Here is a 113,819-nt window from a genome sequence, read left to right as displayed (position 1 = left end):
GACTGTGGCTCCAGCGGGTGGGGGGGGGGCGGGAGAGCCTGCAGTTTCAGGAAAGGATTAGGACTCTGCTTTGGAGGTTACGATGGGGGAGAACTGGACTCCAGAGGTGATTGGGCCCTCTCTCCCACTTGTGACTTGGGAGGGGAGGGCAGGGCCTTCCAGAGCCCGTGGCTTTGCGAGAGGGTCCCTTGCGGGGACCGCCAGGCTGCCCCAGGACCTGCAGTGGGCAGGCTGCTTCATCAGGCTCCTCTGCTCTGTTCTGTCCCGGATGCCCGGGTAGCCCCCTCCCGCCCCATCTCGTGGTCCCACGGTGAAGGGAAGCCACCAGGTGCCTGCTCAGGGCCTGTGTGTCTGGATATCCAGGATGCTGCCAATTGCCTAACCCTCCCCCCAAGCTTATGGAAGGAATTCCTTCTCTAGGCCGTGGTGGAGATGAGAGGTTGAATGCTCTGGGCGGTAAGGGACTGGACCGTGCTTTCAGTGGGAGCGTGGAATTAGGATGTGTCACATTGGATAACTCGAATGGGGATGTTTTTCTCCAGCTGGAATGTGAGGTGTTGCTTCGGAGGGAGACTGGGAGTTGAACATTGTTGAGCCTGTGCTGTGAAAACCCTCGGGGAGGGCAGCCCCTTCAGGGCCACAGATCACACAGGTCTGATTTCCTCAGTGTGGAAGCCCTGCCCCCCTCCTGCCTGCAAGCCCAGCTCCTCCCCCTGGAGGCTGGGAAGCTGCCCCCTTCTCTCCTCTGTGTCCTGCCTCAGGGGCTATGCTGGCCAAGGCTTTTGTAGCACCCTCCCCTCTGAGAAAGCCTCAGAGCCCCCGAGCCCCCAGCCTTCCCTCTCAACCTGTCCCCTCCCCTGGGCGATAGTGGTCAGTTTTTACTGCAGAAAAAAACAAACACGAGCTGGTAGCTGAGACTGTTTCTTTCCACTCTTCAAATCACTGCCACTTCGGTCAGGGACCATAGCCATGTCCCCTCTTGACCCGTCTGTGGGTGCGTGCCTCGAACACACCTGTACAAAAATGCCACGTGCAAATCTCTCGTCTTTGACCATCCAGGCCTTGTGTAGGGATTCCCACCTGGACCGGCGGGCTGACTGTGGCCGGGCGGCCACGCTCCCTTTGCAACAGTTGGGCCATGAGTGGCTGTTAGCAGATTTAAAGATGCCTCGAGAGAGAGCTGAGCCATTGCTAGGGTCCTGTGTTCAGGGGAAATAAGACTTTATCCGGGACAATAAGCAACAGACCCAGACTGCAGTATTCTTTGAGGATTCGTTGGTAAGGATGGGATTACCCAAAAAACAGTTCTTCAATCCCGACTTTGCTTTATAATTTATATAAATGAAAGCGTAGCCCTTTTCTTAAACAGCTGGGTTTCTTCTAAACTAGAAAGTCCAAATGAAAGGAAATACTCATAGCTTTATGGTAGCCTTCCTTGGCGTACCAGGGTGTGGGCAGAAATAGGATGGGTGTGAGTGTGTGCGCGTGCATGTGTACATCCAGGCTTGTCTACCCGTGTGCAGGAAGGTGAGTACGTATGCGTGGGCTGGTGTGAAGTGACCGGAGAGAAGAGAATGTGAATCTTCAGGGCATTTGAACGACAGCAGAGTCCTGTTGTTTTCCTTACGTGTATTTAGTTGGAGAGGGGTGGTCCTGTTTATTTTGCTGCCTTTTCTTATTAGCCATTGGATGGAAGTAGATCCAGATACACAAGGAAGAACCAGGAAGGTGAGAGCCCCATACTCAGGGAGGGGTGTCAGGAATCTGGCGTGGCAGGGCCTAGCCGGCTTCCCCGACCCTCACCTGGGTGGAGGCCTCTCAGAGCAGTAGAATCATGAATGTTCGGGGGCGGGAGGCCTGGCTTCTCGAGGCCCGCTGCATGTAAGCAGGAGCTGAGGGTGAGGCTGGGGCGGGTGGATTGGCTTTTGTGGAATGTGGCAGGAGAGGGGGGGGCTGGGATGGGGAAGGGTGAGGAGTGGGTGGGGAATAGTTTCTAGAGGGTCTAGAAAAGCTTGCAGAGGGAGAGAAGAAAAGGAATTTAGGAAGAGATTACAGAACTTGAAGAGACTAGTACCACTGACTCCGGACCCACCCAGGACCCTTGCTCTCGGATGCTCCGCGGTGGTTTCCAGCTGCCTCGGCCCCAGCCTCCCCCCAGAGGGGGCCTTCCCTGGAGCGCTGGTTCGAGTGTCGGCATCGTCCCCGGTGTGACCCAAAGCAGGGCACGCTGGGGTGTGGAGATGGGAGACAGGATGGATCTAGGGGCCATGATGGGTCACCAGCCACTGGGCAGGAAAGAGAACATCGCAGACCTGATGTCCCAGCGATGTCACCCTCCTCCCCCCTCCTTGCTTCTTGCTCTGCTCACTCCGCTCCTGCCCTCTTCCTTTTTCATCCTTCTGCTCTGCCCTGTATAGGGGACAAGTGGACACCAGGGGGCACCTCCCTTATTGGTGCCTGCCTCAGCCTCCCCCCAGGTGCCGGCAGACTCCTAGGCACATGAGGCTGTCCCAGGTGCAGAGCCAGCAAGGAATTTCTCTGCACACAACAGACTGCATATTGGGATGAAAACGATATTCCTTATATCCCTGCTTATATCAACGCTTTCTGTGAAGCCCCTTCGTAGCTTCCCTTCTCCCCATGGCTCCTGTTCAGGACTTGTGTTCCTTTGATTTCCTCTTTGCCTGACCGCCTCTTCTCACCCCACTGACCCTGAGCCCTCTGTCTACTTCCTGAAACTGTTGTGTCATTAACTCTGTTGGTTCGACTCTCTGGGACAAGATTCTGTTCATGTAAAGTGCACTTACTCCCTGGATGTCGTCACTCGTCTAGTGGCTTTTGCTAAATAAACCTTTCTTATTTCTCAAAGCTTTTCCATGGTCTTTTCTTGCTTCTTCTATTCCACCTGCTCCCTGACCTGCCCTCACTTCCACCCCAGTTCCCAAGCCAGCGGCCATCAGCTCTGCGAAGCACAGTTCTCAAGGGTCGTGGTGTTCAGAAAACAGAGGAGACGGAGGTGGTGGTTCACTTGGGTTCGTCTAGACCAGCCTTGCTGATCAGGCGGTCCTGCCGGGCTTCTCCTCGGGGGACGGTGTTGCTTCCCCAGGGGACGTTCGGCAGTGCCTGGAGACACTTGGTTTGTCCCAACTGGGGGAAGGACGCTTTTGATATTTAGAGGGTAGAAGCCAGGGATCTTGCTAAACACCCTACAATGCACAGGAGACCCCCCGACACACACACTAGAGAATTGTCCAGCCCCAAATGTCAGTAGTCCTGAGGTTGAGAGGCCCTGGGCTTATGCCCATGATTCCAGACTTTCCCAAGCCCAGGTCTTTTCACACTGCAGACATCACTGGCGTGTAAGCACATTTTAAGCACTTGAAAAAGTACGACATCAGATGTTTCCAGCTATAACTAAAATCATTAGATCATAAAATTTCACTGTCTCCCTGACTAAATGTCCGAAATATGCAATGGATAGGATTCCAACAGGCCCATTCCTGAAATGTCCAACCCAGAGTCAAAATGGGCTCATCCCCACACCTGCCCGCACGCATTATGGTGCCCTTGCCGCTTGGCTCAGCAGAAGTCGCCGGCTCGCGGGCACTTGGCTTTCCTGCCAGGAGGAGACACAAAAGGGAGGAGGAAGGCTAGCAAGGGAAGAGCGTCAGAGAAATAGAAGCTGCAGGATCTTGAAAAGCTGACACCATGGAAACCAGATTACTTTGGCCATAACTTTCAGCCCTCTCGAAGGCAGAGGGCTTGCTGGGCCTGGTGCTTTGCCGGGCCCAGCCAGCTCTGCAGGAAGGTTGAGGGGTCTGATCCACCAGCTTCACATGCCCTTCTGCCTTTTCTGAGTGATGGAACTGAGCCTCACTTTCTCATCTGTAAAATGGGGATAAAATAGACCACATAAAGCGATAAGAGTAAATGAGCTTGCGTTTCACAAGCACCCAGCAGAGCATCTGGCAGGGGCTCAGGGCACCATAGAGCTTAACTTCCAGTTATTGGGGGAGGGGGGTTGTGCCCGCGTGGTCAGTGCATTTGTGGGCTGGGTGCGTTTTCTGTGTGCTGAAACTTTCCTCAGAACTCTGCACCGAGGAAGTCCCTGGGGGTCCCAGTGATGCTATTAAATGTGTGAAAGGCAGAGAAGAAAGTGCCCGTCCTCACATGAAACTCGGGCTCCTGCCAGGCAGCAGTCGGCACGTGCTGTGGCCCTTCTGCTCAGACCCTGGCTGTAGGATGGCTTTCTGTCTTTTTTTAACATGTTCTGTGCCTGTGACACAGACGCTCTGGAGGAGGGAGTATGGGGTGGGTGGAGGGCATGAGGCCAGACAAGAGCCGATTTCTCCTGATTCTCCCACAGACTGAGGTAAGGCCACGAGGCACCACGTGAGCCCCTCTTTATACTCTCCTCAGTGGCCCCACTGAGGGGACGCACATGCCCAGTGATGCATGGAAGGGGAGTTCTTCAAGGGCCCAGGTGGCTTTTCCATTTTGGGAAACAGGAAATCAGAGTGAGGACGGGTCTGCTCCCTGCCCTGGGGGGTCCAGGGAGTGATGTCAGGGCTGCCTGGAGAGATCACCCACCCCAAAATGGACAGCCTGGGACCCTGGAGCCCACAGTTCAAGTACACTCTTGGGCTCTGGCTGGGTTGGTAGAGGGTGGGGGGAGAGAGGGTGGGGAATGTTCTCATGGCAGGAACGTGGCAGGATGTGAGCCCAGAACCACCACAAATGCTGTTTTAGCAGGACAGGGATAAGCAGAGTTGGCTCTGCTAAACCAGAAAGCAGAAAGCAGAGGCCCTACTGTATGGCCACCAGAAGGGCAAGGGGAAAGCTTCCATCCCAACCCATTGGCCAACATGTGGGGAGGCAGAGGTGAAGGGAGGGGTGGTGCTGGGGCCCCTGAAAGGAGATCCCCCTCTGCGGTGAGGGCACCCCCTGGGGCATTAGGGAGACGAAATGAGAAGTAAATAAGGCCTAAAATGAAGACCATTAAGCATTTAGCTTTTTTTTTTTTTTTAACCACATAATAGGTAAAACAGATGTCCTCCCTGCATCCCTGATGTCCAGCCATGTTTCTGGGTAGGAGTTGGTAGTGAGGCTTGCTCAGAAATGGGAGAATGTCCGGGCTGCCTGCTGGCACATTATTTGGTCGTGGGAAGCGGAGTTTTCACGTGTGTACCTGCCTACTTTGACATGACTCAACACAGCTGGGTAGAGATGCCCCTGGGTCACAGGCAGGTCTGTCGTGTGTCAGCAAGCGTGCCCCTTCCAAGTGAAGGATTGTGGTGCACACGGTGGGCGTGGGCCCTGCCCTGTACGCCTTTCTGCCTTATGCAGGAGGGCATGTGGTCCTCCCCGTTCCACCCCGTGAGAGATCTGACACCCGAGCAGCTTTCAGACGGCGCAGAGGTGCTGCTGGGGGAAGCTTCCCTGTGCCCGCAGGAAAGGGCGTCCGCTCTCCTCCCCTTGGGCGAGCTCTCCCTCGGGGTGTGGCAGGGACTGATCACAGGGGGACCAACGGGAAGCCAGCGTCGTAGAGCAGCGTTCTCATGCTTGAGCTGCCCCCCAATCACCTGGAAGCCTGCTGAGAGCACAGACTGCCTGGCTACCCCCAAGAGTTTCTGATTCAGTGAATCTGAGAGGGGTCTGAGATTTCATTTCTAGCAAATTCCCAGGGGACGCTGACACTGCTGATCTGGGTACCTCACTTTGAAAAGCCCCACTATAGAGGCTATTCTCAAACTTGACAAGGAGAGGGGAGGGGAAGGTGGGAGGGAGAGGGAGGAGGGCCTGGGGTTGCTAGGCAGCCATTTGCCCAAGGGGCATGGGATGGGGGCCGGGGACGGGAAGGACCGCAGGTGGGTCAGGGTGACCTCGGACAGAAGGCTGTGACTAACTTCGGTTTATTGACATCTCTCTGGAGACACAAATAGGCTTCATCCCCTTTTCACCTAGGGGTCCACGAACAGGACAGCTGCCACCCTCCAGCTGGGCTATTTGAAGGCCTGGCCGCTGCCCGAGGAGAGCCTGTCTCCCGGCTGGGCCTTCTGCTCCTTGCCCCAGAGGGTTTTGAGCTTGCGGTAGTACACCTTGCAGCTGAAGCCCTCCCTGAACCCCCCCTTGATGTGGCTCTTGAGGGAGCACAGAGTGGGGTACATGCGGCAGCAGGCCGCGCACTTGTAGCCGCTCTGCTGGGCCGGGTGCCACCTGGAGGCCGTGAGGATGTCCTGGGACGTGATGTAATCCGTGGAGTCCAGGCCGTGCCTGGATTTATTGGTGGCCTCTTGGGGGCAGGTGTTCTCTGGGGAGGAAGAGGACGAGCAGATGCTGTCAGCCAAGTCCTCGGGAAGGCAGCTGTCCCCCCTGCCCTCGTCCCGCTGCCCCTCTGGGAAGCTGTAGGCCTCCAGGTGGCTGTCCTGGTCCGTGCAGACGAAGTAGCTGTAAGGGGAGAACCAGGGCCGGTAGATGGTGCAGTTGCGTCTTAGCTGCTTCCCGTTCTGGGCGTCCCCCAAAACGCAGTCTGCGGAGGAAAGGGTGGAGTCTGAGCGTGAGGCCCTGGGGTGGCCGGGGGCCACAGAAGAAGCAGAAAGGCAAAGAGGTCAGGAGTCGGGCGTGGCCTCTGGGTCCCCCCTCTGACTGCAGTTCTGAGAGCAGGCAGGAGTTGGGGTGGCGAGAGCCGTCTGAGGCATGCCTTCCTGTTGCTCCCACGAATGGCAGTTTGGTCTCCGGGGGTGGGGGTAGAGACTCCACTTGCATTCACTAAGCCCCGGCATCTGCCAGGTGCTTCTCTCCCTGCAGACACCTTGCCTCCGCCTCAACTCAGGGTAGGCAGGTGGCTCAGTGAACAGCCAGCCCTCCGGCTTCCCAGTGCCCCGTTTCCACCACCAATGGTCGTGGCCACTTTTCCAGCTTCACGGTCTGTCTGCCTGCAACAGCATACTCCGGACGGAAGCTGCTGTTTCACCCCAGCTTGGGAGACAGGCCTGTGGGGGTCTGCTGAAGGAAGGAGGCACCTTCCTGTAGGGGAGAAGCCCTTGCCCCTCCAGCTTCCCACAGGTGCCCGCCCAAGGCCGAGAAGGCCTCACCTGGAGAGAACACCGTGTTCTGCACGCCGTGCCGGAACGCGCTGCTGTGGTACTGGGCTGGCAGGCCCTGTGCTGGGCTGGACACCTCGGTGGGTAATGCAGTCTTTGCAATGTCTGGGTTACGGAAGAAATGCTCTGGTGAGCTGCGCAAGGTCGGGAGTCCTCTTCTTAGTGACCGCTACCCCACCCCCAAACATACCTAAATGCTCTACCTTGGGACCTTAAGACATTGCAAAGCTGAAGAAACGCAGAATGCCCTCTTTTGCACCCAGATAAGCAGAACTATTCTGGTGGCATCCGGGGGAATTCCAAATGGGGCATTTTCGTTGAGATCTGGGAAAGATTCTCTCCAAAGGAGAATTTTCGCTGCAGACCAGATGACAGCTTTCTGCCTGGCCCATCCTACTCTTGACCTTACTGCAGCTCACTCTGTGTGTGTGTGTGTGTGTGTGTGTGTATATGTGTGTGTGTCTGTCTGTCTGTCTGCATTCCAGCCTCTGGGCTTTCTCCAGGATCCAGGGGAGGGAGTCTAGTCATGGACCACATAGCTATGTTACATGGGCCCTTTGGGGATGAGAAACCAGTTTCTCCAATTGAAACATCTCTTGCACACAGCCGGGGAGCGTTCAGGTGGTCTCTAGCTGCATGAACACCCTGATGACTGCTAACGCTTGATAAAGAACCAGCCTGCCTCAAATCCCAGAAGAGGACAGGAGCTCAGTTTGGGAAACCGCGGTATAAGGGTCTTCTGAACAGGCCCAGGGATGTTTAGGAGAATAGCCTTCTCAAGCTTTAATGTGCACACTACTCCAGGAATCACCTGGGGACATTGCTACCCACACAGGTTCTGATTCTGCAGTTCTGGGGGCAGCCTGGGATCCTGCACTGCTAACAAGCCCCCAGGTGAGGCCGACGTGGAGGCCCACAGGCCATGCTTGGAGTAGCACGTCCTCAGAGCCTTGATTCCCTGCTGTGCTACCCGGAGACCCTGCCTCCTAGGTCCCTGCTGAGGGGTTGGTGAGCCTGCCTCTTCTCCAGCTTGCCCAAACAGGGCTAAAAGTAGCCCCTACTCTATATAGACAGTCACCTGAGATTCTGGGGGTGGGGACTGGATAACAAATGTTTCCCCCCATCATTCCCTTGCCAGAAATGAATAAACAGCAGGAACTACTTACCACGAATGCAGCATTTTGAAAAATTATTTTCTCCCCATGTGTAATTTGACTTTCTCACTAAATCGTAGTCCTGTAACATCTGGTAGAGTACTCAATTAAAAGCTTCCAAAAAACCACATTTTTGTGGCCCTAGTGGCACCAGAGTTTACCTGGCAAGCTGGTGGCACGTGAGGACATAATGTCGGGAAAAGTGCTCAGGGCTGAGGAAGGGATTCGAGGTCCAGAAATGCTGAGGAGTGAGAAGTTCTCCATATTCTGACTACCGTAGGGTATGGAGATCACACATCTGCTCCCAAGAGGCTGTTTGGGTTGTCCAGACGATGAACATTCTGAGTACAATTGACATCACAAGAAGGTCACATGATTCCACGCGCTGGCCAGGCTGTCCCTTCCAAAGATGGAGTCTCTTAAATTTTGTCATTGCTCATTGGCCTGCCTCGATTGAGAATGCCCAGGGGGAAGGAAGCCTATGGCAGAGATGTGACCACAATGTCATCTGTTGACCCCGCCCCATTGATCTTTGGTGTCCTTTTTGTGTCCTTGCTGTAACCCCCTCCCAGCTCTGGGGACCTCTGTCCTCTCTGAATAAGCTTCTTGCTTTGCTTCTCCTTCATCTGCCTCACCTCTGCCATCAGATGTTTTTGTTCTTTCCGTTTTTAAGTTTGGGATATAATACTTAGATTTTCTTTGGAAATCGTTTCAAAGTGACAAAAAGTGGCAAAACTAAATTCAGTTTCCGTGTATTCTGTATGCAGGTTTTCCTATTGTTAACATTTTACCCTGTTTGCTTTATCAATTCTCCTCCCTCCACCCCGTACTTGGTTTGCTGAGCTATTCCAAGGTAAGTTACAAGCGCCATGGCCCTTGTGTCTAAATACTTCAGTGTGCGCTGCCTAAGAATAGGGACCAGATAATGTTTTAAATGGTCGGCGCTGTCTATTTTTAGCAAATGACTAAAACACAGACGGGCGGCTTACTCAACACCATTTTGCTCTCTATAAGCAGTTTGCCAGGGAGAGTGCCCTCCAGAGCGGCCAGGGTGCCTCTTGTCTCTGCTTTGCTTCTGTCCTATCACAGCCTCACCCAGTGGACGGATGTGAGTAAGGGTGAAAGGTGATCGTGCCACTTTGACGATAAGCCCCTTTCTACAGCGTCACAACAGGTGCAGGCTTGGTACACAGAGTGCATTCTTCTAACCATGTATATGCTCGGGCTGCGTGGGAAGACGTGGCCCGGTCGTGGAGCAGGTGCACATGCGAGTGAGCTGTGTGAGAGCCTGGAGTCGTCTTCCCGTTGGTATCCGCCCACAGGACTTTGACGTTGCAGGACAGGGTGGAGAACCTCACTGCCTCCCTCAGGGCCTGGCTTGGAAGCTTAGAATGAGTTGAATTTAATGGACACCATGGACTTTGGCAGCTTTGAGGGTATTGGCGATTTGATGTGGCCCTTGTGGTGCAGAGATAGATCCTGGGGTCCTACGAGTTGGCTTGTGTGAGTCCTTACCCCCGCTCTGCCGTTAGCGACCTATGCAGCATTAGGCAAACCAGCCCCCCGCCCCCGCCACCATGGCCTCCTGTTTTGTACATTTAGACACTTGGAATGAATGAACGTCTCCCTGGTCTAAAATCAGGTGATTTATGTGCAGAAATGGGACAGGAGAGTAATGAGCGTTGCACACGGGATCCAGAAGATTTTGAACTTGATCCTGCGGGGGTTCATTGAATTCTTCCCGTCCCAGCTCGGGAACTTCAGATAGACTTCCTGGAAAGGGGGCTCAAAATATTGGGGAACACATGGGAAGCTGTGTTAGTGCCTGTTTGTAGAGTTTTTAAATACATGACTCTTTCGGTCTAGGTATTGAACAGTTTGTGGGCACCTGGTTATCCGGGGTTGGTGATATTCCTGGCAGCGGGGCTGTTGTCTCACATGTTATACGCTCCTGGTATGTTGTTGCTGGTGGCCCAGGCAGGAGGTGACACTCCCAAAGTGGTCGGCCACTACATAAAATGTGTGTCTCTCTCTCTCGTTTGTTTCCCACCTGCTTTCTGAGCCCCTTTCTCGGACAGGTAAGATACCGTTTTCCTTACGGACGACTTACGTCACAGATGCTTTGCTCTGCACGGATGTGTGCATGTGGGGATGCCACGGGGCGGGCCACCAGGTCGGGGGCTCCTCATTTTTTTTTTCCCCATCATTGCCATTATGTTTCGAACCACCCCGCGTCTAGTCCAGAGGGAGGGACAGAGTGTGGGGGTCGTTAGTGCCATCAGCAGGAAAGGGACGCATGGCACATCCTTCGGGTGTGGAAATGAAGGAAGCCTCCCCAGAGTCCCACTTCTGAGAGAAGAGTAGTCGTTCCCGGGCTGACCTCAAGAGAGGAGGTTATGAGTGGCCTTTGTAAATGGAAAAAGGCTCGGGAACAGTTCTTTACACTCTCTGCCCATAATGTGGTCAGGTTTTAAGTATTCCTGTAAAAAGCCAGTTCAGTTAAGCCAAACTTCCTAAATGCCGACTCTCGTGCCGGCCCTATGCTGAGCACTCCAGAAAGTAAAAATCACTGGAATGCTGCATCCCCTTAAGGAGCTCACCATTTCATTATCGAGCCAAGGTGCGTATACCAGGAAGACTTGGGGAGCTGTCAAGAGCGCCTGGGACAGGTTATCTTTAAATGACTTGAGAATTCAGCATAGGCCTTCGGAAGGGTAGAGAGCGAGAATACAGGAAATCTACAATGGTGCGTCATCCGTCACTCATGTTTATTAGAATGTTTTTCAAATAAGAGGAGCTCACAATTCGCAAGTCACTTAGGTGTTTGTTACTTACACTTTCAGAAAGAGCACGTCTGCACTGTAGATTTAACTCGAAACCAGTAAGGAGACCACCACGGATGTATCTGAGCCAGGAAGTGGTGGGGGATCTGCCTTCCGCAGAGAACCTCTTTTGAACATTTGCCCTGGTTTCACAGTGACCCAAGTATACTTGCTGGTTTGGGGGGAAATAGTTAAATGCTTTCATTTCGAAGGGCTTCTCTACGAGTCCACAGATTTTATGATTAAAGAAAAACTAGAAGGATACGGGATGCAATAGGGAAAGTGTGCAGAAGTGGGTGGTGGTGTGGCGAGATAGCGCTCGGAGTAGAGTCAGAGGAGCTGATAACCCCGTTGTGGGCTGGGCTGGAAGTCCTGCTAGTGTGGTGTGGCCACACCTGGAGCCCAGGCCGCCCCAGCCAGTCAGCTCTGTGCCCCAGACCCCAGGGCTGTTCTAACCCAGTTCCCTGTCACGGCCCCCGCCGTGGTGCTTTTCCTGTGTGTGCAGCAGACGTGCAGACCTGGGGCTGGGGTTCATCCACTCCTCTCCCCACAGCTTCCTGCTGCTGCCTGAAGACCTTTACAATAGGGCTTCTCTAGCTACTTGGTGCAGAAAGGATATGCCTGTTAAAACCGCAATAAAGGGAGATGCGTCCCCTGGCTGGGGACTCAGCAATGCAGGGCAGAGAGAGCTACCTTAGGCCAAGTTCAACGCAAGAAGCAGCACGCCCAACCTCACTCTTGGGAAGGGTCAGCGTGAATAGGCACTTAGAGGTGTAGAAAACAGAGTCCGTGACCAAGTGTAATCTCTCCTCCCCCCAGATGGACAGAGTATCTGGAGTAGTTGATAAGGACAGAAACCTCCCGTGTGCTTCCAAGGCCGCAGAATGGATCTGGCTCCTTGGAGGACTGAGCTTGACTTCCAGGTGGGGGTGGGAATGCCCTGGTACAAGCGTGTGAATGGTGTGGCTTAAAGCCCTGAGCGCCAGTCGTTCCAGTGACAAACCTTGGAGCTATGATCTTGGCCTCTACAATTCTCCCATCTGCAAAATGGGTCTGGCAGTTTGAGAGATTTATTGAGCACCTAATGTGTACCAGACCAGGCTAGCCTTTAAAGATACGAAGGTGAATGAGACCTGGCCTTTGCCCTGCCAATGTTGACAACCCAACGGGTCTACCTGCAGCCCTTGGAGATAGTCTTTCCAACCGAAGATCTGGAGAGAAGGGCCATCCGTGAGGCAGCTTTTCCATGATCCCAGGCCGAAGGGAAGTGCTGGAGAGGGTGAGAACACCAGAGTGCTGGTTCAGCCCCACCAGTAATGGCCCTGGGACCTCAGGCCGGGCAGGCGGTCATTACTCTGAGCCTGTCCTCCTGGTCTGTACATAGGATCCCTATGTACAGCCCATCTCGGGCTGTCGGAGGTGCTGGTCAAGCTCCCCCTGCTCCCTTGGCACCAGGAATTTGGCGTGAGCCGGGCTGGACCCCCCACTTGGCATCTCTCTGCACGCAGCTGCCCGTTCTCCCACGTTCCTCCTCAGGAGAAAGGGGGCCCGTTTTCCCACAGAGAGAATGGGCTCCACAGGCGGCTTTCAGTGGGGGGCTTCCACCTCGAGCCTCCTACAGCTTCGACCCCAGTGCTGGCGTCCGCTCAGCTTGTGTTCACAGTGATAGAAAAATACCATAGTTCATGACTTCATTGTTTTTTCTTCAGAGGGCTCGGTGACCCCAAGGGAAGGGGTCAAGGAGGCAGGTTTAAACGGATAAGTCCGGTTGAAGTTAGAGGTTTATGGCTCGAGCTTGTCACCGATGAACTGGACGGGGCAGAGCTGGTACTGCTAGTCCCACATACCATCAGGAACACCGAGGGGAAGGGTCAAGAGTGTGTCTGCTGGTTCTCTCCCGAATGTTCCCAGAGCCTCGGGAAGTGCCAGCCGTGGGTGTGGTGTAAGGGGAAGAGGCAGAGTGACCCGTGTCCGCTCACTGTGTCCGTCTTCCCCTCTGTTTGCAGTGGACCACGGCATGTTTGAGAACTTGAACGCGGCCCACGCTCTGAAGCTGCAACCCAGCTGCTCCTTCCCCCACTTGTCCAGGCTGGCGGCCCCTGGCTCTGCCACTCTGGGGTCGGTGGAGCCTGGTGGGCCGGGACTCTGGGTGGGCAGCAGCCAGCACCTCAAGAACCTAGGCAGAGCCGTGGGGGCCAAAGTGAACGACTTCCTGCGGAGAAAAGAGCCCTCGAGCCTGGACAGTGCGGGCGCCATGGAGATCAACAGGACCGCGGGGGCCCGGCTGGCTGGCGGGGTTGCTGGCGAGGAGGAGAAGTGAGTGCGGGGTGGGGGGGCGTGCGGGGGGGCGTGCTCGCAGAGCCCCGGGGTGAACCTGTGCCTCCAGAGAGCAGCCCTGAGCCAGGGACGCGAGCTTGTCATGTGGAGAACAGGGCTGGGCCGGGCGCCTGGTTGCTGGCTGCCACCCCATCACCACGGCCGAGGTTTGCCCGTCAGGTGTTCGCTCCCCTAACCCTTGCAGCGGCCCTGAGGTGGATCGGATCGTTCCCATCTGGCACAGAGCTAAGTTCAGAGGGATAAGGTGGGGAGCTTCCGGTTACGGAGTTAGTTGTGGGCAGAGCTGGATTCGAACCCCGGCATTGCTTGAAGCTCCCACCCAGCCACACCTCCGACCCGCTGCCCCACTGGTGGTAATGGAGGAACATGGGCGTCCATGGGACCCACCGGGGCAGGAGAGGGAGAAGCCTGCTGGGGTCAACCGGTCCCTTCCAGGCCTTGTTTTCGACACCTACTATGCTCCTGAGCTGGCAGTGTCCCTCCTAGGGCTCATTGCAAAGCTTCTGATGTGACCCGGCTCACCCGTGGTCCCAGCAGCAACACTGAGCGGCTGTCAGCACTGAGCTGGGGCGGGCGGTGGGGGGCAGGGGGCACCAGCGAAAGCCGGCCGTGCTCAAGCTGCCGCAACCCACACACCAAACCGAGGATGAGGCCCCAGCAGGAGAGCGCTTGCTGGGTGGGTGAGCTGCCGTGCAGTGGGAGCTAGAGAAGGAAATTGGGGGCGCTGGGGTCTCGCCATCCTTAAAGCACATGTGCCTGTTGTCATCAACCCCACAGATCCGCGCAGCAAGAAGTGTTCCCTCGGCTGGATCCTCCGCCTCCCGTCACCAGGAAGCGAACCCCTCGGGCCCTGAAGACCACGCAGGACATGCTGATTTCATCCCAGCCCGTCCTGAGCAGCCTGGAGTATGGGACAGAGCTGTCTCCTGGGCAGCCCCCGGACACCCTTGCCACTGCCCAGCCGGAGGCCCCCATGGAAATGGCGGATGGGGGCGAGGCTCTGCCCAATGGAGAGGTTTCCCTGTCCGTGCCTGACCTGATTCACCAGGACGGCCAGGACGAACCCAAGCTGAAGATGACTGAGTGCCGAAGGGCCTCCTCCCCTGGCCTCCTCGAGAGGAATGGCCTCAAACTCAGCCTGAGCCCCATCCGCCTGGACGAGCCGCTGGAGGACAGCGGCCCCCCTCCTCAGGCGCGGACCTCCAGCCTTGACAATGAGGGCCCACACCCAGACCTGCTCTCCTTTGAGTAGGGCCTCTTCTCCCTGCCAAGCCTCCCTTTCCCTTCTGCCGTCTCCTTCCCTGGTACCCTTTGCCCCCCAGCTCTGCGTGCAGAGCTCAGCAGAGAGCCAGTCCCCCCATGTGGGCTGTGGAGGGCCAGGAGTCCCTCAGTCGTTCTCGTTAAAGGCTCATTTTCTGTAAGCTCCTCTGGGTGTCGGCCACAGCCCCAGGATGTTGGAGCACCTCTACTCCCAAGCTGCCCTGACTTCCCACTGGACCCCAGGGCCACCGGCCTGGGATGAAGGGTCTTGCCTGCCTCCTGTGCGCTGCCTTTGCCCCCGCCCCTCTCCCTCTGTGCCCTGACTCGTTTCTCCTGCCTCAGGTGGGGGAATCTGGCTGATGGGGAATGATGGGTTTGGCTGATGATGGGCCCAGTCCTGGAAAGCCGCATACCCTGAGTGCCGCCCAGCCACTGTTCCTTTCGGTCCCAAGACCGTGGAGGCCCCAGGTGGTTGCCTGCCTCTGCCCTTTGGGTGTGGGCCGGAGGAAACACCAGGCCTGAGACCTGGAGGCAGCCTGGTCACGGGGGGTTCTCCGGCTGTTTCCCATCTGGCCAGTTGGGGAACGCACCAAGCCCCCGGGGCAGGGCACAGAGCCCACCACTGAGGTGGCACTGGGGGAAGGGGGTACTTGTGGGCTCCCTGCGCAGAAGGGGAGGCCAGGGCACCCCTTGCCGTGTGAGGACAGGGTTGGGCACGCCCCAGCAGAGGCAGCGGAGCCGATTACCATCTTGCTTTGGGGGTGGGCCCAGGAACTTGGCGTCTAGGCAGCTGGCCTTGAGAGAACCTGGAGCAGAAGTCGTGGAGAAGACAGGATGAGGACAGAGCAGCCATTGGGGGGTCAGAGCGCTTTTCGGGGACAACCCCACGGCCTGAAACGAGGCAGATGTAGGGTCCGGGTGTGGTAAGTGCCAGAGCTGGGGTGCCGGACGTGAGACGGATGTGGCAGGGGCTGTGGGGCGAGCTACCTCTCACTAGGCAGGAGGTGCCTTGTTCTTGTGCTGAAATTGCCTGGGTCTCCCTCGAGGGGCCTCTGTCCTGCCTTCTCCTTGCCCGGATGCCACATAGTCCTCTGTGCATCCCGGCCTTCGGGATCCATGTCTGGGACCAACCCGGTTCATCCAACCCTAACTGGTTCCTGCCCTCCTGGGTTAACCCACTTTTATGTTCCTCTCTCCCACCAGGGATCCTGTCATGCTGTCTTCCTGTGGCCAGGAGACCCTGTCGGGGGGTGAACCCAACCCTGGGGGCCTTTGCAGCAAGAAGAGAACCTCCCTTTTGTTGAACAGGGTGGCTGGCTCCCTGGGAGAAGGCTGGCGTGGCACATCTAGCTGTGGCAGGCCGGTGGGCAGTCTTCCTCCTGAGACTTCTGCTGCTGCCCCTTTTCTGTCCATTTGGCTCCCCCTGCCCTCCCCCCGGCACTGCTCACTTCCCACTTTACCCTATCACCCAGTTTCTGCTCCCTCGCCCCCACCTCTGCCGTGTGAAACATCCAACCAACTTCTCTGGACCCGGGAGCCTGATTGGGGGGGGGGGCTGGCCAGGGTGCCGGCTGCCCTTCCCATGGCCTTGCTTCTGCAGCCCTGTAACCTTGGCACAGCCTTCCCACCCCATCTCGCGCCCCGTCTTCCATTGTTTCAGAAAGCCAGGCTGCACGGCACGCTCACAGCAAAGCCTCGCTCCCTCACCGCCCCCCCCGTCAAGGGGCTGCACAGGCCGGGTACCCTGCAGGCTAGGGCGCAGTGGGCAGAGCGCCTACCAAAGGTCTAGATCCTGCCGTCTTCCTCCAAGAACATCAGGACGGTGTGACCTCTGACCCCGAGACTCAGAAGTTCTTGGGACTAGCATTTGGAAGCCTGTGAGTCCTCCCAGACCGGCTAGGAGTTTTGCACCCAATACAGAGCTGGGGGTGGGGGTGTGTGCTGGGAGCTTCCACGCCAGAAGCTCCATCTGTGTCTCTGGCGGGAAACTTAGCAGAGCCGTGCCCCCTGGGGCTCCTGCCCCAGAGATCAGGGTGGCCCTGGCTGGGTGATGTGGTGGCCAGTTGTGCAAAGAGCTGGCGGGCCCCGGCTGGCTTAAGCACCCTGCTCTCCATGCCACCCCCTGCTGAGGTCCTGGCCCTCAGCCTCAGGGTCAGCCCAGGGATCCCAGGTCGTCCCAGGACCATCACCAGGATGACGCTGGAGATCCTCAGTCTCGTGTCTGATGCCAAACGAGGGCCGGCGGGACCCTGCTCCAACCTTTGGCCTATGATCTCCACCCCAGCCATTGTCCTCTCGCAGGGGTGAAGCTGCCACCTGGGGGAGGGGGGCCGGAGCCTGAAGTCCCATCCTGGATTCCGTGACACTGCTTGGTGCTGGGGGCTGAGTGCTGCCCCTAGGCGGCAGCAGTGACAGCTTCTAGTCCTGCTGAAGGCCTGGGCTCTGACCAGCTTCCTGTGTCTGTTGCGACAGCCTGACCTTCCTGTGATCACAGCCTGGCAGCCAACCCCCCTGCCCATGCACCCCCCCCCATGTCCAGCTTCTCTGGGAGCTCTGCCCTTGGTGGCCCAGTTGATACAGGATAATGAGAAGCAAAGGACCCACCTTCTGGGTCTGCATAAGGAAGTTGGGGGCACAGAGTCTCTTCCCTGTTACCCCCTCAACCCCACTGTATTCCCCTGGTCAGCACGTAGACTTCCCCTGATAAATCACAGGTGAGCTTCCAGAAGCTGCAGGAGGGTGGTGTGTTCCCCTGCACAGAGGGAAATGTATCTGTGTGATGTACGTGGATGGTATGAAGACAAATAGACTTTGAGAGAACAAAGAGGTTGGCCCCGGTCTGAGGCAGGACGATTACAGATCTATTCCGAGTATTTTCTAGAGATTCTATATTTATATTTTTAGTAGTGTTCTGGTAGAAGGGAACTGCAGAATAAAACGATCTGGTTTGGTTTTGCCAGTTTGGTTTTGGTTTCTCCGGACTGATGGGAAGTGGTTGGTTTTCTCAAGGCTGGCTTATTGGGTGGAGAGCACTGGCATTTTGGGTTAGGAGTCTGGACTGGCAAGACAGAGGTCGAAATGTGAGGCAGGTGGGCACTGCCTGCTGACCCCCCACCTGAGGCCCTTGGGGGAAGTGATCTCAGGTTGGCCCCCCATTTGTCCCTCTAACTGGACGGTTGCATAGGGTCCCCCTTCCAACCTGACCATCATGTGGCTGTTTCCGGGGTGACATGACAGATGTGGGTAAGCCCCTCCTCAGGAGGAAATGCAAGTTGGACCCCTGGATTGTCCTCTAGGTGGTGACTTACCTGGGGTACGGCCCTCTTCCACAGGGGAGGGGACGGGGCTGTGCCTGTGCGCACAGACCTTCGGAGGGACCAGAGCTGCTGGTGGAAGTACTTCCCTGCCCTAGGGCCACCTCGAAGCTCACTTTTGGAGAGACTGGAGACTTGGAGCACGTCTAGCCCGAAGCCTTGTGACCCCCCAGGCGAGTGTCGAACCCAGGGACCCAGAGGACTCTCACAGCTGAGAATTGGCCAGGCCTCTAACCATCTCAAAAGGGAGGAAGTGGAGAAGAGATGAGGGGGGGGGGCAGAAAAAGAGGCCTTCAGTCTGTTCATAGAAACCATGCACATTTTTAAAGGGGGACGGATGGGGCCTTTCTGCCCAGCTCTGTCCTTTACCAGGGTGGGGGGGCGGAATTCTACAGTCCAGCACGTGGGGTCCCAGGCTGCACATCCGAAATGCCTCGGGCAGGAGGCTCCAGCCTTTTCCGCGTCGAACCCCACTCTTAGTTTCTCAGAGCATGTGCAAGAAGACAATGGTGCTCGAAGGTGGCCGGCTTGCTCCGCAGTGGGGGACAGCGCGTTGTTCTGGGAAAGCAGGAGAAACACGGACACCAATCCAACACATTCCATGCACCGGGAGAAAGCATTGAGATTACTTACAGTACAACCTTCTCTGTAAGGCTAAGCCCCAGCGACTTTCTTCAGGTAACTTTTCCCGTTGGGTGGCTCCTGGATGGGCTCCTGCAAGCATTTGGGTGTGAGATGTGCCTTCTACATGCCTTTCTTTTCCACTGTGATGCAAAGCAGTTATTTTGGGTGAAGATCAAATATGGAAAATTGTAGCATAAAAAAATTTTTTTTTTGAGGAAACTTGTAAGTGTAAAAACGGATGTGCATATGTCACTCTTAATGCTGTTCTCTGGTCTAGAAATCGAGGCACAAAAATGCACTTATTCAGAGGACGTATCCGAGCCCCGCCAGGAGCCAAGTGCTGTCTGGTGCAGTAACCTGGTGGGAAAGGGGCACCTTGTTCTCTCTCTCCATGTCTGCAAGGGGGTGAGGACGCCGTGGAACCTGCCCTGTGACGAATGGGCTATGTTAGCAGAATATCAAAATACAGTGGAAGTGCCAAAGCAGGGGGCCCGATGAATTTCAACTGGTAGTGTTTTTCCTCAGAGCGTCATCTGAGTAACTGCTGAAGAAAACCAACAAAGCAGAGGTCGTCAAGAAACCCACTTCGTTCCTGAAGTCCGTGCATGGGCTGCTGGGAACCCCAGTTGGTCTTCAGAATTAATGGAGTTTGCTAGTGCAGGATGGCACCTCGGGCGCTGCTCTCAACTCCGAGAGTGCCTTCTGGTTCAATTTGCTCTCAGGCTTTGGAATTCCTTTCAGGTCAGCGAATCCAGGGAGTGTTCTAGAACTCTCTGTGCTTTGACTCGGCGTCCGGTCCACCCCCGTCTCTCCCACCAGCTCTGCAGTCCAGCTGGCAGCTGCAGATGTCTCGGCAACGGTTTATCTTTGAGATTTGGGCCCTCAGGGTCCCCTGGGCTTCACTCTGCAAGCAGCATGTGGGGTGCCCCATGCGGAGCCCCCGCTGCGGCTCCCCTGGGAGCGGGAACAAGTAACTAAATCTGCACAAAAAACTTCAGCCCCCGTAGATGACTCCCTGCCCCTCCCCCGGACAGCATCCTACATGCATATGGCATTTCGTCTCTTTCAGCTCTCCCACAGGAATGTTCAGGGAAAGCATCTCCGAGTGCTCTCCCCTCCGGCACCCCCTCCAACCCGCTGCCCTTCGCGCTGGGCCGCGCCCTGGGAGCCCAGAGTCCCCAGCACCGACTAATGAGAAAATTCCTCCGCGTTGGGTATCTAGGGCTCGTCCCTCAGACACAAATCCTCTTTGTATCCAGCTTATCTCCAGCTGCTGCCGTGATAAACAGTGCCGCTCGAGGGAGCCGGGGCCAGCCCTGCCGCACGGACCGGACCCCTGGGTTATGGCCCACATGGACGGGGAAGCACGCTTGACAGGATGCTGAAAGGCCAACTCGGATGCACCAGGCTGCCCTCTCTCTCGTGGGAGGTGCCTGAGCGATGTGTCCGCCGCAGACACGGCCAGCATTTGTTCCCTGGAAATGGCTAGAAAGGGAAAACAAAAAACAAAAAACCCCAAATGAAAAAGCAACCCCCAACAAACTGCAACTGATTTTGTTTTTACTATTTAACCAGTTAGCCGTTTTCAGGGCCATTTGCTACCTTCTTCCTTAAAGCCCCGTGCACGTTTGCTACCTTGTTCTTTCCGGATTCCTGTGTGCTCGCTGACTCCTGTCGGTCTGGTGGTTAAGCACGGAGGCGTGTTCGTCCCGCTTCATGGGCTAACTCACGGCCACTTGGAAGATGTTCCCTGTGGTGACATGGGAGTGGTTCGGGGTGGTCCAGGCCACCGGGAGGCCAGTGGAGCAGCCTGGCCTTCTGAAATGGAAGGAAGTGAGCCCCTCGGGCTTAGCGCTCGCAGCTCCAGGGTCTGAGCTCCCTCTTCATCCTCAGCCCACCAGGGACAGACCCAGTTGCTGGATAGGAGAGCTCAGAACAAGTCTGGATTACTCATCTTTGTACTACCTCCCCAGCCTTCTCCAGGTATCCAGTAAATTCTATCCACCCTCCTTGCTCAATTTAAGTCCTAGGTCCTCTCTGTCAAGAACTGTCAGACGGTCTTGCAGCAGACCTGGAGAACTGTCGTTAGACCGGGCCAAGGGAGGACATTTTCGAGGAGCTGAGTCTTCCGGACAGGGGATGGAGGCCGTCTGGGAAGTGACACCCCCCTCCCCTCCCCGCCGTATAATAAAGCTGAAGGATGCGGCTGTGGTCGGCAGCCCTGCCCAGTCCTCACCCCAAGACCTTGTTCATCACCCAGCGGAGATGTGGGTGATACACGCTGGGAGGAGGCCGAGGCCATCTGTGAACAGCTTGAAGAGGTGTGAGACAGGCTTTCTGCGCCGCAGACCACCCCCAGCCCAGCCCCCCTCGCCAGCTTCCTCTCCTCCTACCGCCTCTGTGCCTCAGTACCCCAGCCCCCGACATGCTCAGAACTGCTTCCATGACTTCGTACAAGACTGTCCATCTGCCTGGTCCCTCTCTGCCTGCCTTTCTCTCTCCACTGACTTTGCCAGGCTATCTTAATTAATCCTTCACATTTCAGCTCAGGCATCCCTTCCTCTGGGAGTCCTTCCCAGATGCCACCCCCGGCTGTGCGGTCTTCATCCTGGCACTTGTCGTGCGATGTGGAAAGCATCTGCTTCCTGGTCTGTCCCCCAGGCCCCTGAGCCCAAGGGGGGGGGCCATGCCCTGTCCATCTCTAAGGCCTCAGCCTGCAGCACAGGGCCTGGCACATCTCAGGAGCTCAGTAATCAGTAAAGATGTGCTGTGAACTGAAGTCCAAGAACTTCTCATTTATTTCAGGAGATTTTATAAATATGTCCCCCCCACACAATCAGGTGCTAAATTGTGTGCAACTGACTAGACGGGGCTTTCACTGAGGTCTGGCACCGACCAGCCCCTTCCTCAGGGCCTCTGCCCACACGCAGTCCCTGCACCTGATCACGGACTTCAGAGGATTGAGGGAAGCCACTGGCAGAGTGGAGAATGATTAATGGGCCAGTGTGTAGGTCATTTATCTCCAGCCGGAGCCTCCATTAATTCAGTTCCCTGGACAGGTGCCACCTCACCTCGGAGCCAGCGGAAGCCGGCACGCATGTCCAGCCTCCTGCAGGAAGGGGCACACTTCAACACCAGGCACCTGCCTGTCTCGGGGGGCCGCTTCTCCAGCACTGCATTCCGATGCTTAACATTCGCTCTCTACCACTTTGGGCTTCGCTATTAATTGGTGCTTTATTCTTTTTTAAAAGATTTATTTATTAGCACAAGCAGGGGGAGCAGCAGAGGGAGAGGGAGAAGCAGGTTCCCCACCCAGCAGGGAACCTGAGTCAGGGCTCGATCCCAGGACCCTGGGATCATGACCTGAGCCGAAGGCAGACGCTTCACCGACTGAGCCACCCGGGCGCCCAATTGGTGCTTTATTATTATATTTCTAAAGCTCCTATGTATTCCAGGAATTTGTGCTAATCAATTTACATTCATTATCTCCCTTGTTTTTCTCGATAACCCTGTAAAGGAAATCCTGTGAAGCCCGTTTTTCAGATACAGTCTCTCACTGTGTTCCACGAGAGTCGCACCCATGATCTCATTAATTCTCACATCTCTTGACATAGTTATTTCAGCCCCATTTTATAGATGGGTACACTGAGGTTGAGGCAGTGACAAAGCAGAGCCTGAATCTTAAAAACGCATAAAGGGCAGGGCAGGACCTGGAGGCCTAGGTCTCCAGGTGTCTTCTCTCCACCTGGCTCTTCTCTGTTTCCATCACACCAGACTGATAAAAATCCTCAGGAAATGGTCATGGCCCAGAAATAACTTTTTGAGTTGGACCTTTTCCAGGGGTTCCAATGGACCTTTTCCATCGAAATCTAAAGATTTGTGCAGGATAGGAATTGAGAGACCCATTCACCAAACCCCCTCATTTTACGGAAGAGGAAAGAGCAAAGGCTGCATTTTTCCCACGTTCTCCTGTGCTGGCGTGGTCTCTGATTCCCCACAATACTCTCTGTGGCGAGAACTATTACCCCATTTTGCAGGGGAGGCTGACCAGAGGCTAAGCGAGTTTCGGCAACTTGCCCGAAGTCACTCTACCAGTAAGCGCCAGAGCTGACACTAGTGCCGCTTGAAAATATTCGTTCACAAAGGTTTTGGGTAGAAATCTGCTCTAGAATTTGCAAGATTTTCAGCCCCAAGCAGAAGTAACAGTCCCACTTCTGCGTTTCAAATTTCAAACTGCGGGTTGGGGGGGGGGAGGCTGGCTTATACACTAATCCTGTTATTGACACTGGAGATTAAACATTTAAATAAGAAGTATTATTCCGAGGAATGGTTCAGGTTTTAATAGCTACCAGGGTTCATCACCAAGCTTTTTTTTTTGAACACACGCACACCATTTGTTTTCTTGGTTATTGTCTGACCTCTTGTGGCTTACTTTAGGCATTGCAGTTTCTGGTAACTAATTTTTGCAAAAGGTGGCTTTGTCTTGTTCCTAAGATCATTTCCTAAGAACAAATAGTATGTGGGGGAAAAAACAAAAGAGATGGCCCTTCCTAACTAAGAATTCCAGTAAAAGAGAGAAAATAGAGGGGGGGATATCTTTGGAGAAAAAATGAAAATTTCCAGAAGTCCCGAAAAGTTAAAACAAAGAGAAAATGGCATATAGACTTTCAAGCAGGATAGAGAAGGAAAAATTTACACTCAGACACATTACTGTGAAATTGAAGACCGTAAAGACAGACCATCTTTAAAGTTCCCAGGAGGGGCGCCTGACTGGCTCGGTCGGTGGAGCGCATGACCCTTGATCTCTGGGGTTGTGAGTTTGAGCCCCACGTTGGGTGTGAAGATTACTGAAAAATAAAATGCTTAAAAAAATGATTTTATTTATCTGAGAGAGAGCACAAGCAGGGGGTGGGGGAAGGGCAGAAAGAGAAGCAGACTCCTTGTGGAACAGGGATCATGGCCTGAGCTGAAGGCAAACGCTTAACTGAGCCACCCAGGCGCCCCTGAAAAATAAAATGCTAATAATAAAGTTTTCAGGGGGAAAAAATGAGCTAATAAAGAGAATCAGATTGACATTAGACATCTCAAAAAGAATACCAGGTACAAAATAATAATGGCTTAAGATTTTTGTATTGTTGAGGGCGTAGGAGTAGATGATAATTCCAATTTTAGATAACATCAGAACATCAAGGGTGATGATGGCAACGAATGAGAAGTGAGAGTATGCTTAATGATAACAATTGAAATATTTTAAATATTGTAGAGAAAAACAAAAATACAGGTCTTAATAAGGTATGGGTGACCAACAAAAATGTCTAGGAAAAAATAGAGCCTTCAAATTAGCATAGGTGAACTTGATCTGTTTGCCAGAAAGCAGAAAAAGGAAACAAAATATGGTAAATGGAAAGATTGGAGTAAGATTTTTATCTTAGCTCAGGCTACTATAACAAAACACCATAAATCAGGTGGCTTAAACAACGAACATTTTATGAGACTTTATTTCTCACGGCTCCAGAGCCTGGGAAGTCCAAGATCAGGCGCCAGCAAGTTGGGTGTCTGGTGAGGGCCATTTCCAGGGGCGCAAACAGCCACCTTCCTACTGTGTCCCCACAAATCCTTTCTTGGTGCTTACACAGGAGAGAGACTCTGGTGTCTCTTCTCATAAGGGTCCTAATCGCGTCATGAGAGCACCATCGTCATGGATTTCTGTAAATCTAATTACTTCCCAGAAGCCCCGCCTCTAAACACCATCGCACCATCGCTTCAACATAGGACGGGGGAGGGGGACACAAACATTCAGCTCAGAACAATGGCAGACATAAACTCCAATAGAACAAACTGTAATAAATGTAAGCGTACTGAACTCACCAAACAAAAAGAATCTTAACTTAGATCCAGCAATATTTTGTCTACAGAAGACAGAGTCACCACAAAAGATATGAGAAAACTTGAAAACAAAGGGATGGGAAATTATATGCTAGGAAAGTATGAATGAAAAGAAAGCCAAAATAGCAATTTAAATATGAAGCAAAATATAATTAAAGGCGAAAAAAAGCACTTCATATAAAAGAAATAAAGATGATTATAATTATAAAAAGATATACACCTAAAGGTATAACATTAAAGTTAAAATAGGAATGGCAGAACCATAGGGACAAATCTGTACACCAACTATTGTAATTAGAAAGCGAAACTATTAATATATTGAGTTAAAATGAGAGACATTTCTCTTTCATAGTTCAAATAAGTGAAAAATCTATAAAAATATTTGTTTTACATGTTTTGTAATCTTAAATGCATAGTGTGGGTCTTGAGAATGAACTTTGAAATGAATAGAACAATTCTCAAATGAAATATTCACAGAATGTTCACCAAGGAAGCCTCAGAAGTCAAGTCAAACCATGTTATCTAACCATAACGCTCTACAGTTTGAAGTCAACACAAAAATAAGAGCTGAAATGTATGTTTAAAAACAATTACAAACTACTACATTGTCCTTGATTGAGAGGACATTTTTATACAAATTAAAAATACTTTGACCTGAACAGCAATAAACAGTACTTGTTAAAATTTGTGGGATACCACTAAAATAGTACCATGAGCTAAAGTCATGGCATATATATATATATATATATATATATATATATATATATATTAGAAAATGTGCAAATAAGCCAGATAAACTTTAAAAAAACAATTATAAAAAAATCACTGAAATCAAGAATAGCAATCTAAAAACAAGATTAACAAAACTAAAAGCTGGCTCTGGGGCGCCTGGGTAGTGCAGTCCTTAAGCGTCTGCCTTCGGCTCAGGGCGTGATCCCGGCATTCTGGGATCGAGTCCCACATCAGGCTCCTCTGCTGGGAGTCTGCTTCTTCCTCTCCCACTCCCCTGCTGTGTTCCCTCTCTCGCTGGCTGTCTGTCACATAAATAAGTAAAATCTTTAAAAAACAAAAACAAAACTAAAAGCTGGCTCTAACAGGACTAGTAAGATGGATAAAATTGATTAATAAAAAAGGAAAGCAGAAGAGTGAAGAAGGAGGAATGACTACAGTCCCAACAGAGTTTTAAAAATAATATGAACTAGGGGCGCCTGGGTGGCTCAGTCGTTAAGCGTCTGCCTTCGGCTCAGGGCGTGATCCCGGCGTTCTGGGACCAAGCCCCGCATCAGGCTCCTCTGCTGGGAGCCTGCTTCTTCCTCTCCCACTCCCCCTGCTTGTGTTCCCTCTCTCACTGGCTGTCTCTCTCTGTCAAATAAATAAATACAATCTTTAAAAAAATAATAATAATAATATGAACTATATGCCAATAATTGCAAAAGTTTAGATAAAATGGATAAATTCCTGAGAGAACAAAGAATGCCAAAACTGGCAAAAATAATTGAATATACCATTAAGCATTGAAGATATTTAAATAGTAATAAAAAATCCCCTCTCCTCTTCACCAGAGCTTCAAACTCATTTTTGTAAAAGAGTACTAATAAATTTTCAGATCATCCTTACCTCACAAAGTTGTAGCAGAAAAGAGAAAAAGGAGAAAGCCTGCTTCATTTACTTTCTATGAGTAGTATACCCATGATACAGTAAATTATAGTTCTGTTTGGCTTATGAGCTTTAACACGAAAGTCTTAAATGAATTGTTAACTTTCTAAATCCATCAGTTTATTGAAAATAATACAGCATGATCAAGTGAAGCAATGAAAAGATGGTATAATATTAGCAAGTTTATTAATCTAATTCACCTCTATGATGGAATGAAGATAAAAGGAATGTGACTATTTCAGTAGATGCAGAAACAAATCAATAAATTTCAAGGCATTTTTTTTTAAGTTTACATAATCTCTACACCCAACATGGGGCTCAAACTCATGGCCCCAAGATATGAGCCGCACGCTCTTCTCAGTGAGCCAGTCAGGTGCCCCAAGATATTTCTGACGAAAACTAAAATAGTTGTCTTAAAGGCTACAACAAACATGGTACTGAAATGGAGAAAGTTTCTATACATTCCGTGCAACACTGGGACCCGCACACGATTAACATTTTTAACCAGCAGAAAAACACAAAGGACTTAGAACAAATTCAACAAACCCTTTGGGAATGTGTTTCTAGTCAAAATCCTGCGAATGGGCACAACTCTACGTAGCACACGTTTCCACATTGGAGAATATGAGGGAGACCCAACCGTGCTTTGGTGGCACTTAAAATCCAGTTGGGAACAGGAACCACACAAAGGAGAATATCTTCAAAATCCCCACAGATATCACTGCGGTACAGAACCATATCCACGCTGCCAAAGTGGTTGGTGCGTAAACGAAACTGGGCAAAACCAGGGAGAAATTGTGGATGTGGCTGGCAGGAATATCAAGATTAGTAAGAAGGAGAAGAGCTAGAATGCAGGGGAGAAGGACAGGTGGGAGGTCAGGGCTCCCACCATGACCAAGACCGGGACAGGCCGGTGCAGAGACCATGCTGCGTGTTTGGAAGGCTGGGACTCAGAGCCACTCCCGGGTACAGCTCCATGACCCCAGGACTCCTCCACTCCACCCGCCACATCCGGGCTCAGCAGAGCAGGACTTGTGTTTGCTTTACAGATGAAGAAGTGGAGACCCCAGTCAGGGCTAGAAGTTTCTCCAAAGTCACAGAGCCGCAGGACTGGAACTCAGGCTCAGAACTCATGGCCAAGTGTGCTCTCGTCTGTATGAAGCTGTGCCTCCGATCTCCTGGTCTGCAGGAGGCCGTCAACCGTGATGTAATGCTATCTTTACTAAGTCAAGGAGAATGGGTTCAGGCTGACTTTCCCAAGCAAGAAGAGTGAGAGGGGGAAGGAGTTTCAAAGCTGCTCGTGGTGTATGCATGGGAGGCAGGGATCTGGAGAGCGATTTCTCTGAGGCTGGTGGACAGAACATCTTCAGTCACCCAGACCAGGAGAGTTTGAATTGTCCCCTAGAGCTCAGTCTTCCAGATCCACACTGGCAGGAGAGGCAGGGTTGCCAGTGAGAGCTGTCACCCCATCTCTACTCTAATTGCTTTGCTCAGTCTCTCTGTCTTCAAGGCAAGACCTCCACATAGTCGCTGTTACTGTTCTCTGGAGGGAAAAAAGCAGAAGACCAGCCGTGAGGCTCAACGCCCAGGAGTCACACGGACCAACCTCACTCAAAGGAAAGAAGACCTCTCTTCCCCAGGCAAGGATGACCTCAATGCCACATCAGAGTGACATCTTCAAGAGCTGGCGTATCACAGAGAGCTCTCTTGGCAAAATAGGGGTCTCTTTATAAGTTTAGGTATTCGAGTCTCCCACTCCAGATGCCTCCACTCACCAGCAGAAAACCTGTGTCTCCCTAGGCATGAGAACTTCTGAAGCTTATTCTAAGGAGGCCAAGGGAAGGGGAGGAAGCCAGTGCGCTGAGGAGAGGATATCTCCCCTTTGGTAGTGGAAGACTTGGAGTCACCTACCAGAGCTAACCAAGCACGGGCAGCCAGGATGGTAAGACTCCCGCCCAGTTCTTAAGAACTTAAGAAAGATCTTGAAAGGACTCTCCCCTTGGCACTGGTGATTATTTTATCATTGCTGGACAGATACGACCACTGTCCCCACCAGCCTCAGCAACTCCTCTGGGTTTTCCTAAGGGCTGCAGCACATGACGTTCCTGGGTTTCTAGCTCTGCCCCCTTTTGGGCTTTTGTTCCTGTAAGTTTTGGTGGAACGGGGTCATGGGACTAAATCTGTAGGAAGTGACTTTGCGTGTACGTGGATGCACAGTCCTCGGCAGGGGGCGGGGGCAGAGGAGGGGTTGTAATTTTCATCATTAAAACCCATGCTTAGTTTTGCTGGGCGGTGAGAAGCTTGCCCTGGCAGCCCAGAGGGTGACTTAGACAGTAGAATGTGGGGAGATTGCAGGCTCCCTGGAACTCTGCCCTCTGCCCTTCTCCCTAGCCAGCGTGTCTCCCCCGAGTGCCCTCCACCCAGCTACCGATGATAACTAAAATCCCTCTGCTTAGATACGTGACCACACATGACACCATTAGAAAACAGGAGTAAACCGTACATGTCTCAGGAAATCCGTGTTCAATTCAAACCATGTTATAACTGACAAATACTAGAGAGATGATTTTCTAAGGGCAGGTTTCAAGGGGCGTCTTAAGTCACTGTGGCTGCTAGTGATACGATTTGAGAGGCCTCAGCATAGATTCTCTGCCCTCAAATTTACTAACGATCTCTCATTTTCCACCATGGCTTAATTCCGTTAGGGATATGTCTGAAATAATTTGTCCCCTAACACTAAATAAATGAATGCTCAGCAAATATCGAGCAAAATGTAACAGTATGGGCCTTGGGGAGGGCACTGAAGCAATTTTCTCATTTGAAAATTTTTTCTACTTGTCCGTCTATTCTCAAACCCGTGGTTCACACAAGGTCACAGGTTGAGTTTGAAGTCAGCTCTCCCAGAATGCCCGGGGACCACTCTTGCTCTTCGGACTAGCCAGGCAGAGCGCCCCATGCATTGGCCACATTCAGGGGCTCAAAGACGCTGCTTCCCACCAAGACTGACATTGCTTTTTTGTGGGCAAAGGCTTTTAGAGAGAAGACAACAGAACAGCGTGTGTATCTGTATAAATTCTACAAAGTCGATCAGTGGAAGAAATGGGACTAAAGTTCCTTTCTGACCCCCATGTGAGAGTTTTTACCGTAAATACTATCCAACTTTATCTGTGATCTTCTCCATCTCGGGCAGAAGCTGGCTTGCTTCATCGGATGTCCAAGTTGAACCACCAGCCCTTGATTTGGTTTCTCGAATGTGGAGATCAATTCCTTTAGGTCTGTAAAGAGCCGTTTGGGAGCACCTTCCACGGTCTGCCAAAACACAAGAAGTTCTCTCATCACCTGTGTGCAATGTGACTCATCTCAAAGCAGCGGTGCGAGCCCTCAGAGCAGGGCTGCCTCTGAGCTTGCAGACCCAAAACCAGCAGCGGGCAGATCATGCTTAAGAGTTGACACCAAGCGAAATACACAGAAACCTTTGTTTTTAAGACCAGCCCCCGACTTGAGCTATTGCGAGTAAAGAGTATTCGTCATCAAGGGAGCCCACCTAGGTCTAGAGTACTGAGCGAGTCCCCATCCTTGGCAAGTGTGTCTGGGACAGTTCTAAGAGCTGTACTGCAGACGGTCACCCGCTGGGAGCTGATGCCAGACGCTGTGCCTGGTTTTCTCAATGATCACTGGGGCTCTCCCATGGCTCCATGTCAGACTACAGAGAGGGGTGGAAACCAGAAGGTTCTCTGACATAGGGTGTGGTTAACCTCCATCAGACACACAGGCTGACACTGAAGTCGGCTGCAGGAAGGTTCCATATAAAGTCATCACTTCAACCCTCATGACAGGCTCTGAGTGCATTGCTGTTCCTTGGTGAAAGGCCCCTGTCCCAGTGATAACTGATTCCCATGCCTCTCTGTTCTGTCCAGACAAGAGACAAAACAGCGTATTAAGAAATTATCGCAATTTCCCAAAGCATGCACAACAAAGGGAAGAGTTAATATAAGTTGCTTTTTAGAAAACATTTTATGTTGAAAAAGCTTCAGACTTGAAGTTGGAAACATACTTTTAAAATTTTTGCATATATCCTTCACCAACACCTCAAATGCCTTTTTAAAATTATTTCTTTTAATTTTATTTATTTATTTGACAGAGAGAGAGAGCACAAGCAGGGGAAGTGGCAGGCAGAGGGAGAGGGAGAAGCAGATTCCCCTCTGAGCAGGGAGCCTGATGCAGGGGTCGATCCCAGGACCCTGAGATCATGACCTGAGCCGAAGGCAGACACTTAACCAACTGAGCCACCCAGGTACCCCTTATACTCCAAATGTTAACATGTATATTGTACATATTTGCTTTTCGTTTTCTTCTTCTAAATGTACATGTGTATACACGTACAAACCTAGGGATACATGTATATATCTGTTTAAAAAATATTTTGAGATTAAGTGCAGACATGATAGCTCTTTAACCCTAAATACATCAATATTTCCAAAAATATTGGAATAGTGAAATATTGAAATATTGGATAGTACATGTCCACGTTACAGTGATTAAAATGAGGAAATTAATCTTGAGGTAGTACTACTTACTAATCTATAGACTTATTCAGATTTTGTCAGTTGCTTCAATAATGTCCTTTGTAAGAAAAGAAAAATTACACACACACACACACACACGTATATATATATATATATGCTTAAACATGTACTTCTGTGTGTGATGTGTGTGTGTGTGTGTGTGTGTGTGTGTGTGTGTGTGTTTGGGGATCAGGGTATAGTCTAATTTCTTCTATAAATTCACAATGAATATTAGCATATTGGAGATTCTGAGAAATCTGGCAGTGAAAAATCTGCTTGACCTTGTCTGCAAGTGTTTCAAAAAGATTATTTCAGGATTCTCTGTTAGTAAAGATTCAGTTACACTTATTATACTCTACTTCCTAAGCCAGAAAAATTATTTCAAAACAAAAAGGATTTCCTGCTTAGTGCTCAGTAAACCAGAAAAATTAAAGAAACCCCTAAGACTGCCCATTGACTGATGCTTCCCTTTATATTTTCATACAACCGTGGAGATCACTTGTCTTCCTACATGTCCAGACTTCTCCCCACGTTCCCATTCCAGCCCACCCTGGTCACTGTGTCATCTTCTAACTGAACAGTGGCCTCGCCTGGAGTCCAGGCTGGTGCGTCTGACCACTGGGGCAGCCAGGGTCGTGTGCCTCTACGCGTGTGAATAACAGCCTTGAGTATTCAAAAACTCTCCCTATTTCTCCCAGAGAAAGACAAGATTTGCTATGGATCTGAATCTAACACTGTATGTTGCTTCTCTTTTTAAAATGCCTCTCCGTGGCCACATCTCAGGTTCGAGAGGTGATTTCAGGTTCTTCTCCCCCAATCTCTTGTGGCTGCTGTTACAAGAGTTCTCATACGCTCTTACCTGTATGTTGTAAAACCCATGTCTCTCTTTGAAGATTCGGTATGTGTAGACGAAATTTTTAAACCTGTGGAAAGATGACTGTGTGAATCATAATGTTCTCATATGCAAAACCAGGTCACCACTACCACTCTATTTTCTGCGCATGCCTTTGGCAATCTTGGGTCCCCAAAAGAAACTGATAATTTCCAGGCATTCTCACCTGTGGGAATTTGAAAGAGACAAAGGCTTGGAAACGGGGACCCTTATTCTGATGGTGGAAGTCTGGGCTTGTAGCAAAGAGGATAAGGAGAGAGAATTTACTATTTCCATGGTCTTGGTACTTCTCTCTAGTTTTTTCAGTCAGCTCTAAGTTGATACAACATAAAAAACACCATTGAGCCGTTCCTGTATTGTTAACTAAATGATGTGTCATTGAACTTGATGGAGATAGTTAGTGTTAATTAAAACAGAGAACGTTGGGAATTTCGCCCAATGTTGTACTGTGCTCTCCTTCTTCATTGGAGCTGGTGCTACTGGCTACGTTATCTAACCAGAATCTAGATAACAGACCTAATCTAGCAATTTCCCAAGCAAGACACGGCATACATACATTACCATATTTCTCCAATTCCAAGATGCCATTAATTGTAAGGGATAAATTTAACAACAGCTTCCCAGGAAGAAAATGGATACATTAAATGTCTCTATCAACTGTTCAACACGTTCTGATTCCCCAGAAATATTAAAGTGTTAAAAAAAGAGAGAATGAAAGACATTGACATGAGGCTCAAATTACCTAATGATCGACCCCACCCCGTGCTTGCATCTAGGCCAAAGAATCATTTGACTGGGAATTTAAAAAGCAATTTAGAGCTTTAAGGTACAGAAGATTTGATCACTGATTGTTGGAGGCTTTGGCAATTGACTTCAAATCCCAATCCTTTTTGTTCCTGAGGGGGGCATTCCTGAGGCCAGAATAAGCCAGTGGGTTCCCCTAAATCACATCACAAGTAACAAAACATTTCACATGAGTCCCTGTTCACATGTGATACAGTGTCCCATAACTGGGAAGAGGTCTCAAAAATGTCTTTTCACAGAGGTATCATTCAAATTGGGATCCAAACGAAGTCCATACGTTGTATTTGGCCAATCACATAGTTCTTTGAAACACGGCTATCATATGTTAAATTCTGAAATGACTTCACTTTTAATTATGTTGTTGCATATCAGCTAAGAAAAACTCCACCAGAGGAATATGAAAGACTAAAAACAAACGGAGCTTCTATGTTAGCTAGTCTAAAATCCATACACTTCAAGTTCTAAAGACAGACTTTGCTCAAAGATGAACTTTTTTCTTTTTTTTTAAGATTTTATTTATTTATTTGAGAGTGAGAGAGAGCACAATCAGAGGGAACAGCAGAGGGAGAGGGAGAAGCAGACTCCCCACTGAGCAGAGAGCCCCATGCGGGGCTCGATCCCAGGACCCTGGGATCATGACCTGAGCCGAAGGCAGATGCTTCACCGAAAGCCACCCAGGTGCCCCAAATATGATCTTTCTCTTTGCAAAGCATTTAAAATGAAATAACAAGCCACGTTGCAACAGCGCTTTACAAAGAAATCAATTTATTGAACTTGTGATAGCTATGTGCCTTTATTTTGGAATGTTTAGGGGAAAAAGACTCTGTAAGAGATTACACAGCAGTGAGAAGAGTATCTCCTTTATAGGACTACAGTGTCATTGGGTAAACATAAAAACTTATTTTTAATATCCCCTGTTCCAATTATTATTTTATAAACACCACTTATAAAATTCACAAAAGAAACAGAGTTTTTCAGCAGCATGCATTTGCACTAAACATGCATAAAAAGACCACGCTTACCCCAGGTCTTCGCCCCATCACCAATGGTGACGGAGGAGCCCTCTCTAACCAATGCTTACAGTTTTGCCTCCACTCTGCCTTGAACCTCCCGGGATATTCTCATCATACCCTCCATCCCTGTTGTCATCATTACAAGAACCCCAGTCTTACAGGTCCCGAACCTGTTCTCTGAACATCCCTGTCACCTTCTTGCTCTAAGGGAAACCAGGACTCCGCCACCCCTGCCGCATATCCAAGGCTGCTTCTTTCTCCCAAAGCCCCCTCCCAGCAGGTCCGAGGGGCAGCCAGTATTCTTGTTGTCAGGGCTCTTCTGGATTGTCACCCTCCTTCCTCCAAACCCAGTGCTTTTCATGGCATTAGACGACATCACCTACGACCCCTCCCCCTGCAGCGTCTCCCGGCCCAGCTTATTGCCACTCATTTCTCTAGGGTCCGGCTCTTAGCTCACGGTCACTGTCTTCAGTGCTGCTTCTGCCTAAATCTCCAGCGATTGCGGTTCATGTGCACATCACCCTCCGACGCGCCAGGTCCTCAGGTCCTCCAACTCCTCCAGTGGGCTCGTCCTGCACCTACATCAGCCCCTCACTCTGTGTTCATAACCAGGACTGTGGGGCCCAGCACAAAATGAAAATACAGCCAGAGCCCAGGCCCTGGCTGGCCCAGTCAGTTAGGCGCCTGACTTTGGCTCAGGTCATGATCCCAGGGTCCTGGGATCGAGCGTCGCGTTGGGCTCCCTGCTCAGCAGGGAGTCTGCTCCTCCCTCTGCTCTTCCCCCCCTGTGTTCTCTCTCTCTCTCTAACAGATAAAATCTTAAAAAAAAAAAAAAAAGGATGCACTTAAAAAATTAAAGAAATAAAAACCCCAAACAGTTAGAAATTTTGAGGTGGGGACAGCGGAACATTGAACCAAGTGCAGGACCCTATGAATGCCGGGTTCTGGGCAACTGCATGGGTTGCAAGTCATGAAGCCAGCCTGCTTATAACTTTGAACTTGTGATTGCTCATAACTGCAACCCTTTCATACTGTGAATTTCACATGTCCCACTCTTGGCCCCAACTGCCAGATCCTTCCCTCTATTCGCTGACCCCATCAGTGCCTTGACCACGGAGGCTCACACACTCGCCTTTATAACCATGCAAGAACTTTGCATGCCACTCTCTGGAACTAATCCCTCTTCTGCTGGAGGCCACCCATTGTCATCTATTCAAGGACATAGTTTTAGCAATTTTTTCCTCTCTGTCTCTGATGTCATTAATTACTATTCTTTACACAACAGCCAGGGTGGCCCTTATTTGAAAATGTGAATCAGATGTTTTTTGACTTACAGAGCTTTATTAACTTTTCCCACTTGTTCAAAAGATTTTCCCAGACAGATAAATAGCATAAATATTTGTAATCTACTTGCATTCGATCTGCTTTTGATTTCAGCATAATGTATTTTGTTATCGATTCTTATTTCTTCTAATGTTTAATAAGTGCCTTCAAGGGGTGTGCCCCCAAAATGTGAGTCAGGTCATGTCCCTCCTCCGCAAAAAAATACGCTCAATTTTTTTTTTAAGTTTTACTTGTAAGTAATGTCTACACCCAACATGGCACTCGAACTCACAACCCTGAGATCAAGCACTGCATGCTCTTCCAACTGAGCCAGCCAGGCACCCCAAATCTGGTCAACTTTAAATAAGAAAAATAAGATTGGTGTGTGGGGGAGGGGATGGTAGGGGGTGTTTCTGTCTTAACACATCTCAAATCTTCCTACAAAGCGATAATTAAGACAGCGAGAACTAGTTCCAGGGTAGAAAAGATATTAATGGGATAAAATAGAGAGCCCAGAAACAGATCCATATATGTCTGAAAACTTTGTATTTGACAGAGCTAACACAGCAGATCAGTGAGGAGGGATGGACTATTTGTTACATGGTAATGGTAGTGTCTTAATGTGGAAATAAATAAAATCGGATCCCTACTTCACATTCTAATTGAAGACCTAACTGTGAATAAACAAAACAGTGAGCTTAGGAGAAGAAAGTATAAGTGAACAACTTCATGACCTTGAGTTAAGAAAGGAACTCTTACATCACAAAAAGTATAAGCCCTAGGAAAAGATTAATAACTCACTATATTAAAATTAAAACTTCCAATTATCAAAATATATTATTAACAAAGTGAGAAAGTCCACAGACGGGGAGAAGATCATCGCAGCACTACTGTATGATAAGAACAATAATGTACCATAAAAAAGGCTAATGAAGTGTCCATAAATATATGAAAAGATGTTTCACTATCAATCAGGGAAATACAGATTAAACCACAATTAGATATCGTTTCATACCAGATTGGCAAAGACATGAGAGTTTACTCATGGGAAATATTGGCTGTGATGTGAAACTACAGAAAGTTCTACCTACAACTAATGGGGTGGTAATGTAATTAGATACAATGTCTTGGAGAACAATTTGGCAAAGTTCAGTAAAGCAGAAATGCGTACAATCTGTAAGCCCAAATGTGTGCTGTTTGAGATCAGCAATATTGGCACAGCACTGACAATGCCAATATTATATTATTTATTAAAAAAGAGAGGATCACAGATACTAAATATTTAATACATTCAAATACCTTTATAATCTAAAAATCATAAATATATGATAAAATATTAAGTAAAAGTATAAATTAATGAAAAGATAAATAGATATTTTCTAATACAAACTCTCATTAGATTAGATTAATTGGGGCAGCTGGGTGGCTCAGAGGGCTCAGCGTCTGACTCTTGGTTTCAGCTCAGGTAGTGATCTCAGAGTCCTGGGATTGGAGCCCCACGTCAGGCTCCAAGCTCCGTGTGGAGTCTGCTTAAGATTCCATTCTCTCTCCCTTTCCCGCTACCCTTCCCCCACCTCTCTTTCCCTCAAATAAATGAATAAATAAATGATAAAATTGATTAATTGACATGTAGTATTCAAAAAAACCAAACACTCCAAACGCTCCAAACCTTATTAAATTTTCATTAATAATGAAAAACTTAAAGTAAAATAGGCCTTTTTAGTACAATTTTGACGTGAAAAAAGGGAAGGAGAGAGGTAGGGATGAAGGCAGGGGGAGGGAAGAAGGCAGGGAAGGAAGGTGAATCAGGGGTGAACACTGAGTTCTGAGGATTTTTTATGCAAATGTTTCCATCCATTGGAAAAGCATTATCTGTTGACAGGGTTGGGGAATGCTGAGGCCATAAAATTTAAGCTAATGCTGAACACTTTCCTTTGATTTGTTCACATTCAATCTCCTCCCTTGTTCTGCAACTTTAAAAAAACCTGTTTTGAACCTTTTGATTTCCTGGTTTATCGAGTCATTCTTGAGCAGGATGGTTCTTAGCCTCCAAGTGTTTGAGTTTCTTCCAGGTTTTTTCCTTGTGGTTGAGTTCCAATTTCAGAGCGTTGTGGTCTGAGAATATGCAGGGGATAATTTCAATCTTTTGGTATTGGCTGAGACCTGTTTTGTGTCCCAGAGCATGATCTATTCTTGAGAATGTTCCATGGGCATTTGAATAGAATGAGTATTCTTTGGTTCTGGGGTGTAGTGTTCTATATATATCTATGAGGTCCAACTCGTCGAGTATGGCATTCAAAGCCTTTGATTCTTTGCTTAGTTTTTGCCAGGGTGTTCTGTCTATTTCTGATAGTGGGGTGTTGAGGTCCCCTACTATTACTGTGTTCTTATCTATATGTCTCTTTATTTTGGTTAAGAGTTGGCTTGTGTATCTTGCTGCTCCCCTGTTGGGGGCATATATATTAATAATTGTCATATCCACTTGTTGAATACTTCCTTTAAGAATAATATAGTGCCCTTCTGTATCTCTCTCTATGGCCTCTAGTTTAAAATCCAGTCTATCTGATATGAGAATTGCTACTCCAGCTTTCTTTTGAGGTCCATTTGCGTGGAAGATGGTACTCCATCCCCTTACTCTAAGTCTGAATGCATCTTTGGGTTCAAAATGAGTCTCTTGTAGACAGCAAATGGATGGGTCATGTCTTTTTATCCAATCTGCAACCCTGTGGCGTTTTATGGGAGAGTTTAAGCCATTTAGATTGATAGAGATTATTGACAGATATGATTTTAATGATGCCATTTCTCTTTAAAGTCTTTGTATCGGTTGTGACTTGCTGCTCTGTATCACTCTTGGGGCCTTTTTACCTTTATAGAGCCCCCCTTAATATCTCCTGTAGGGCTGGTTTCGTGGTTACGAAATTGGTTAATGATTGGCGATTTTGGAACGTCTTTATTTCTCCATCAATTCTGAATGACAGCTTTGCTGGATAAAGGATCCTTGGCTGCATGTTTTTCTCTGAAAGAGCTTTAAAAATGCCCCCCCAAGCCTTTCTCTCATTCCAGGTCTCTGTAGACAGGTCTGACGTAATCCTGATACCTTTGCCTTGGTACGTGAGAAATTTCTTTGCCCTGGCCGCTTTCAATACTGTATCCTTGGATCTAATATTTGCGAATTGCACTATGACATGCCGTGGCGTAGGTTTGTCCTGGTTGAGCTTGGATGGGGTCCTCTCTGCCTCTTGGACACGAATGCTTGTTTCCCTTGCTAGATTAGGGAAGTTTTCAGCTACAATTTGTTCAAATATCTCTTCTAGACCTCTGTTTTTCTCCACCCCTTCAGGGATGCCGATGATTCTGACATTGGATCGTTTCATAGAGTCAGTAATCTCCCGTAATCTACATTCGTGGGCGTGGATTTTTTTAAGACCAGCTTCTATTTTCGTTTTTTCTTCTACTAACCCATCCTCCAATTCGCTAACGCGTTCCTCTGCCTCGGTGACCCTGGCCGTCAGAGCCTCTAGTTTTGACTGCATTTGGCTCATAGAATTTTTAATTTCTGTCAGATTCGCTCTCATTTCTGCCCTTAGGGATTCTATATTCTCAGCAACGCTTTCTCTGATGCTTTTTTCAAGTTTACTCATCATCTTGACCATTGTTGCTCTGAATTCCATTTCTGATAATTGGGATACATCCATATGTATTAATTCTGTGGCCGAGGCCAATTCTGTGGCAGAGGCCACAGACTCATTATCTTTTCTTTGCTGGGGGGGACTTCTCCTTCTCGTCATTCTGATGAAGAGAGATTGCAGGGTTGTCCAGAGCCCAAGTGTTGACTGGGACCCAGGCCGTGCGCCCTTGTTTTATAGAGATCTTAGGGATGTGGGCTTCTTCCTTAAAGAGTTTATTTATTTATTTGAGAGAGAGAGAGACAGTCAGCAAGAAAGGGAACCCAAGCAGAGGAGTGAGAGGAAGAAGCAGGCTCCCGGTGGAGAAGCCCGATGAGGGACTCCTTTCCGGAACGTTGTGATCACACCCTAATCCTTTTGTATCTTTATAGGAGTTGATATATTTTTACTGAAAGCAGAGTTCTCCGCTTAAGCCGTTAGTCAGCGGTTACGATTCTAGGATTCCACATGCTCACCGACCACTCTGACACGGTCTTTATCCAAACACAAAAACAAAGCAAACAGTTGAAAAGGGTTCAATTTTCATTCCTGTGTAGCTGACATACAGTGTTCTATTAGTTTCAGGGGCACAGTATAGAGACTCACCACTCCCGCGCATCCCCTGGCACTCATCCGGACAAGCGCCCTCCTTCATCCCCATCACCTGTTCCCCCCCGCCCCGCACCCACCTCCCCTCTGGTGGCCAGCAGTGCGTTCTCTAGAGTGAAGAGTCTGTTTCTTGGTGTGTCTCTTTTTTCCCTTGGTTCGTTTGTTTTGTTTCCTAAATTCCACAAATGAATGAAATGAAATCATATGCCCACAAGATTGCTCACAGACATTCACGCCAGTCTCAGCTGCCATCGTTCTGGTTGAGTCACCAGACTGTGATGTCTCCCTGGGACGGATACTACTCAGCAGTGAAAGGAGCGAACTCTGGCACATGTAACCCAACGGATGAATCTCCAAGTAATTATTCTGGAAGAAAGAAGTCAGGCAAAAAGGGCTACTACTCTGTGATTTGACTTATATTAAATTCTGGAAAATACACAGGAACCTATAGTGCCAGGAAGCAGATGACGGTGCTCTGGGGCTTGGGTGGGAGGTGTGGGAAGGGGAGATCACAAGGCACACAAGGGTAGTTTTGGAGGTGATGGAAATGTTCATTATTTGGGCGGTGGTGATGGCTTCATGAATGTATGCAAATGTCAAAATTCATCAAATTGTACACTTTATTCTATATCAATGATACCTCAATAAAGCTGTAAAGATCATGACATAAAAAGGTATATCAAAAGAATTTATATTTGCTCTAATATAGAAACCGAATTTAAGTTCATTTTACATATATGATTCTTTTCATGGTTAGTCTTGGCCTTAGAAGAAAAATATTTCCTGCATTTGCTCTCAGGTCCTTAGTAAACATGCGGTGGCTTGACCTCCAGGCTGAGAGTGACCCACAGTGGAGGACTGCTCTGGACGTGACAACAAGGAAGGAGATCCAGACAGGCACTCGATCATTTCTAAGGTTTATAATACTTGGTGTATTGAAATGCCTACTTTCTTGGCCATCCCGTGGAAATCTTCGACCCCATTTAAGATGTGAGAAAACACAGGGCTTACAAAGACCATTTTTAAATCTTGGCATTACCTTTCAGTTGAGACAAAAATTTTCAGCGGGAGAAGGTCAGAATAGGGGCACCTGGGTGGCTCAGTCAGTTAAGCGTCTGACTTCAGCTCAGGTCATGATCTCAGGGTCCTGGGATCGAGCCTGCTCAGGGGGGAGCCTGCTTCTCCCTCTCCCCCGTCCCTCCCCCTGCTTGTGCACTCTCTCTCAAATAAATAAATAAAATCTTTTAAAAAGAAAGAAAAGGTCAGAATATAGGTTTTCTGAGCTTCTGCCTATCTTTGAACTGTTTTACTCTTTCCAACGGGGTTTAGCCTTATAAATGGCCATCAGGTGAGGTGCTGTGTAGGGGTCTCTATTCTTGCTCTATTCATGACAAATCCACAATTAGCAGGCGGTCTCATGCTGTGACCAGTGTGGCAGGGAAACTTCTTCACTTTCGAGTTTGTAGTTTTATTTTAAACCAAACTTTGAAAGGTCAGTTGAAGGAAATGGAATTGACTGCCCTATGATGTCAACTAGGTCTATTCTGCATTTCTCCGTGCCGTGACGCAAGTGTGAAACGCACGTCAATGGAAAGTGTTTTAAGATTTTGACTTCCGGCCTTCTTACTTGTCTTGATTGGACTGTGCCTGCCTTGGTACAACCTTTTGTGGCGCTAACTTGTCAGTGTGTGTTAAAATGTTAAAAATTCTAGGATTTTATCTTAAGGAGAGAATTGGGCAAACTTTCAAAGATGTAGGCACAAAAATGTTAATAGTCTCAAATTACATGGGTCCATTGGACCAAAGTGGAAATAACCTGAATGTATGATTATATACAATTATGATAGATCCGATCAATAAAGTAATAAGCGATCATGAAAAGATGATGTGTATTGTCTTTCTTTGATGTGGAAAGATACCAACAATGCATTGACAAAAACAGTTCGCAAACCATCACGTGTAACGAACCATGTGTGTACCCAAATATATTTCCTTAGACACGCACGGGCGTAGAGCGCAGTCTGGAGCCATGTGTACTGAAATATTAGAAATGGTAATTTCCATGTGGTGAATGAGAACATTTATGCTTTCTTTTTTAGACCTTTCTCTCCAATAGATTTTTCTAAAATAATAAAAATGTTTGAAATATCTTTTTCTCTGCAAGTTCTAGAGTCTTTCCAAAGATCTCAGAATCTGAGAGACTCCTCCCCCTTCCCCCCCCAGGTGTCTCCCACTCCTCCTTCCTATTGCCGTGTCCTCCTCAGTGAGGGCAGGTAGTAAGTCAAGGCCCAGAATCTTCTTCTCACCTGCAGCCTTCTGCTGGCTACAGAAAGTCCCTCCTGTCCCCTCAGGCCCACAGCTGCGGCCCTTGAATCTCCCCACATCTACTCTATTTTCACTCTACTGATTGTAAAAGCAGACCCAGTTTCAGCTTCTCACACTCACAAAGTCACACTGCACAGAGAGTGGTTTGGCCCATTGGCGTTTTCTATCAGGCTCTGCAATCAAGTCACATTTCCTGTCCACATTTACCGCAGAGCTTTCTGCTCAATACTGTGTGCTGCTGGGCCAACTCTCCATGTGACTCTATTTCTAAACTTCCCCATAATGTTTTTGTTTAGGTCTGCGAAAGCATGGAAGTTGAGATGTTACCATTCTAACGCAACAGAGAAGAAGGGGCCGCCCAGGTTTCGGAAGCAGAATGGCAAGACTGCACAGATCGGGGTCTGCTGTCAAGCCCTCGAGTCCCCTGCTTGGACACTTCATAACACAGTTCCAAGGTGACTACCTGGAACATGTTTCACTGGCACTGGGGACATTGGTAAGAGGAGGCATAATGACATGTTGACAAGTTGGGCTTGGACAAGTTATTTAATAAGCTCCCGTTTCTTTCCCCACAAATTAGGGATAATGTCACCTACTAGAAATGGCTTTGCAAAGGGTGGAGGAGATAAGGAATGTGACATGCCAACCACAATATTTGGCTCATAGAAAGCACTTTCATAGTGGCTGCGAATGCATAGATGCAGGAAAATAAGCTAATTCTTGTGTTGTGCATCGTTTTGGCTTTGCTCACTAAGGTTGTGTATCGAAGCATGAATTGCTTTGTGTGACCTCCTCAGAGGACCCTTTCCTGTACCCAACTTGAAGTAGCCTCTCTATCCCTCCCTGTATTATGACCGTGTTTGGTTTTCATCTTATTGTCTCCTCTGGCTGGACTGTGTGTTCATGAGGACAAGACCAATGCCTGTAGTGTTCATCACTATTTCACCAGTGCCTAGAACCGTGTCTGGAACATAAGAGGCGCTCGGTATACGCTTGTTGAATGAATACATAAAGGTTCTATTATTCATCCTCCAAGTCTCAGTTCCGTCGAGGCTCTCCACACCTCATTGTGGGTCCCTCCTTGCTCTCAGTTCCCACACGCCCCGATGGGAGTGTAGTCATCAGCACACACTCCACGGTACTCCTTCCCCCCTCCATTTATTTCTTTATTTTCCCCACTAGGCTTTGAGCTGTGTTGAAGGCACCAATTGAGTGCCTAGCATAGTGCCTGGCATATAAGAGACTTCCAATATTTGTTGAACAACTAGAATTGAATGGTTTGTACTGATCTGTGTGATAACAAAATTTCACAAAGATCATGATAAGGCCCCTTTCAATGGGGGCCATTTGACCTGAGCCTTAAGCCTGAGGATACCTGAAATGTGTCTGCCTTTCAGGGACATGGGCACGGAAGAGGGTGAGGACTGATTATGGGCAGGTGCCCCCCAAATATGTATTCTTCCCTCTTCATTGGATTTTAATATTATTTTTTATGTTCCTTAGTGCCTTTCATTTTAGAAGAACATACAAGCTGGGTTGATACTCCACGGAACAGTTGAAAAGAAATGTTGATTTTTAAAGAGAATCCCAGTAGAGACTACCTACCCTGAGATCTGGATCAAGGTCTTCCTATCTCAATGACATCCCTTGCACCTTCTTTTCCTGTTCCCACTGCTTGCCACCCCCCAACGCTAATTCCTCACCATCTCCCCACCATCTCCCATAGACCCAACAATCTCAACTGTCATCATCTGTCAGGTGGGGCATCCTCCATATATCAGATTGGAATTCCTAAGACTCTGGTTGGAAGTTTGGGGGGTTCCAGTCTTACCAGTTTCCTGCTTGGAAACCATCTACATCTCCCAGCTATCTATGGGCTCATTCTTCTCAGACCCCATAATATCCCAAATGTACTTTTCCAAAAGCTGGTTTCCAAGCCACCTTTCAGGAACCTGTATGAGTCAGATGTGTTTTAAAACATCCTACCTCGAGACCTCTGTTCCTGCCCCCTTCCCTCCCTGACATGCCTTCCATCTCATTTCAATGTAATCAAATCTTACCACTCTTCCAGGTCCCAGCTCAAATACCATCTCCTCTAAGAAGACTCTCCCGCTTATATTTTCTGCCCTTCAATTTGCATAAAATTATCTGTTCTTAAATTTATACTTTACCCTTTTTAAACTTATTTACATGCTTTGGATCTCCTTGAAAAAAAAATTGCAGGTTCCCTATTGGAATCTCTCTAGGCCCTACCACAGTGTTTGAATAGATAGCAGGATAGATATCCTTTTTAATACACTTTTTTTTTCATTATAAAAGTCATACATGCACATGTAAAACACTTAAGCAGTACAAAGTTATCAAATGAATAAAATCCACAACTTTTCCGCTAAGTCATTCTTTCTCAATTTCCCAGCTGTAACCACTATGACAAGTTTCTTATATACCTTCTGGAAATTGTGTAGGAATATACAAGGATCCAGGCATACATTTTTTTTTTTTTACACAAATGGGATCATGCTTTGCATCTTGCCTTTTTCTAACCATAGATATTGGAGGTTTTTTCATACCATATATGGACTTACCCAATCTTATTAATCAATTCGCAAATACTCATGCTGTCATAAGTAAGATAAGATAAGCTATTATTAGGTCATATAAGATAGGTGTTTAAAAAAAACAGGTATTTAAAAAAAATTTAAGTAATCTCTATCCTTGGGGCACCTGGGTGTCTCAGTCAGTTAAGCATCTGCCTTCAGGTCAGGTCATGAGCCCAGGGTCCCTGTCGAGTCCCATGTCGGGCTCCCTGCTCAGCGAGGAGTCTGCTTCTCCCTCTCCTGCTTCCCCTGCTTGTGCTCAGTCTCTCTCTCTGTCAAATAAATAAGTAAAATCTTTAAAAAAAATAATCTTTACACCCAATGGGGGCTTGAACTCACAACCCCAAGATCAAGAGTTGCACGCTCTACCAACTGAGCCAGCCAGGGTAGGCTTATTTATTTGCTAATAAGTGAATTTTAGGTCAAAGTTTCCATCCATGCATTTTATGTTTGGGCCACGCTACCATCTGAAGAGACTGTGTTCATCTGTGTGTGGGGGGGTCTGCTTCCTGACACCCTAACTTCGTCTGGGTATTTGCATAGTTTATGCTTGCCTATTGAATAAGTAAAAATACTATTTCATTATTCTTCCAGTTTCTATTTCTTTAGTTATGAGTGAGATCTAGCATTTCTCCTTCTTTCTTTTTCACACTTCTGTTTCCAAAAATCCCCTTCTCTTTCCCTTTACCTAGTTTTGTGTTGATTTTTAAAACCACTCCTTCACTTGTCCTGTCAGTTTGCCAATAGTCTTTCAAGTTGTTTTTATCAGCAGGTTTTTTAAATAGTGGTCAGATTTATTAGACTTTTCTTTTTTGTCTTCTGGGCTTTACATCCTGCTTAGAAAGGCCCTTCTCCCCAGGCATATATTTTAAAAGTTTATTGTTTCTTCCTAGTACGTGTGGTTTCATGTTTTAAAAAAATAACTTACACGTTAGAACCACTTTGAATTAGTTTTACTTCAAGAAGAAAGGAATTCAGGTGTATTTTTTTAAAAATAACCAGTCAAGCACCCCAACATCATTCATGGTTGTTCACCATCATTGATGTGAAATACTCTTTTAATCATATGCTTAATTCCTATGTATTTGGCCTTACTTCTACCAGACTCTGTATTCTATACCATTGATCTGTCAACACCAAACTCCTTTTTTTTTTTTTTTGGAGTTTTTAAAAAAGATTTTATTTATTTATTTGACAGAGAGAGAGAGCATAAGCAGGCAGAGTAGAAGGCAGAGAGAGAGGGAGAAGCAGACTCCCTGCCGAGCAGGAAGCCCAATGCAGGCCTCGATCTCAGGACCTTGGAATCATGACCTGAGCCGAAGGCAGATGCATCACCAACTAAGCCACCCCAGCGCCCTTAAGATTTTAAGTAATCTCCACACGTCACGTGGGACTCCAACCTACACCCCCCCCCCCCCCCCCCCCCCCCCCCCCCCCCCCCCCCCCCGCGCCTCCGCTCAAGAGTCACAGGCTCCACTGACTGAGCCAGCCAGGCGCCTCTAATCCCCTTTTTTTAAATAAAAAAAATTTTGGCTATTCTAGCAGGTTCCTTGTGCTCCATGTCCCACCTGAATAAGCTTTATGATCCTTGAAAGAAACCTTTAAAAATTCTGTTAATTTTTTTTTACTGGAAACGTACCAAATTTATAGAATGTGGTAAACTGATATGCTTCCAAATTGAGTCCCTAATTTCATGTACATCCTGTAGCGAGTTCCCCAGTAGGTACTGAAGCTTTTTTCATAGAAACCTTACACATTTCATATCACAATTATTCCTGAGTACTATTTTTTTTGCTAATGTAAATGACCTGTTTTATGATATTTTCTTCCTGGTTACTGTTTTTTTTTAAAATTAAATGCTATTGATTTTAATTTCAATTTTATGAGCAGATACTATTATTGAATTTTCTTGAATTTACTTTTTAGGTTTTTTTCTTTTTTTTTTTTTAAGATTTTATTTATTTATTCGACAGAGATAGAGACAGCCAGCGAGAGAGGGAACACAAGCAGGGGGAGTGGGAGGAAGAAGCAGGCTCATAGCAGAGGAGCCTGATGTGGGGCTCGATCCCATAATGTCGGGATCACGACCTGAGCCGAAGGCAGACGCTTAACCACTGTGCCACCCAGGCGCCCCAACTTTTTAGGTTTTTTTCAATTAAATCTTAGATTTCACAGCCATAAAATCATGTCAACTGCAAATAACAATAATTTTGCATCTTCCTTTTCAGTTTTTACCTTTATTTCTTTTGGCTAATTACACTTGCTCATATCTCTTGGAAAATGTTCCCTAGTAGTGCTGGTATGAGAATCACCAGCTCCTTCATGATTTTAGCAGCAATTCTCCTATGCTTCACCTGGCCTTTCGTGAAGAAAGTATCCATCTGGGAACCTGGGTAGCTCAGTCAGCTAAGCTGCTGCCTGCGGCTCAGGTCATGATCCCAGGGTCCTGAGATCGAGTCCTGCACAGGGCTCCTTGCTACTCGGGGAGCCCACTTCTCCCTCTGCCTGCCACTCCCCCTGCTTGTGCTCCCTCTCTGTCTCTCTCTCCCTCTCTCTGACAAATAAATAAATAAAATAAAATAAAATAAAAAAGAAAGTATCTATCTAGCTTTGTATGGCTAAGAGTGTGTAAGTGCATGTGTGCGTGTGTATTTAATTGAGGAATGGATGTTGAATTTTCGCTAACACCTTTTAAGCAAATTTGACCAAATTATGCAGTTCGTCAAGTTTGATCTACTAATACATAATTAAACTACTAATTTACCCAACTTGGAACCATCCTTGACTTCTTGGAACGGACTGAACTTGAACATAGTGTATTTTCTCCTTTAATGTGTTACTGGCTTCTGTCATGTTAGTAGTTTCTTAAAAATGGATATTAATTGAAATTGAAATTGGTCTATAGTTTTCTTTTGTGATATGTCCATTTGGGGAAAAAAAAAGGTTTTACCTTCATACATAGAAACTGGGGGAAAAAACAGGGAACAGAAGACAAACAACTCAAGCTAAAAATGGTAAATAATGTGATTGTGCAACTCTCAGAAGTAGGATTACCAACGGCTGAAAAATGTATGACAACACTCTCGTCATCCCTTGCAATGTGAAAATTCTAGCTGCTGACCCCTCTGGGCTATCTTTCTTTTACCTGCATCCCTGGTATCACATAACAAAAAAAGAGATCTTCGTCTACTGTGTCAGTCACGACAGTCCCTTTTGTTCTCACTCTCAGGGGCACTGAGGCATATCCGTAGACACACTTGGGTTTTAATTCCTCTAGCAGGTAGAAGAAAAATCTCAGTGATCTCTCCAAAGAGAATGTTTAAAGAGAGTAGTTTCCTACTGATACCTGTTCAGGATTTTTTCTTTTCTTTTTCTTTCTTTCTTTCTTTCTTTCTTTCTTTCTTTCTTTCTTTCTTTCTTTCTTTCTTTCTTCTTTTTTCCTTTCCTTTCCTTTCCTTTCCTTTCCTTTCTTTCCTTTCCTTTCGATTTTATTTATTTGAGAGAGAGAGAGGCAGTGCACGAGGGGGAAAGGAGCAGAGGGAGAAGGAGAAGCAGACTCCTGGCTGAGCAGGGAGCCAGATGTGGGACTCGATCCCAGGACCCCAGGATCATGACCTGAGCTGAAGGCAGAGGCTTCACGGACTGAGCCCCCTGGTGCCCCCCAGGATTGCTTTCTAAACGGGACTAAACAAGCTTCAGCAGCTTCATAGGGAACTCCCTGGCAATGCCAGATGAATTTTAACACAAGCAAGTCGTTTGAGAAATCAGGTCTCTGTTTCTTCATCTAGAAAATGCTCATGCCGGCCTTGATAGGCTATAAGAAGGATGAAAGGAAACGATGCATGTTGAAGCTCTTTACAAATCTAACAAAATTCGGAATCATACTTTAAGTGTCACAGGTGGAGGCAGCGGAACACGTGTGCATACTTAGTCTCTCGCATTGAAATTTCATAAAGGACGTCTTGCCTCTTCCATAGCAACTGAGCCGACCTGTCCAGGAAAGGGCCCTTCTCCCCGGCACTTTGCCTGTCTCCCCCTAACCTCCATGCTTCCTGGAGCCCTTCCCTTCACAGCCCCCCACCCCCGCGGCTGCAGAGGGTTCTGCTGGGGTGGCATTTGCTCCAGGGAGAGAAGGGCAGGGGGCAGAGCTGGGACAGACACACCCCTCGCATGCTGGTCAAGCAGGGCCTCGCTTTGCTCACTGGGGCTGCAAGGTCAGAGGGAAATACAACTCCTCGGGCATCCGGCTGTCAGGACCCCACTCAGGGTAAGGTTCCCGATGCATGGAAGCCGAGACTACTCACGAGACACACAGGCACAGAACCCCGGGCATGGACTCGCTGTCCCTCAGCAGGAAGTTGCCGTCTCTGCCGTTCTCCAGCAGCAGGGTCTCGCAGTCTTTCTTGGACAGAGGGCCGTGGTAATAGGGCAGATCCACGCAGGGTCTTCCGGGAACCCTGTAATCCATCCCCAGGTCCAGGCTGGCTCCGTGGAGGGAGCTGGACGAAGGGGCCTAAGGCAGCTTGTGGAAGCTCGTGGTCCGCTGGCTGGTGGGGGTGAGGCGAGGCGGGTCTGCGGGATGCAGGCAGTTTTGCAAGATTCAGGAAATGAGAAGGGTGGGGTGATGAAGTGACCACACGTGTCAGCTGTGAATGACCCTAGTGTGATTCACAGAAGTACGTGAGAGGAGTTTGAGCGCACAGTATCCTCAGCGATGCTCGTGGCTGGGGCTGCAGGGCTGACGCCGAGCTCCCCGGACTTGGCTTGCAACCCTGTATAGCACCCTAAATCCTCCGTTTTTCAGCGTCTCTGGCTGCTGGTGTTCCTTTCAGAGAGCACACCACTGCCTTTTGCTGTGATGGATGCCCGTGGCCTGCGGAAACTGCCTCTGATTATGCTATGCTAAGCTCATACCAGATGCTCGAAAAGTGTTCAGATGCTGAATGAATCCAGGTACGTCCCGAAGTAATGGAACAATTGAAATGTAGGGCTTCCACGGGTCAAATGGCATGAAAAATGGAAGGCATCCATGGGAATAGAAAGCAGCTGAACACAATGGGGGAGGACAGCCTGTCCCTGGTGGCGGCTCTTAGCCATTGACGAACGAAGGCTGCTGTTAACATCTTCCAGCATCAGCTTTTTAGGGAAGGAGCGGGTGCAGGTGGGAGGGATATCTGAGTATGCAAAATTAGTTCAGGATTGCATCTCTAGGGGGAAGAAAAGAGTACAGTAGCCTTGGTTTGAATATCCTCGGGTCCTTTGAAGTTCCCATTTTGGAGGACAGCAGTGATGCGTCCCCAGGAAGAAAGACCAAGGAGAGTCTACCCAGCCAGAGACATTGAGCCCTCCTTAGGCATGTTGGTGTTGATGAAAAAATCCTTTTCTCCCCCTTTCTTTTTCTCCTTCCTCCCTCCCTCCCTCCTTCCCTCCCTCCCTTCCTTCCTGACCCTTTTCTACCAAGATAGATATCTACCAGCTGATATTCTTGAGAAAGGGGGCTTCTGGCATCTGAGGGTCAGAGTTAGCCCTAATGGTAATTTCTTTTCTTTTTAAGATTTATTTATTTATTTCAGAGAGAGAGCATGAGTGAGAGGGGCAGAGGGAGAGGGAGAGAGAATCTCAAGCAGACTCCATGCTGAGTGAGGAGCTGACACGGGGCTCCATCTCACCACCCTGAGATCACAACCTGAGCTGAACCAAGAGTCAGATGCTTAGCCAACAGTGCCCCCCAGGCACCCCGTCCCTAAGGGTAATTTCTAAGGCCTCTTCCCTCACAGCTTTATTGAGATATAATTGACAGATACCATTATGTAAGTTTAGGGTGTACAGGGCATTGATTGGATATATTTATACATTGCAAAATGACCACCACCATACCATTAGCTAACACCTCCATCTTGTCACTTAATTACCATTTCTTTTTTGTGAGGAGAACATTTAAGATCCACTCTCTTAGCAACTTTCAAGTATGTGATACAGTATTATTAACTGTAATCACCATGCTGTACATTAGATTTCCCGGAACTTATTCATCTTATAACTGTAAATTTCCACCCTTTGAACAACATCTCCCTGTTTCCTCCAAGGCCTTTTTTTTTTTTAAAAGATTTTATGTATTTATTTGACAGAGAAAGAGACAGCCAGCAAGAGAGGGAACACAAGCAGGGGGAGTGGGAGAGGGAGAAGCAGGCTCCCAGCAGAGGAGCCTGATGCAGGGCTCGATCCCAGGACCCTGGGATCATGCCCTGAGCTGAAGGCAGATGCTTAACAACTGAGCCACCTCCAAGGCTTTTTTTAAAAAAATTATTTGTTTCAGGGTTATAGGTCTGTGATTCATCTGTTGTACACAACGCCCAGCGCTCACCACAATACATACCCTCCCCAATGTCCATCACCCAGCCACCCCATCCCCCCACGCCCCTCCTCCACTCCAGCAACCCTCGGTTTGTTTCCTAAGATCAAGAGTCTCTTATGGTTTGTCTCCCTCTCTGGTTTTGTCTTGTTTCAGTTTTTCCTCTTTTCCCCCATGATCCTCTGCCTTATTTCTTAAATTCCACATGTCAGTGAGATCATATGATAATTGTCTTTCCCTAATCGACTTATTTTACTTAGCATAATACCCTCTAGTTCCATCCACGTCTTTGCAAATGGCAAGATTTCTTTTTGATGGCTGCATAATATTCCAGTGTGTGTGTGTGTGTGTGTGTGTGTGTGTGTGTGTGTGTGTGACATCTTCTTTATCCATTCATCTTGGGTTCTTTCCATAGTTTGGCTAGTGTGGACATTGCTGCTATAAACATTGGGGTGCAGGTGCCCCTTCGGATCACTACATTTGTATCTTTGGGGTAAATACCCAATTGTGTAATTGCTGGGTTGTAGGGTAGCTCTATTTTCAGCTTTTTGAGGAACCTCCATGCTGTTTCCCAGAGTGGCAGTGCCAGCTTGCATTCCCACCAACAGTGTAAGAGTTCCCTTTTCTCCACACCCTCACCAACATCTGTCGTTTCCTGACTTGTTAATTTTAGCCATTCTGACTGGTGTGAGGTGGTTGATCTCACTGTGGTTTTGATTTGTCATTCCCTGATGCTGAGTGATGTTGAGCACTTTTTCATGTGCTCCAAGGCCTTTTTGAGCAATCAAACCACCTACATATTGTTAATTAATTGATTCCAGACAGAATAAGCCATGTGAGCACATCTGTAATTCAATATTTTAAATTGGATCACATTTACTTAACTCCCACAATCACTACTGTACAATGGCAATTGGCGTAAACTCTATGTGAATTGCTCTCTGTACGCAGCTGCATTATTCAAATATCTATAGGACTTGCTACATATCTCAAGTATGTATTTATAAAAATAAGAACTATGTGCTCATGATTCATCCTTACTTCTCCTAATGCCTTCTTAACCAGAAAATTATTCAGTCTCGCTGCTTTCTTCAGCTGTCCACCTACTTATGGAAATCTGTCTTACATTGAACTTCCTTGTAGCAGATTTTTGTTCTTCTTTGGAAATCCCACTGCTCTGCTGTTGGTGGAATGGTCTGACATTCATCAAGAGACTTGTTATCGGAGAGCTGTGCTTTCAAATCCTAATTTTTCTTGTGTGGCTTACGGCCACGTGCTATTGAATTTCCCAGGAATTATGACAGGGGAGGAAAGAATTTTTACTGGTAAAAGGGGAAACTGGGTACCAAGCTTGGTCTGAGGATATTTTTTGACCAAAGGGAGGAAGTAAGTTGGTGCATGCTCAAAATCTTTATCATCACTGGGTCTTCTTGCCTTTTTTTTCTTTTTCAAAATCCAGTCCCCTCATCCTCATTTATCATAAGAGAAATGCCAATTAAATCCACACTGAGATAACATCTTTCACCTATCATATCAATGAAGATCAGAACTTTGAAAACATAAGGGTTGGTCATGCTGGAGTGAAATATAATAATATTATCTTGTACATTGTTGGTTGGAATACAAAATGGTTACACCTCCAATGGAGGAGAATCTGGCAATACCGAGGAAAGGTTCATAGGCCCTCGACCCCCAATAGAATCATCTCACTTCCATTTTGTTGTACCTAATGAAATAAATAATTCAGGCAAAAGTAGTCAATGGGTGAAAATTTTAGGCACATGTTTGATAATGACCTTTACAAGGAAGAAATCAATCTGTCACCACCTGAACCTACTGATCAGTCAGCATAACTAAGAGTGGGACAACTAGACATTGAATGACCATGAACTTGAAGCAGCAGGAAACACACAGCCCCACTATGAAGTGTACCTTCAAGACATGTTGAACTTGAAATAAATCAAGACTTTTTAACTGAATTCTATTTATGAGACCATAATGAGGAAGCAGACAGACAAAATCCAGTATGTGGGACATTCGGTAGGAACAACTACCATGGTTTCTTCATAGGTCAACATCATAAAAACTGAGTTAGAGAGTGTGGGGGGGAGGCTGCTCTATGTGAAAAGAGATTTATGACACATAAAACCAATGTGACATGAGGATCTTGTTTAGATCCTGGTTTGAAAAAAACAAATACCAAAAAGGTTCCTGCCATTGGGGAAATTTAAATATTGATGGGATAGTAGATGACACCAAGGAAATATTGTTGATTTTGTTAGGTGTAGTAATAGCATTGTGCTTATGTGAGTAGCTATCCATAGCTGGGTGATGGTGAGGTTCATTATATTAGTGGCTCTGTTTTTGCATGTGTTGACAATTTTTTTATGACAAAGTCTTCCATTCTCATGTTATTTTGATCCATGTCACCTTTGTGAATAGCTGCACAGTACACAGCAGCATCTTTAATTTCTTACGTGGATTCCCCTTTCTTTCATCCACAGCAATCAAAGCTTAGGGTCATGTTTGTAGAATGTGATTCTATCCCTCTAGCCATAGTTGATTGGACTAAGGGTAGGCTGCTGACCCAAGATGAACTAGCCAGAGATCTGAACCAAGGAATTTGGAGGAAATGAAGAAAAGAAGGAAGAGAGAGGCAGGAGGGATGGAGAGTAGGAATAAGAATGCAAATGAGTTCTCTAGGAATGGACCTAGAAGACAGGAGAAGAGAGAGTACTGGTCCACAAAATAAAGAATGAAGTAGACTCATGGAGAGAAGCAGAGTCAAGAGACAGTCCTACTAAAGCAACTTACTGAATGGGAAAAAATATTTGCAAATCATGTATCTAATAAGGGACTAGTATCTGAATATATAAAGAATTCATACAACTCAATAGCAAAAAACCAACTAGTCCAATTTCAAAATGGGAAAGGGACCTGAATAGACATTCTTCCAAAGAATATATACAAATGGCCAACAGGTACATGAAAAGGTGCTCAACATCACTAACCATGGGAAATGTCAATCAGAACCACAACAAGGTATCACCTCACAGCTATTAAAAGGGCCATCACCAAAAGACAAGAGATTACAAATGCTGGTGAGCATGTGGAGAAAAGGGAATCCTTGTGCACTATTGGTGGGAATATAAATGGGTACAACCACTATGGAAAGAAGTATGGAGGTTCCACAGAAATCCAAAAATAGAACTACCATATGATTCGGCAATTGTACTTCTAGATATATATCTGAAGGAGATCAGTATGTTGAAGAGATATGTGTACCCCCAAGTTTGTTGCAGCCTTATCTGTAGTAGTGAAGACATGAAAAGAATGTAAGTGTCCATCAACAGATGAATGGATATAGAACATGTGGTATATATACACAACAGAATATTATTCAGCCATTAAAAAGAAGGAAATCTTAACATTTGCAACAACATGGATGGAGCTTGAGGGCATTATGCTGAGTGAAATGAGTCAGGCAAAGAAAGAAAAATACTGTATGATCTCACCTATATATGGAATCTAAGAAGAAAAAAAAACCTCACAGAAAAAGTGATCAGACTTCTGTTTACCAAAAGTAAGGGGTGGGGGAATCAGCTGAAGGTGGTCAACAGGTATAAAGTTCCAATTACAAGATAAGTGAGCACTGGGGATATAATGCATAGCATGGTGACCGTGGCTAACACTGATGTATGGTATATCGGGAAGTTATTAAGACAGTAGATCCGAAAAGTTCTCATCACAAGGAAAAAATATTTTTTCTTTTTTTTAATATCTATGAGATGATGGATATTAACTAGACTTATGACTACAATCACTTTACTATATATGTAAGTTAAGTCATTATGCTGTACCCTTACACTTACACAGTGCTGCATGTCAATTATATCTCAATAAAACTGGAAGAAAACAGAGAAAGACAGGTCTACTTAGGTTCCCCGGGATTTTTATTTTCTCGATCCAGTGATTTCCTAGGTCTGGCTACATACACTCTTGCTTTTGGGGTTTTGTCATTTTTAAAAAATGTTTTATTTAGTTTCCATTTAGTTAACGTACAGTGTAATATTAGTTTCAGGTATGCAATATAGTGATTCAACACTTCCGCAAACACCTGGTGCGTATCACGACAAGTGTGCTCCTTAATCCCCGTCACCTGTTTCACCCATCCCCCCACCTACCTCCCCTCTAGTGACCATCAGTATGTTCTCCAGAGTTAAGAGTCTGTTTCTTGGTTTGCCTTCCCCTCTCTTGAGCTTTTCATCATTTTATTACATTCTCCTTTTGTCATAAGCTAACTAGCATTTGTTTTTATTTTCTACTAAGAATGTCAAATAAATCCAGCCTTACATGGAAAATTCTGATGTCAAGTCCAACAGAGCGTAAGGCTAAATATGAGCTACACAGTTACATGAATAAGTAGCCATATAGAAACTAGACAGTGGGTGTCAAGGCCAGAAGATCCAAGTCATCATTGACCACAGCAGCATGGTGGGTGCTTACATAGTGCTTATTACAAGATGCCTTGTTTGGGCAGACAGTTAGTTCCTGGTATCTTATTTTAGAACATAGCACTCTGTCTCTTTCAATAGCTAACCCATCGCACCAGCATTATTCACTGAACATGCTCTAAGGCGGAATCCTAGTATTTCTGAGCTCTCCGGACATTAAAGGCAGAACCAGCTATGTGAGTGGTGTAGCAGGGTTGTTGATGGCATTAAATGAAGATATACTCATAATGCGCCTGGCACATAGTTAGGGCTCAGTTGGCTATTATTGTTTGTATGTAAGAAATTCCAGGCAAGACTGTCCTTCTTTTGTCTGGTGTGTGTCTGGATGAGATGCCTAGACCTTTGGCAATCATCCTGGGACCATAGGAGCCAGGCTGCCTGCTGAGAAGGGTGGAGTGGAGAAAGAGAGAATCTGGGTCCTTGATGATTGCACTGAGCTGTTTTACCTCCTGCTTTACTCTCCTCTGGACTTTCAGTCAGGTAAGAGAATAAATTTCCTTCCCATTTAAGCATTTGAATTGGGGCTCCTTGTTGCAGCAAAAAGGGATCCTAATAGTACAAAGACATATGGCTTTGGATTTTTAAATTACTTTGAATACTATCTCATTGATTTGGGGATTATAATTATTCATCTATAATTGGAATTAATTACTCATTGAGATGTAATTACTCCATCTACTAATAGTGTGTCAATGTTTCCACAACAATGTTGAACTTCCACTGCTTTTTTGATTTCCTCAAACCTTGGCTTATCAGCTTTCATTCAGTCTCTCTACTACAGATTACCCCCCATCTCTCCTCCCATCAATCTTTAAATAAATTTTTAAAAGCCATGTTATACAAATGGCTAACAGACACAGGAAAAAATGTTCAACATCACCAGCCACCAGGGAAATACAAATCAAAACCACAAGGAGATACTACTTACACCAGCTAGAATGGCCAAAATTAACAAGACAGGAAACAACAAATGTTGGCGAGGTTGTGGAGAAAGGGGAACCCTCTTATACTGTTGGTGGGAATGCAAGGTGGTACAGCCACTCTGGAAAATGGTATGAAGTTCCCTTAAGAAGTTAAAAATAGAGCTACCCTATGACCCAGCAATTGCACTACTAGGTATTTACCCCAAAGATACAGATGTAGTAAAAAGAAGGGGCACATGTACCCCAATGTTCATAGTAGCAATGTCCACAATAGCCAAACCATGGAAGGAACTGAGATGCCCTTCAACAGATGAATGGATAAAGAAGATGTGGTTCATATATACAATGGAATATTACTCAGCCATCAGGAAGGATGAATACCCACCATTTGCATTGACATAGATAGAACTGGAGGGGATTATGCTAAGTGAAGTAAGTCAAGCAGAGAAAGACAATTATCATATGGTTTCACTCATATGTGGAACATAAGGAATAGCACGGAGGACCACAGGGGAAGGGAAGGAAAACTGAACGAGAAGAAATCAGAGAGGGAGACAAACCATGAGAGACTCTGGACTCCAGGAAAAAAACTGAGGATTACAGAAGGGTGGGGGCCAGGTGATGGGTACTAAGGAGGGCATGTGTTGGGATGAGCACTGGGTGTTATATGCAACTAATGAATCATTGAACGCTACAGCAAAAACTTATGATGTACTATATGCTGGCTAACTGAACATAATAAAAATAAAAAAATAAAATAAAAGCCATGTTATAACTATTGATTATTGAAAATAAAAGCTTGGCATTAAATTAGTATTTACCTATTTACACATACCTATGACATACGGGTAAACTTTTGAGCTATTTAATAGGTGAATACAGGTTGTACAGTTGACCCCACACAACATGCATTTGAACTATGCTGATTCACATATATACACGATTTTTTAGTTAAAACAGTACAGTACTATAAATGTATTTTCTCTTTCTTATGATTTCCTTAATGATATTTTCTTTCCTCTAGCTTACTTATTGTAAGAATATCATACATAACACATACAACATACAAACTATGTGTTAATTGACCGTGTTATAGGTAAGACTTCTGGTCAACAGTAGGCTATTAGTAATCAAGTTTTAGGGGAGCCAAAAGTTATGTGCAGGTTTTGACTACATGGGGGGCGGTGTCTGTACCCCTAACCCTTTTGTTGTTCAAGGGTCAACTATATATTCATTTCCTGCTGTAACTCTTTTATATGTTGGGAAATCATTTTTATATGCATCGCTTTATTTTAAAATTGCAATATTCAGGAGTATACAAAGTGAAAAAAAAATCCCTAGAGTGCAAACAAAAATCTCAAAAGGGGCTAAGAGACTCCAGTCAAATATAAAAGGTAAACCTGGTGAGTACAAATTTTAGAAGAAGATATGATTAGGAAGTGTGCTCATTAGGCAAGTAAACATTAGGTAGCTTTTGCTTTTTTTTTTAGCCCCATACAGTTTACTTTAAGTGAGCAGGTTTGAGTTTTGTTGGAACAACATGAAAGAAACTGGGGTTAAAATCCTTTTCCTGCAACAAGGCTTTGTTGCTGGGCTAATTCGCTGTAAAGAGGATCAACTCTGCAATGTAAAGGCCGGTGAGTGGAGAGAAAAAAGTTGAGGCTATCTACTTCATCACCCACAGGAGAAACTTGGAGTTACTTCCGGAGGGAACCATATTTGCTAGGTGTATTAGTTTCTTACTGCTGCAGCAACAAATTGCCACCAACTGAGTGCCTTAAAACAACACAAATTCATAATCTCAGTCTTCTTAGGTCAGAAGTCTGGCCGCCTCGACTGGGTCTCTGCTTACCTTTTCATAAGGCCCAAATCAAGATGTCAGCCTGTGTTCCTTCTTGGAGGCTCTGGGCGGGGGGGGGGGGGGGGGGGGGNGGTTGTTGTGGAGTTCAGTTTCATGCAGTTGTAGGACTTGCAGCCCACTTTCTTGTTGGCTGTCAATTGAGGACTACTCCCAGATTCTAGAGTCTCTCTGCATGTCCTGGCTCGTGACCTCTTTCGTCCGTCCTCAAAATCAGCAATGGCAGGTCAAATCTCTCCCACACTTGGTACACTTCCTCTGCCTCCCTCCTCTGATCTCTAACCACCAACTGTGCTCTACTTCTATGAACACGTAGGATTCCACTGCGCCCATCCAACAATCCAGGATAGCCTCCTTGCTTTAAAGTCAACTGATTAGCAGTCAGTGTTCATTTCATCTGCAAAGTTCCTTTTGTCAAGTAACTTAACATATATACAGGATCCAGGGCTTAGAAGGGTCGTTATTCACTTATCACATTAGGGACATGATCAAAGGAAGAGCTAGAATTGAAAGTTACCAAGGCAAATGTCAGCAACCATCAGAAGAAAAGACAAAACTATGGTGGTTAAGTGGTCAGCTTGAGGAAGTGGCAGATGTCTGCCTTGATGCCCAGGTGTTTGATAGGGTCTTGTCTTCTCTACCACCTTTTTAGCTGTATTTCCTGGCCCTTGGTGGAAGCCCAGCCCCTGAGATGGGGAGCAGTGATATGCCCCCTGAGAGATCTCAGTAGGAAGGAAATTATAATTATTGGCCATTTCCAGCTCCAGCCACAGCCCAACTGGGAATACTAGTTTCTGCCTGGCATTTTTTTTCTTTTAATAAACAGCTAATTCTATTTTTAAAAAAGATTTTATATATATGAGAGAGACAGAGAGCACAAGCAGGCGAAAGGGCAGAGGGAGGGGGAGAAGCAGACTCCCCATTGAGCAGGGAGCCCGACGTGGGACGCAATCCCAGGGCCCCTAGATCATGACCTGAGCTAAAGGCAGATACTGAACTGACTGAGCCACCCAGGCACCCTCTGCCTGCCATTTCTCAGGGCTCCCATGTGTGTGGCAGCAAGAGACAGTCTTGTAGAAGTTTATCTTCTGTGCTTACAAGAAACAATTTCACAAACTGAATCCCTCCTGCAGTGAACGGGAGCAGTTTCATACCATCAACTAATTTCTTCGGTGTCTATCTCTTGCTCTCATCAGACCAAAAGAAAAATAGCAGAAAACATCAGCCTGAGTGATACTGAAAGACTGCAGACACCCCCCTCCCCCAATTCTGCTCCATCCAGCACAGCATTCCAATTGTGTTAAAGGGCCCGCATCACTTTAAAGGCCTCTAGAACATTCTCAGATTTTAATCTGTGGGGCTTCAGTATGTGGGGACATAAAGAAAATCACCGATGACAAGTTTGGGAAGGTCTCCTCAAGGCCTTGGGGACTGGATGACTCTTATTAAAAGTGGCCCCTCGGTGCCGCTGACATGGCCGGTGGGACCAGAGCACTTCCTGAGAGGAATTCTCATCCCCTCCCTGTTTTAATTTCTTGGCGCTTCCATGAGAAAGTACCAAAAACTGGGTGGCTGACAGCAGCAGAAATTTATTTTCTCACAGAAGCTAGAAGTCTGAAGCCAAGGTATTGTCAGGACCATGCTTCCTCTGAAACCCGTAAGCAGAGTCCTTCCATATTTCTCCAAGCTTCTGGTGTTTGCCAGGAATCCTTATCATTCCTTGGCTTGTAGACACATCACTCCAAACTCTGCTCCAAGGTCATCCATGAGGTTCTCCCTTGTGTTTCTGCTCTCTGTGTCTCTTCTCCACTTCCTATAGGGACTCCGGTCAGATTGGCTTAAGGACCCATCCTACTTCACTATGACTTCATGTGAATTAATGACATCTGCCATGATCTTATTTCTGTATAAGGTCATATTCTGAAGTTCCAGGCCAGACATGAATTTTACTTCCCTCCTCCCCAATTCTTTCACTTCCTCCTTCCTCCTCTTCTAAACCTCTGGCTGGCTTATGAGATGAGCTCCATCTAAAGAGAAACTGCAGAAGTGAAGCCCAAGGCCCTCAGAGAAACTCCAGAGCAGAGAAGGGATTCATCTCAGTGACCAAAACGCACTTATGGATGGATCCTGGCAGATGGTTGAGTGACCTCAGATGACCTATTTCTTTTTTTTTTTTTTTAAAGATTTTATTTATTTATTTGACAGAGATAGAGACAGCCAGCGAGAGAGGGAACACAAGCAGAGGGAGTGGGAGAGGAAGAAGCAGGCTCATAGCGGAGGAGCCTGATGTGGGGCTCGATCCCATAACACCGGGATCACGCCCTGAGCCGAAGGCAGACGCTTAACCGCTGTGCCACCCAGGCGCCCCCAGATGACCTATTTCTATTTCCATTTTGCTTCTTAGGGGCCAGGATTAGAAGACTCTGCAGAACTATCTGGAATCTTTTCGGTTTTCTTTTCCCTTCATTTCTATTTCCTTTTCTTGTGGAATGACCTAGAGAGGCCCCTGTTTGTTCTTCTCATTTTCTAGACACTATTGCTTCCAACAGGATGGCTAATAGAGCCTCCAGTTACATTGGAAGCCACTGTCTTTGAGAACAGGGCCTAGTGCTATACTTGAGGCTCCTGGAAGGGAGGAGGAGAGAGCAGACACACAGGTGGATGCCAATAGGACCGGGGGGCGGAGGTGGTCTGCATCCCAGGAAGGGTCTGTCCTCCGTGACTCCTCAGTCTCTGCAACCTGGACCAGGCCTACACCTGCACAGTCTTAAACCCCATGTGATCTCCCGTCATCCCTTCCTGGAAGCCTTGTGCCCATGACTGTCCCCCCTAGCATCTCTGGGACCCTTGAGAAATGCTCTGAGAAGGCATGGAGAGTGCTGAGAAAGGGACACGCATGCACACACACACTGAGCGCTCTGACCTCACTCCCAGCACACACGTGCACACACACACTTGCACGAGCACACACACACACACACACACACACCCTTCACGTGAGCTCTCTGCCCTCTTTCTGTCTCCTTTTTTTCAGGTTTCAAGGCAGTTGCAGGTACTTACTCCCCAATGATGTGGATTCTCCTGAGAAAAGTACTTTTATTTCTTGTGATCCTGGGTATCTTAGGAATTTGGCACATCCAAGCGTGGTGCTGTTTTAAAATATAGTGTATTAATAGGAAAGTAAGATTCAGTAAGGCTCACAGATTGGGAGATGATTGCTGCTGAAAAAAGTTTATTCCTCACAGTTCCCAAGGGGAGGGGTCATGCCACTCCATGGGAGACAGAGATGGGGGACAAAGAAAAGTACTGTGGTAGGCCAAGGGGCAGGAGAAAGGAAGGATCCCCAGGCCAGAGCCTTTATCGTGGTTTCGCTGGGAAGGGACAGGCAAGGCAGGGCTGGGATTGGCTAGTTTGAATAACGTCAGCGGCTCAGAGGCAAAGGGGTTGTGGCTAGTTAGTTGCCTGGTACCTGGCCCTGAGGGTGGACAGAGCTGGTGAGATCAAGGAGGGGGTGGGTGGGAGTGTGGGTTCTGGAGTGGTTGGTTTGCATTTGAAAAACAGGGCAAACTGTTTACCAGGCTAGTCCTGGGGGGGGGGCAGTCCCTCCAGGGTCAGCAAGACCCCCAAGGTCAAAATATCAGAATATAGAAAATGAAAAGACATGCTTAACACACATATTCTCCAAATCTGTTTGATTTCCCTGGGGCAACGAGTGGTCAACATGGTGAGTTCGGAGAGATTTTCTGGACATGAGGCCATTGCCTAAATCAGTTACTCAGTCACCCAAACGTACTAATAATAGTAGGAGCCTAAGGAGTTTCTCCCAAGTGTAGAATGCTGTTTTACTTGGGGACTTCAGGGACATTGCAGCTGCCTGATTGGCTGACACAGGAGTAAGTGGAGTCTAACACAGCTTCCACTGGACCCCTCCCCAACACCTGAAATTTAGGTAGAATTACCTCAATTCCCCAAGTCCATGCCCTGAGGAAGCTTCTGTAATGTTTTGTAAATTCCTAGGGACTTACTTTCTCATGATTCCCTTGGCCTCTAAGCTCCTGGGCTCCCCATCCTCCCCCAGCCCTGCCCCACGTGGCGCCAGAAAGCCATACTGCAACACTTTTGCCAATACCCTTCCCTGCCAAAATCAAAACTCACTCTAAGAAAGGATCAGTGAACAAGGTCGAATTTACTGAAGATTTGGCAAATGAGGAGGAGGAGGAAAGCTTTTGCCTTGCATGCTCCACTAGTAACAGAAACCCGTTTAGCTGCTCTGATCCCCTGAGCGCCTTCTCACCCAGCCCATCCCCCAGGCACTCTCTGACCCCCTTCCTTATACCCATTGATAGGCAAATCAATCAAACAAACAAAAACAGGAGAGAAAGGAGACAAGAAAACTCAAAAAAGATGACATCGTTGAGTTGTACATGAAATGTGGTGAGGGTACATTTAGTAATATTTTGAATAGTACAAATTCAAAACAGTGTGGCACGAATGATTAAATATTCTCTAAAACCTCAATCAGTGCAAATCCCCCTAAATTGGAAAGATTCATCAAGAGTTGGATTATTTCAACACTGGTGAATATGAATTATGCACCATGTTTATGCTAGCCCATGTTGGCGTTCCACAACATGTTAAAATCTCAGCCATCACTTTCCAGTAGCCATACTGTGCCACCCTCCTGTCTTGGTTCCGTCAGGCTCCTACAACAAAAATTCCCTATAACAAAAATTGACTTAAACAATTTATTCTCACAGATCTGGAGGCTGGAAGTCTAAGATCAAGGTGCTGGTACATTTGGTGTCCTGTGAAAATCCCCTTCCTGATTCACAGACAGCAGTCTTCTCGACATGTCCTCACAAGGGGAACAGGTGAGAGCTCTCTGGGGTCTCTTTTATAAGGGACAGTAATCACATTCCTCACCCCCTCATGACCTAACCAACCTCCCAAAGGCCCCAACTCCTGATACCATCATCTGAGGGATTAGGATTTCAACATGTGATTTTGGGGGGACACAAACATTCAGTCCACAACAGTGCTATAACGTGTGCTAGCTTGTTTGCAAGATGGCCACGTTTTTCTTCCCCTCCTGTAGGAGAAAGCCTTTTCCCTACTGAGAGGAGGAATCTATTTCCCTGCTGTTTTGAATATGAGCCCGATGTGGCTGCTTTGACAACAAAAATGCAAAGTAACATGGGGTGACTTCCGAAGCTAGGCCCTAAGAGGCAGCTCCCGACAAGATCTCTTGGAATATTTGTTTGGGAGGTAACTAGTCACTGTGAAACAGCTTGGCTGTCCTGAGACTGTCATACTGCGAGGGAGCCCGTCTGAGTCGCTGGGAGAGAGATGCTCTTCACCCCAGCTGTTCCCAACATCTGAGGTGTCAGACAGAAGAGAGAAGATGCCTTCAGATGACGCCATCCGCACCCGCCATCTCATTGCAAGCATATGAGGGACCCGAAGGAAGAACTGCCCATCGACCCTCAGAACCATCAGAATAGTACATCGTTGTTTTGGACCCTGAACTCTTAGAGTGTTTGGTTATGAAGCAAGAAATAATTGAAACACGATGTGAATTACGTGACATCTCGCACGTTTTCATGGATGTGCCATACAGTATTCGTTGCCTATCCTATAACTCTTCTCCCCCTCTTCCTTCCTAACAGAAATTTGATTTTTTTAAAAAGTTTTTATTTATTTTATTTGAGAGAAAGAGAAAGAGAGAGAGAGCAGACTCCTCGAGGAGCCAGACGCGGGGCTTGATCTCACAACCCTGAGATCATGACCTGAGCCAAAATTGAGACTCAGATGCTTAACCTACCAAGCCACCCAGGGGCCCCAGAAACTTGATTTTATTTGGGTAAACAATAGGCAGAATCATACCTGGTCGAAAGCAAGTACAGTAATATCTTTCTTTTACCGGTTTTTGGTTTATAAGTTAGTTTTGGCCAATTAGATAAAAATATTTTATTCCTTGATAAAAGGAGAGTTTTGAAGGAGTAGTCTCTGACTGCCTGGCCGCATCCCTCCTGCCAGCTTCTGAATGCTCTCACCGAAGATGTGCCTGAGATGCAACAAGCCCAAGGGCAAAAACAAACCCACCAAAGCGCCCAAGGGGATATGGAAAGAGCCCAGGACCTTGATACCATCTTTGAGCAGCTGAATCAGGGTCAGCAGCCACTTTTACAAAATTATTTGTAATAAATACTACAGGTTTTTTTCTTCCTTGATCCATAGATTTCTTGTTTTTTGATCTGACATCATTCTTCATGATGCATTCTTATTCCTATGATTTTACTTTAGCATGTAGTATTGCATAGTTTAAACTATTTTTAAGATCTTCTTCTTTTTTTTTTTGATGCAATGTTCCATGATTCATTATTTGCGTATAACACCCAGTGCGTCATGCAATATGTGCCCTCCTTAATACCCATCACCGGCCTATCCCAATCTATTTTTAAGATCTTCTAATATCTGTATCTTTGTTCAGTAATTTGTGCTAGAGTAAACTGACCCTGGAAAACTAGTCACTATGGGGAAGAAATTAGTAGAGGTGAAATAGTACGGGTAAGGCCAATCAGTGCGATAAAAATACTATTAACTTGGATGGGACACCTGGGTGGCTCAGTCAGTTAAGTGTCTGCCTTCAGCTCAGGTCATGATCCCTGGATGCTGGGATCGAGCCCCGAGCTGGGCTCCCTGCTCAGGGGGCAGTCTGCTTGTCCCTCTCCCTCTGCCGTTCCCCCTGCTTGTGCTCTCTCACTCTCAAATAAATAAATAAATAAAATCTTTAAAAAAAATACTGTTAACTTGGAAGAAAGGACTCTACTAAATGCTGCAGATAATGATGACAAAAGACAACACAACCTTAGAGCAAAACCACATCATAGGAGTTGTGCATTTATGTTCTCTAGATATGTATGATCCCACTTTCCTTTTATTTCTGTGGGAAAATGAGTCTCAAAAATAATGTGACTTTTAAATTATGCAAATCTTATCACCATGAATATGTTGCATATATATATAATATACATATATATAAAATAAATTCAAAATTAAGATTAGCTAAAATATGCTTTAAATGCTCAGAGACTATAGAGAGCACTTAAAATATGTAAAAATATTCAGAAAGGAATAATCTGTTCTATCACTATGAAATAGGCCAAATTTTGTGCTATTCATTAGAAACATTAAATCTAGATTCGAGAGGGGAAAAGAAGGAAACCGTTATTACGCTTATGTCAGTAGGGGAAAAAGCAAATCAAAGGGTCTTGTTGTGTTTCAAGTAACAAGGGAAGTCAGGCTGTATACAGTGACTGTTGCTGCTAGTTCTCATTAGGATTCACGGGTGGGGTGGGTAGAATGCAAATCTACCCTTTTCCACTGCACACCAGTCAGGTTTCTTTGCCTAAATCCCATCAATACTTTATTTTATTTTATTTTTTTAAAGACTTATTTATTTATTTGATGGAGAGAGTGAGCCCAAACAGGGGGAGTGGGAAAGGGAGAAGCAGGCTCCCCTCTGAGCAGGGAGCCTGATGCAGGACTCCATCCCAGGACCCCAAGACCAAGATCCAAGCCAAAGGAAGACTCTTAACCGATTGAGCCTAGCCAGGTGCCCCCCATCAATACTTTATATTATAACACAGCTCCAGCATAACCCAAACAAAGAAATCCCTCAAACCGCTAATCTCTCTCTGAGTCCATCCTTCTCCAAAAGAATTAAGACAATATTAAAATCTATTAAAAGTTATAGTATTAAAATACATGGTACTCATGGGGCTCCTGGGTGGCTCAGTCAGTTAAGCATCCAACTCTTGATTTTGGCTCAGGTCCTGGTCTTGGGGTTGTGGGATCGAGCCCCCAGGTTGGGCTCTGGACTGAGTGGGGAGTTTGCTTGAGATTCTCTCTGTCTCCTTTTCCCTCTGCCCCTCTCCCCACTCACATGCATGCACCCTCTCTCTCTCTCTGTCTCAAATAAATAAACCTTAAAAAAATAAAATATATGGTACTCAAATAATATTAGGACATAGTAATATCGTACATGTCCTCATGAAGCAGAAAGGATGTAATGGGGGGCGCCTGGGTGGCTCAGTCGTTAAGCGTCTGCCTTGGGCTCAGGGCGTGATCCCGGAGTCCTGGGATCCAGCCCCATGTCAGGCTCCTTCGCTGGGAGCCTGCTTATTCCTCTCCCACTCCCCCTGCCTGTGTTGTCTCTCTCTCTGTCAAATAAATAAATAAAATCTTTAAAAAAAAATAAGAAAGAAAGGATGTAATGGAAACTTGCGCAGGCCGTAAGACCCAGAACAATAATTCGTAAGCAGAATCTTAAATTTTCAGGGGGAAAGCTGTTTGAAATAATAGTAACAATGCAGCTTTTAGTGCAAGCTCCTAATTAAGGCAGTTTGGTTTGTGACACCAAGTAAAATAGTGACAAATGCTGACTTAAAATAATCCGAGTTTATGGATCTCTTTTGTGAACTTTCACTATTTCAAGATCAAGAATAAAAACACAACACTTTTGAATCTATAGACAGTTCTTGATTGTATATAATGATCGTGCAGTTTCTGGACTATCAGGGATCTTCCTTGGTCTTTGCTGATCATCCTGTCTTCACTGTTTATTATACTCCCAGCAGGCGGTGGAGAACAGAGCAGAGAGGTTGGAAAATCCACCTCCCGCAGACGTCCCTGTCTGTGAACATGGCTTTTGTACTTCTTGGGGCCGGGAGAGAAAGGGAGGGAAGGAAGGTGGTGAAACGAATGGTGTGACCTGCCCAGACCCCACTTCTTCAGCCTCTTCTTCCCCAATCACTTTTGCTTCCCCATCCTCCTTCCCGTTTTTCATCCTGCAGTGTCCTTCCGTCCTTTATGAAATTGTCTTGGTCCAGGATTGAGGATGAGAAAAACTCACTGAAGCCTTCCTTGCCTAGGAAACGGCTACAGTCCTCAGGGGCGGGGGGTGGACTTGGGCCTGGGTCCTCCCTTCGGATGCTGCCAATGCTTTTGCTCCGTCTGCTCCACAGAGACGTAGCAAACCCGGTTCATGGAGATGCAAAGAGAAAAACTGGTTCCTTAGGGGAAAGCCAGTATTAACAAACAGCTCATCACCCTGTTACACCAGGGAAGACGTCCCCCCACAGCACAGTCCTACACTTGACACGTCCAAGAGACAGACTGGTGCTCCCGAGAGGACTTAGGGCTTCCCTTGGAGCCGAGGCTGTGGATGGAAAGCGTGTCTCCACCCCCAGCCAGCCCTCTGGGGTCTGTGACCTGAGAATCGAGAATCACTGGTGTAGGAAGTTCTTATTTCAGTCAGGGGGAAGGGGGAGGGGATGAAATAAAGTCTCTGACCTTAGAGCAGACTGAACTTTTCCTTGGGGCTCTTGCTCGTTCTTTTGTAACCCCATCAACAGGCCGCGGACTTTTCTTCCTATATGGCATGGATATCACCAATTTCAACTTCCCTGTTCCTTTCGTTCTTTTCCTCTCCTCAAAGTCTACCTCCCCAAATTCTTTTTCTACTCTTCTTTCCTTTTGAGGACATAATGCCTTTGGTTAAAGTCCACCTTGGGATTTCTTCATTTCCCCCTCTTGACTGTCATCTTTCCATTCCCTGACCTCAGTTGCTGCCTCTGGGAAAAAAACAGGCAATCGTTTAAAAAAATATTAAGTACCTAATATGTGCCCGACACGGTTGCAAGCACTGGAAATACAGCGGTGAACAGACATAAACTTGTCCTCACTAAGCTTATGTTTTAGGCAGAGGGATCTACTAAGAAAGAAAAAGAAAGAAAGAGAAAGAGAGAAAGAAAGAAAAAGAAAATATACACTGTGCCATTTAAAAATGCTGTGGATAAAGATGAAAGCAATGTAAGGGTAAGAGGAAAGCCTGGGAAGTAGGGAATTGCTAGTTTGTATTAGGGCGGTCAAGGAAGGCCTCACTGGTTCAGTGTCATTCGGACAGGAACCTGAACAAAAGGGCAAGTGAGCCATGTAGAAGTCTGAGGAAAGATGGTTCTAGGTGGAGGCTCGGCGAGTTTCCTTCCTGAAGAAAACAGACACTCGGTGTGTTTGAGGAACATTCGAGAAGCCGGTGTATTGGGGCCAGAGTGGACAAGGAGAATCGTGGGTGGAGGGGAGGTTGGAGAGGTCAGATGGGGTCTCAATCATGTAAAGCTTTCTGGTCCATTTTATGGATTTTTTTTTTTTTTTGCTGTAATTCTGAGTGAGACGGGAGAGCAAAGGCACAGGTGGATGTGGCTTCTGCTCTAACTGGATCATTGTCCACAGTGCTGGGAGTAGACTTTCGCAGGGCAGGAGTGGAAGCAAGGAGGCCAGGTGGGACGTTGTTTCAGTCATCTAGCCAGGAGGCAATGGGGGCTCAGACCAGGGAATTAAAAAAAAAAGTGTCTAGAATCTGAGTATGTTTTGAGGGTGAGAGAAAGTCTAGTCAAGGGTGACCTCAGGGATTTAGGGCTGAACATCTGGAAGGACCAAGTTTCCATTAACTGAGCTGGAGGAGGCCGTGGAGAAGGCAAGCTGGGGAGAGGGATCAGGAGTATAGCTTAATATATACTGAGTTTGAGATACTAACAAAATGCTGGCGTTGACGTCCCCCAGTCAGAATTTCCAGGATGGATAGTTCCTGGGGCCAGTTGACAAGCGGGGTGCTGAGACATACCCCCGCCCCTAATCTCTCCCCATCCATGTGTCTAGTGCAGAACTGTTGCTGAATGTTATCAAAGAGCCCATCCCAAATCCAGCCAAGAGATAGATCGAGGCCATTCTATTTAAACCCACCCTCCTCCCCAGCATGCTTCTCAGTGAATTTATTCTGTCTTCCAACCCCTACCTCTCCCCTCCTTCTATGATGATGTTCTCACACCTTAATGGAAAAGCTTGGGGTCATGGGCGCTTTTCAGTTCATCAGCTCACTTTCCCTGAGTCGCCATCTTGTGACTCTCTTCAATCTCACGGGATGAGCTTTCCCTTATGTTCTAAGCAAAGTCCTTCATCTTGCAGAGGGGTCTGTCTCCCCCACCAGACTATGAGTTCTTTGCTTGGGAAAATCGAGTGGTTCTTTTTGTTTGTTTGTTTTTAAGATTTTATTTATTTATTTGAGAAAGAGCAAGGGAGAGCATCTCTGTAGGAACATGACACTAATGACACACTTTGTGGCTTTCAAACTCTATGCACACATACTGCCTTGTTTTTTTCCTGGCAGAAGTGAGAATTGGAAAAGGCATCACTAACCACAGGCATATCTGTGATGCTCCCCCTCCTTTCCACCCCTTTGATTTACTCCTCTGGCTTTCCATCCCAAAGCTGATTGGAGAAAAAGGCTTCTAAGTTTTGCTGGGCTTCTTTGGGGGAAGATGGCCACAGAGGGCGCTATAGGGTCGTAGATAGGAAACAATACTTTTGTAGTTTCTATAAAGAGCTATTGTTCTTCAAAGGGCCCTCGCCATGTAACAGCCAACAGCAAGAGCTCTGTCAGATTAGTTTCCGTATTTTCTCACAACAATGTTCCCTTTAGATCCCAGGTTTGTCTTTTTCTCCCCAAGTCCCTGTACCCCTCCCTGGGCTCTGATTCCGCAGCCCCAACATCAATGGTCCTGCCTAACTCTCTTGCGCCCTTTGACCAGGAGCAGTGATCCCGGGATTAGACCCAGTAGGTAAGCCACCCCCTTTACAGGCTGGAGAAAAAAGCCTCCCTCTCTCCGTTGTACCCTGAGTGGGGAGCCTCTTTCTCCCGTGCGTTGGGACTTGCCTCTAGGCGCTCAGCGACTGCAATGTCTCCATGCGACAACAGAGGGAACCAGTACACTCTCTAAACGAAACTCCAAACTTCTCCCAGATCTTGAGTCACCAGTAGTCTCCAGACACTCTGATTTCAAATTCAGCCTTCTGGAAGTGATGGAATTCCCTGCCGTAGGGGCTGGGCCCATGTTGACTTTCTGGAAGCATTTCCTGCACTACGTGTTACCCTTCTCCTTCCTAAGGGCAGTAAACTTGTACGGCGAAAGGAAATAGGATTCAGGTCCCTTAGATAGCGCAAGGGGACAGAAAACCTTGAGGAAATGTTTAGAAGTAGTGACAAAGGACACAATTAGTCATCTGTGGCATCTCTGCAGTCCCCTGAGGAGGAGTCAAGGTAAGGTTCTGTTTTGTTCTGATGGGCTAAGTCCAAGCATGGAATTATAGAAATAAGTGAGGGGCGCCTGAGTGTCTCAGTTGGTTAAGCCTCTGCCTTCGGCTCAGGTCATGAACTCAGGGTCCTGGGATGGAGCCCACAGCAGGCTTCCCTCTCAGTGGGGAGTCTGCTGTTCCCTCTCCCTCTGACCCTCCCCTCTGCTCATGCTCTCCTACCCGTGCTCTCTCTCTCTCTCTGTTAAATGAATAAATAAAAAGATCTCTAAAAAATTTTTTTAAATAAGTGAAAGTGACGAGGGAGCAGAAGCCTAGCCCAGGGCAAAGCGCACACTGACACCCTGCAACCGCTCCCCCCCACTCCTGGGTGGGATATGTGTGCTATTCCCCCAGGAAACTTCCAACTATCTTACTGTTAATGCTTTGCTAGAGGGAGAAACAACCTTAGCTTGGTAATTGCCAGGCCTCCAGTATCCTTAGGGTCCTCCTTAGCATATGAAAGTCCTTTTGGATACCTCCCTTTTTCCTTACCTTCCCCAACCCCATGGTATATAATCAGTCACCCCTCACTACCCCAGTGTAGCTCTTTCTGCCCACGGGTCCTGTTCCCATGCTTTAATAAAATCACCTTTTTGCACCAAAGACGTCTCAAGAATTCTTTCCTGGTCTTCGGCTCTGGATGTCACCTACGTTCAAAACTCCATCAAAGGGAACAAATCTTGCTGAGAACCCACTGGGTGTCCTGAGATAATCTACATTCATTGTTTTACTTCATTATAACAAAACACATATTCCATCCCATCTTAAAATTAGCCAAAGAAACTAGGACCAAGAGAGTTTGGTTCATTTACTTGGGGTCACATAGACATCAGTGAGAGATTGAAATTAGGCCTGACTCTGAAGCCAGGGCTTGCTCTTCAGACCTACAGGGAAAGCACCCAAAAACCTGGTTCCCCTTCTTTCTAAAGCTGCTTCTGCCTAATTACCTCCTCAACCCTTACTTCCAAATATTATCATATGAGGGATTAGGGTTTCAACATACTAATTCTTTTGGAAGGGGCCACACAAATAATCAATCCATAGCACATTGCAAAGAGATACTGCTCAGGAGAGAATAAAGGATGGCTTGGAGAGGGGCAGTGGATTCCTTCCAGGTAAAAAGGGGAATTCCAAGTGATTCCCTGGTATTTCCCGGCCAGCTAAAAAGAAGAGGATCTAAGCAGAAGGACAACAGGAGTGAAATTAAAGGGAAAAAGGAAATCAACCAGGTCTTGCAAGCACATTTACGGGAGAAAAAATAAAAATATCTAATAAAAGTATGAAAAAGGTATACTCTAATAATAACAAAAACTATCAAAATATCATTTTTTGCTTATAAAATTAAAAAGAAAATTTTAATAGCAATGTTTTATATTGATATGGGTATTGTAAGTCATGTACTCTTTGCTAATTACAGCATAACTGTATGCAACTGGTCTACAGAGCAATTTTGTAATAATGTTAAATTCTGCAGACATTAAGTATTTATTCCATTCTAGTTCATAGTTTTTTATTGCTACATTTAAAAATCACTTCAAAACTTAGCAATTGAAAACAGTAATAAATATTTATTGTCACACATAATTTCTGCAGAATTGAATTCAGAATGGCTTAGATGGGCGGTTCTAGCTTAGGGGTCTCTTATGAGTTTGCAGTCAAGTTTTCAGCCAGAGCTACAAGCATCTTGTAGGCTTTATTGGGACTGGAAAAGCCACTTCCAAGATGGTGCACTCACATAGTGGTTGGCAGGAGGCTTCAGTTCCTTAGTTCCTCTGGAGAAGTCTAGAGGGTCTCCACGACAAGGCAGCTAGCTTCCAAAAAACAAGGGATCAGACAGCAAGGTAGAAGCTGCAATGTCTTTTATGACCCAGGAAGTCACACCCCATCATTTCCACAATATCCTATTGGTTACACAGGTCAGCCCTCCTCAAGGTGAAAGGAGCTGTAAGAGATCATGAACACTAGGAGACAAGGAACATAGGGCCATTCTGGAGACTGGCACCACAGAGTCGCTACTTTCAGGCTTGAAGGATTTGGATCTTCAGGAGCTCAACAATTAAAATATGGGCCAGCCCTTCTGTTAAAGGGATTCCAAGGCATATCTGTTTTGGGTTATTCTTGGAACCAATTTTGACTGTGGCTCCATTATACAATTTAGTTCCTTTACCTTGTCGGCAAGAGAGCGATGGGAAGACATCACAGTGTAAGAGACGTTGGAAAAGCACAAAGAAATAAAGGTTTATGGGAGATTGGTTTCAAACTGGTAACTTCTGCTTGTAGCATTCAGGAGAAGGGCTCATAGGTAACCAAGATATGGATTATAACAATGGTTATTTTTCACAAGGAGGTCCTAGTCACCTTCTACAATTTCAGTATTTACTCTCTCTGATTACAACATAATCTTCCAACAAGATAGACTGGAATGAAATGTTTCTTTTTACTCACACTTAGTTCTAAGATGTGAGTTGCTCAGAGTTCTTTTACAGAGTCCTAGCAATTTACCTGCACCTCCTTTAGAGCGTTTTTACCTCGACTCCTTGGATCATATTGATATACATGTCTAATTCATTCTATTCACTCTGAGTTACTTGAAATCCGAGTTCATTTCTATTTTGTCTCTTTTCTCTATTTAGGACCTAAGTTCTCTCCCACTCTCCAGTTTCCCCACTTTGCCTTCCCTTTATACAAGCAGATAAACGCCTGTGCTCATTGCCTTAGAAGAGCCTGTGAGTTTTTTTGATTTTTATATTCCAAAAGCCCAAGTTTGAGAGATTAGTATTGACTTCAGACATAGAGAAAAATGCTTGCTAGAAATAGCTGGAGAACGCACAGACCTCTCCCTACTCCAGACCCAGAAAGGCCCATGTAGACAGAAATAAGGCACATATCAGCAGCAACCAGACACGTTGATGACCCAGGATACCGAAGAGCAGATGGCTCCTGGGCCTCTCCACTTTGCACCACATAAGTTACCCCACCTGCCTGGGAAGTTAGACAAGCCTGAGGAAAAGCGGATGGGGGCAAATTGTCTGAAACTAAACGTCTGCCACTCCATCTGAACGGAGCTTGAAGTAGGTAAAGTTGAATTACAGAAAAATAAGGAAGGCTTCAGTTATTGCACGCCCTAGTTTGTGAATCGGGATTCTTGTTTGCTACATCTGTTACTCAGTAAACCTTTATTAAACGAGCAAAAGAATTGAATGAATACATGAAACATACAAATTTGTAGAAGGTCCACGTTCGCCCAGGGTAGAATCATTTTGATAAGGCGAAGTGGACTAAGGAGCACAGAGGCTGGGCTTCCAGAATTAGGGCTCCTAACGACCCGGGGGAGGGGGTGGGGGCGGAGGCGGTGGCGAAGCCCTTCCTGTAGTAACTGGTCTATTTCCCTTGGGATACCGTCTAGGAGAACTATAGGCCGGGCTTCATTCTCCTAGGTTCTCAGTGGGAGGGACGCGCCTCAACAAGAAAAAAGACCAGTCTCCGTTTCTGGTAACGTTTGAGAAAACACTTAGTGTTGGCCTGAAGCAGAAGGCACTCAGCAGGGTTTAACAGCTCACGCTCGGGGCTTTTCTCCAAAACCCAATTCCTTCTGTCAGCTCTAGATCCGCCCCCTTCTGGGCCCGCCTCCCCGGCCCTGCAGGATTGGCTCTTCTTCCACTTCCGGCTTCTGGACCCGGGTGCACTCGGTTTCCGGTGTCATGGCGGCCTGAGGTCCTGGCAGTCGGAGAGGCGGCTGCAGGCCCCTCCCTGCGGAGCCGCTGGTCTGGCAGGCGGGGATGTGACCGCGGGCCCTGCCGGCTTGCCCCGGGCGTCGCCTCAGCTGCTGTGCCAGTGCCCTCCGTCCACACCGATGGCGGGATCCGGCTGCGCGTGGGGTGCGGAGCCGCCGCGGTTTCTGGAAGCCTTCGGGCGGCTGTGGCAGGTACAGAGCCGCCTGGGGAGCGGCTCCTCGGCCTCGGTGTACCGGGTGCGCTGCTGCGGCACTCCCGGCTCGCCCCCCGGAGCCCTTAAGCAGTTCTTACCGCCGGGAACCACCGGCGCTGCGGCCTCGGCTGCGGAGTATGGTTTCCGCAAAGAGAGGGCGGCGCTGGAGCAGTTGCAGGGTCACAGGAACATCGGTAATTGCCGCTGCCTCCCTTCCCTTCTTGCCCAGGTCCCGGCCCAGCCGTACACCCCCTCTCAGCCTGGCCTTCCATCTCCTGTCCTTAAGGCGGGAGACGTGGGTCTGGCCCTCTCGTAGTCACCCGAGCCAGGCCCCTTTCCCATCCCCCTTTACTCTGTCTGCAGTAGGGTGGAGTTGGTGGTCTGCTTTGCCCAGTGTCACGTAATAGATGCTCAGTTAAGTTCTGTTTTGCGTCGGAGAATGCAGCACCTATTAGCATAGTTATCTTTTCTAGTGAAAGGAGCCCTATCTTTGCCACATTTGTCGTTTCTTGTATGGAAATTTTGAATCTTTGCATACCAGTGAATAAATGAGAAGTCCTTCTGGGGCGTGTGATAATGCTAGTAACTCGTACAGATGTTATCTGATACATATTTAGTATGGATTTGGGAGAAATGACTCAGTATTCACATAGGAGGCCTCTGGAAGTGTGAAAATTAGGAACACTTTATACTTTTACCCTGATAAGACTATGTTACATGATTTAGATATTCAAAATATAGGATGTATGATGATTACTGATGATCGATCTATGAAAAGTCTTCACTGTCAGTACACTGAGTTTATAGTTAGTTCTAGCTTTGGCTAATAAAGAAATGTCTTAACTTCCTGGCAAACATAATCTATGTGTAATTTGAAGAGTTGCTTTTTTTTTAGATTACCACTTTGGAGAAGAATTTCTTAACCACTAGTGTTGCCCTTTTTTTTTTTTTGAGCTTACTAAATGATGTATATAACCCTGATATTTAGGAGTGAAAAAAATTTTTTTTTGCAGTTTTTGCAAGCTTGAGGACTTGTTGAATCGCAAGATTAGGTTAAATTGTCATCTTGAAAGACTTAATCTTGTAATATTTATTTCTTTCCCCTCTGCTTTTAATATTTAGATTAAATGCTATTTTGGATCAAGAACCAGTTTTCAATTTTGTTTTTGCAGAGTCCATAATATTTGGATTTTATTTTTAATCATTTTTGCTTGGTAACCTGAGTGTATGTTCACCTACTGTTGAATGAATGCCTAACGAAATACAATTTGAATTGTGCCATATTTAATATCTTTGACAGTAATGAGCTGTGGAAGGTTTTTATCTGGTTTCATTAAAATAACCCAGTTGCCAAAACATCTTACTTTTGGGAAAGATAAATTACAGTGGAAACATGATGCTCATCTGAGTTATCCTTGCCTAGAGTACCCCAGATTTGCACCGCGGAGTTATCTGTGTTAGTTGTAACTTATTCTGAGTCTGATTTTTAAAGCATTATAACTTATATGTTTCTTTTTCTAGTGACTTTGTATGGAGTCTTTACAATCCACTTCTCTCCGAATGTGCCATCACGCTGTCTGTTGCTTGAACTCCTGGATGTCAGTGTTTCGGAATTGCTTTTATATTCCAGTCATCAGGGGTGCTCCATGTGGATGATACAGCATTGTGCCAGGGATGTTCTGGAGGCCCTTGCTTTCCTTCATCATGAGGGTTATGTCCATGCAGACCTCAAACCACGTAACATATTGTGGAGTGCAGAGAATGAATGTTTTAAACTCATTGACTTTGGACTTAGCTTCAAAGAAGGCAATCAGGTAAGAAATACTTTAATAACAAGGGTGCTTTGGTCGACACTTAGAGATATTTCTTTCTAAAATACTGAAATGCTCGGGGATGAAGCAAATAAAAAGAATATAATTTCCACCATGCAAAAAAAAGGATGTATGTTTGGGTTAGGTAGGGTAATTAACAGGTAATTATTATTACTGCTGCCTTCAGTGTTGGCTCTCTATCTCATGGCAGAGCACATGTCACAGTTCTGGCAAACCCTCCATTCTCCGTGGTTTGTCACCTCTTTGCAGAGTGTCCTTATTTATCAGCAGTGCCTAACAGACAAGAGACTATCTAAAGAAATGAGCTGCTGTGTACAGCTTGCCTGTGAGAAGTGGCCAGTTAATGAGCCAAATAATTAGGGTAACCAAGGACTAAACATTTTCTAGCATTCAGTTTGGCAGTGGTTTATTGTACTTTTAGAGAAGTAACTACACCATGGCAATGGAAGGAAAGTGAACAGTTTTTTATTGGTTGTAATATTTACCCATTTTCTTTAGGATGTGAAGTATATTCAGACAGACGGGTATCGGGCTCCAGAAGCAGAACTGCAGAATTGCTTGGCCCAGGCTGGCCTGCAGAGTGATACAGAATGTACCTCAGCTGTTGATCTTTGGAGCCTAGGAATCATTTTACTGGAAATGTTCTCAGGAATGAAACTGAAACATACAGTCAGATCTCAGGAATGGAAGGTAAAGTGTACCAGTGCTTTTGTTTGGAGTCCTTAATCCTGATTTAAGAGTACTCAGTTTATAATGATTCTCATAGGGGACGCTGTTTACTTCATCTCTAACATACTCCTCTTCCTGCATTTTTCGTACCTTAAATGCTACTATTCATTGTCATAGCTACAGTTGTGCTAGTGAGTATTGCATACTTATTGACCTTAGCCTGGGGCCCGGTGGTAGTAAGTGCTTGATAAAATGAATAAATACATATTTCCAAAAAAGCAGAGTGATTTAGTTACACTACATCCAATAATATTACTAATATGACAAATATAAGTTTAATGATAATCTTTACATAAAGCTTTACAGTTAATACTTTGTAGTTAAAGTATTTTAATGCACAGTCTCACTGAATTTCCTGACAATTCTATGAGGATCGTTAGCATATTGGTTATTCTTTTACAAATGAAAAACTGGAGGCCCAGATACAGAAGCCATTTGCTCCAGATCGTACCACTGGATGTTCCAGCCCTGGGCTCCATATTCTGTTCTTCCTATTCAGAGTTTAGCGTTCTGTCCGAGTCCCACAGTGCTTTATATTAATTTGTATTCCATATATGAACTGTCCTGGTAAAGTGAGTACTGCTTATAACATTGTTTCTGTGGGAACATGAGTTCTAAATTCCAAATCTCTGACATAACAATGAACTTTCTGTATGTTCATAATTTAGGAATTAATTGTATTATGTTTTCAAACATATCGTGGGGCCTAAATGTTGTGATGGTATCAGTATCCTTTAGGCTAGAGGTTTGAGAAATAATACAATGTTTAGGAATCATTAATGGTTTTGATATTAAGCAACAAGTATTTTTTGAGCATCTAGTAACAAATAGTTTGTGTATGGCTATTGTACTGTGTAGTTTTATTTCTTTTCAGCCCTTAGTCATCTGTTTCTGGAAGTATTCCTGGAAGGAATGCTTTAATAGTCTTGTGGGTGTACCTAATGCTTGCTTTTGGCAAAAAAATGCTACCATGCAAGTAAAACCAGTACCATTATTCTGCGTTGGCACTTTTCACACAATCAAGAGGCTAAGTATTCTTTCTTCAGCGCTAATCCAAATGCAGATTACTTACATTAGTTTTGACTATCTTTGAGACCTTTGGACTGTATCTGCTTGGCCCTGAACTAATCAGAACTAAGTCACATTCAGGCATTTTGTATGTAATTTGGAGGTATGATGTGTATTAAATTCCCGGTATTCACCCCTCTAAATAAAAACAGTATTTTATATTTTAATCATCTTCTGTGGAGACAAAATTGTCAAGTGAGTATGAGTTTGGGCTCTGAGGTCAAACTACTAGGGTTCATATCTTGCCTTCACCTCTTACTGAGTTACTTAGGGTTACTGAACCATGGTTTACTTTCTGTAAAATGAGGATAATAGAATTTTCTCACAGAAGTATTGAGGTTAAAAAATAAATGATACCTAGTTCTTAGCATAGCATGTGGCCTGTACGAAGTATTCAGAAAATTGTAGTGATAAGGATGGTATCAGGTCTTTTTATTGGTGTACGCACTTCCACGTTCTGAGAAAACACAGTACTCAGGGAGAAAGTTACGTTCTGTAGGATTTAAAGTATGAATAATGTGACGGATGCAAGTTTTAAATACTGCATTACTTTCTCTCTGATAGTCTACTTGTATCTGAAAACCAGTTAAAGACTTCTCACCAAGACGCTCGGACTCAACTGTCACACATTAATTTTCTTACTTTGTATTAAACTACACTTTTATATGATTGCTTTGGTATTTGTTCTTATTCGTTCATTTAGTAAATATTCATATAGAGTGCTAGGTCCTGTGCTAGGTGCTGAGAATAGAGAAAAAACTACTAGGAAGCTTATAGTTACGTACATAATCTCCTCCAATAAGATTATAAGCTCTCAGAAGAGAGTGTTTTCTGTTGCATTTACCTACCAAACAGTACAGTGCTATGTGGCTAGTACTCAGTAAATACAGAATGAATTGAATAACCAAAGGAAGACTTTTCTCCCTTTTTTTAGGCAAACAGTTCTGCTATTATTGATCACATATTTGCCAGTAAAGCAGTGGTGAATGCCGCAATTCCAGCCTATCACCTAAGAGACCTTATCAAAAGGTACATCATGTGTACTTTCGAGTTCCTGTGTGTACATTTATTATATAAAGGCTATTTTTGTTTTGTTTTTGTTTTTGTTTGGATTTTACTGAATGGATTAATGTTATTTCTGGTGATCACGTAGAGGCTCTTCCTGGCAGCTGTATCTTTGGCCTCTTGTAGCTCTAGCAGTCCGACGTACTTGGTGGAAATTAGATTTTTTCTTTCTTGTTGTTTGTAGTTTGTTTGTTTTAGGGTTTTTTTTGAAAGTAGGTTTTTAAAGAGCGTCTTTAGGGGGCGGCTGGGTGGCTCAGTTGTTAAATGTCTGCCTTTGGCTCAGGTCTCCTGCTCGGCAGGAAGCCTGCTGCTTCCTCTTCCACTCTCTCGCTGTCTCTCTCTCTCTGTCAAATAAATGGATAAAATCTTTAAAAAAAAAAAAGTGTATTTATTAACTAAAGACTGAGTTTGCTTTCGGACTACCTAAAAAAGGTTTAAAATAAGGTAGCTATGTATTATACTTTAAATAATTACTTCTGGAAACTCTGGGGACAGATACAATGTTTCTTATTTCTGAGTAGGTCCAAACACGTTAGATATTTTAAAATAAGACATAATGCGTATTATCAAATAGTTGGCCTTTCACATTTCTGGCATTATGGGCCAGAAATGAATAAAATAATAATTATGTTGCAAAAGGATAGATCTCTTCGATCAAGTCAGAATATTATTCTTTCTTTGGAATATTGTCCCTATAAACCTTCCAACTAGGTTTTTGGGGTGGTTTTTTTTTTTTTTTTTTAGCTTTTTATTTTGAAATAATTACAGATTCACAGGAAGTTGCAAAAATGTTGCAGAGAGGTCTGTGTACCCTTCACCCAATTTCTCCTAGTGGTAACATCTTACATAACTAGTACAGTATCAAAACCAAGAAGTGGACATTATAATCCACAGAATTTACTCAGATAAGAACTTAAAAATTTTCTTTGCACTTATTCGTACATGTTTGTGTGTTTTACAAATTAGTTTTCAATACCTGTTACTATCTGATTGGTATTAGATTTATAAGATTTCCGTTTTACGTGGAAAAGGTGACATTGTGAAATTATGTAATGGATTCTAACTTGAAAGTCAAATCATGTAAGTTCTAGTATTGACTTTGGGTTTTTTGTTTGTTTTTGTTTTTTAGTGCAAAAAGGTGATTAATTTATTAAAGCATGGGGACAGGACCCACGGGCAGAAAGAGCCGCTAGTATTGACTGTTATTTGAGATTTTTCCTCCCTTTGATTGTGCAACTAACACTAAATTTGGAAGCTACAGAGAACTGTGATCAGCAAAATAAAAAAGTATAAACCTACTCTCTAGTGTTAGCACTCTGGTGTATTTCTTTTCAGTATTTTGCTGCATATTTTGCTATGTGTGCATGCAAATTATTTGAACCTTTTCTTATTGTATAAAACACAGATACTGAAAACAAATATGTACCTTCATGAATCCTTAGGAATACTCTTGTATTTACCATTCACGTCAAGAAATAAAACTTTGCCAGCTACCCCAGAAATCCTGTGTCCCCATCTTAATTTTCAGCCCTTCTTCCTCCCTAAAAGTAGCCACTGCCCTGACTTTTATGGTAATTACTTCCTTGGTTTCATCATAGCCTGCCTCCTTAAACACTGTGGTTTAGTGTTGCTCTTCTAAACAAAATTCCCTTTTAAGTTTCTTTTAATCTGAAAGGTCCTTTTCCATCTCCTACTCCGCTTTTCCCTTGTTACTTGTTGGACAACCTGGGTTGCTCAGTACAGCTGTCTGCAGTCTGAATTTTGCTGATTGTGTTTATCCTGGTGTAGCTTAACACATTTCTGTGTTTTTCCTGTATATTGGTAGTTGTATCTAGAGGATTGCATTTTTGGGGGTGGGCATGACTATAGACGGTATTGTGTTCTTTTATAAGGAGGCACATAATCTAGCCATCTCTGTCTTAGGTGTTAGTAACTGTTAACATTCAGTGCTTGGATCTATTACTTTGTTAGGGGCTGCGGAATTAGGATGTTCTCATTCTGTCATTCTGCTCATGTGGTTAACCAAAGACAAAGTAAATGCTTGATTCTCCCTCTCTATTTACTAGTTTTCATAATGAGTTGATTCCCTGTCACCCTCCAAAGGGGACCATTTCCTTTTGAAAGTTCAGTGTGTTTTGATTTGGTAACTGCAACTCATTGCAGTTCTTACCTTAATTGAAGCTAAAATTGGCCCATCTTTGATGAATGTGAGCCGTGTAAGTTGGTTTTGGCAGACCTTATCATCTTCTACAGCTTCTTTGCTATCTGGTGTGACAAGGTGTTCCCAATTCATCTTATACATTTCTTGCCCCAGACCTGGAAGTAGCCATTTCTCCAAGAAGCTTGATTTCTTTTAGTAGGAAATAGTATTTTATTTTATTTTATTTTTTTTAAGATTTTTATTTATTTATTTGACAGAGACAGCCAGCCAGAGAGAGAGGGAACATAAGCAGGGGGAGTGGGAGAGAAAGAAGCAGGCTCATAGCGGAGGAGCCTGATGTGGGGCTCGATCCCAGAACGCTGGGATCACGCCCTGAGCCGAAGGCAGATGCTTAACAACTGCACCACCCAGGCGCCCCGGGAATAGTATTTTAAAAACACAGTCTGGGTTTTAGGAATACTACTTGCTAGTGGGATGGTTATTGTTTCTAGGCCTTATTTTAAGTGGACAGAGTTCATACTGATAGTTCCAATTCAAATTCAAGACCACAGAGGTTTTATTTAACTTCTGTTTCACATCTCTTTCTCCTTCTGTGTCAAGAATTCTGATTCTTAAGGACAAGAGGAATGCTAGAATCAGGATATTTTATAATTACTCATTTGCTATATTCCAGCTTACATTAAAACAGTTTCAGAATCATAATACTCTAGGAAGATTACTGAAAATGATTATTTTTACATGTAATTTTCCCATTCTTCCTCCATTTGAAAAATACTTGTATCTGCACCATCAGATTATTAACATGCCATACACTCTGTTTTAACACTCGCATTTATTCTCAGTTCTACATGTAACTGTACGTTACTGTTCACCCCTGGGCCTTGTGGGGCTGTTTCTCTCATGTTTTAGTTTTTGAAGCTTGATCTCTAGAGGCCATAGGATGGATTAACGTTCTCTGAGCTCGTGCATTGCCAGTAGTCGGTTGTGCCTATACTGGAGAGTCTGTTCATCTGGATATAAAAATGAGTGGCATACTTTTTTTTTCTTGATTGTCTTAAATATATTACTCCATTTTATTCTGACATGTAGTGTTGCTGTTGAAAACTCTAAAGACACTTTTAATTGTCTTTATATTAAAAATCACTTGGTCTTTTTTGTCTAGATGGCCAGATGATTTCATCTTTTTAAAAGCCTATTGATTTTACCAGAATGTATCTTGATTTTGATTGTTCCAGGTTGGTATTCTCAGGAAAATAGATAGTTTCAGATCTTTTTGCTCGTTTCTTTTAGAAAGGTGTGCTTAAATTACTGTTTTTAGTATTCATTCTCTTGCTTTGGTTTTCTCCTTCAGGCACTCCTGTTCTACATGTATTGGGTTTTCTTTGACAGTATTCATTATTATTACTTTCTCTAGAATCTTTTTTATCTCTTGTATTATTTCTTTTTTATTATTTTTTTAAGATTTTATTTATTTGTCAGAGAGAGAGCACAAGCAGGGGGAGCTGCAGGCAGAGGGAGAAGCAGGCTACCAGCTGACCAAGGAGCCTGATGTGGGACTCGATCCCAGGACCCTGAAATCATGACCTGAGCCAAAGGCAGACTCTCAGCCAGCTGAGCCACCATGAGGCATCCCTGTTTCTTTTTCATTTTTAAAAATGTTCCTTTCTGCTTTCTATTTATCTTTAAGATACTGTCTCTTGTGTTTGTTCATCCTTGTAGTTCTTCTAGCTTTATTTTATGAAGTGATTTTTTATTTTATTTCTTTCTTGAGTTCTGTTATCTAATTATTGAGACTTTCTAATTTTGATTTATGTTGTTCTTTCATATCTTTTATCATTAAAAAAAATCTCTTTTGCTCATTTTCACACTGTAGGTGATAGTGTCCATCTGTGTTCTGATCCTGCCTTTTTGGCGTGCCTTCGTTGTCTCAGGGTTGTCATTTTGCAGTTCTCATCTTTTGTGTAATAGTTTTGTTAGTAATGCTTTTTATGTGGTTCATTTTTATATGAAATTCATTTCCTAAACTTTCAGAAGAAGGTGTAATTGGGGTAGCTTTTCTAATTGTATGGGCTCCTTCTCTTGTTTTTGTGTAATGTTAAAAAAGAGGGGGGTGTTTTTATTCTGAAATCTCCTGGCTCTTCCCTTCCACTCCTTTTTCCCTAATGTCTCTCTCTCTCCCTCTCTTTCTCTCTTTCTTTCTCTCTCTCTCTGTCAATTTTTATTTACCCCATCCTACTCAATTTGGATTCCATTTTCAAGATTTCTGTTCTCTGTAGGACTTTGCCCCAGGAGGGAGCATCAGCTGGTTTGTTTTAAGAAGTCATAATATCTAGATTATTCCAACCCCTTCAGATTTTACAGAGGACTCCTTGCATTCACTTGGAATTAGAATGTATAAACCCTTGTAGTTACAGCTGCTTTTCTCCAGTTGGCTTACTGTGCTTTCCAGTGAGTACCCATTGGCTATGGGTTATTTTCTCTGCTTCATCAGATCATCTGTTGCTGTTCTCTGCTTCCTTCCACACAGATGTTGATATGGTGCAAGGCTTACTATTACTGATGGTTTGTCCCTAGCCTCTTGTATTTTGGCATTTATTGGGGTTACTTAATTTTATTGTAAATGTTGTCCATGGGTTTTTGATTTTGTTATCAATTTGTGCTGTTATAGGGGGATTTGATAGAATTCAAAAATAATTTCACCCCTGTTGTCGTCTTTTTTTTTTCTTTTTTAGTTTGAATTACCCTAAATTTGTGTCTAGCTTTTTTTTTTTTCCACTTAATGTTATATAGTATGGATCACTTTCCCATGTTGCATTTATTAATCAAAAACATTATTTTAAATTATAATATTGTGCCATAGGTATGTATCATGAGTTACTGAATGATTTACTCAGAAATAGCTGTGGGGTGCCTGGGTGGCTCAGTCAGTTAAGCGTCTGCCTTTGGCTCGGATCATGGTCTTTGGGTCGTGGGATCGAGCCCTGTGTCAGGCTCCCTGCTCAGTGGGGAGTCTGCTTCTCCCTCTCCCTCTGTCCCTCTCCTGCTTGTGCTCTCTCTTTCTCTCAAATAAATAAATAAAATCTTAAAAAAAAAAAAAAAGAAACAGCTTTTATATTTTTTGTAGGTGAATGCTCAGTAAGCCATGCTAGTATAATTAATGTGATGAACATTTAGACATTTTAATTTTCTTTAATAGTTTCATTTTCAAAAGATTTTTTAAAAAAGATTTTATTTTTTTTGTGAGAGCTAGAGAGAGAGAGAAAGAGAGAGAGTACAAGCAGGTGGAGAGGCAGAGCGAGAGGGGGAAGCAGACTCCCCGCTGAGCAGGGAGACTGATGTGGGACTCGATCCCAGGATCCAAGGATCATGGGATCATGAACTGAGCTGAGGCAGATGCTTAACCAACTGAGCCACCCAGGTGCCCCTCATTTTCAAAAGATTTGACGATAATTAATAAAGATACATGTTTTTGTGTTTTAGCATGCTCCATGATGATCCAAGCAGAAGAATTCCTGCTGAAATGGCATTGTGCAGCCCGTTCTTTAGCATTCCTTTTGGTAAGTTTATACATGTTAATTTTTTTCTTGGTCATTTGGCAGTCAGATAAGATATCACAGCTCACTTACATTCCCAAGCTCCTTTGCCTGGTGTTTATCAGTTTATTTTGGGGACTTTACGTTTAACCATGTTACAATGAACCTTAACAGCCCCTCATATTGAAGATCTGGTGATGCTTCCTACTCCAGTGCTAAGACTACTGAATGTGCTGGATGATGATTATCTTGAGAATGAAGAGGAATACGAAGGTAACTGCTTCCTAAATTGTATTTTAATGTCTTTTGTAACTAACTCTAGAGTAGATGTATTGATTCATAAGGTTCTCTATTCTCTTAGTTTTTATATTGAGGATATTGAACTACATGACTTCTAAGATAATCTAACTTTTTGATTCCTGCTATAGATTTACATGTCCCCCCAAAATTCCTGTGACAAAGCCCTAGTGCCCAAAGTGATAGTATTTTGAGCTGGAGCCTTTAGCATTTATAGGATTAGGTTACATCCTGTCAGAATTAACGCCCTTTTAAAAAGAGGAAGAGACAGGAGAGCTCTCTCCATCATGTGAGTATATGGCAGGAAGGCAGCCGGCTACCCAGACACTGAATCTTTCTACACATTCTTGTGGCAATTCCAGCCCCCAGGACTGGAGAAATAAATGTCTGTCATGGAAGCCACCCAGTCCGTAGCTGCTTGTTATAGCAGCCTGTGTAGGCTAAGAGATTGCTCAGGGCTTTTGGACTCCTTTACATTTCATAAGCCTTTACTGAATTAATAAAGTTTAATTTTCCCAGCATGTTCTTTCCATCTGTTCTTTCTAGTTCTGCCCTGTGCTTCCATTTCTGCGTCTTAGCTCTTGGTTTTGCTTTTAACAACTCATTCAAGACGTGTTTACTGAGGACTGGCTCTGTACTTGCCACTGTGGGATTATTCCCTGTCTTTGGTGTAAGAGAGACAGTTACTAACAAACGGTTAGAGTTTTGATAAATCCGAAAGTAGGGTAATACACAGAGGCAGAGCGGAAAGGAACTTAACTCATGCTGAGTGACCCATGAGGGTGTCTGTATGGAGGTGATATCTGAGCTGTGTTAGTAAGTGGAGTTGCTTGGCTAAAAGTTGAGGGGTTGGTGAGGAAATGGCATAAAGACACAGAGATGAGAGAAAGTATGGCATGTTCTGAGATTAGTGAACTGTTGGGTGTGGCTCTATCTTAGGGTATTTATTGGGGAGCAGTCAGTTAAAGTTAAAGAAATAGCCAAGAATACAGATACATAACAGACTCGTTTGCTATGTTAAAGAATTTGGATTTTATCCCAGAGATAATAACACTGCAATATGATATAAAAGAACTTTATATCAGGGGTAGAACAGTCCCTGGCTTACAAGTACCCAATAAATATTTGTTCTTTGTTGAATTCAATAAAGAACCATTAAAAAGTTAGAATAAGAGAGTGATATAGTCAGACCAAGGTTTTTTAAGAGCAATCTGAAAGCAGAGTAGTGAATGGACTGAAACAGAACCAAATTTAAAAATATCAGTTGCTTAGTAGTAAACATTTTCTTTGTGGAAAATTAAACCATTACAGATAAAGCTAACTTGACCCCACTATCTCTTGTAATGGCAAATTATTTTATGTCCCGGAGCTTTGTCTAGTTATCTGACAAATGAAACAAACATAATTTCTTTGAATCTGTAGTAGTTGTAAGAAGCTGCAACCTCAACTTTTCAGGGTGCCTATTTATGTGAAAGAATAGTCTTGCCCTCAGCATTGTTTTAATCAGGTCATTGTGGTATCAGGGATTCTAAAAAATCTCTTGGTGATTCTAATTCTGTCCTTGAAGCCGATCTACCTCCTGTCTTCATCACCTAATTCTGTCTATTAATAATTTTTAGCTCTATAAAACTCAAGCTTGGGCATACTATTACCTACTCTTTTCTTTGTATCTTGTTGTATAACACTTTTTATTGTCCTGTTTATAAATACATTGAGTGTTTGAATGTTGCTATTAAATCTTACTGTTTGAGAATCTTACATAAGGGGCGCCTGGGTGGCCCAGTCAGTTAGGCGTCTGCCTTTGGCTCAGGTCATGATCTCAGGGTCCTGGAATTGAGCCCCACGTTGGGCTCTCTGCTCAGCGGAGAGTCTGCTTCTCCCCCTCACTCTCCCTCTCTTTGTCTCTCTCTCTCAAATAAGTAAATAAAATCTTTAAAAAAAAAGAATCTTACATGAACTGGGGTGCCTGGGTGGTTCAGTCGGTTGAGCATCTAATTCTTGGTTTCGGCTCAGGTCATGATCTCATGATTGTGGGAATCTCATGATTGTGGAATCAAGCCTGTCATCCCGTGCTCAGTGGGGAGTCTGCGTCTCTCTTCCCTCTCCCTCTTCCCCCTCCCTGGCTCGTGTGCTTTCTCTCCCTCTCTTTCTCAAATAAATAAATAAATAAATAAATCTTTAAAAAGAGAGAGAATCTTAGACCAACTAAAGTGCAACAGTCAATATAGTAGCATTCAGTACCTTTGTTAGTTCTGATTAGCAAGGTAGTCATCAGGTAACGCTAACTAGTGTTAGGTGAACTTGCTTAGCTAGAAATCATACATGTTGGGATGGCCATCTTGTAATCTTGGTGCAGGTTGGTTAGGAAGTTGGATTCAGACCTTCCACTTTAGACCAAAATAGATTGCAAATCAAGATTAAGATCAAGATTCCAAGTTAAAAGAATAAAGGGAAAAATTATTTAACTTCATAGCTCTTAGCATAGACAAACACAGACAGAGCCCTTATCTGTCAACCTGGTGAATAGTGGGTAAAGCATATAGATAGACAGTTTATAGAAGACGATGTGCAGCTCTGTCTCATATACTTCATTCTCATTTATCAAAATGCTCATTAAAACCCTACAGTGAGAGCTTTGTCACTTAACATATTGACGGTGAAAATATCTGATAACCCTCTTATGGGTAGAGTATAGAAAAATATTTTCAAAGTACATTTCACATCATTGGAGAGAGTTTAAATTGCTTAACTTTATGAAAGGCAGATCTGTAATTCTAACAAAATTACAAATTCATACTCATTTTGTCCTAGCAGTTCCACTTCTAGAGTCAACTTGGAAGTACTTAAGTGAAATGAGACATATACAGGTTTATCTATAACAGTATTATTTGTAAGGGCAAACAATTTGGAAATAGTTTAATTATTTAGTAGTAGGGGACATGCTGGAGAATTTATTGATCACTTATAGGGTGAAATACTACACAGGCATAAAAACAAATGAGAAAATTTCACACAATGATATTAAAGAAACTTAAAAGATGCAATGTATTAATAAAGAAAAAGCGAGATTGGAATTTTTACTTAGAAAAAAGCAGATATAATCATGTTTGCTTGTGTAAGCTTATATTTATGGAAGGGTACAGAAGAAAGTGATAATGTTTGCTGCCTTCAGGGAGAGGAAGAGAGGCAGTTGGAAAAGTAGGAAGAAGACTTTTTTTTTAAATCATTTGAATATTAACTATTCAAAATGTTAAATTTAACATATAAAAAGAATTATTAAACACATTGAATATATATTATTCTTAAGCTTAATTTTAGATGATATAGAAAATGACCTCATTACTCAGATATGGATTCCTGAGTTCTTTGATGCTTTAAAATTTTTACGGAATGAATCTTGGTAATTACAGCAGAGTGGTTACTGTTTTATGTTTTCATAATCAGATGTTGTAGAGGATGTAAAAGAGGAGTGTCAAAAATACGGACCAGTGGTGTCTCTCCTTGTTCCAAAGGAAAATCCTGGCAGAGGACAAGTAAGTGAATGTTTCTATAATTTCAGAGTTATTCAGAGGTTACTAAAATTCTGAGGAAATGTTTTAGTTCTACAGAAAGATGTACATACACAAAACTGTTGCTAGAAATGATGAATTTTGCATCATGGATGTTTTTATTTTCTTGTACTTTTCACTTTTTCCCCAAAGTTCTATAATATGCTTGCATTTTTTTATGGGTAAAAATTTTTTTCTTAAAAAGTTCTCTATTTTTGAACCATGGTGAACAGTTGACACCAACTGTATCATATGCTAATTTAGGTCATGTCAGCTACAGAAATATTATGGCCTACTTTTGTTCTAATTAAGTAGACTTAGAAAACCATTTAGGTTAAGTTCTCATTGTAATGGACTCCTCAGTGCTAATTTAAAGAAGGAAAGTGCGCTGAGAGTCCTGAAATCCGAGCTTCGGTCTCAGCATGACTGGCTTTGTGATGATGAGCCTTAGTTTTTTCATCTATAAAATGTACGGGCTAAAACTATGATTCTAAATTTTTTGGCAAAGAATATTAGAGAAATCTTTTGAAAGCTCTTTTGAAGATATTTCTTTTATCTGTAGTATTTTTCTTTTTCTGGGGACAGAATATTGTTTTATTCAGGGTTTCTCAACCTTGACTCTGTTGACATTTGAGCTAATTCTTTGTTGTGCGAGCGGTTGTGTGCAGTCTAGGTATTTAATAGCAGCATCCCTGCCCTCTACCCTACAGATGCCCTCCCCCAACTCCCCTTCTCAGTTGTGGCGATTCAAAGTATCTCTAAACACTGCTAAATGCCCCCTGGTGGGCGAAATCACCTCCGATTAGGGATTATGTTATGTTCTAGACCCTGGGATACAACTATGCTCAAAACAGACACAAGCATATAGTGATAAGTGCTGTGGGGGGGGAAGGTGTAAGGAGAAGAGGTTTAAGGAGTGCTGTGGTGGGGAGGATTTCAGTTGTGTGTCAGTGGTAGGGAAACCCATACTGAGGTTTACGTTTGAGTTGACATATGAAAGAGGTAAGGAAAAGAGTTCTAGCTATAGGGAACAGCAGGTTCAGAGGCCCTGAGTTTGCCTGGCAGGTTTGAGAAGTTAGTGTGACTCTAGCAGAGTGAGAAAGAGGGGGATAAGGTGGATTTGCTCACAGAGGTGAGGGAGTGTAGGGGCAGATCGGGTAGGGTGAGCCTTCTGGGACTCAAGATAACACTGGCTTATGCTCTAAATGAGAGGGGAAGGTCTTTGAAGACTTTGAATGAAAGAGTAACATGATCTGATCCGATACTAACCTCAGCTGTCAGTATGAAATGGAAGACACACAGGGGCGCCTGGGTGGCACAGTCATTAAGTCTGCCTTCGGCTCAGGGCATGATCCCGGCATTATGGGATCGAGCCCCACATGAGGCTCCTCCGCTATGAGCCTGCTTCTTCCTCTCCCACTCCCCCTGCTTGTGTTCCCTCTCTTGCTGGCTGTCTATCTCTGTCAAATAAATAAATAAAATCTTAAAAAAAAAAAAGAAATGGAAGACACAGAGAAACAGGGCGAATATTTTCAGGGAAGAAGTATCCAGCTTTCAAATGATACAAAAAATAAATATTCATCTGCAAGAGGAAATTTGCTACGTTAAGAAGCTTTCATTGACATTTAGAGGAGAATGGAAACAACTGATGAACTCGTGGAATCTCAGGTTTAACTTCTCCAGATGATTAAAATGTCTGTTACCTAGTTGGTAAAGTCAGTCTTTGAATCTTCCATTCAAATTAACCATGCTGTGGATTTTTTTTAAAGAATATTTTTAAAAAACACTAAAAACATAAATTATGGAATGGATCTTATAATTATGAAAGGAGTCAAGATGAAATTGATATAATTATTTAGTCTCATAATAAATTATAAAAATGTTTTTCTCCTTTGGTTTGGGATGACATAATGTATAAAATTGTAGGTTATCTATGAAGCAAGGCGCGTGCTAGAGCACATGGTATTCCCTCCGTAAGTGCATGTCTGCTCATTGAACTTTGGAGTATGGATTTGGAAGTCACTAAGAATCCGGTAAAAAAAAAAATCAGAAAGAGTTTCATTCTTCTCACTGGACATTGTTGTCTAACTTTTCTTTTGTATTCAGTGAAAAAGCATATGTCACTAGAACCAACTGGTCCTACAGCCAGCATATAATTTTATTTTCTGTAAAAAAGAGGATATAAAATATTAAGTATTTCTAAAATGAGTCAAATGAGCATCAGCTGATTAGAGTATGTGTTTTATGTTATAATTGGATAATATAGGTCTCACCTACATTATTATGTGAGGTACTCATACTCTGAAAGAAATCATTAAATTTTATCAACGGCATTTTCCCCGGGCAGTTCGATTTAAAGTAAACAGCTTGACTGACTGGAAGTGTTTTTATCTCCAGCTAATAGCACAGTTAAGGATGGCTTTTAAGAATAGCTGAAAATCCCCACTTAGCTTTATACATATGAAAATCAGGGCAATTTTTAGCATTGGATGATCTCTACTTTGTCTTCATGAGGAATATGTAGCTTGAAAATAGTCATGGCATGGAAGAGGAAAAGTGTGTTTCACCTCTACATTTTACAATATATACGAATTCAGAAGATCCCATCACAGGCCACAATATCTGAGGTCTGATGTCGTGCATCATCCTTAACAGAAATATTCGCGTTAGACAGTGAGTGAGCAGTCAGTCATAGGCTGGGCATAGTGCTTTGTTTACCAGTGAAGGAAGATTCATTTAAAAAGTACTATATTTGGAACTGTCTCTTCTTTTCATGCCCTGGAGGTTTTTAATACCCTTTGGAAATAACTTTGTCAAGTGGGAGAAGGGCCCCTGTGAAAGGGGAGATGAAAAAGGAGAATCTGCCTTGAACTTCTAGGTAGATCCGATTTTAGGAGAAGGTACAAGTGAAAGCTGAGAATCTGGAAATTGATTTCCTTCAAACGATCTATTTCTGCTTCCCTTTGAAAGTCAGAGTGTCTAGGATGCTCGCATCCCAGTTCGAAGACTGTTGACATCACAAATGAGCATGTAACTGAGGAAGATAAAGCCATTCTTTTTCTGGCTCACAAATTTTGGGTAACTGAGGACTAGTCATTTAAGATGATTTTCCCTCCCAGTAACTTTGGCTTTAGATCAACAAAAAGAACATAAATTATTATGCTGTATCCTCTGCCTGTCTCAGGTTGGAATTCAGATACTCTGGAAAAGGAAATTGCCTAGTTTTAAACTTATTCCTCACTGTAGTTATGGCTTCTACAAATCTTTAGTAGGTATAAAATCCAGTGGCTTTGACCGCTAGTTTTTCCTGCTTCCGCTTCTAAAGGTGTGGATTATCTTTGAGGCAGTGTTGGAGTGTATTTGCTCTCTGGGCTGTCGGCCTGCCTCTGCCACGTGTCCAGTGCCGTTCACCACTCCTGCAAGAACATGGCCAGTGGATGCACGTTTTTCACCCAGCTTGTCTTCGATGGATTTTTCAGAATTGAACTGTGTTAAGGAAGTATTCTAAACCTCACTGCTCAAAAGTGTGGTCCGTGGACCCGCTGCACTGGCATCACCTGGGAGTTGATTTAGAAACGCAGGGACTCAGGCCCGCCTTAGACCCCCTGAAAGCAAGTCTGCGTTGTAACAAGGTCCCCAAAAGATACGTGTGTGTCCACTAAAGTTGGAGAAGCCCTGTTCTAGAACAGTCTTAATGAAAACGAAGCTGACTTTGTTTTCTCTGTCCTCTTACAGGTTTTTGTTGAGTATGCAAATGCTGGTGATTCCAAAGCTGCTCAGAAATTACTGACTGGAAGGATGTTTGACGGGAAGTTTGTTGTGGCTACATTCTACCCGCTGAGTGCCTACAAGAGGGGATATCTGTATCAAACTTTGCTTTAATCAGTAACCTAAGGACTCTTTCCTGTTTCTCCTCCTCCATTTCCGAGATTATTGTATTCTATATCTGAATGCAGAAGTACCCCCTTACCATTTTAAGGGAATACTTTGTACATTTATGTAATCCTACTAATGTGCGGCCATTGCTCAAGCCGTGGCTGTGCCGCAGACGTTTGGCACTGAGTAGGACAAGACCTCTCAGCTATACATTGAGGGGCTTTAGAGCATCCATATGGGCAACCTTTTTTTGTGCAGTAGGGCAAGTGCTGCTGTTCTTCAGTATGTAACCTAAAGAGATATTAATTATTTCATGTGATCATGAAGCAAGGATGAATACTGTTATGTCATAGGGAATATTAACAAATTCGTCGAGAGCTGGTGACATCCCTTACAGAGTGTTCCTTCGTGTTGTCAGGTGGTCCTTCCTCATCACTGATACTCATAGCTGGCTGGGTGCTCCCAGTCATTGTTACGTAACCGCCAGGCAGCAGTTACCTACTGTGTTCTGAACACTGAGTTATGAATTTTTAAAGGAGTACTGTAGTACTGAATATTCCTTTAAAGAAACTGCAGTGAGCCTATCTACTTTTTTTTTTTTAATTAAGGCTTTTCAGATAGAAAGCTGATGCTTGATCTTGCACAATTTTTATGTCTAGTGTGTATGCTTGAGTGAGTGTGCAAGTATGGAAGATTAGAGAAGATTTGAGTCTGTGTGCTTTATAGTGTGAATCTTGTGAGCTAATACAGTCTAGACCTATGTCTTCCCTAGCTGTTTCATATCTGTCAGATTTAAGATGTATGTTTTTTGAGAGTTGGTCTATCTGATAGAATGTAAATGAGAAAATGGTTCATTCCTCAGAGGCTCAGAACAAATGAGTCTAGACTGATTTACACTGAAACTCTCTTAAAGTGGTTGGAACAAAGCAAAAGATTGCCCCGTCCTCCAGTCTCCTTGAGACCCTGTATTAGCTCATGTTTTTTGTACTGAATCTCCTGTGATCACTGTAAGATTTCTCAAGATAGAGTTCTGCCTACAGTGATGGAAATTGAAGTGGGTCAAAAAGAAAGATGTTCAGTGAAGGGAAAAGAAAAAATAGGCAAAGAGAAAGTGAATAATCCAGGATTCTTTTTTTTTTTTTTTTTCCCTTCTTTCCTTTCTCGGTCATCCCCTTCCCTCCACTACGTCTCCTCTTCACCCGTTCTCTGCCTGTCTCTGCAGCTGAAGAGAAGCTAGAGGAACAGCATCCCAGGTGGTCTGGCTTTTGACTGCAGGGAAGTTAAGAAAGGTGTAGCTCTCATAAGATGGAAGTAGAAAGGAAGAAAAACTCATAAGGAATTCTTAGAAGGATTCACAGCAATCAAATGTGTCCCTGAGCACAGGATGCTGGTATGCATGAGTTCGTAAACATGGGTTGGTGACATGGTTTTAGGAATTGTAATTATGGATTCCTCCTACTTTGTGGTAGATTGACTTCAAAGGTTTAAAACTTAGGAAACCTTTATAAAGCACTGATTATACAAAAAAAAAAAAAAGTCGTATACAGGTTATGGATTTTTTTCTTATTTCCATATCTAAATGAAATTTTTAGTTTTTCCTAAGGAAAAAGCCTTTTATATCTTTCCCTGCTGGAAGCCTCCTCATATAGTCTTTCTTTAAAGTGTGTGCTGTGCAGGTTATGGAGAGCCCAACTAGGAATTTACATTTCAGAGGATCTTCATACAATTACTATTTGACATTTGAGTTATTTACAGTTACATTATTCAGGACTCTCCCTTAATATTTATTACGGAGCCAAATTTGGTGTAAGGAGGCTGATTTATGAATTGCCAAAAGGCCTTGTGGCGTGGTCCCGAAGGGTATATTGTGTCTAGTATGTGCCCTTAGGAGGAAGAAATGTTATTTCTCATATTGGCCCTCTCAGAAATGGATTAGCTGGTTTGTTTTCAAATAAAAATTTGAGAGAGTATAACCAGTACTCTGGAGACCTAAGCTTTCCTAAAACATAAATGTTTGTAGGGGTAGCAGCTTCCATGGTGCTTAGAAACACCAGGTTCTTCCGTATATACGGATGAACACACAATACAAATGAGTTCTTAAGAGCAGGTATTCTAGGCTAGTGCTTGTCCGTTTCTCATTCCCCCTTCCGCCCCTACAAAGAGAAAACCCTGACGTACAAACTGCAGGTAGGCTTCCGAGCTTAGCGATGCAGTATGCTGCTAGCATTTGATGCTGAATTTCCCAGCGTTCTCTGATTGTCTTCTTAGTGCTGTTGTAGTCATACCTATATGTAGTGTTGAACACTGTAGAATTGTATTACAGAAGATGCTAACTAGATTTTAAGGGAGCTAAGGGACTAATTGATGAGCCTAAGTAACCATGCATTTAATTAAATATTTTATATTGAAGCCACAGAATTGAAAAAAGATGCCTCCTGTGATTTAAATGGTGATTTTATAGCTTTTAGCCCATTACTACCAAAGATGACATTTGCAGATTCTCCCTCCCTCCTCTGTTGTTATAAGAAGTTTAATTTTACTGTCTTTCTCAAACCTGAACCAAATATTACCAAAAGATGCAATTTTTATGGCTCTTTTAGGGTGAAATATATACAGAGAGATTTTGATTCCTTGAAGTTCCTAAAAACCTAGGAATTTTCTTTTCGAGAGGCAGGGTAAAGAGGTGAGGATTTTTGTCACTTAAACCTTACTCTTTTGGACAAATTTTATCTCAGGTAGTTTTTCTTTCCCTAAGTTAATGTCTGTGCTTCCTTCCCTCTTGCCTTTCCATTTTCTTATTATTCCATGGTATCGTCATGGTACATTTTTGGCCCAGAAAAGACATATAAATTGATATTCTATAGGAAATCTTTGGTTCTTGGGAAACATTCGGAGGAGGTGGCTAGCTAGCCACTTTCAAAACTCAAATGCCCTGTTTCAAGGCGAGCAAGTGGAGTCGGACACCTCAGTAAAAGGATAGCACTAACTCCAGGCAACTATTGGCTGCATTTTAAAGGAATAATAAAACAATTATCCTCTTGCAATAAGAGATTGCACTTACTACCACTGGATGTCTTCCTTTGGTTTGTGGCCATCAGGATAGGAACTCTTCGGGGAAATGCTCTCTCTGCTATGCCTTGAGCCAAAACTGGCTGCTTTTAGAACAAAACCATAAATACAGTTTTACTTGTCCTTTCCTTTATTTTCATTGAGACAAGGATTGCCTTCTTTTTGGTACTCCAGCTGCTAAAGCGCGCTGAGATACGTTAAATTAACCTTTTCAAAAAAAAAAATCCTTGAATTCTTATTTAACTTGCCTTCTAGATTATATTATAATCTCTGAGCACATTTGTGATCAGGAATGCTGCCAGAAACAGTGCTGCCATGTACAGGAAGTTGAAGAGAAACTGGGCATAAGGTATGTTTCTATTTTAATACACTGGGCTTTCACCCTGCTAAGGGCATCAGTTACCCTTCCGGAATAAATGCACGCCCAAGGTTGAGCGCTCACATGCTGTTTCCCGGCTCCTTTGCATTTGTTCATCAGATGCAGGTAACATTTTGTCATCATTTTCTTCTTAGGTCTTACATTCTGACTCGATAATTTCTGCCATCAGTTTTACTCGGCAGCATGACATTTTAGTTTTTGTAATTTAATGAAAATCAGCACCATAGTAACTGATGGTGACCATAATATCATAGTTACTGGGTGAGGCTGTGGGAGAGACACTCAGTAACTATGTGTTTTACCTAGAATTTTGTGCAAGGGTACATGCTAGGTGGCGTTCAGATTAGGGTACAGATGGTATCACATCATGACTAAATTTTAGTCTGGTGGATGTGGAGACAAAGATTTAAGCAAGTGCCTTGTGTTTCCTGGAAAATAATTAAAACTCATTTGGGTGAAAGCTCCCAGATGATGATAATTTACTGCACCTCTGCCTTTTCCTTGAAATAGCTTTTGGATTGAGTTACATAGTATAAAAGTCCAAAATTTCCTTTGTTTGCCTTTATTTTGTACTTGTGAAACTATTCATATTTGATCCCCCCTCCAATATTACATATGATGGAAAGCCAGAGTTATCTGGCAGAATCTAATTCTTCCTGGGATCTAGTTCCATTTTTCATACTAGGTTCCTTCTTCAAATCTTACTACTCTGGCTCTCTGATAGAATTTATTTATTTCTTGGCAAATGTGGTCACATACAGACCAGCTTTTGGTCATCATTAGCTCAAGAGAATTTCCATTTCTTCTTAAGGTGCTCAATAAATCACCTTTACTTGAGATGGTAGTCTTTCCAAGTTAGTATTACTAGTAAGCTTTCTCAGTGAACATAAAGATGTTGAATCTCTATCGTGTGGAACTCCTCTGAACCTCTTGTGGTATATTTGGATAAGTTATGTTTTCTTAGTTACGAGGGACATGCATGTTTTAGTTTTTAAAGTACCCAGAAATTTAAAGAATTTGTGTCGTTTTGTTTAAGGTTAGCTGCTTCTCTGCCTGATACCCCAGGACGTCATGCTTGGTTATCTTAGCCGCCTCTCCCATCTCGGTGTTCGTCAGTTTTCTAAATTGTACGCTGACCAGTAGGTAGACACAGTGGCACGTAATCGACAAGTACTGTGGATATTTAAGAAGGAGGTAAACAATTTTAACTATTTTTGCTGCAATTTTATAGGAGAAATGGGCGATGAAAGAAATATCTATATACCAGAGAGCATTTAGGAGATTGTATATTTTATAGGTGATAATTAAAGTGATCTTCAGGATATAAGATACAAAGTTTATACAGCCTTTGTTTTCCCGATAAAAAGTTTTTATTCATTTTCCTTCAGCTCAGCACTTTTGTCGTTCCTTACATTGTTTATGAGGATTGATGTTTTGGATTCGCTCTGTGCTTTTCAGACAGTTGTCATAATCCTGTGGTTATGTTTATGTCACCGTAAATGCTGGAATTCATGGGAAGCTTACCAGATGATTGCCTGAGTGTTATTTCCCATTAAACAGAATAGCTTCCACAGTATCCTTAAGGAGACTGATACATGTTTTATGACCTGAGTTCCTAGTATTTTAGTTCAGAGGCAAAGAGAAGCATTCTATCTTACTTGCCTTAACTGACCATTAATCTTTGTTGTGCAGGAAAGAGCTTATTTTGTTAGACTCTTGATTGTCAGCAAGAGAATTATATGTAGTTCTTACTACCCCCCCCCCGCCCCCGTTTGCAATTGCCTTCCCCTTCTAGGCTCCCCTCTTACTGGTATTCACGATGTCAGGAGTGTGTGAGAGCAGATGTGGTGAGCTGTTCTAAATCATGCATATGGACGCAGAATCGCTTCAGTTATTGGAATTATGGCTGGCTGTATTATTTCGTTAGCATGGGTTGTCAGAAATCTGCCAAATGTAAGAGTAAAGAAGAGAAAGAAAAGTCATAAAAGAGGTGAGGGGAGGAAAATAACTTCCTTACTCGTGTTCATAATCTTCCATCTAGTTAATGATCAAAAAGTGATCATTTATTTGTAACAGTCCAGATGTGGTACCTGTAGCATAGAACGTTGCCTTTCCTACACATTCCTCATTGTCGTTTCCCCAGAAAATCATTTTAAGAGCTTATAAAACCAGATTAGGTATCCATATTCAGTTTGATCTAATTTTTAAAATAAATATTTAAACTCCAGTTTTTGTGTATTTGGTGTGCATCAAACTCATGCAAATCCAGGATCAGAGAGAAACTGGGGATTAGCCATCTCCGAATTTCCCTTTGCACATTGGGTACAGTGGGTATCAGTATGCACTAGCCGCAGAGTTCTAGCACCTTATGGAAGTAAGTAGTGTTTATTTATTATAATTAAAAAAAGTTAAAGCTGCATCTCTGTAGAATATTTGCTTTGCAGAGTGTAAAGCTGTTATATCTTTTCCAGCAGGATTTACTCTTTCATTCTTAATTCTTTGTTGAGAAAATCTTAAATGATTTAACATTCCTTTATATCCTCTTAACAGTGTCAGATCTGGAGTAGAAGGGATATTTTTTCCCAAAAAGGGCTCCATCTTTGTTACCTTTTTGATCACTATTAGAAATCCAGTTATGATCAATAGATGTTAACAGTTCATGGCTTCCTGTATCAGCACTGGAGAGCTTGGTTGTGAGGATTAAAATCTACTCCTCTTTTCCCTCAGTAACATGTAATTGCTATGTTTTTGATAAGAAGGTGTGGTTAGAAAAAATGTGAAAGATCACTCAAACCAAAGCCAGTTATAAGGAGTATTCTCTCCTGTTGGTTTACCTTCACCTCAGAACTACAAGAATATTACAGTACATAGTGAATAGTCTGTAACATTTCTACCACTTGTTTTAATAGCCTGTTGGTCTTGGCATTTCTTGGCACTATGGTTCTCTGTTCTTGGTGATGTCTTATTGTTTGTGAGTTTTTGTTGTTGTTTTTTTAAGTAACTAAATGGGACTATAAATGTAGATGTGTATCAGTACCAAGAAGTTCTTTTCTGAAATCCCTAAATTCCTGATTCCTGTTCAAGTCTTTTAAACTTGTTTTTTCTTGCTAAGTAGCAAAGAGCTTTTATTTTTCACTTTCCTATATACCTTAAAAGTATGGACACTGCGTTTCAATGGACTGTATTGCGTGTAGTTTTTTGCTGAAAACTTTTTCTGTAAACACAATTGCCTTGTTCAGTTTTGTTGTAAACTGACTTACATAAGATGCACTGTTGATATGCTTTCTGACGTGTGTTTCATAAGGGTGATAAAATAAAGCTTAAAAATAAGAGCTGTTTTTTCATTTCAACTATACCTGCAGTTAGTGTAAATATTCAAGTTTACTTATTTTATGATTTAATTTTTACTAAAAGCTACCACTGAAAAATTTCCACGTGGCCTCAACCATCCATTTCTAAAGAATACGGTCTTTCATGTTGCAAGTAGCGCATCACACTGACAACACTGAAATGTAACTTTTTATTTTGGATTGAATGTTCTTGATACTGTAGAAACAGACTTGTCTAATGGAAAGAACCAGAATTCATAGTTGGGAGGTTTGTGTTTTCATCTTGGTTCTTTTATCAGGTTGGATGGCTTTCATCAAGTGACAAGTGATTTAATTTCTGACAGTAGTATATTTCTATACTATCATTTTTATACTAGAACCAAATGAGATAATAGGTTCAATAGTATCCATGAACAGTCTTCAATTACAGAGTGTCTCCTAGGTGACGGTACTGATTTCCATAGTTTACAGATGGAGCCTGAGGCCCAAGTAGGAAACAAACTTGTCCAGTTTCTGTAAGTCTCAGAGGTGGTAGTCATACAGCAGTGTGTCTGGGAGCCGCGTGTTTTCAGGAAGCCTTGAACTGGATTGGACTGGACTGGTCTGGACGAGGAGTTCAAGTAAAGGGTGGCATTGTGAGGCACACCCTCTGGCTGTTTTAAGAGCTCAGGCCAGAGAAAACAAATGTTTAAATCCACAGTTCTTAGTGCGTATAATGCGTCACCTGGGAGGGCTTGTTAGATCACAGATTGCTGGACCCCAGCCCTAGTTTATGACTGTGGTTCTTGGAGGGCCTGCGAATTTGTACTTCTGACAAGTTCCCAGGTGATGCTGCTGCTGGTGGTGGTGTGGAGACCACTCTTGGAGAAGCGCTGGGCTAGGACTGAACTCAGGAGGTCAGATTCAAGAGCTGCTTGGGAGTCCTTCTCAGTCCCCGCTTCTTCCTGATGGCTGCGATAATCATAGTAACTAACTAAGCACTTACTTTGTGCCAGGCTCTGTACTAAGTACTTTTTATATGTTACCTTCCCCCACCCCCCACACAAATATTTTGTCCTCCCAGCAAGCCTGTGAGGAGGGTACCTAGTGTTCACTCCATTGTCTGGTTGGGGAAATGGACGTCTTCCTAGGGTTGGTGGGAACACCCCCTGCTAGATCACCTTCCAGTCAACCTGGCGACTCCTCTCATCCCTCTTATTTTCCTTTCTTCTCCTCCACTTAGTTTAGTCCTTGATCTGTCCCTCCATGCTGTAGCTTTTTACGGGCTCCCCATGTTTGGTCTCCCGTGCTCCAGTCTCCTTCATAGAGTTGACTGTCTGTATGATGAAGAATGAGCCCAGTCATACTGCTCCCTGCTCCCACTTGCCTTCAAAATAATATCTAATCCCCGTAGATTGGCACCTAAAACTTCACAATCTGGCTCCACCTATAAATCCTACTTCATCTCCTTTGTCTGTCCATATTCATACTGTATGCTTCCATTGATACCAAACTACCCATACTTACACAGATTCCATGCTTTTTGCCATAATATTGAGCCTCTTACTAAAATGCCATTCAGTCCTCCATCCTGGCGTCTTACCTGGGTGATGAAAGCCTGTTAATCTTTTCGAATGGCTTAGTTGTCATCCTTTACATTTCCTTCTGCATAAAATTGCATATCTGAACATTCAAAGTCCTGGAGTCCCTTCTTAACATGAATTTGCAAAGCAAATTTCCAATTTACAAATATAGGGTGTCTTTATTGTACTTCACTATTCTGCAATTTTTAATATCTTCATATTTTATCTTCATCAAGATAAAAAGCTATTGCACAGCAAAGGAAACAGTCAACAAAACCAAAAGACAACCAACAGAGTGGGAGAAGATATTTGCAAATGACATATTAGATAAAGGGCTAGTATCCATAATCTATAAAGAACTTATTAAACTCAACACCCAAAGAACAAATAATCCAATCAAGAAATGGGCAGAAGACATGAACAGACATTTCTGTAGAGAAGACATACAAATGGCCAACAGACACATGAAAAAGTGCTCAACATCACTCAGCATCAGGGAAATACAAATCAAAACGACAATGAGATACCACCTCACACCAGTCCAAATGGCTAAAATTAACAAGTCATGAAATAACAGATGTTGGTGAGGATGTGGAGGAAGGGCAACCCTCCTACACTGTTGGTGGGAATGCAAGCTGGTGCAACCACTCTGGAAAACAGTATGGAGCTTCCTGAAAAAGTTGAAAATAGAGCTACCCTACGACTCAGCAATTGCACTACTGGGTATTTACCCCAAAGATACAAATGTAGTAATCCGAAGGGGTACCTGCACCCCAATGTTTATAGCAGCAATGTCCACAATACCCAAACTATGGAAAGAGCCCAAATGTCCATCGACAGATGAATGGATAAAGAAGATGTGGTATATATGTACAATGGAATATTATGTAGTCATCAAAAATGAAATCTTTTTACATGCCATTTGCAATGACATGGATGGAACTAGAGGGAACTATGCTAAGCGAAATAAGTCTATCAGAGAAAGACAATTATCATATGATCTCACTGATATATGGAATTTGAGAAACAAGGCAGAGGATCATAGGGGAAGAGAGGAAAAGATGAAACAAGAAGAAACCAGAGAAGGAGACAAACCATAAGAGACTCAATCTCAGGAAACAAACAGGGTTGCTGGAGTGGAGGGGAATGGGAGGTATGGGGTGGTTGGGTGATGGACGCTGGGGAGGGTATGTGTTGTGGTGAGCGCTGTGTATCATGTAAGACTGATGAATCACAGACCTGTACCCCTGGAACAACACATTATATGTTAATAAAAAAAAATTCTTGATTTATAGGTTGGACTATGAGGGAGTTTGTAACATATAATCATTAAACTGTTTTCAAAGTTCTATTTTCCATGTATTGAACCTTTTTTTTTTTTAAAGATTTTATTTATTTATTTGACAGAGATAGAGACAGCCAGTGAGAGAGGGAACACAAGCAGGGGGAGTGGGAGAGGAAGAAGCAGGCTCACAGCAGAGGAGCCTGACGTGGGGCTCGATCCCATAACGCCGGGATCACACCCTGAGCCGAAGGCAGATGCTTAACCGCTGTGCCACCCAGGCGCCCCTGAACCTTTTATGTGTATTAATAAATTATATTTGTGTTTTATAAATTACATATAATGTCTATATTATGCTTCAATAGATTTAGATATGAAATAATAATGGTCATGATCCCAGAATCCTGGGAAAGAGACCCCACAGTGGGCACCCTGCTCCCTGCTTCTCCCTCTCCCTCTGCCACTCCCTGTGCTCGGGTTCTCTCTCAGATAAATAAAATCTCATTTTTTTAATAAAATCTAAAAAAAAAAAAAAAGAACTGCATTTTAGGTAAAAATGGGCAATTTACAAAGGTTGCAAACACATTTGGTCACCTGAGTGGACAGATGTGGCCGTAGAGACCTTGGGAGCCTAATATGCCATTATACTTTTTTTGTTTGCTTAAAAAGGCAAGCTGTATGTTTAAGTGCATTTAAAGACATGTTTAAATATTGGGGCGCCTGGGTGGCTCAGTCGTTCTGCGTTTGCCTTCAGCTCAGGGCGTGATCCTGGCGTTCTGGGATCAAGCCCCACATCAGGCTCCTCCGCTGGGAGCCTGCTTCTTCCTCTCCCACCCCCCCTGCTTGTGTTCCTTCTCTTGCTGGCTGTCTCTCTCTCTGTCAAATTAAAAAAAAAAATCTTAAAAACATGTTCAAGTGTTGTGAGAGAAAGGATCAAGCCTGTGAATGTTCATCTTGAAGAACGAAAGTCCAGTGACCCGTTAAGCAGGAACTGCATCAGAGCAGGGCTTCCTGGTCTTTCATTCAGCTTTTTCCCAACTATGTCCTTGGAGCACCTGTATCAGGAGTAGCTTGGGAGCGGGGTAGGATGACAATATCCCGAGGCTGAGGAAGTTGCAGGTATTGCGTGCTTTCCTCCAGGTTCCCTGGAGCAGTCTCTCATAGGAGCCCTATTGAAACAAAGGGATGGAAGGATAGTACAGATTGTCCCAACATACCCGTACCTAGACTCACCTGTTGTTAACATTGGCCACATTTGTTTTACCTCTTGCTCTTCCCCATTTATAGCCATAGATAAATGTAACCTTTTTTGTGAACTACTTGAAAGTTGCAGGTATCATGACATTCGACCCCTATGGACTCCAGAATGCCTTTCCTATGAATATACATTGCCCTCTGTAATCGTGATACTTTATCACACCCTCGGAATTTGGTGTTGATACAGAAGTCCCCAGTGTACGGCCCATATTCAGTTTTTCTCCATTGTCTCAATGTCTTATAGAACCTTTTCACCCCATACCCAGGACCCAGTCAAGACTCTTTGGTATTTAATGTCTATTTTTAAAAAGATTTTACTTATTTGAGAGAGGAAGAAAGCGCACAAGCTGGGGGGTGGGAGGAGTAGGGGGAGAGGTTGATGAGCCGACTCCACGCTGAGCACAGAGCCCAATATGGGGCTCAATCTCACGACCCTGAGATCGCGACCTGAACCAAAATCAAGTGTCGGATGCTCAACTGACGGAGCCACCAGGCGTCCCTTTAACATCTATTTAAAATTCGTGGGATGTTCATGTTCTGCAGAACAGTTTGGGGAAAACTGGTTTGGATTGTGTAACCAAATCTGTCCCTAGTCTTGCAATTTAATAATTGTTAACACTTCTTTAAAAGTGTGTTTTTTTAGGGGAAACAATATTGACTGGACTGTATGTGTTGTCATTTGCATGCCTCAGTTATGATTGAAGAGGAAAGCAGAATTATAATTACTAAGTACTTGAACATGTGTGACAGAATAATAAATACACAAAAAATTAACCAACTCCCTTCAAGACTATGCCTCAAAAATTTAATGTGTTAATTGCTAATGATGTACAAACCCATGATAGATTTTTTAAAATTCTGTTTCGAATTATACTTTTTCTTATAAATTCCATGCTCAAAGAGAATTTGGAAAAAACAGAGCATGTTTCCCTCCTGTCTTTTTTTTTTTTAAGATTTTTTTAAATTTTGAAGTAATCTCTACACCTAATGTGGGGCTCGAACTCACACCTCCGAGATCAAGATTTGCATGTTCCACCAACTGAGCCAGCCAGGTACCCCCCTCCTGTCTTTTTACTGTGTCACTGAATATGGATTTGGGGGCAGAGGAATGGCATGCTGAAAATGGCATGTGTTTTAGGGCCCAAACTTCCAAAAAATATTTTAATTGGAATGTGTGACTTTAAGAGGAAAAGGAAGGAGCAGTAGGATCCAAAGAACCATCATAATTGACAAATGTCCTAGTGATCATTTAACAAAAAAATAAACTTTTTATTGCACAAAGTTCCATGACAAATAATGCTTAACACATGTTTGGAAATCATCCCAGATAAAGTCCCAGGGCCGCTGCTGATTTATGAGGTGTGGTAAAGTTTTTGACTCACTGAGGCGTTCTGGTCCCCATTTGTAGTTCAACGAAGAAATCTTTCCCAGTTTCTTCAATAAGTCAGTTGTGTTACATCCTGGATTTCTGCATTCTGGGAAGTGGGTGATGGGGGTCATCAAAGTTGTCCATTAGTAGTTGATTTTTCCTGAACAGGAATGGGAGGCATGAGTAGGGGTATTCTTGCTCATCTGGGTTAATACTATTCTGTGAAGTTCAATGTGGACGTCTCTCTAATACTGTCCATCATTACTCATTACTTCTAGTATTATTAAATTATAATGTTTATAGACTTTAATCATACTTAATAATTCTAAGAGTTATGGAAAATTCTGCTTTTAGCCAAAACCCCAAAGGACCATTTCTACTCCCTCAGAAATAACAAGTCTTTAACTCTGCTCTATAATCATTTTAGTGTCTAGATAGCTTGTATATATATTTTAAAGATTTTATTTATTTGACAGACTCATGGAACTGGTGGTACCATACTGCAGAGCCCAGGTTGGAACATGGTTTCCTTCTCCTCTGCCCAACAATATATAAATATAAATATATATATATGTTATGTTAGTCACCATACAGTACTTCATTAGTTTTTGATGTAGTGTTCCATGATTCATTGTTTGTGTATAACACCCAGTGCTCATTGTAATACATGCTCTCCTTGATACCCATCACTGGGCTAACCCATCCCCCCACCCCCTCCCCTCTGAAACCTTCAGTTTGTTTCCCGGAGTCCATAATCTCTCATGGTTCGTTCGTCTCCCCTCTGATTTCCCACCTTCATTTTTCCCTTCCTTCCTTCCTTCTCCTAATGGCCTCCATGCTATTCCTTATGTTCCACTACTCTGCTTGACTTACTTCACTTAGCATAATCCCCTCCAGTTCCATCCATGTCAAAGCAAATGGTGGGCATTCATCCTTTCTGATGACTGAGTAATATTCCATTGTATATACGAATCACATCTTCTTTATCCACTCATCTGTTGAAGGGCATCTCGGCTCCTTCCACAGTTCACCTATTGTGGACACTGCTGCTGTGAACATTGGGGTGCATGTGCCCCTTCTTTTCACTACATCTGTATCTTTGGGGTAAATACACAGTAGTGCAATTGCTGGGTCATAAGGTAGCTCTATTTTTAGCTTTTTGAGAGAGAGTGCATGAGCGCACAAGCAGGGGAGAGGAGCAGAAGGAGAGGGAGAAGCAGACTCCCCACCGAGTAGGGAGCCTGATGTGGAGCTTGATCCCAGGACCCTGGAATCATGACCTGAGCTGAAGGCGACACTTAACTGACTGAGCCACCCAGGTATGCTAGATAGCTTATATTTTTTATCTCTTTCCTCATGATCTATCTAGGTGACCATAGCCATTCTCATTTAGTCTCAACTTTTATGCCAAACACAGGCAAATAATTTATTTCATCCCAACCATCCCCCCTTTCCTTGTGCACCAGACCAACATGTCAAACATCTTATTAGATGACTCCATTTGAATGTCCTGTGGATACCTAAAATCTTGATATGTCCCCAACCCAACATGCTGTCTTTATGCCTATATTGCAAATAGCAAAGTAGTACCAACTGAGCTGAATAGACCAAAACCCAAAAGCATTTCTATAAGGCCACGGTTGAGTTGATGGAGTACAAGAGTAACAGTGCAGCTGGGTCTCACACGGGTAGGACCCAGAAACTGGGAAGGTGCCAGTGCTTTCTCTGATTCATTTCTTCCTCTCTGCTACTTTGAGGGTGTGCCTGCTTTATTCTCCTCCTCTTCCTGCTAGTACTATTACTACGACTGTCTCCCCTCTGCTTCTCCATCCACTGATGGGATATGACTGCCCATAGTTAAAGTTCCAGCCACATTTAAACACTCTGGCTTTCGGTAAGCCCAGTCACAAATGACCAGAAGACCATGTGTAACTGGCACAGGGTTTTTAAGGGTCCATTCTAGATCAATAAGATATGATCAGATACTGAACTACAGTCTGCGAAGACTATTGTGGACTTGTCCTTTGGAGAGGGGACAGTGCTTACTGAAGGTACAATTGCTCATGAGCTAGGGAGATACCTACCCCTATTCTGTCTCCTGGGACTAGCCCAGCCATGCAGTGACCTGCATCAGACATGCCGGAGAGCTCTAGGTCTTCTCCTTCACTGTCAACATGCAGTCAGTTAAGTCCTGCCCCCTAACACCTTAAATATCTCTTACATTTTGTCCCCGAACTTCATACCCATTGTCAGCAGCATGTTTGGGACCCTTGTACTGTCTTGTTGAAACTATTATAGAGATCTTCCCACCTTCAAGTTCCATTGTCCTCATGGAGTTAAAAATTCTGTTCTGATATGATTCCTCTAACTCTTGAAGCTCTTCATTGGCTCCCCAAATTTAGGCAGTGATCCCTAAACTTTCTTGATCAAAAAATTACCTAGGGTGGTGATGTAAAATACACATTCCCAAGTTACTCCTTCTGGATCAGTGCATTTGTGGTAGGACTCGGTCCTTGGTGTTTTTAACAAGCATTCCAGTTACCTCCCATGTTTACCAAACTCCTCTCCGCACGCCCAGCCCTGCCCCGGGTGTCAGATCCGGCATTACAGGGTCTGCCGAGAGCGCTTCCTCTGTTTCTGCGCATCACTGCTTGGCCAGCAACGGCTCATCCTTCCAGAATCAGCCCACGTACCACTATCTTTGTCAACATGCGGTTGCTGGGCTGAGTCAACTACTCCTCCCTTCCTGCCCCAGTGACTCTTGTGCTCCACCTCTATTAGCATTTCTTCACATTAAATAACATTCCTCTGTTTCTTCCCATTCCCACTGTGAGAGCGGTGACTGTGTCTTACTCATCTTATAGCTAAAAGGATGTGTTATCATAGGAATGCTGTGATTACTTCTGCCAGGGTATGAGGGAGGTTAAAAAAATATATATTACTCCTCTCTTCTGAGCCAAGTCCTGAACTTATCAATATGAAGTCATCAGGCCAGCGGTGATCAAATGGCCACTGTTGGCTGACAGCTGGAGAATGTAGTTTTGGTCCCTGGCTCCAACAAGCTTCCTAACGTCGCACCAGACACTTGGACAGACTTAACATGCAGGGCAGCCTCCTCCTGCATGTGCAGAGCACCGGCCATACCAAACCGACGCTTACCAAATGGCTGACCTCTGCAGAAACAAGAGCTATGCATGCCCCGTTCCACTCCTGTTCCTCTGGAAATGAGTAAGGGGAGGGAGATGTAAGTAAGGCGAGATGAGATTAAGGGCGCTCCTTCCATTTAGAAGGTCAGGAGCCGGGACTAAGCGTTCCCCCTCAACACTTGGAATCCGAGCTGGCTCCCAGTTTGTGGAAGAACACCCTCTTATCATTGCTGCCGTCCCCTCAAGGACCTCAGCATCTGACTTTCAGGTTAGAGCCAAGAAAGAGAACTTGGAGGTTGGTGCTTTGGTGATAGGTAGCTTTTTTTTTTTCTTTTTTGAGAGAGAGGAAGAGAGAGAGAGCTCCCACTTGAGAGGTGGGCGTGGGGGTAGAGGGAGAGGGAGAGAGGGAATCTCAAGCACGCCTAGTGCAGAGCCCAACTCAGGGCTCAATCCCTCAGATCGTGACCTGAGCAGAAATCAGGAGTCAGATGCTTAACCAGCTGAGCCACCCAGGTGCCCCACTGTTTTTATTCTTTTCATTAAGTTCTTAAGCCTGTGAAAGAATGATTAAATATAAATTATATATATATATTTTAAATTTTTATTTATTTATTTGAGGGGGGAGGGCGGGAGAAGGGGCAGAGGGAGAGAATCCCAAGCAGAGTCCCCACTGAGTGTGGAGCCTGATACAGGGCTTGATCTCACAATCCTGAGATCATGACCTGAGCCGAAATCCAGAGTTAGCTGCTCAACTGATTGAGCGCCCAGGTGCCCCCAAATTATATGTTTTTACTCTTTGATGTTGTGGGCAAAAAATAAATATTGCCGCTATCAAATTTTTATTTCATGTAAAAATCACTATATATTAAAGCTAAGCTCATTCATACAATTTCACTGTCAGGTTTAGGTGTGGATGTGGACAAGATTTTGGTTTGGGGTTTTAATACTACCTTTTCCTTCCTAGATAACGAGCCTTTGTTTTGCTTATAGCATATAGCTGTGCGAATAGGTGGAAGGGAATTATTACTTTAGGATGAGAAACTCGGTAAGTTGGAGGATGATTAATTTACAAAGAATATTCTATTGTTGATGCGGGTGTGGGCCTGTGGGTGCCACTTGTTTCTGAAGCTGGTTAACATGTCAAGAGTAAAATTCTGTGGCCTCGTTCAGTCTATCCCCGGTGTGGCCAGAATTTCAGACCCTAAGTCTCTCTTTAATTATACTTTTCACAATTGGCTTTAACGAGATTGAGTGATTTCCTGTGTGTGCCCCACGTCCATACGCTCTACGTAGATAGACGACATTTCTTGGGTAGAATTCACACTTACTCATTACTCATGATATTTCTTTGAGTTCCAAGAACATGATCTGGGACATTAATTTTTTAGTTTTCAAGGGAAAACAAGAGGCAAGTAATGATGGACATGAACTGGATCCAGCTGTGACGCGTCTCAACCTTCTGGTTGTCTGGCTCACAGGCTTCTCATTATTTCCACACCCCTCTGCGCTCAGCCCTTCCAAAGTTCCTTAGCAACTTGAAGCCACAGCCTTCTGAAGGAAAAATAAAGTTCTCTGTAAAAGGTAAGCCCAGTGACCGTTAGCTCTGTTAGAACAACCTGAGGAAAGCTCAAAGCCCATCTGTAGAAGAGAGCAGTTTTTCCTGGCCGTGCTGAGTGAGCAGCCGGCCACAAGTCCCGCCTGAGCCCGCAGGATAGCACAACCCTCCGCTTTGTAGTCCAGGGAACGTGTATTCTATATGGAAGTTACTTTTCCTGTTTGGATATTTTCCTATTTGCATATTTCCTACCTAAAGACACGCTTTGTCATAAAATCACCATTGAATTTATTATTATTTTTTAAAATGTTATGTATTTATTTGAGATAGAGATAGAGCACAAGCAGGGGGAGCAGCAGGCAGAGGAAGAAGCAGGCTCCTTGCTGAGCAGGGAGCCCATTGCAGGACTCGATTCCAGGACCCTGGGATCATCGCCATTGAATTTGAAAGGTATATATTTTAGATGGGATCATTCAGATCCTAGGTCTAAGCCTTGAACGAGAAACTAGGGAACCCCATATAATTTTGAAAGAGCTTTTCAGTGGCCATCACAGATTGTAAAAGTGTTAACAATTTTATAAGCTGCCCTTTATAGCTCTCGTTAGAATTCATCTTTTCTTTGGGGGAGCAATTTAATGGGCCTTTGAATTATGTAGAGATACTCACTGATTCACGTGTGGAAGTAAGGAGCCTCACGCCCTGTAGACTCAAGAACGTGTTCCTTCGGTAGAGCGTCAAGTGGTCACCTCGTTTTCTGCCTTTGGGCTGATTTTGTTGGGACAATAAAAATATGTTGATTTCTGGAGATTAAAAAGCCTCGGTACAGTTGGGGCACATATTTCATCCCTCTGATACGGTTTTTAACTCTGGTGTAGTCCCCACGTGCTTCTTACACTGATCCCTTCCTTTGGATGGAGCCCGGAGCAGGACCTCCCCAGGGTCCACACACCGATGGATCTAGGTTTTCATAAACACCTTCTCCCCTCTTCCCTCAGTTACTGTTCTCTCAGAGCCTCACCTTCAGAGTCTCTCAGCTGAGTGCCCCCAAGGCTACTGTTCTCTGGGGAAATTCCGTCCCATCTACTGGAGAAAGAACTTTTTCTTCTCAGTCCTATCCTCAGCATTTAAGGGGAACGCCTCAAGCTTCGGTTAGCTGCAAATGATGGCTCTCTCCCACTCAGTCAGTGTCCATTCCTGGGGGAAGAGGAACCAGCTCTCCTTTCTGGAGTGTGGGTGATGGGGACGCGGGGATGCTCCAGTCTATTCAGCCTCCCCCCTGGTGAGAGCAGCCAATGCTTGCCTGCTGACCTCACCTAAAGAATGAGCTCCATACTAACGAACCAAGAGCAGCCTACCCTCCCTGGCTTGGGAACATAACACCTAAAGTGAAAAAGCAAAACAAAACCTTAAAGATTGTTGATCTGTCTGCTTCTGAACAACCTACCTCGGTTCTTGAAGCATTTGCTTTTTCCTGGGCCTGCCTGTAAATTAGTTTGTGTTTCCTAAAAAGAAGGGGAAGCACCAGCTCAGATTAAAATTCTTTTTTCCTCTGGTCTGCGCTTTCTCCTGATGGTGCCAACAGTAATTTTTAAGAGCCAAGCAGCTCAATCCATATTGATCTTAAAAAAATTTCTTAGAGGATAAAATACATATCCACGATGACGATAAATTTTCCATACAGAGAACAATATAATTTGTTGGAGCAAAAAAGTCTGGTTTGTCCTGAAAGAGCAGAATCTTTGCTTTATCTTTGTGTCACCAAAATGTATGTTGTAGCGCTCGAGCTCAAGGGTTGTGTGGCTGTCTCTTCTACCCCCAGCAGCTGGGATAAGAACAAAGATTTTTACAAGCCTCAGAACCTTGGAAGAGGACAACAATCTTTTTTTTTTTTAATTTTTATTCTAATTCCAGTTAACATACAGTGTAATATTAGTTTCAGGTGTGCGATACAGTGATCAACACTTTCACGCAACACCCGTGCTCATCATGACAGGTGTGCTCCTTAATCCCCATCACCTGTTTAAACTCCCCCCCCACCTCCCCTCTGTTTGTTCTCTAGAGTTAAGAGTTTGTTTCTTGGTTTGTGTCTCTCTCTTTTTCTCTTTGCTTATCTGTTTTGTTTCTTAAATTCCACATATGAGTGAAATCATGTGGTATTTGTCTTTCTCTTACATATTTCGCTTAGCATGATACTCTCTAGCTCCATCCGTGTCATTGCAAATGGCAAATTTCTTCTTGATGGCTGAGGGATATTCCATTATATACATATACCACATCTTTATTCATTCATCAGCTGATGGACATGGACTGCTGTCATACCTTGGCGACTGCACATGATGTTGCTATAAAGATAGGGGTGCATGTATCCCTTTGAATTAGTGCGCTTATGTTCTTTGGGTAAATACTCAGCAGTGCAATCACTGGATCTTAGAGTAGTTTTATTTTTTTAACTTTTTGAGGAACCTCCATACTGTTTTCCAGAGTGGCTGTACCAGTTTGCATTCCCACCAGCAGTGCACAAGGGTTACCCTCATCCTCACCAATCCTCGTTGTTTCTTGTGTGCTTGATTTTAGCCATTCTGACTGGTGTGAGGTGGTATCTCATTGTGGCTTTGATTTACATTACCCTGATGATGAGTGATGTTGAGGCTCTTTTCATGTATCTGTTGGTCATCTGGATGTCTTCTTTGGAGAAATGTTTGGTCATGACTTCTGCCCATTTTTAAATTGGATTAATTGTTTTTTGGGTGTTGAGTTTTATAAGTTCCTTATATATTTTGGATGCTAACCCTTTATTGGATATACCCTTTGTCAATATCTTCTCCCATTCAGTAGGTTATCTTTTAGTTTTGTTTATTGTTTCCTTTCCATTTACAATTGCACCAAAAATAATAATAGGAATAAATAATAATAGGAATAGGAATAATAGGAATAAATAATAATAGGAATAAATCCATTTACAATAATAATAGGAATAAATCCATTTACAATTGCACCAAAAATAATAATAGGAATAAATAATAATAGGAATAAATCTAACCAAAGAGGTGAAAGACCTGTACTCTGAAAACTATAAAACTATAAAATATCGATGAAAGAAATTAAAGAGGACGCAAAGAATGGAAAGACATTCCATGCTCTTGGATTAGAAGAACAAACATTGTTAAAACGTCTATACTACCCAAAGCAATCTACACATTTAATATGTATCAAAATCCCAACAGCATTTTTCACAGAGCTTGAACAAACAATTGTAATATTTGTATGGAACCATGAAAGACCCTGAATAGCCAAAGCAATCTTGAAAAAGAAAAGCAAAGCTGAAGACATCACAATTTCGGACTTCAAGTTATATTACAAAGCTGTAGAAAGCAAAACATCAAGGTACTGGCATAAAAAATAGATACATAGATCAATGGAACAGAAAAGAGAGCCCAGAAATAAACCCATGATTATACGATCAATTGCTCTTGAACAAAGGAGGCAAGAACATGCAATGGGAAAAAGGCCGTCTCTTCAACAAATGGTGTTGGGAAGACTGGGCAGCAGCATGCCAAAGAATGAAACTGGACCACTTTCTTATACCACACACCAAAATGAATTCAAAATGGATGAAAGACCTAACTGTGACACCTGAAACCATAAAAATCCTAGAAGAGAACACAGGCTGTTTGACATTGGCTGTGGCAGCTTTTTTCCAGATACGTTGCCTGAGGGCAGGGCAATGATCTTGCAAGGAGAGCAGTAGATTTATTTCTCACCCTCTACAGCTAATATCACAACAGGCACATAGGCACACACACAAATAGAGAGGGGAGGGGCAGGGGAAAAGAGACTATAGTGTTAAGTATGTCTTTCTCTAGGTGACATTATAAAATGTTTCTGGAGAGGGGACTCTTTTCTGTATTTGTCAAATTTTCAAAAACAAGCACGTGTTGCATTTATTGTTATAAAAAGCCTAAAATCATTATTTTATGTTATTTTTTATTTCTTATTTATTTATTTTTAAAGATTTTATTTATTTATTTGATGGAGACAGAGACAGCCAGTGAGAGAGGGAACACAAGCAGGGGGAGTGGGAGAGGAAGAAGCAGGCTCCAAGTGGAAGAGCCCGATGTGGGGCTGGATCCCAGAAGGCCGGGATCATGCCCTGAGCCGGAGGCAGACGCCTAATGACTGAGCCACCGAGGCGCCCTAAAATCATTATTTTAAAGAGAAATCGTGCATGTGAGAATATATCAGGCCAGTAACCTAGTACATGCTCAGTAAATACAAGTCCCTTTAATCTCTGATAAAAAAGGAACTGGCTAAACTTCCAGCAGGAAAAATTAGGTAACAATGAGACGGTCTAGAGCAATAAACTTCTTTGATAAGATAGGACCATTACCACTGCTGCCTCGAGCTGCCAAAATTACAAATCAAGGGCTGTTCTAAAATTCAGCCCTTTGAGAATCTATTCTGTTTGAATCCAAGACAGCCCTTCTGGCAGCAAATCCTCTCCCTCAAAAAACAACGATAAAACGGGGCAAGAATGTTGAAAAAAACAAGTATTTCGGGGCTCTGGTGAAAAAGCATAGATCGCAAATTAAGGAGCATGTATTTATGAGACTGCTGAACTCGAATTCTGCACACACAGTGAACAACCACAGTCTTCTTGCACAGGATGCTTCTCCCAGCCCCACTGGTGTGTCACTGCCACGGAGGTGGGGCTGGCTGGGCACAGCAGCAGCCTCACTGCTGGAGGGAGCTGCATTGATCTGGGCAGAAAGCGAGAAACCCATGTCCAGTGGCATTGTCTGTAGAATCAGCAAATATGCTCAGAAATAAATGGGTGACCTTCATATGCGGGAGAACTAGGCCTCAAAAAATGAAGGCACATTAAAAATATCCCCAGATTGAGAAAGACTTAGAGAAGTCGTTGCTAGCAGACCTGCTTCAGGAAATCATGAAGGGCGTATGGCAGGCTGAAAGGAGGGGACGGCAGAGGGGAGAATCCACAGGAAAAGTGAAGAGCACTTGCAGAGGTCGCTTAATATTTCCAAGCATC

At 44.4% G+C, this 113,819-nt stretch overlaps 4 protein-coding genes across 13 annotated transcripts in view; 2 read left to right on the top strand and 2 right to left on the bottom strand.

The window, feature by feature from the left end:
• Window positions 1-19,623, top strand: part of C8H1orf226 (chromosome 8 C1orf226 homolog) — a 272,104-nt gene extending 252,481 nt beyond the window's left edge. For 4 of the 5 annotated variants that reach the window (XM_034667243.1, XM_034667244.1, XM_034667246.1 and 1 more), the window contains 2 exons: window positions 13,086-13,395; window positions 14,194-19,623. In XM_034667243.1, coding sequence (XP_034523134.1) covers window positions 13,086-13,395; window positions 14,194-14,668 — 785 coding nt within the window. In that variant the 3' untranslated portion in view covers window positions 14,669-19,623. Of the gene's footprint in view, window positions 1-27; window positions 7,184-13,085; window positions 13,396-14,193 lie in introns of those variants that run through there. The other variant, XM_034667247.1, reaches the window with a different exon arrangement.
• Window positions 5,957-8,521, bottom strand: SPATA46 (spermatogenesis associated 46). The gene is given in 4 exon segments (XM_002920110.4): window positions 5,957-6,007; window positions 6,009-6,529; window positions 7,095-7,208; window positions 8,419-8,521. Coding segments are annotated over 4 exon segments (789 nt in total).
• Window positions 19,624-26,318: 6,695 nt separating the features above from the next.
• SH2D1B (SH2 domain containing 1B) lies at window positions 26,319-48,535 on the bottom strand. The gene is made up of 4 exons (XM_002920109.4): window positions 48,254-48,535; window positions 31,581-31,644; window positions 29,300-29,465; window positions 26,319-27,699 (listed from the first exon to the last, which is right to left on the bottom strand). Exons 1-4 carry the CDS (start codon window positions 48,415-48,417, stop codon window positions 27,662-27,664), a joined length of 432 nt encoding a protein of 143 aa, XP_002920155.1. The 5' UTR covers window positions 48,418-48,535; the 3' UTR covers window positions 26,319-27,661.
• Window positions 47,864-98,602, top strand: UHMK1 (U2AF homology motif kinase 1). 6 transcript variants are annotated; one of them, XM_034667242.1, is made up of 10 exons: window positions 47,864-48,216; window positions 48,754-48,902; window positions 62,354-62,467; window positions 75,237-75,529; window positions 76,046-76,237; window positions 78,279-78,373; window positions 84,051-84,127; window positions 84,278-84,376; window positions 87,845-87,933; window positions 91,684-98,602. In XM_034667242.1, the coding sequence occupies exons 2-10, from the start codon at window positions 48,893-48,895 to the stop codon at window positions 91,828-91,830; spliced, it is 1,116 nt and encodes a 371-aa protein (XP_034523133.1). In that variant the 5' UTR covers window positions 47,864-48,216; window positions 48,754-48,892; the 3' UTR covers window positions 91,831-98,602. The 6 variants fall into 6 exon arrangements, 3 of the variants coding, with proteins under 3 accessions (XP_034523133.1, XP_034523132.1, XP_002920147.2); XR_004627402.1 differs by lacking the exons at window positions 47,864-48,216; window positions 48,754-48,902; window positions 62,354-62,467 and adding an exon at window positions 73,493-73,909 and having other exon boundaries at window positions 91,684-93,214; window positions 95,149-95,242; window positions 96,309-98,602; XM_034667241.1 differs by lacking the exon at window positions 47,864-48,216 and having other exon boundaries at window positions 48,624-48,902.
• Window positions 98,603-113,819: the final 15,217 nt, after the last annotated feature.

This window comes from Ailuropoda melanoleuca, chromosome 8, assembly GCF_002007445.2.
Source record: "Ailuropoda melanoleuca isolate Jingjing chromosome 8, ASM200744v2, whole genome shotgun sequence".
NCBI classification, from domain to species: Eukaryota; Metazoa; Chordata; class Mammalia; order Carnivora; family Ursidae; genus Ailuropoda; species Ailuropoda melanoleuca.
This window is presented reverse-complemented; position numbering and strand designations above follow the sequence as displayed.

What these genes read in the sequence shown, in the direction of transcription:
- SH2D1B (XM_002920109.4), bottom strand. Translation starts at nt 48,417, where the DNA reads ATGGATTACAGGGTTCCCGGAAGACCCTGCGTGGATCTGCCCTATTAC. An exon ending in GTTCTGTGCCTGTGTGTCTC is followed by an intron (nt 31,645 to 48,253) that starts GTGAGTAGTCTC and finishes ATCTTTCCACAG; the next exon opens with GTTTAAAAATTTCGTCTACA. An exon ending in AAAGTTGGATAGTATTTACG is followed by an intron (nt 27,700 to 29,299) that starts GTAAAAACTCTC and finishes TTTTCCCTCCAG; the next exon opens with AGAACAGTAACAGCGACTAT.
- UHMK1 (XM_002920101.4), top strand. Translation starts at nt 73,642, where the DNA reads ATGGCGGGATCCGGCTGCGCGTGGGGTGCGGAGCCGCCGCGGTTTCTG. An exon ending in GCTTCAAAGAAGGCAATCAG is followed by an intron (nt 75,530 to 76,045) that starts GTAAGAAATACT and finishes CATTTTCTTTAG; the next exon opens with GATGTGAAGTATATTCAGAC. An exon ending in AAAATCCTGGCAGAGGACAA is followed by an intron (nt 87,934 to 91,683) that starts GTAAGTGAATGT and finishes GTCCTCTTACAG; the next exon opens with GTTTTTGTTGAGTATGCAAA.